This window comes from Pelophylax lessonae (genome assembly GCF_965119305.1).
Source record: "Pelophylax lessonae genome assembly, chromosome: 4".
NCBI classification, from domain to species: domain Eukaryota; kingdom Metazoa; phylum Chordata; class Amphibia; order Anura; family Ranidae; genus Pelophylax; species Pelophylax lessonae.
In genome coordinates this window covers 620,988,851-621,133,029 of record NC_138771.1, presented here as the reverse complement: position 1 = coordinate 621,133,029, position 144,179 = coordinate 620,988,851, and the positions used below count along the sequence as shown (strand labels likewise).

The 144,179-nt window shown below is 43.4% G+C and overlaps 1 protein-coding gene across 1 annotated transcript; it reads right to left on the bottom strand.

Annotated features, from left to right (window-relative positions):
• Positions 1-34,739: 34,739 nt before the first annotated feature.
• On the bottom strand, positions 34,740-116,950 carry LOC309554688 (mucin-17-like; the record flags this gene model as incomplete). Its single annotated transcript, XM_082256394.1, has 9 exons — positions 34,740-34,899; positions 40,738-40,900; positions 42,912-42,977; positions 56,985-57,124; positions 67,295-67,347; positions 72,102-72,219; positions 77,671-77,776; positions 87,997-88,059; positions 116,893-116,950. The coding sequence occupies 9 exons, from the start codon at positions 116,948-116,950 to the stop codon at positions 34,740-34,742; spliced, it is 927 nt and encodes a 308-aa protein (XP_082112520.1).
• Between the last annotated feature and the right edge of the window lie 27,229 nt (positions 116,951-144,179).

Here is a 144,179-nt window from a genome sequence, read left to right as displayed (position 1 = left end):
GGTTGTGAACATTGTGGTGGTAGTGGGTGTAGTGGTTATGAACATTGTGGTGGTAGTAGGAGGTGGTGTGGTTGTGAACATTGTGGTGGTCATGGGTGTAGTGGCTGTGAACCTTGGAGTGGTAGTGGGTGTAGTGGTTGTGAACATTAGGGTGGTAGCAGGAGGTTCTATGGTTGTGAACTTTGTGGTGATAGGGGGTGCAGTGGTGGTGAAATTGGTACTAGTACTCAGAGGTGTTGTAAGCGTTGTCGTTATGGAAACTTCTGTAGTTGAAAGTGTGGGTATAAAAGATCTAGTAGTGAATTCAATGGTTGTTAGGTTTCTCCTCTGGGCTTTGCATTTAGCAGTTGAGCCTGGTAAAGAAGAATTGACTTGCATTGTTCTGGATGCCAGGCCTGCTCCCCATGCAGATGCTGGAAGAGAAAATAGATATAATTAATTATACAATATGCAGCACATACTGGCATGAACCAATCAAGATTAGAAATGGGGATGTCATGTAAAATATGGTCCTTTAGCGTTTACCGCCATAGTTAAATGACGTCCTCGGTTGGAAGTGGAATATCGGAGTTATGGCTGCAGCAATATGCCATAACCCTTGTATTGTTTTTTTCAGCCAGCAATTCTCTAACCGCTAAAAGTGATCTGATTAGGCGCTGGATCACTTTCAGAAGCGGAGGGAGTGTTTTTCAGGCTTACCTGGATGATCGGTAGCCCTGGGACCTGATCCGGCTAAACTCTATGGACTAGGAAGACTCTGGTTTCCGGTCTGATATAAACAATGCCTTTTTTGGGCATGACAGGGAACCTGTCATGCTGTATTGTTATCGCAAGGGAGGTTTACATTTCGTGTGTTAGCAATAAAAGTGATAAAAAAAATAATATATAAAAATAAATACATATCTAAATGGTGTTCGCACCACACATGTGAGGTATTGCCATGAACGTTATAGAGAAAGCAAAAATTCCAGCACAAAACCTTCTCTGTAATGCTAAACTGGTAAACTGATAAAATGTTTAAAGCATCACCGATTAAAATTTTTAAGTACCATAATTTGGCACCATTCCAGGAGCGTAACATCATCTTTCATATTCTACAAAGAAATGTGGTTAAATATTGTGTATTTTTCTTTAAATGTATTAAATTGTATTTTTTTTTAAATTGTATTTTTAAAATCGATGTGCAAATACCGTGCACAATAAAAAATTGCAATGACCCCCATTTTATGCTCTAGGGCAGGGGTGGCGAACAAGTTCGACAAAAGGAGCCAAAATTTTAAACTGTGAGTCAGAGAGCCACACCACGCAGTGACCTGCCAAAACAGACAAACACACATAAATGTCCCCCATCAGAGACCCCCACACACATAAATGTCCCCCATCAGAGACCCCTGCACAATAATGTCCTTATCAGAGACCCCCACACACATAAATGTCCCCCATCAGAGACCCCCACACACATAAATGTCCCCCATCAGAGACCCCCACACACATAAATGTCCCCCATCAGAGACCCCTGCACAATAATGTCCTTATCAGAGACCCCCACACACATAAATGTCCCCCATCAGAGACCCCCACACACATAAATGTCCCCCATCAGAGACCCCTGCACAATAATGTCCTTATCAGAGACCCCCACACACATAAATGTCCCCCATCAGAGACCCCCACACACATAAATGTCCCCCATCAGAGACCCTCACACACATAAATGTCCCCCATCAGAGACCCCTGCACAATAATGTTCTTATCAGAGACCCCCACACACATAAATGTCCCCCATCAGAGACCCCCACACACATAAATGTCCCCCATCAGAGACCCCCCCTCCTCACCTGCTGCTGTTGATATGCGCAGGGGAAGATGTCAGCGGGCGGCTGTCTCGGCTGAGCTGAGCTCTCGTCAGTCACTCAGACACGTGACAGGCAGCTGAGGCGGGAGGGAGACACACGGGTCCCCACGCTCTCTGGCCCGTGCAGTGTTGGGAGATGGGAGACGTGATGTCGCAGCCTGGGGGCGGGACTACGCGCTTGGAGATCTCTCCTCAGAGGTCCCGCAGCATCCAAACTTGGCAAAGACTACTAGAGCCACAGTATACCAAATAATAATGATAACCAAAGAGCCGCATTCAGTTTGGCCGGGAGCCGCATGCGGCTCGAGAGCCGCGTGTTCGCCACCCCTGCTCTAGTGTCTCTGCTAAAATATTTATACAGTATCTCACAAAAGTGAGTACACCCCTCACATTTTTGTAAAAATTGTATTATATCTTTTCATGTGACAACACTGAAGAAATGACACTTTGCTACAATGTAACGTAGTAAGTGTACAGCTTGTATAACAGTGTAAATTTGCTGTCCCCTCAAAATAACTTAAAACACAGTCATCAATGTCTAAACCGCTGGCAACAAAAGTGAGTACACCCCTAAATGAAAATGTCAAAATTGGGCCCAAAGAGTCAATATTTTGTGTGGCCACCATTATTTCCCAGCGCTAGCTTAACCCTCTTGGGCATGGAGTTCACCAGACCTTCACAGGTTGCCACTGGAGTCCTCTTCCACTCCTCCATGACGACATCACAGAGCTGGTGAATGTTAGAGATCTTGTGCTCCTCCACTTTCCGTTTTGAGGATGCCCCACAGATGCTCAATAGGGTTTATGTCTGGAGACATGCTTGGCCAGTCCATCACCTTTACCCCCAGCTTCTTTAGCAAGGCAGTGGTCATCTTGGAGGTGTGTTTGGGGTCGTTATCATGTTGAAATACTGTCCTGCTGCCCAGTCTACGAAGGGAGGGGATCATGTTCTGCTTCAGTCAGTCACAGTACATGTTGGCATTCATGGTTCCCTCAATGAACTGTAGCTCCCCAGTGTCAGCAGCACTAATGCAGCCCCAGACCATGACACTCCCACCACCATGCTTGACTGTAGGCAAGACACACTCGTCTTTGTATTTCTCACCTGGTTGCCACCACACACGCTTGACACCATCTGAACCAAAAAAGTTTATCTTGGTCTCATCAGACCACAGGACATGGTTCCAGTAATCCATGTCCTTAGTCTGCTTGTCTCAAGTAAACTGTTTGCCGGCTTTCTTGTGCATCATTTTTAGAAGAGGCTTCCTTCTGGGATGACAGCCATGCAGACCAGTTTGATGCAGTCTGCATCATATGGCCTGAGCACTGACAGGCTGACCCCCCACCCCTTCAACCTCTGCAGCAATGCTAGCAGCACTCATAAGTCTATTTCCCAAAAATAACCTCTGGATATGATGCTGAGCATGTGCACTTAACTGTGATGTGACTCTTTGGTCGACTATAGCGAGGCCTGTTCTGAGTAGAACCTGTCCTGTTAAACTGCTGTATGGTCTTGGCCACCATGCTGCAGTTCAGTTTCAGGGTCTTGGCAATTTTCTTATAACAACCAAAAAAGTCCTGGCGCTGAACCTCCGGACACCCTCCTGTAGGAGTACTGGAGCCATATCCTCAATAGTTAATGGATAAAAGTAATGCTGAAAATATAGTTTGTAATTGCCACACACAGTGCCGCCACATCCCTTGGTACAGGATGGATTGCGTAAGGTAAAGAAACTGGAAGAAGGGATGGCGCATAACAGTAATGTGGAACTAATACTTCTGAATAGAGCACAATCAGTACATGATAATAATTGAAAGGGTTTATTGATAAAGGAATAATAAAATCCACAAACCAGGCACCGACCAGATGATCCTTGATGTCACATAAGGATGCTGTGGGGGTCCTGCGCGGTCAGGGGGGATGACACTAAACCAAATCCTGGGAGGGATAGGGAGTGGAATCACGATGGATGCACAGTCAAGGAAGGAGTTCAGCCGTGACTATATGATCATTATTTTCTCTTTCTGCTCTGTCCACTCCCCGCCCTCCTCGTCAGCTTAAAATAGCTTCTGGTTGCCGATTGCTGTGACTTGACAAAGCGCATGCGCGCAAAACATGTACACTGGCCCGCCCTTCGCTCTGCCTATGGTTCACTGTGTCCTGTGATGAGCACCGCACGGGGATCCCAGAAGTGACGCGAGGTCCGGTGTCTGTGTACATCGGCCGATACACACGCCGGGCAGACCTCCTTCCTTGGCTGTGCATCCATCGTGATTCCACTCCCTATACCTCCCAGGATTTGGTTTAGTGTCATTCCCCCTGACCACGCAGGACCCCAACAGCATCCTTATGTGACATCAAGGAACATCTGGTCGGTGCCTGGTTTGTGGATTTTATCATTCCTTTTTCAATAAACCTTTTCAATTATTATCATGTACTGATTGTGCTCTATTCAAAAGTATCAGTTCCACATTACTGTTATGCGCCATCCCTCCTTCCAGTTTCTTTGTGATTTTTTTTTATAGCCTAGGCCATCTTTATGTAGAGCAACAATTCTTTTTTTCAGATCCTCAGAGAGTTCTTTGCCATGAGGTGCCATGTTGAACTTCCAGTGACCAGTATGAGAGAGTGAGAGCAATAACACCAGATTTAACACACCTGCTCCCCATTCACACCTGAGACCTTGTAACACTAAGTTACATGACACCGGGGAGGAAAAATGGCTAATTGGGCCCAATTTGGACATTTTCACTTAGGGGTGTACTCACATTTGTTGTCAGTGGTTTAGACATTAATGGCTGTGTGTTGAGTTATTTTGAGGGGACAGCAAATTTACCCTGTTATACAAGCTGTACACTCACTACTTTACATTGTAGCAAAGTGGCATTTCTACAGTGTTGTCACATGAAAAGATAGAATAAAATATTTACAAAAATGTGTACTCATTTTTGTGAGATACTTTATATATAATGTTTGGGAGTAGTTCAAAGTAATTTTCTAGCAAAAAAACCCACTGATTTTTACATGTAGGAGAGAAGTGTCAGAATTGGCATGGAAAGCAAGTAGTTAATAGGTACTTAACCACCTCAATACTGGTGACTTTCACCCCCTTCCTTCCCAGACCAATTTTCAGCTTTCAGTGCTCTCGCACTTTGAATGACAATTACTCAGTCATGCTACACTGTACCCAAATTACATTTTTATCATTTTGTTCACACAAATGGAGCTTTCATTTGGTGGTATTTTTTACACCACTAGGTTTTTTTATATTTTGTGTTATAAGCGAAAAAAGAGAACACAATTAAAAAACAAACAATATTTTCTACTTTCTGTTTCAAAGAAATCCAAAAAAATCTAATTTTGGCAAAAAATGTAGGCAGAATGTGTTCTGCTACATGTCTCTGGTAAAAAAAAAAAAAAAAAAATCCTGATAAGAGTATGACAATAGGTTTGTGTGAAAGTTGTAGAGTCTACAAGCTAGGCTACATATCATTGAAAATTGATCAATCCTGATGTACTGACTACCTATCTCCTTTCTTGAGGCCCTAAAATGTCAGGATAGTACAAATAACCCCCAAATGCCCCCTTTTTGTAAATATGACAGTCCAAGGTATATTTTGAGTTGAAATTTTTTGCCCACAATTGTTTTGGTAATGAAAATTTTCTTTCTTTTTTTCAAACAATTGTCATATTAACAAGTTATTTCTTACACATAGCATAGATAAACTTGCAATTACACCCCAAAATATATTCTGCTACTCCTCCTGAGTATGACGTCAGGTTGTCAATTTATAAGATATTTTCTAACACATGTTTCTAAATTTCTAAAAATGACACCCCAAAATACATTCTGCTACTCATTAATGAGTATGGCAGTATCCCATGTGTGAGACTTTTCCACATACAGAGGCCCAACATCCAAACAGCACCATCAGTACCTATCACATTTTTGAAGGCCCTGTGACAGATGTTGATCACTGGGATGTGGCAGATGTTGACTGGGACAGATGTGGCAGATCATGGATGGATGTGGCAGATGTTGACTGGGACAGATGTGGCAGATCATGGACAGATGTGACAGATTAAGGACAGATGTGGCAGATCATGGACAGATGTGGCAGATGATCATAGACAGATGTGGCAGATGATGTACACCAGATGATCATGGACAGATGTAGCAGATGATCATGGACAGATGTGGCAGATGATCGTAGACAGATGTGGCAGATTATGTACACCAGATGATCATGGACAGATGTAGTAGATGATCATGGACAGATGTGGCAGATGATATGCGCCAGATGATCACAGACAGATATGGTAGATGATCACGGACAGATGTGGCAGATGGTTACAGACAGGTGTGGCAGATTATCATTGGGAGATGATGTGTGTCAGATGATCATGGACAGATGTGGCAGATAATTACAGACAGGTGTGGCAGATGATCACTGGCAGATGTGGCAAATTATTTGTGCCAGATGTGTACCAGGCGATCATGGACAGATGTGGCAGATTATCACGGACAGATGTGGAAGGTTATCACAGATAGATTTGGCAGCTTATCACAGACAGATGTGGAAGATGATAACAGACATATGTGCCAGATGATCACAGACAAATGTGCCAGATGATCACAGACAGATGTTCACTGTAACAGATTATTTTAATGGGACAGATGTGTAACAGGTGTTTTAACTGTTTTGGGGACACTGTGTTGAGGACACTAGCTGGGTGATCAGTGAGTAAAAAGCAGTAAAACAGCTCAATACTCTCTGATCCCCGGCTGGCAGCACAGATCCATTCTCCTTCACCTCACTGTGTGAGGTGAAGCAGAGCCGATCGGCGTTACAACGGCTGTGTTGACATTACATGACAGCATTTGTTTGGACACAGCCTTCATGTGACCACTAGGGCCAGTCAAAGAGCCCTCCTGCCGAGCGGTGTTGCGCTGTGTCCGGGGGACACAGGCACACTGACATTGTGCAGCTGTGCGTGCACGCGGTTGCGGAATCTCCCTCCTTCTTAAGATGTTCACGAACGTCCACTCAGAAGGAGGAAGCTCCCACCCGCCTGTATATATGCAGTGGCTGGGTGGGAGGAGGTTAAAGTGGCTTTAAAGGCTGAAGGTTTTTCATCTTCATGCATTCTATGCATGAAGGTAAAAAACTTTCTGTGTGCAGCTCCCCCACAGCTCACCTAAGCTCCCTCTCAATCAAGAGACGTGCACGAGAGCCTAGGCTGTCCCGGGGCTCCCTCTCCTCATTGGTTGAGACAGCAGTGAGAGCCATTGACTCCCACTGCTATTATTCACAGCCAGCGAGCCAATGAGGAGACAGTGGGGGTGGAGCAGGGTGGGGTGGGGCCAGGCTGCAGGTCTATGTGTCCTATGGATGCTCAGAGCAAGGCTTGGGAGCGAGCAAGCACCAGTGCTCCCATAGTGGCTTGCTATTGGGGGCACTGGTCAAAGGGGACAAAGGGTTCCCCTGCCAACATCTCTGGCAGGGGAACCCCACAAGAGGAAGATTGGGGCTGCTCTGTGCAAAACCACAGCACAGAGCAGGTAAGTATGACTTTTTTTAAGTTAAACCTTTAATACAGCTTTAAAGAATATGTAAACCCAACTTTTTATATTCTTGATATGTGCCTTCTGTACCATGTACTTGTAGGAAAAGTCAAGAAGAGAGAGAGAGAGAGAGCCCAGCGCCGATCTGAGTGTAGCACAGCAGTACTTTAATGACACACAAATTACAATGCTACTCACAAGAGGTAGATAAAAGCAGGCATCTAAAATCAATGGGGGGAAGTCTCTGTAGTCACATCCACGGTGGAAGGTCCGGTCAGGCGGGAGCGCTGTGATGAGGGAGGGCAGCCGATGTCCTCATGTGGGAGGCGGGGGACGTGCCGATCCTCTTTGATGTTGATGCAGCGTGGGACCGCCGGTCGGATGGGTGCAATGTCACTCAGGAGACACCAGGGGATCAAACGGCGACGCGTTGCGGAGCTCAGCTCCTTCTTCAGGCCGTGCGGGGGCCATGTTGGTTGTGGTATTTATGCCAGTAGTCCGGGGTAGGCAGTATGGTGGCTCGGGAGGGACAAAAATGGGGAAAAGCAAACCAGCAATGGGATAATATGTTGAACGAAGGGGGGGGGGGGAGGAGGCTAGAGGGCGGAGGAGGGGAGGTGTGGATGTGTGGGAAAGGGGAAGGGGGGGGGAACAGGGAAATGGATGTTATTGAATTAAAGGCAATAAAGGCAATGTAGGTGTGGCCATACAGAATGAAGCTGTATGGAGAGGAGAATAATGTACATGAAGGGGCCAAATGTTCTTTTGGGTGCACTCGGGTGCGTGTATAGAGCGACCCGAGGGATGGGAGCGCACTTATCTAGGTGTCTGTGAATAAGGATGTTGTTATGATGTGAATGGGTATATAGGGTGTCAGGGAATGTTGGGAGTTTTTAACATGATAAGATAGATGGAATCCAAGTGATGTTAGTGAGGTATATGGACCTACGCTTGGAGGCATACATGGGGGGGGGGGGGGGGAAGGATGGAAAATGTGTGTGCGTGCTAGCATGCATAACTGTGCACGCATGTTGACAGGTTCTAGTTCATGGTCGGAAGTTACGGATGCCAGCCCACAGGCTTGCATGTATGTGTATGTAGAAACGCACACTCACAAACATGTACGTGGCGCATTGTGCATACAGATACCGAATTAAAAGTCCAACCACACACGCACAAGCACACACATGGGAATCGTTGTGCCAGTGCGCGGGCGGTTATCGAGCGGGGCATGTACAAAAGAGAGTCGTGCTGGAACTGGGATGTTGGTAAAGAAACTGTATGAAGGGGTTAACTTATATACGGTACTTACTTTGGAGTAGGCTTGGTGTAGGGAAGCATATGTAGGAGGGTTCACAAAGATCTCTGGAAGGCGGAGGGAAGAACCTGGGCAAAAAATGGTCATGTTAGTAGAAGGGTTAATGCTTGGGGAGATGGGCTACAGCAGCACATTGATTTCAATTTCTTCGTTCAGGCCTCCAGGCGAGAGCGTTTCAAGGGAGTAGATCCAGAAGGTTTCCCTCTGGCACAACCGCTTGAAACGCTCTGTCCTGGGCAAGGTGTTCGGAATTGATTCGATTACCCACACCTTGAGTCCAGAGGGAGATTTGTTGTGGGACTCTGCAAAGTGTCTGGGGACACTGTGTTTGTCCTTCCCTTTTTCGACCAGCCTGCGATGCTCGCCGAAACGTTTTCTGAGGGGCCTGATGGTGCGGCCTACATAGAATAGTCCACATGGGCAGGTTAGGCAATAGATTACATATTCTGTGGAGCAGTTGTAAAATTGTTTGATGGAATATGTTTTGCCTTTCACGGTGAACTCAGTCTGGCCGTGTTGGACATGGGCGCAAGTGAGGCACAGAGGTTTCCGGCACTGGTACATCCCTATGAGGGGGATGAGGCAGATGGTGGTGGTGGGGTGGGGAGTGTTGGGTTTGAGTTTACTCGGGGCAATGAGATTTTTGATATTTGAGGATTTTCTGTAGGAGACTTTGGGTACAGGTGGGATGGAGGATTTTAGATGGGGGTCCTCTGATAGGATGGACCAGTGTTTTCGTAAGATCTTTTCCATTTGTTTGTGTTTGGTATGGAATTGTGTGGTAAAACGGAGTGGTTGGGGCAATGAGTTCTTTGGTCGTGGTGAGGCCTGGGGAGCACTAGGGTCATATTTGGACAGATAATCTGAGTGAGCTTGTTGGACCAGGGATGCGGGATATCCTTTATCTACGAATTTTTGGGTTAAGAGGGCACTTTGTTCGCGGTAATCCTGTTGTTTTGTGCAATTGTGTTTCAAGCGGCAGAATTGACTCTTTGGGATGTTTGAGATCCACCTGGGATGGTGGCAACTATGGTAATGTAGGAATGAGTTTCCTGCGGTGGGTTTTGTGTAATTTTTGGCTACGATGTTGCCTTCTTCATGATATAGGGTGAGATCTATAAATGCCAATTGAGCCGAATCACATTCAGAGGTGAAGGATAGATTGAAGGGATTTTGATTGCAATGTTGTACAAACTGTGTGAAGGTGGGAAGTGAGCCGTCCCAGATGACGATAATATCGTCTATGTATCGGCCATAGAATATGATGTGAGGTGTGAAGGGGTTGTTATGCCAGATGTGTTGGGCTTCCCAGAGACCCATGGTGAGGTTGGCATAGCTGGGTGCAAAATTGGCGCCCATCGCTGTGCCAGTGACTTGGAGATAGAAGTCTCCGTTGAACTCAAAGTAGTTCCGGGTGAGGCAGAATTCAGTGGCATCTAGGATGAATTGAGCTTGCTGGGGGTGGATCGTAGGGTCTGCAGATAGGAAGTGTGAGACGGCCCTGAGTCCAACTTGATGGGGGATGGAGGTGTACAGGGAATTGACATCCAGGGAAGCCCACATGTAAGTGGGTTCCCAGGAATAGTGGCTGAGGAGGTCGAGTAGGTAGGCTCCGTCTCTGATGTATGAGGGAAGGCTTTGTGCTAATGGTTGTAGGAATAAATCAATGTATTGGGAAAAGGGGCTGGTGATGCTGTCCATGGCGGCTACGATGGGTCGGCCGGGGGGGTTGGTGCTGTTTTTGTGGATTTTGGGTATGTGATAGAAATATGGGGTGGAAAAGAAATCTCTGTTGAAGAATGAGAGTTCATGTTTGTTGATTATTCCCTCTTCCATAGCGTCTCTGGCGAGGGACTGCGCCTCTGCTTGGAACTTAGTGAGGGGGTCCTGTGGGAGGGGGCGGTAGCTTCCAATCTCAGTCAAGCAGAAAAACTTGCCCTGAAACACCTCACCCAGAGCCATAGCCTCATTATCAAAACCGCGGACAAAGGTGGAGGCATAGTTGTCCAAAACAGGGCCGACTACATCCAGGAGGCCATCCGGCTTCTCTCAGACACCTCCACATACCGCCCCCTCCCACAGGACCCCCTCACTAAGTTCCAAGCAGAGGCGCAGTCCCTCGCCAGAGACGCTATGGAAGAGGGAATAATCAACAAACATGAACTCTCATTCTTCAACAGAGATTTCTTTTCCACCCCATATTTCTATCACATACCCAAAATCCACAAAAACAGCACCAACCCCCCCGGCCGACCCATCGTAGCCGCCATGGACAGCATCACCAGCCCCTTTTCCCAATACATTGATTTATTCCTACAACCATTAGCACAAAGCCTTCCCTCATACATCAGAGACGGAGCCTACCTACTCGACCTCCTCAGCCACTATTCCTGGGAACCCACTTACATGTGGGCTTCCCTGGATGTCAATTCCCTGTACACCTCCATCCCCCATCAAGTTGGACTCAGGGCCGTCTCACACTTCCTATCTGCAGACCCTACGATCCACCCCCAGCAAGCTCAATTCATCCTAGATGCCACTGAATTCTGCCTCACCCGGAACTACTTTGAGTTCAACGGAGACTTCTATCTCCAAGTCACTGGCACAGCGATGGGCGCCAATTTTGCACCCAGCTATGCCAACCTCACCATGGGTCTCTGGGAAGCCCAACACATCTGGCATAACAACCCCTTCACACCTCACATCATATTCTATGGCCGATACATAGACGATATTATCGTCATCTGGGACGGCTCACTTCCCACCTTCACACAGTTTGTACAACATTGCAATCAAAATCCCTTCAATCTATCCTTCACCTCTGAATGTGATTCGGCTCAATTGGCATTTCTAGATCTCACCCTATATCATGAAGAAGGCAACATCGTAGCCAAAAATTACACAAAACCCACCGCAGGAAACTCATTCCTACATTACCATAGTTGCCACCATCCCAGGTGGATCTCAAACATCCCAAAGAGTCAATTCTGCCGCTTGAAACGCAATTGCACAAAACAACAGGATTACCGCGAACAAAGTGCCCTCTTAACCCAAAAATTCGTAGATAAAGGATATCCCGCATCCCTGGTCCAACAAGCTCACTCAGATTATCTGTCCAAATATGACCCTAGTGCTCCCCAGGCCTCACCACGACCAAAGAACTCATTGCCCCAACCACTCCGTTTTACCACACAATTCCATACCAAACACAAACAAATGGAAAAGATCTTACGAAAACACTGGTCCATCCTATCAGAGGACCCCCATCTAAAATCCTCCATCCCACCTGTACCCAAAGTCTCCTACAGAAAATCCTCAAATATCAAAAATCTCATTGCCCCGAGTAAACTCAAACCCAACACTCCCCACCCCACCACCACCATCTGCCTCATCCCCCTCATAGGGATGTACCAGTGCCGGAAACCTCTGTGCCTCACTTGCGCCCATGTCCAACACGGCCAGACTGAGTTCACCGTGAAAGGCAAAACATATCCCATCAAACAATTTTACAACTGCTCCACAGAATATGTAATCTATTGCCTAACCTGCCCATGTGGACTATTCTATGTAGGCCGCACCATCAGGCCCCTCAGAAAACGTTTCGGCGAGCATCGCAGGCTGGTCGAAAAAGGGAAGGACAAACACAGTGTCCCCAGACACTTTGCAGAGTCCCACAACAAATCTCCCTCTGGACTCAAGGTGTGGGTAATCGAATCAATTCCGAACACCTTGCCCAGGACAGAGCGTTTCAAGCGGTTGTGCCAGAGGGAAACCTTCTGGATCTACTCCCTTGAAACGCTCTCGCCTGGAGGCCTGAACGAAGAAATTGAAATCAATGTGCTGCTGTAGCCCATCTCCCCAAGCATTAACCCTTCTACTAACATGACCATTTTTTGCCCAGGTTCTTCCCTCCGCCTTCCAGAGATCTTTGTGAACCCTCCTACATATGCTTCCCTACACCAAGCCTACTCCAAAGTAAGTACCGTATATAAGTTAACCCCTTCATACAGTTTCTTTACCAACATCCCAGTTCCAGCACGACTCTCTTTTGTACATGCCCCGCTCGATAACCGCCCGCGCACTGGCACAACGATTCCCATGTGTGTGCTTGTGCGTGTGTGGTTGGACTTTTAATTCGGTATCTGTATGCACAATGCGCCACGTACATGTTTGTGAGTGTGCGTTTCTACATACACATACATGCAAGCCTGTGGGCTGGCATCCGTAACTTCCGACCATGAACTAGAACCTGTCAACATGCGTGCACAGTTATGCATGCTAGCACGCACACACATTTTCCATCCTTTCCCCCCCCCCCCCCATGTATGCCTCCAAGCGTAGGTCCATATACCTCACTAACATCACTTGGATTCCATCTATCTTATCATGTTAAAAACTCCCAACATTCCCTGACACCCTGTACATACCCATTCACATCATAACAACATCCTTATTCACAGACACCTAGATAAGTGCGCTCCCATCCCTCGGGTCGCTCTATACACGCACCCGAGTGCACCCAAAAGAACATTTGGCCCCTTCATGTACATTATTCTCCTCTCCATACAGCTTCATTCTGTATGGCCACACCTACATTGCCTTTATTGCCTTTAATTCAATAACATCCATTTCCCTGTTCCCCCCCCCCCTCCCCCTTTCCCACACATCCACACCTCCCCTCCTCCGCCCTCTAGCCTCCTCCCCCCCCCTTCGTTCAACATATTATCCCATTGCTGGTTTGCTTTTCCCCATTTTTGTCCCTCCCGAGCCACCATACTGCCTACCCCGGACTACTGGCATAAATACCACAACCAACATGGCCCCCGCACGGCCTGAAGAAGGAGCTGAGCTCCGCAACGCGTCGCCGTTTGATCCCCTGGTGTCTCCTGAGTGACGTTGCACCCATCCGACCGGCGGTCCCACGCTGCATCAACATCAAAGAGGATCGGCACGTCCCCCGCCTCCCACATGAGGACATCGGCTGCCCTCCCTCATCACAGCGCTCCCGCCTGACCGGACCTTCCACCGTGGATGTGACTACAGAGACTTCCCCCCATTGATTTTAGATGCCTGCTTTTATCTACCTCTTGTGAGTAGCATTGTAATTTGTGTGTCATTAAAGTACTGCTGTGCTACACTCAGATCGGCGCTGGGCTCTCTCTCTCTCTCTCTTCTTGGTATCTTACAGGGTTACTTCACCCTTTACAAGCCTGCAGCCATCCCAGTGTACAGCCATCGGATCGCCCCCCATTTTCTGCCCACAAGTGACACCGCGGCAGCTACCCACACTGTCTGATTGCGCCAACTTTTTTCCCCCATCTGCCTACTTGTAGGAAAAGTCGCCTGTTCTCTTTGTATTGCTTCCTTTGTATGAAATCCCTGGTGTCCCTGCCAGTCCCTCTGATTTCCTATTAAAAACTGACCACACTAGGCACGAGAGCACTGTGTGGTCACTTCTCTAGCTGTGCTGGGAACTCAGCCTACTCTCCCCCAGTGATCAGACTTGTCCTGACATGCCCCCCCCCCATTCACTGGGATGTTCGGCGTGCTGCCATTTCTCCTCCCCCAGCTCTTATGCAGCTGAGAACAGAGTATTTGTGATCTCTAATAAAAAAGGAAAAAAAATATTTATAATGTTTTTATATGTATATGCAGATATCTTGCCTTTCATTTCTATTTTAAACTGAATGGATTGTTTTACAAGGGGAGGGTTTACAATCGCTTTAATTTTTCTATGGTCAGAAAAAAATCAATATATTGAAAAATAATATAATAAATATATTTAAAAATATAGTATAAATATACTATACATATACTGCATATAAAAAGGTTTACAAATAAATAAACTTAGAAAAAGGTTATTCTCCTTTCTTCTGTTAATAATTAATAAAAACTTATAGAAAAAATAAATGACCAAAAAAACATTAGATCCCATAGATTACAAACCACTCTAATTTCCCTACAATGCTCTTTGCATTAACTTATTTATGCTCATACTGTAAGTGCTTCTTAGTTTTTCCTGCAAATATTGTTTTTGCTCTATCTGTGGTAGGAAAGCTGTATCTCCATTTACCAAAATTAGTGTAGTCTACTTAAGTATTTTTAGTTGAGATACCACAGAGTTGAAAGTACTTGTCTGAATCATTCCTGAATTAGCCAATGTTATATTACACATATGATTAAAATGATACATAAAAATGCAATGTGATAACTCAATGAACTGACCCTTATTTTGGCTAACTGGCCACTTACCTTCTAATAGAATGAGTAGATGGAGGATAGCAATATTGACCACCATTTTCACATCACTTGCTATGCTCACACAGGAATCTTCTGTAATGTTCAATTACCCAGAATGTGTTCTCCAAAGATAATCCACAAAATCAATAATAAATATGATTTACGCAGGTTATAAATAAGACATGTCTAATGCAATACATGCAAATGTGAGCTCAAAAGACCATTTATTTGTTTTCTTGCTCAGGTAACAATGGAAAAGATTAAAGTTCAATCTTCTGGATTTGTTTAGGAGGAAGTCAGTAAAAATTTTCCAGCTAACATCACAAGTTGATGTACAGGGATTTACCTAAAACTATTGCGGAACTCCAAACACCTAAATACACATATGAAATACTTATTGTTACATCCTGTTTTACCTATCAATTGATTTGTATTTCTATCCATTCAGTCCTGAGGTTTAAACAGCCTTGCTGGAAAGCACATACAGTAGGTTGGAATACACTGGTGTCCTTTCTCCGTTCCCAGCCTGCTGTCTAAACCAGCCTTTCTGAATCTTTTCAACACGGAGGAACCCTTGAAATACCGTTCTGGTCTCAGGGAATGGTTGCTATTAATGACTATATCTACAGCTCATGGTGTATTGTGACATTGATAAGCATGTTCCTTACATTTGTGGTAGTTCCTCAAGGAGCCACTAGTATTCTCTGGATGAACCTTAGTTGAGAAAGGTTGGACTAGACAGTGAAAGAACAGCAGAAGACTGATTAGGTAATCCTTCTGCTCACTCCACTCTCTCCTTCCCTCCTTATTTTTCATCTTATCATAGAGACTCTGAATCAGGTAATTAAAGAGCTGTAATGGTCAAGAGACATGAAATGGGGCATTTATAGTATAAAAAAGTACATGTGTGGTGGGCCCGGGAGATTTTCTGTGAGGGGATGTCTTGTGAATATCTGTGCACTACCCATATACTGCATTAAACCTTTGCTGTCTTCAACCCTGCTTGCTTGGCTTCTTGCAGAGCATTGAATTGCTTTTTTTTGATTATCATAGCCCTAGCACGGGGGTCTCCAAACGTTGGTGGAACGAGCCTAGACAGAGGAGGTCCAGTCCTCCTGAAATCGCATCATTGGTTGCTAGGATGCTGGCTGTCCTAGCCACCAACCACAGAGAAATGTGTGTATGTGCTGGGGGTAGGGTATTTGAGTTCCGGATCGGGGGGAAGTCACAGCTGGCACACAGATAGGGTTCCTGGGAGCCAGATAAATTCTTCTAGGTTGTGGTTTGGGGAACACTGCCCTAGAACATTGGTTCCAAACCTCAGTCTTAAAGTACTCCATAAACCATGTTTTAGGAATTTCCCTTAAATAAAAAATATCTGTTATCAATATCAAAGGACTGACATTGATTTAAAGCACCTGTGCAAGGTGCAAGAACACATGATCTCTTGGGAACCACTGCCCTAGAAGGACGAGTTGGCAGTAGAGATGGGCCGAACTACCCCCTGTTTGGTTTGTGCCAGAACTCTCGAACATCATGGAAGTTTGGAGCTGAATAACTAACCCCTTTGAAGTCTATGGGACCTGCACTGGAAAAATCTAAATTGCCCATTTGGAGGACCTAAATGCAAGTTATTAGGTATACAAAGGGTTTGGGGGTCTGGGTACTTCCCTGGGGGACATGTGTTAATGAAATAAAAGTTTGTAAAAAACATAATTCTAAAATGGGCAGTCATTTACTGATGCTTAAAGTGAAACAATGAAAATGAAAAATTCCTTTAAATATAGTGCCTGGTGGGTCCCCTTAGTCTGCTTGTAAAGTGGAGCATCTGTACTGTGTATAGAACCAGCTTCAGCACAAATTACATTTATGAAGGCAAAAAAAGGTCATTTTGCCCATAAGCTTTCTTTATTTAATAAACAGTGGCTTAGGCAACCAGTCTGTGTGATGAGGCTACAATGTAGTGCACTCAGAACAAGATTAGAGATTTTTTGGATACATTCTGGTGTCTGTTTTGCAGACTTTGGAAAGAACTACCAGGTGCAGAAAAATTGGGCTTCAACTTGAGTACTCACTACACAGACACTTTCCGCTGACACACTACAATATACTGCAGTAAAATTGTACTGATGTACTTCAACATACTGCAGTAAACGTGCACTAACGCACTTCAACATACTGCAGCAAATGTGCACTAACGCATTTCAATATACTGCCATAAAAGTGCACTAAGGCACTTCAATATACTTCAGTAAAAGTGCACTAATTCAATTTAATATACTGCAGTAAAACTGCACTAACGCACTTCAATATACTGCCGTAAAACTGCACTAAGGCACTTCAATATGCTGCCGTAAAGTGCACTAACACACTTCAATAAACTGCCGCAAGAGTGTACTAACGCACTACAATATACTGCAGTAAATGTGCACTAACGCACTTCAATATACTGTAGTAAACGTGCACTAACACACTTCCATATACTGCAGTAAATGTGTACAAACATTAACACACCTGCCCCCCATTCACACCTGAGACCTTGTATCACTAACGAGTCACATGACACTGGGGAGGGAAAATGACTAATTGGGCCAAATTTTGGCCTATTCAAACAAGGGTGTACTCACTTTTGTTGCCAGCGGTTTAGACATGAATGGCTGTGTGTTGAGTTATTTTGAGGGGACAGCAAATTTACACTGTTATACAAGCTGTACACTCACTACTTTACATTGTAGCAAAGTGTAATTTCTTCAGTGTTGTCACATGAAAAGTGATAATAAAATATTTACAAAAATGTGAGGGGTGTACTTACTTTTGTGAGATACTGTGTATAAAAAATGATTTTCTCTTTTTGAATTAAATTACTGAAATAAATACATTTTTTGATGATATTCTAATTTTATGAGAAGCACCTGTATATATATATATATATATATATATATATATATATATATATATATATATATATATATATATATATATATATATATATATATATATATATATATATATATATATATATATACTACACAGTATATATATATATATATATCCTTTAAGAATTAGCCTCTAGAAAACAAAACCCCTTTAATTATGATGAAGTTAAATATTAGTAGTACAATGTCCAATAACAGGAAGCTAATATAAGGTACATAGTTAGGAAAATAGATATGTAAGGCAATAAAAGTCATAGTTTCACTTCCATGTTTCCAAGTTAAAGTGTATCCAAGAACTAAAAATGTTATATATTGCAATGTACCAGTCCATAGATCAGGCAGTTGCATTAGTTTTCTTCTTTTTCTGGCTATTTTTTCCTTTGCTTTGACCTAATGATTCTTCTGAAAAGACACTTCCTGGCCTAGGATAACAGTGCTCTCTTGTCCTCCATAATGTAAGTGGTGGTTCTATGTAACTAAAATAAATAAATTGTACGATGGAATAAACTAGAGGCACAGGATCCTATTCTTGGCTTTGTTCAAATACAGGTTGGTAGTGTTTCTTGTCAAATCAATCTAGGCCGCTCTAATAAACACAAAGTGGGAGAATAGTCCGACAGGAGTGCTACACACTGAACTTGGGAAGTTCATGTGAAGAAATGCAACAAAGGTCGCCAGGCACAGAGCACCAACTGATCCTATAGCAGAGAGGGAGAGGACCCCACCAGACTCCCCACCCACCGATCAGGCACCGCAGCACCAGTCTATCTGCACACACATGTGGCGATCAACAAGAGAAAGATCCAGGAGTCAGCACCAGGGGATAAGGAGGGGCTGCCACTGCCAAAATCACCTCCCATATATGCTTCACAGTCATGGCTGCTGCTATTAGCAATGAGAAACCACTAGAAAATGGCCCCCATACTACAAAAACATGGCCGCCGAATCTACAGCACACGCGCTAAAAGAAAATGGCGGAACCACGTGGATCCTGGGGGCGCAGGAGGGGTCCTGAGACCCCCGAAAAGGACTCCAGCAGAAAGGAGGGGCCCTGGCAGGAGCCCCCACCAGGTACAGACCCCTCCCAAAGGCCGATCGTCCAGTCACCAGTGACACTAACCCCCAACCCCCTCGCCAGCTCAGCACCCCAGACTGATCGGAAAAGGTGGTATGGTAACCCCATGGGGAAGGAGAGGGGGCTAGCAGATGAGGGCAAAGTGTCAGACAGGGCCATCGAGAGAGGGGGGACTATGCATGGGAAGGAGGAGAACCCAGGGGTCCGACCGTCCTAGAGAGGGGATCACGTCCATCCCAAAACCCTCTAGGGGGAGAGGGGAGATAGGTACTTACCATACCAGGAACAGGGTGGTCATCGCTCCAGACAGAACGTCTTCTCCATTGAAATGGGGGAGCTGTCGGCCAGGAGGAGCGTTGGGACTCAGGCCGAGGCCAGGTCGTATGCGACCTCGCGACACATTTAACTCGCAGGCCAGCCCCCGTACAGTGGGGCTATGTCGCAGCTGACCTAGCGCGGAGCTGAGGCCTGCGCGCTCGCTGGCCAGACTGGGTGACCACTGGATTTTAAAAAATATCCAGCCCGTTACCCAGTCCAGCAGTTGATTGTAGATTCTCACAGGAAAAAACAAAAAAATCCATTAAAAAGGAAACAATTGCCAGGACCGAAGATCCTAGCAAGAAACTAGGTCCTTACTCCTGACTAGGCAGAGTGCCTTTAGCTGAGAGTGGAAGTATACCCCCTAGGACTGCCCATAGGCGTAGTCAAGCTTTTTTTTCTGCCTAGTGTCCTACTCTTGTAGGGGGCAGTATAACCCAATGGTTAAGATGATAAGGAGCTGTGTCTGTCAATGAATGATAGAGAAAATACCAATTAGCGTATATTGATTAGTTTGCTCAAAAGTTATTGCGTCTACAAATTATGGGGTATATTTATGTAAGATTTATTTTTTTAATGTTTTTTTACTAGTAATGACGGCGATCAGCGATTTTTTGATCAGACTGCGACATTGTGGCGGACAAATCTGACATTAAGTGACACACTTTTTAGTGACCAGTGACACTAATACAGTGATCAGTGCTAAAAAAATGCACTGTCACTGTACTAATTACATTGACAGGAAAGGGTTTAACATCAGGGGCGATCAAGGGGTTAATGTTTTCCCTGGGAGTGCTTGCTAACTGTGTGGGGGAGGTGCTTTGACTGGGGGATGACGGAGATCCATGTTCCTGCATAGCAGAAGCACAGGATTTCCATCTTCCCCTCTCATAGAACGGCGGTCTGCCTTGTTTACATAGTGCCGGCAAACATCCGGTCCACCAGACCCACTGATTGGCAGGAGCGGGTCGCCGGCGACCGCCACAGACTCAGTACACAAAATTACATACAGGTATGTAATTGTGTGCAGGAGGGCCACCCTGCCGCAGTATATCTGTGTTGGGAGGTCCATAAGTGGCTAATACACTGTGTACAATATAAAGATTATACAATGTTGCACAATTGATTATAAAAGCAGTGCAGACTGGTTGTCAGGCTCTGGTTTACCTGCTGGTGGCACTGTGCTTTCCAGATCAGAAGGTTGTAGTTCTGCTGCCAACCAGCAGGTGTCTCCCAGCAGCCAGCAGTTTCTAGTAATCAGTCTCTACTTGATGCTGGTTGCTGGGAGGGTATTTAGTCTCTCCTCTGCTAGTACACCTTGCTTCAGTGTTTTGCTTTGCAGTGCTGAGTCAGATGCTGTTTGCCATTCATCTTGCTCCTGATCTTGCTCATGCCCTGCATCCTTTACCTTGTATTTTATCTACTCCCCTTTGTTCCTGATCTCCTTCCAGGTTCTCCCCTTCCTTGAAATTCCAGTATCCCCTGTGACCTGTGTTCCTCATTTTACATATATTGTATTATAGTTCGGTGGTAAGTATTTTGTTCACTTGCATCTTCACATTTGCTGTATTTTTTGTTCACTTGTGTTTGGATGTCTTTTGTTTATTATTAATAAATTTCCCTCAATCACTTGCTAACCGCCAGCAGTACATTTACTGCTGGCGGCTGGCTCCTCGAGCATTGCATTGTATGGGTACATAAGGGTACGTTGCGGTGCACATGTGCGCTGGCGCGCCCCCTGGGGTACACAGTGGCGCAATCTGCAACCCGCTTTGTCAACCGGACACAGCAGATTACAGTGCTCGGTATCACAGTGGCCCAGATACAGGACACCCAGTAATCATTAGTCATGATTCATGAATGAAATCTATTTATTACATTATTGTTTACTACTGCTAGTGATCACATGGTATCTGGTCCAATCACAGCACCTGTACCATGTGATAGATGTGGGCCAATCACAGCATCACAATAGCAAACAATGAGTCATGAATGAAAGACAAGCGATTGCTGTTACAGTGAAGCAATCACAGTGTAAAAGAAAAAAAGGAAAATTATCCCTGATCACCCCCTCAGAAAAGTATATTGTCACTATAATGATACTGAACTAGTCTGATGAGAGTTTAAAAAAAAAAAAAAGTGTAAAAAAAGAAAACAAATCTTAGAAAAAGAAAAAAAGTAAAAAAATTCAAAACAAAATTCTTTATTGTATTTAATTTTTAAATCTTCCAAAACATTGTGAAAAAAAATTACAACTTCAAAAAAACTCTGTCCCTCTTAACGCAACATTTATCAAAGATATGTAATGACATGGATAGAATATTTCACAGAGTAAGGCCCCTTTCACATGGGCGATCCGATCCGATCCGCCTGTCAGTTTTTCAGGCGGACATGATCGGATCCTCCATGCATCCCTACGGGGCAGCGGATGTCAGCAGAGACATCTCCGCTGACACCCGCTGCTATCCAATTCCGATCCAGTCCGTGAAATACGGATGGATGGAAACCCTATGTTCCATCCGTCTGGAGTATTGGATCGGATAGGATGGGATGAGAACGGATAGGCGGTCCGTTCTCATCCGATCTCCCCATAGAAGACAGCGGGGATCTAACAACCCAGTCTTTGTGCACAGAGCGGAGACAGAGCTTTCATCCGCCTGCTCAGGGGGGATCGGCGGATCGATCCCCCCGCTGAGCAGAACGGGCTCCGTCGGGCGCACCGCCCGTGTGAAAGAGCCCTAACTCTGTATGTTGCAGTGCACAGCTCATCTCTAAGCTGGGGTTCCACCTTAATATTGACTATCACATGACTGTGGCCCAGCCTGGTCCCAGGCCTTGATGAGCGCGTAGACAAGAGGAGAGGTACCCCACCCCCCATTTTTCTTTTTTTTACTTGCAAGAGTGGGGAGAGTGGGTGCCGCCCTGCCCGCCTCCAACCATTGCATTGTTATCTGCATTTTGCCAATAAGAGAAAAAGGTGCCGATAATGGTGCCAAAAATGCATATATACAGTATGAATGGGTATCATTGGAAAACACGGGGAACGACTTGTCATGCAACTTTGATGTCCATCAAAGCATGCAAAGTTGGCCGCCGATGTGACCGATGGGTTCAAATATCGGCTATTTATCCCGTGGTGGTGTGCCTGGGGTACTAAGTGTATATCATTGGATAAGGGAGGTGATTGTCGCACCCGTGTTTAAGCACACTGGGGGATTTCTGATTGCCAATGGATGGGTTTAAAACATATATTGTAATACCCTGTTTGAGCCCATACTCTGCTGTGGAGCGGTGAGGTGGAGCTACAGAGTCCGGTCCGGTTGTTTTACATGGGAACCAATCAATGCGAAGGGGGAGGTCCCCGGCTGCATTTATAAACCCTAGCTTAGCAACGTACCAGCATCCTCAGTTGAAGTCCCACGTGACAAAACGCGTCAGGACGCACGTACGTGGCTACCTTGGAGACCGAGGGAGGTATCAGCTGATTTTCCGGAACTCGCCTGGAGCCGCAGAGCGATACATCCTATTGCAAGGAGGCGCCTTGGCTCACGGACGGCAAGCAGCGGTACATACCCGGTCCCAGACCTAATTTTGAAAAGCTTTATAAATACGATCAAATGTAAGCAGATATATTGAGGGGGCTTGGAGTGTTGTATATTGTGGAAATAAAGTTAAAACAATATTACGCTATCCTCTGTTTCATGTTGTCTACTTACATTTATTTGGCTGAGATACGGTGCCTGACCCTGTGCTGGAGGAAGCTATTGAAAGTGTCCTGGTTAAGAAAATTCACTGGAGACGGCTGGTTATCCGGAGGCAAGGGCTCATGCAGCTGATGCATACAGGCTTAAATTAATGTGAGATGTGGTGAGTGTCCATTTCATAGGGGAGCACGGAAGGTGTGGTGAAGGCTATTGATCCATTGTTTAAGAACACTGATGCCTTGCATTTAAAGAAGACTGCACACTTTTACCTGTTTCTCCTGCACAAAGATTGGACACTTTGATTCTGAACACTATGAACTATTTATGATATGTGGACAGATGGTTTATAACATGCCTTATAAGAGTATGTTTATGCGCCGCTTAACCACTTAAGCCCCGGAGGATTTGGCTGCTAAAGGACCAGGGGTTTTTTTTTGCGATTTTTTACTACGTGACTTTAACGGACAATTGCGCGGTCGTGCGACGCTGTACCTAAACGAATTTGACGTCCTTTTTTTCCCACAAACAGAGCTTTCTTTTGGTGGTATTTGATCACCTGTGAGATTTTTTGATCACGCGCTATAAACAAAAAAAGAGCGTAAATTTTTCAAAAATAACAATATTTTTCACATTTTTTTATATGAAATTCCCCCAAAAAAATGTAAAAATCAAAATTTTTTAACATTTTTCGGCCAATTTGTTTTATGCTACCTATGTTTGGTAAAAAAAATCACAAAAAGCGTATTTTGATTGGTTTGCGCAAAAGTTATCGCGTTTACTAACAAAGGGAAAGATTTTTGTCATTTTTGGTGTTTTTTTTTAAACGCGTAATGGCGGCGATCTGCGATTTTTTTTCGGTACTGCGACATTACGGCGGACAGATCGGACCCTTGACTGACATTTTTGACACTTTTGGGGGTACCAGTGACATTACTGCAGTAATCAGTGCTATACATATGCACTGTTACTGCAAAAATGACACTGGCAGGGAAGGGGTTAACTTTATTGGACAGGGAGGGGTTAAGTGTGTCCTAGGGGCGTGATTCTAACTGTGCAGGGACATTCCTATTGGTGTAAAAGCAAAGATCAACCGTTCTACATAGTAGAACGGACAGATCTTCACTTTTACACAGGGAGAACTGATAGGCAGCTTGTTTACACAAGCCGCTCTGTCTTTCTCCCTTCACAGGAGCGATCGTAGTGTGACTGGCGGACATCGAGTCCGCCGGTCACACGCACTGACTTGTCTGTGAACGAGCCGCGGCGGGCGCGTGCCTCGGCGGGCGCGCGCCCGCCCGCAATAGGCTCGCAAGTCAGTGACAGGCGAGTGACGTATCGATACGTCACTCTGCCTGGCCGGGGCTGACCGCCGCAGTATATAGTCGTGCGGCGGTCGGCAACCGTTAATGTGCATAATGCTTGAATAGGACCCAGATATGGATTTGCATTATTTACATTATATATTCACAGTGTGAAGACATACATAGAATTCAAAGGGATGCGTTATTCTTAAGCTTTTCTTGTGCTAAAGGTGCCAATAATGGGCGTCATATAAATTTAAATTCATGATATTAATTAACCACTTCTGGACCGGAAGGATTTGCCCCCTTAATGACCAGGCCATTTTTGCTATTCGGCACTGCGTTACTTTAACAGACAATTGCGTGATCCTGCAATGCTGTACCCAAATAACATGTCCTTTTCTTCTCACAAATAGAGCTTTCTTTTGGTGGTATTTGATCATCTGTGCGATTTTTATTTTTTATTCTATAAACAAAAGAAGAGCGACAATTCTGAAAAAAAACAATATTTTTCACATGCTGCTAAATAACATTCCCCTCCAAAAAATAATAAAAATCAAATTTTTTCATCCTTTTAGGCTAATTTGTATTCTGCTACATATTTTTGGTAATAAAAAATCCCAATACGTGTATTTTGATTGGTCTGCGCAAAATGTATCACATCTACAAACTAGGGGAAAGATTTATGTCATTTTTATTTATTTCTTAATTCTAATTTAATTTTTTTCACTAGTAATGGCGGTGATCTGCGATTTTTAGTGGGACTGCTATATTGTGCCGGACAGATCTGACCCCTAACTGACATTTTTGACACTTTTGGGGGGGACCAGTGGCATTACTACAGTAATCCATGCTAAAAATATGCATTGTTACTGTAATAATGACACTGGCAGGGAAGGGGTTAACACAGAGGCAATCAAAGGGTTAATTGTGAGCCTAGGGAAGTGTTTTCTAACTGTATGGGGGAGGGACTTGTGAAATGATCACAGAGACCTGTGTTCCTATATAGAAGGATCACAGGCGCTCTGTGATCATTTCAGAGAGAAGAACGGTCAGCTGTGTTTACAACAGCTGACCGTCCTTCTCTTTCAGCGATTACCCCTTATTTGTATCACCTGTTTTTTAATTGATGATTGGATTTTTGTGTGTGTATATATTGAGATGTTATATCCATTTTTCTTTGTAATGATTAAGCACTGACTGTGTGAAACGCGTCTACCTTGTCATGATTGTCATATTTGGATGCCTAGTCAATAAATCTGGATTTTGACTCAACCTGGAGTGCTGCCAATTCCTTTTCCTTTATCAAGTTTTCACGGGCATGCACCGGTGTGAGTCATCAGGCAATCACACCACCTTGAGCAGTGAGTTCTTGTCTTTTCAATTATTAGACTACAGTATTACTTGAACTCATCTTTTATTTTGGTCATATACTGCCATCTACAGGCCAAAACATGGAATTGCACCATCAGGGACGTATGCTTTTGGTACAGCGCATCTTTTGGTGTGTTGGCACATTTCATAGAGCTAAGCAATAACACATGTAATATATAGAAGATTAAGAAGATGTGATCTGAGTATTGTGATTATATTGCACTGTACATGGTATGCCTATTACTGTTCTCTGTCTTCAAAACCAACCTGCGTTACTATCAGCAGCTATTCATGTTGCAGCATTTGTGAAGCATCAGTCTGATATTTGCACCAATGTCCAATGCTTGATTTTTGATCATCTAGGCCAGTGGTTCCCAACCTTTTTTTCAGTCAAATCAACCTTGAAAAATTTTGGACAATCTTGAGACCCCCTTTAAAAATTATGGATAGTCTTGAGGCATCCCATTCTAAAATGTAAAACGTATTCTAATAGTTTTATATAATGCAGCAACATCCACACAAGTAGGACACCAAATGTTAGAGGTGATTTATTCTTCCAAAGCAAATGCTCTTTTGCAAACTGGTACTGACTAATATTCTAATGTTTCTCTTCTCCCTCAGTTTTTCTCCATCACTCAGCTAATGTTACCCCCAATGCTGATGGAGAGGGGCAGGGGAGGGTCAAACAAGGTTGATATGCAGGCAACTGACATCCTCCTTATCAACTGATGATGCCATTGGTCTTTATAATGCTGGTGTTCTGCCGAAAAACTCCAACTTGCCGACATCTCCAACGATGTTATTTCCGGTGACTGTACACCAGGCTATACACTCTGGTAGATGTTATAATTAGTGGAGATTGTTCGTCCACTCGCTAGTTGTCGCCACCTAGGGGGCGGCCATGTTTTTGGTTACTAGCGGGCGGACTAACAATCTGCACTAATTATAGCATCTCCTGGAGTGTATAGGCTGCCGGTGTTCTGTAAAAACCCCAAGTGGTAGAAATACCAAATTATTCCTGGTGTATAGTCCCCAGAAGTAACGTCATTGGAGATCTTGGCAAGTTGGAGTTTTTGGCAGAACAGCAGCAGCTAGAAGGTTCTAATGGTGCACAATGAAAACTGTGCCTTTGTGTTACTAAAAAAGGCTTCATCCCCACTCTGGCTTGTATACAATTTTTGGGCAATTTTTAGGCATTTTGCCAAGGTACCCCTGAAGAAACCTCAAGGCACCCTGGTTGAAAAAGTCTGATCTAAGCAACAGCTGGAAAGCTGCTGCAGGTCTCTTCAAGTCCGCATGTTAATAAACGTAGAAACATAGAAAAGAGACTGCAGAAAAAGCCTGAGTAGTCCATCGAGTCTGCCCCTTTTTATTTGTTTTTTTGGAAAAGAATAAGTCCACTCTAATACTAAAATTCCTGAATCTATAGTCCTCCACGATCTAACACTAACCTGTCTAGCCCTGTAAAGAAGAAACCAGTATACATTCCTTTTTTGAAGACGATCCGACCCGATCCCACGCTGAGCTGTCAGCCGTGACTTTACTGTGGAGGCGGGTACAGAGGACACAGCCGACAACGGAAGCCCCATAGTAAGTCTATGGGTGACGTCACATCCCATTAATTTCACAGCAATTGTCGGCCGTGTCCTCTGCAGAGCGTCTGCTGCTGGAGACCGGATCGGATTAAAAAAGGGTATGTATACTGATTTCTTCTGTACAGGGTCGCGATAGGTTAGTGTTAGATTGTGGCGATCTAGAGATGCAGGGATTTTAGTTTTAGGGTGCACTTATCCTTTAACTTTTTTGTCTGAGTATAGATCTATGTTTGTCCCAAGCATGCTTGAAGCCATTTACTGTTGACTGTCTCACTTCCTCAGCTGGAAGTTTATTCCAAACATCAACCACACTATCAGTAATATAATACTTTCTCAAATTAGTTTAGACATTCTTCCACTCCTGCTATTTCCTAGTTAGACGGGCTGCTGGGAACTTCCTCTGGGGTTATGTCTAAGAAAACTAAAAAACCTGCTCAGTGTACTTTGGAGTTGGTGGGGCAAAGACCTATCTAAGGGGTTGATTTGCTAAAGGCAAATAGACTGTGCACTTTGCAAGTGCAGTTGCTCCAGAGCTTAGTAAATGAGTAAAAGCTCAGCTGACTTATATCATCCAATCATGTGCAAGCATAAATGCTGTTTTTGTTTCCTTGCACGTGATTGGGTATTCTTTGCAAAGTGAAGTTTTCCCTCATTTACTAAGCTCTGGAGAACTGCACTTGCCAACAAAGGCAAAGCTCAAAAACACTGTACAAAAATGCCCCAAAATGACAATGTCAATGAACTGCTAAAACCAATGGCAATTACTCCATACTCATACTCTTAGACCTTTCTGCGGCCTTGGACACAGTTGACCACCCACTCGTCCTCAATAAACTCCACTTCCTTGGTCTCCACGACTCTGCTCTTTCCTGGTTCTCCTCCTACCTATCTCAGCACACTTTTAGCGTCACATACAACAACCTCTCTTCTGCTCCTCTTCCTCTTTCTGTTGGGGTACCCGAAAGCTCTGTCCTAGGGCTCCTCCTCTTTTCTCTTTATACCCCTTCCCTGGGCCAGTTGATACCTCCTACAGCTATCATTACCACCTTTATGCTGACGACACCCAGATCTATTTCTCGACTCCTCAACTCACCACCTCAATCTCCTCATGCATCACAAACTTGCTGAGCAACATATCAGTATGGATGTCACACCACTTCCTCAAATTCAACTTTTCTAAGACTGAGCTTGTAATATTTTCTCCTCCCCAATTAACTCCCCTCGACTTTACCATTGAGATCAATGGCACAACCATTGGTCCTTTCAAACATGCTAGGGTGCTGGGTATAATCCAAGACTCTGACCTCTCCTTCAGCCCCCATATCCAATCACTGGCTAAATCTTGCCGCCTTAACCTCTAACTTCTCCAAAATTCGCCCCTTCCTAACTAACGGCACCACAAAACTTTTTCACTCCTTGGCTATTTTCCACCTTGACTACTGCAATTTCCTCCTCACTGGCCTACCTTTACACAGGCTGTCTCCCCTTCAGTCTATCATGAATGCTGCTGCCAGATTATTACACCTTACTAACCGATCCGTGACTGCTTCCCTTCTCTGCCAATCTCTTCACTGGCTTCCCCTACCTCATCGTATAAAATTCAAAATACTAACCACAACACACAAGGCCATACACCACATCACCAACCTAATCTGCAGATATCACCCAAATCGTCCTCTCCGTTCCTCCCAGGAACCTCTGTTACCTCCTCCCATGCTTGCCTTCAGTACTTCTCCAGAGCTTCTCCCATCCTCTGGAACCCCCTGCCCCAGTATGTCTGGCCAGCTCCTACCCTGTCCGGCTTTAGGTGATCCTTGAAAACACACTTATACAGGGAAACCTACCCCACCTCCACCTAAGATCTGTACTTGAGTCCCCTCCATCAGATCATCCCCCGCAGCCACTACCTTTTGTACCACCTCCCCCTTCCTTTAGATTGTACGCTCCATGAGCAGGGCCCTCCTATTCCTTTTGTATTGAACTGTACTCTAAATTGTGCTGTCCCCCTTTTTTTATTGTTAAGCGCTGCGTAAACCGGTGCCACTATATAAATCCTGTACATTAATAATAATAATAATAATAATAATAATAACTTATCTTCTGATCTTATGTGTCTGAAATGACTGCATTGCATGTATATTGAAATGAAGACAATGTGATTCTCTGATTGTCAATGTACTTTATTACAATTTTATACAGACAAAATAAACTTTGGGTTGAAAAAAAAATGAACAATATACATTGATTTTTCAAGAATATACTGAAATTACATATATATATTAAATATGACAGAACTACCCTTATGTAGATTTTACAGACTTGCTAGCCTTGAGAAATAGTCCTTATATAACAGTTCCACTGGACCCACGCTCTGAAAACGCGGGAATGGTGTGCAGAATGTAGAAGCGGATTGGGGTTTTTTAAAGGTCGTCATTGGCCAACTCCAGAACCTCTGTGATTCATTTGTGTTAGTAATTAAAATAAAAGTTTCCAATGGGAAATATGAAGATTTCTATTGCCAACCTCTTTCTAAAAATATTTGATTTTTGCTGTTATGCAACATTTTCTAAGGTTCAGAGGATACAGGAGGGGTGGGAGGCATTGGAACTGCAATTGATTCTGTTCCTAAGTATGAAGGCAAGTCCAGAGTACAATCACTTTGCCTAGGCAGCTCCCCACATGAGAGTGAACAATGGAAGGTGCAAAAAGAATAGGAAGAAATAGAAATATTTTATTTAATCACTGTTGTGTTCCACCTATGATGTATTTTTCTGTTGTTGCACTGAACTGCATTATGTTATTGATCTTCTACATCTATTGGTATTTCAGAACTTTGTTTATCTTCTGTGTCTGGTATCTCCTTTTGTTCTCCCTTACTGTTTTAGCGCTAGCTAGCACCAGTGGTGGCCCATCCATTGGGGGCGCAGGGGTGCCGCCCCCCCTATCCATGCGTCTGGCCCCTTCATCTACATGCAAGGCACCGGATGCATGGATTCCAATAGGGTTTTTTTGAAGCACCTGATTAGAGCCAGAGGCTCTAATAGGCTTCAAAAAAGGGTGGGCTCGGGGCGCAGAGCACTGCTCCCTAAGCCCACCCAGTTGTATGACAATAGCGAATGAATATTTGGTCATGAGACCCCTTTCCTGATTGGCTGAAAAGAGAAGAGATTTTACTGGCCATTGGCCAGGAAGAGGAAGGGGATGCACGGCCGGAGGAGGTAAGAATGCTGGCTGTCCGTCCGTCCGTCCATCTGGCCAACTGTCCATCCGTCCAGCTAAAAGGGGGGGGGGGATGTTGTATTTGCTGCCATCCCCAAATTGTCATGCACAAGCCGCCCCTGGCTAGCACAGTCCTAGCTAGACCCTCCCTGCTTCTTCGACGTTCCCACAGTGGTGATCCTAGAAAGTCATTGCCTTCCTAAATTTCAAAAACTGGAAAAACATCCTCTGTACTGTACTTGGGGAAGTAAAATTGCATTGGATTCAGCTTCTTTCTATTATTGGGGGGGGCCGGTTCACACCACATGCTGTCCAGTGCATTTTTTTCTGCATCAAAAACTCATGGATAGTAGGTTATATAGTTTCCAATTGCTTAGTTCACATCAGTGCAGTCAGTTCCAGTGCATTCCAGTTCCAAAAAAAAAAAAGTAGAACATGCTGCATTTTTCTCTGCACAGGACTGTGGTAAAACGCATCAAAAAAGCACCTACACGCACAAAAAAACGCCGGAACACACATGTCCTTATTTAGGTAAGAGAAAACGAGGGGGGGAAAAAAGCACTGGACTGCATCGAAGACACATCAAAAACACATAAAAAACACCCTGGAATGCATCAAAAAGGTGCATGCAGAAAAGCATCCAGAACGCATTTGGACTGCGTTTTTTATGGTGTGAACTGGTCCTAAAGAGTTATGTAACAAAAATTGAAATTAAAGTGCCACACCATTGCTAGGAGGTCCAGATACAACTTTATTCCAAAAAAAATTAAGGGGGACAATCCAAACAATAGACAATGTGTTTTGGGGGGCCAAGATCGTCCACTTTATGAGGGCTTGATAAACAACAAAGTAAACTATCCAGATTCTGACAAGGCCTGTGCTTGTAATATACACTGGAAAAATACCATTGCAGGCATAGCTCTCAACCTTCCCTGATTTCAAAGGACTGTCCCTGATTGGGAACAAAGTCCCTCTGTCCCTCTTTCCTTCTCATTTGTCCCCCATTTTGGTCTTATGTATATAAAATACACTATTTATCTTTACTTATTTATCTTTCAAAAAGTGTTTTATAATGCTAAACCTTTCATTTAATTTCTAAATTGCTGCATTTTAATTCATTGAAAGCCAGTTTAAAGTAATAGTAGTGATAAAAAAGTACTTGTGGGTATAATTAATTTTTTTTGTATAATTCTCCTTTAAGGGGGCGTGGCAGAGACTGTGTCTTGTGACTACCTACTTTTACTAAAAGGTGTCCTTCGTTCCCATCTCAAAAAGTTGGGAGGTATACTTTAGGTGCAGTTCACTTCTGGTTTGTTCACATTATTGTCATTCAAGCCCTGACCCCCCGAAACACATTTGATACTTTTTGGACTGTACCCCTGACTTTTATTGGAATGAAGTTGTTTTTGGACCTTTTAGTAAGGGCGGTGCTTCAATTTCATATTTTGTTGCATTATGCTATAAGCCTAAACGACTGTGGAGATTCTCTAGGGCAGTGAAGGTGAACCTTGGCACCCCAGATGTTTAGACACGCAGTGAGTATCATGGGAAATGTAGTTCCAAAACATCTGGGGAATCAAGGTTCACCATCACTGCTCTACGAAGTAGAAGTCTCCTTCCTGGGAACCAGACCATTTATATCAACATCATTACTTTAAGATACCAATACCAGTGAGATAACCCTGTGGGTCCAACCCTTTCTTTCCACTTTCCTTAACTTATTGAAGAGTTAAGTTGCCTGTGGATGGTCCCCAGGAAGACGTCATCTATGATGAAAACGCGTCGGGAAGGCATGCTGACGTCACCTACGTACTACCCGGAAGTCAGGCGGCATCTTCGGATCCTGCCGAGTAAAGCGCTTTGTATACTGTTTAAATGTAAGTTAATTACCTTTGTTTAATAAAACTGTGCCTACGTACTTCACTATTGTGGCCCCTATTCTCTTTGTGGCTTATGCCGGAGTGAGGTTGATCCGGACGGTTCATGCCTTAGCCCTGCATTTGATTGGCGCTCCTGCTAGGCTGCATCAGTTGGAGAAATCATCCCTTCTCTGTTGTCAGAAGCTTACCTTCCATGCATTGAGTTGGGCTCATTTTCACCTAAGTTGCGGTAAGCGCATAGTGTGACCTTCACTTGTCATCACGGTTTGAAGCACGGTGGTGAACGAATCTTTACCTTGGCTGTCTTCATTTACTATTGAGCCTGTTTACATCTGATTTGTGGTAAGCGTATAGCGTGGCCCTTATGCTCCCATAGAGTGAAGAGCTATCCATCACGGTGAAGGAATTCCTGTTTCTACACTTTGCACAATCTTTTGGACTGTATTCTTTATTTACATATCATTTATATGTACATCAATTGATTTTTTATTAATACTTATTTTTGATTGCTTTTTCAAGCACTACCTTTGTATTATTTGATTCACTATTTGACTTTTTCATTTAATCACACGCTCTCATTTTGCATGTCTCAAATTAGCGCGGCTTCTATTCTATAGAAGAATTCAATCGAGAATATTGGTGTGTTCCCACTTTAGCTGCTGCTCTGACTTTTAGTTTTATTTTCAGTTGTGTATATTTCATTAAGCACATATACAGTATATATTTGTACACAGTGTGTTTAGCGTGGTTATTTTTTGGTATTGCCTGTGGATGGTTCCATGTTAGCAATTAGTCATATAGTCCACTCAGATTGAGTTTAAGGAGTTATTGCACATATTGGCATTTCAAACAAAACAATTACAGAATACCAAAAATAACAAACACAACACAGCAAGCCAACACATTTCAGGGCCATAAAGGTCACCCTTCATTAGTGTGTAGATTGATGGTTTAGTTGGATACTAAATGATAGAGCTCTTTGTAAACTAGCTGCTGAAGCAGGGTTTCCAATTCAAGGAGCCAATTTATTCCAGAGTTGATTTAACCCCCCTCCCCTTCCATTAGCTACTAAGAGACCAACTAAACCAGCAATGTAAGCCCTGATGAAAGGGGAATCCTTTAGCTCCTAGACCCAACCTAGACAGGAGGTTTTGGAGGAGACTGCAGGCTAGGCTCTTGCCTACTTACTATGGGCCCTGGCCTTTTGGGGGAGCTATGAGCAGTCAGGAAGATGTCCTGTTATATAATGCAAGATGACATGTTATTACCACATTTAACAGTCAAGGAAGCCACGATAGTCTATGCCAGGGGTGTCCAAACTATGGTGCTCCAGCTGTTCAGGAACAACAATTCCCATCATGCCTAGTTATGTCTGTGATTGTCAGAGCTTTACAATGCGTCATGGGACGTGAAAATCCGCAACAGCTGGATGGCCATAGTTTGGACACCCCTGGTCTATGCCAACTTGAAAATCAGTGAGGTGGATGTGAAAAGATAACTGGGTAATGAGATTTGGACAGCCTTGGGTCTTCCTGACTGCTTAGGAACTGTTGCCGGACTGTCTGGGGTGGGGAATTCCTGGGACTGCTAGTCATACTAAAAAGACTTGTCTAGGTGCCTAGCTTTTAATTAGATTACTGTTTAAATAGATCAATATTAGCTGTTAATTGAATTGTTGTTTGAGGTTTGCATTGTTCATGTGGTGACTGCCCCAATTTTTAAAGTGTATAAAAACCTGTATTTCTGTTCAATAAAGTGATTTGTTTGGTTTTTACCTCAACATCTTGTCTGTGTATGATGTTGGGGTTAAGGGCTGGTATTACCTTGGTCTGCTGGAAAGGTTTTGAAGGCAGGAGGCACCGTTTGTTCGAGGCACCAATTCGTGTTGCCAGGCCTTCCGTCACGTTCTTGAAAATCGTTTGCTTTGGGTTTTTTTGGGTGCTTGCAATGAAATAAATATGCTTGGACTCATTTTCTTTTGAAATGGAGCTCTTTTTCATTTAACTTGTAATATTTTAAAATCACTGAAAAGTCAGAAGACGTTATCTGTCCACACGTTCTTTCTAAGTGACTTTCAGTATTGGAGGTCACCATGACAAACAGGCAGGTAGCATTTGCCGCATTAGAAGTAAGCAATGACAACATCTATAGAAAAGGTTTCCTTTATAGCAAAGACTCAGCTACCTTTGCAACATTTCCCTCAGTGACTCTTTTGTTGACAAGACTCTTAATCACTGATATATGAGCACTGTTCAAGAAAGTGCATTGTAAATTGTCCAGTAAACAGTTCACAACTCATTCCATGAATCCATCCACAATATGGAATAAGAGAACCACTATGATCATAAAAAGTCCTCCTTAGTAGTAATATTTCTTTCTGTAGAAGTAGGCCCCTAGAATCACGGAAGTGATCACCAAAACAGCAACGGCGGCCCCAACCCCTCCATACATGGCTACGATTAGCACGGCTCCACGACATCTAGGATAGGTGTAAAGGTACTTGTCTGTATTGGGACAGCTGTGAAAAGAAGGAAAATAGTGTCACTGGCACACAATACTACCAACATAGATACTGAAAGACCAGTAGAGAGAGATCTGAGTTCTCTATAGGCCATAGCACTCATAGACCACCTTGCAGGGTCATTAGGGAGCAGTAGGAGTGTATTTCTTGAACCCTTTGCCGTGTAACTTTACTATTTCCAAGTTTCCTTCATCTCCAATCACATTTATATTTCTAAAGAAGGTGATTGGTGGCTAGTTTGGCACTCGGCATGATTTTATGGGTCCTTCCTCTGGTGGAGAGCATTGGTGTTTGGTGTTATGCTCAACATTTAAAGCTGTAGGACTCTGTGCCCAGGCTGTGACATGATGCTACCCCAGGGGGGTAGGTCCATGACAGCCCAAATTAAAGAGGAACCTAACCCCACCCAATATTTCTCCCTCCTTACTTATTTTGCTGGATTCTCTTCAAAACACATACTTACCTTCCCAGCAAATTCAGCATTGTTCTGTTGTGATCTGCAGTTCAGGTGACATAACCGCCATCCTGGTCCTCTACAATTTTGGGAGCTGGCTGTCTTTTCTGGGTTCAGGCAGCAAGCCCCCGATGACGTGCAATGGCAGCTTTGTGTCTCTTGTCCTTCAACCTGCTTGGAGATGTGATATTCTAGAGGCTGCAGAACCAAGCATACATTATTCTCACCTAGGTAAGAATGACAGTGAAGGGCAAGGCCGAAGGAAAAGAAAAAAGGCAAGCAAGCACCGAAAAAGCATTTCCAATTTTGGAGGAGGAGGGAGGGAGAGTTGGAAGAGAGAAAACTCACTTTTGAAAGTGAAGGTCCACTTTAAGTGGGTTGAATGACGTTGCCCATCGTCAGGGTTGCCAACCATCTTTATTATGGACAGTTTTTAAGGAAAAATAAAACCTTTTTTTCACGTCTGTAAATGTCCGTGGACAGGAAAAAAATGACTGCCCACCCCATATATACTGAGGCAGGCTGGCTCGGATGCACAAATCGCCGTACCTGTACAGAGATCTGCGGGAGCGCTCCTGGGGGCGAGAGCGTGGCGCCTGCGCCATGCTATTGCCCCCACTAGGCAGCGGGGATGCCGATGCATGGGACCAGCGGCACTGATTGCCACTGGCCATCCGCGATCGCTGAGAGAGAAGGACAGTCAGCTGTTGTAAATGCAGCAGACCGTTGTTCTCTCTGAAATGATCACAGAGTGCCTGTGATCCTTCTATTTAGGAACACAGGTCTCTGTGATCATTTCACAAGTCCCGCTCCCATACGTTAGAAAAATCTCCCCCTAGGCTCACACTTAACCCTTTGATCACCCCTGGGTTAACCCCTTCCCTGCCAGTGTCAATATTACAGTAACAGTGTTCCGTGAAAAAACCATACCCGTGAGAAAACCATACCCTCGTCACTTCCGGAGGGTATGGATTTCTCACGGCAGTGTGTTTAACGTTATACTTCCCGCCGTTACATTAAAACAGCTCCTCTGCACTATGAGTGATCTCCGCTCCTCTCCCTGTCACTTCCCTGATCTGGGGTAATAAATATAAAAGCGGATCACGGAGCCGACATTTACATCTCATACACCCGCCGCCGCTTTCATATTTATTAGCACACATCAGGAAAGTTACAAGGATAGGAGCGGAGGTGTCTCATAGTGCAGCCGCGCTGTTTTATGTAACCGACGCAAGTTTAACATTACTTTCACTACCGTAATTGTTCCATACCTTCTGAGCATGCGCACTTGCCATCTTCTCTGCCCTTCCGTGATGTTTCCGGCTCTCTGAGCATGCGCACTCCTTCGCTGCTCAGCTGTTTCTCACAGGAAGTGACGAGGGTATGGTTTCTCCACGGGGTATGGTTTTCTAACGTTACAACGGTGCATATTTTTAGCACTGATTACTGTAGTAATGTCACTGGTCCCCTCAAAAGTAATGGCAGCGATCTGCAATTTTTAGTGGGACTGGGACATTGCAGCGGACAGATCGGACCCATAACTGAATTTATGACACAAAAATGTCAGTTATGGGTCTGATCTGTCCGCCGCAAAGTCGCAGTCCCACTAAAAATCGCAGATCGCCACCATTACTAGTAAAAATAAACAAGTAAATAAAAATGATACAAATCTAGTTTGTAGAAGCGATAACTTTTGCACAAACCAATCAAAATACACTTATTGGGATTTTGGGACTCCCGCAATCGTCAGAGAAACTGACAGAAGACCCGCCTGCTTATGTAAACAAAGCAGGCGAGTCTTCTGTCACACAGGCAGAGAGAGATCAGGAGTTTCAGCTAAGCTGAAACCCCAATCTCTCTGTACCTGTCACAGAGCCCTCTCCCCCCCCCAGCATTAACCCCTTTGATCACCCCCAGTGGTAACCCCTTCCCTGCTAGTGTCATTTATACAGTAACAGTGCATATTATTTAGCACTGATTACTGTATTAATGTCACTGGTCCCCAAAAGTGTAAAAAATGTCAGTTAGGGGTCTGATCTGTCTGCCACAATGTCGCAGTCCCCCTTATCAGAAACAGACCTGTCAGATCCCCGCTCACCTCTATGGGAGATCGGATGAAAACCGACCGCCTGTCTGTTTTCAGCCGATCCCATCTGATCCTCCAGATGGATGGGAAATAGGTTCACTATCTGTCTAAATTTCACGGACAGGATCGGATAGCGGCGGGTGTCAGCAGACATGTCACTGCTAGGGTTGCCACTTCATCCCTTTAAGTCAGGACACACATTAATTACACAGGTTCTGTGGCTGATTAATCACTTCAGCTCCGGAAGGTTTTACCCACTTAATGACCAGGCCATTTTTTGTGATTCGGCACTGCGTTACTTTAACAAAAAATTGCGCCGTGGTGCGACGCTGTACCCAAATACAATGTCCTTTTTTTTCCCCACAAATAGCGCTTTCTTTTGGTGGTAGATCACCTCTGCGGTTTTTAAATTTTGCGCTATAAACAAAAAAAGAGCGACAATTTAAAAAAAAAAAAAACATTATTTTTTACTTTCTGCTATAAAACATTCCAAATAAAAAAAATCAAAAAAAATTATTTTTTTTTTATCAGTTTAGGCCAATTTGTATTCTGCTACGTATTTTTGATAAAAAAAAATCCAAAAAGCATATTTTTATTCCTTTGTGTAAAAGTTATACAAACTACGGGATAGATTTTTGGACTTTTGAGTTATTTATTTTTTATTAGTAATGGCGGCGATCAGTGCTAAACCTTTCCTCCAAGTTCTAAATTGCTGCATTTGTAAATTTCAAAAGCCAATATAAAGGGATAGCAGGGGTAAAAAAAAAAAAAAAAAACACACTGGTGGGTTTAATCAATCCTTTTTTTTTTTTTTTAAATAATTCTCCTCTAAAGCTCCCAACTGTCCCGAATTTTGAGGGACTGTCCCTGATTTTGAGGGACTGTCCCTGATTTAGAACAAAGTCCCTCTTTCCTCCTCATTTGTCCCTCATTTTGGTCTGATCTATATAGTTGTATATAAAATGCACTGTTAATCATTCAAAAAGTTTTTCACAGTACTAAACCTTTCCTCCAATTTCTAAATTGCTGCATTTGTCAATTTCAAAAGCCAATATAAAGGGATAGCAGGGGTAAAAAAAAAAAAAAAAAAAAAGAAACACACTGGTGGGTTTAATCAATCTTTTTTTTTTTTTTTTTTATAATTCTTCTCTAAAGGGGGCGTGGCAGAGTGTGTGTCCTATGTCTACATGCTTTTGCTAATAGATGTTCTTCGTTCCCATCTCAAAAAGTTGGGAGGTATGCTATTGAGGCCAATGCTGTGAGCTGGTCTATGTATACGTGCTGTATAACAAGATTGGGCATTTTTTGAACCCTGTCCTGTTTTTTCATTTTTTTTTGGGGGGGGGGGGGGTTTACAACCTCTTTAAATTTTAAACTTTAAAACGTAGATAAAAGGTCAGCCGGGCACGGCTTTCCATGTGTGGCGGCAGTGCCCCAAGGTGAGACGGTACTGGTATATAATTTCATTTATTCCTTGACCCAGGTGAACCTGTGGAAGTCCACGAGACATGCACTGTTGGGGGGAAATGGTGATGGATGCACCAAAGGGGCTAAACTGCTAATTAGATTTATATTTGTGGCAGTCAGAATAGTAATTGCGCGGCCTTGGAAGTCAGCCGCTATGCCCCGGAGGATTTGGCTGCTCAAAGACCAGGGCCTATTTTGCGATTCGGCACTGTGTAATTTTAACGGACAATTGTGCGGTCGTGCGACGCTGTACCCAAATGAAATTAACAACCTTTTTTCCCCACAAACAGAGCTTTCTTTTGGTGGTATTTGATCGCCTGTGCGATTTTTACTTTTTGCGCTATAAACAAAAAAAAGCGACAATTTTGAAAAAATAACAATATTTTTCACATTTTTTTATATGAAATTCTCAAAAAAAAATGTAAAAATCAAAATTTTTTAACATTTTAGGGCAATGTGTTTTCTGCTACATATTTTTGGTTAAAAAAAAATCGCAATAAGCTGATTTTGATTGGTTTGCGCAAAGGTTATTGCGTTTACTAACTACGGGAAAGATTTATGTCATTTTTATTGTTTTTTTTTTTAACTAGTAATGGCGACGATCTGCGATTTTTTTTGCGGGACTGCGACATTGTGGCGGACAGATCGGACCCCTGACTGACATTTTTGACACTTTTGGGGGTACCAGTGACATTACTACAGTAATCAGTGCTATACATATGCACTGTTACTGTAAAAATGACACTGGCAGGGAAGGGGTTAACTTTATTAGTGATCAAGGGGTTAAGTGTGTCCCTAGGGGCGTGAGTCTAACTGTCAAGGGGCGTGGCTTGTGATGTAACCACAGAGACATAGGATCCTACATAGCAGGATCGTATAGTCTCTGCTGTTACACCAGGGTGAATGACAGACGGCTGTGTTTACATCAGCCGCCTGCCTTTCTCCCTCTCCAGCGGGAGATTGCGAGTGGCCGGCGGATATCAGAGCCGCCGTTCACTCGCGCAGGGATGTCAGGGAACGAGTGGGGGCGGGAGCACGCCTCGGGCGGCGCGCACTCGCCCCCTATTGACTCGTGGGCGAGTGACGTACCGGTACGTCACTTTGCCCAGGAGGGGCTGACCGCCGCAGTATATGTACTTGCAGCGGTCGGCAAGTGGTTAATGAGCGTCTATCGGCCATACTCAATGGTAAGGTGCAACTGTTTGAAAAAGTCTGGAACCCGTGGCTAAGATATCTGGAGGGGGACCCCCGAGCTGAATGGTGGTAGCTTTCCATGGACGGTCTTAGCTTACAATGGACCATGTGAGGTTCCGGACATTACTTGTGTCGTTCCACTTGCATGCTTGATACCGTGAGCTAGCTGCTCATAGTCCTGAGGTGCTTTCTTTTTCTCCCCTCTCTCTTCTTTTTTTACTTTTCCTCTCTCTTTGCTGTTTTTTCTCTGTACTGTCTATCTTTATGCTTTTGGGTGGGTGATCCTCATCGGTCCCCCTTGTGCCCTCCTGGGGATTCTATTGCCTAGATGGATCCCACCTATGACAGAGCTCCGCGATCAGTGGAGCAGGGTCCCAGGAAGGTCTATTTTGTACTGTTTGTGGACTTTAGCTATCATTGTACCCCACTCCACTTTTGTATGCCCCTTCACTGTTTCCTCCTTGAAGGGAATTGCTTTTACAGATGTTATGGTTCACATGCCTTTCTTTGTCAGATTCCTATTGCTTACATGTAAGCGTTGTTGCAATATGAAAAAACTTTAATAAATACATTGAAACAAAATGTAGATAAAAGCAATAATGGGGGCTTTGGGCCCTAAAGCAAGTTTACTCACAAGCATTCCACTCCATCTGTTTTGATTTGACAGGTTCCTACAGTGCAGTTGAAATATTTAGGGGAGGTAAAATCACACCTAGATACACAGGAAAGACCTTCCTCGTCGACCACAGCATCAAAGTGGTTAATAAAGAGCTCAATAATGTTTCTCACGCAGAGCTCTAGGAAGAGAAAGCAAAAAAAAAAAAAAGAAGCTACACACTTAGGCATGGGCAACAAAGAAGCAGTGTAGACTCATAAAATTCACTTAACCCTACCAGACTGCATACCCAGGTTCATGGTTACAGTTAAAGCAACTAAGCTTGGTCAAGGACCTACCCCCGGCCAGTGACTCGATAGTGAAGAAGCACTGGCATGCTAGTGATGTTCCTTCTTGAATCAGCAATTTTTTTGTCACATACTGAGAGCACTGTGTAAAGCAATAAAGCCTGATTCGCTTATAGTTCTGCCCCACCCTCTCTTAGTATGACCCCACCCCCCACTAAACAGAAGATTACAAAGAAAGGCTGAGGAAAAATTTGAGAATAAATTCCCTACATTTTTAGTGACGTTTTAGTGAATACATAATTTGATTAACCCTTTCGCTGCCGAAACCCTTTTTTTTTTTTCCCATTTTTGCACACATGTTGAACATGTTGCAAATTTCAGTCTTGTAGATCAGTGGTCCTCAACTCTGGTCCTCAGGGCCCACTAACAGGCCAGATTTTAAGTATTACCTTGGGGAGATGCAGACTAGAGTACTGCAATCACTGAGCAGCAAATGATATCACCTGGGATGTATTTCAGTTATCTTGCAAAACTGGCCTGTTAGTGGACCCTGTAGGCCAGGGTTGAGGACCACTGTTGTAGATTACTTAAAACTCCCAAAACATTGTATCTTTTCTAAAGGCATAGACCTTGTGTAATAAAATGGTGGCAGTTGCAGGTTATTTCGGTGAAGTTTATATTTCTAATAAAAAGTACACTCAAATTCATTTAGTGCACGCAAGCACAATATACCTATTTTTTTGTAAAATATAATAGATTATGTTGTCCTGAGTAAATAGTTACCAAATATGTCAAGCTTCAAAAATGTGTACACCCGTAAAATGGCAAATATGATGGCATCCCAAAATTGCTCATAAAAGCTTTTACAGCTCATCAGTTTATAATTACCAATGAATGGTAGCCCTACAATTATTGCTCTCACTGTGGTGTACGCTGGGATACCTATATTGTATGGGGCAATCTTAGTTTTTGTACACCTGCAATGTTTTTTTCTATTAAACTTTAATTTTGTAAACATATTTCCTTTTTTTAAACCTAACTATATTCCTATTACCAGGAGGCTAGTAAGGCACTATGTGATAGCATAGTGCAAGTGCCAGATTCTCTTTAAGAAGACATCAAATGTAACACGAGTTAAACGCTTGTTGATTGGCTGCCCTGCAGCTTTTTAAAACGCGCCATTAAATTGCTGAACACCGAACTCGATTCCGTACATACAGTAAAATGTTCGGGTCCGGGTACCAAAAACCCTAAAGTCCGGTACGAACCCGAACTTTACAGTTCGGGTTCGCTCAACCCTAATAATGGACTATTATGTGGCGATGAAATTACATGGGAAGACTGAGATGTTACCTAACTAACCTAACTAACTTTAGTAGTGCATTATGCATAGTGTGCATTGCAAGGGCCTGCTGACTGGATTAGAACCGAATGGATTGCTTAGTTGGTTACTAAAATTATGCAGTTGTGGTAAATCTAGGGGCCGGCTCTCACCATAAAAATGCAGTCCAGATGCGTTCTTTTCACATTTTTTATGCGTTCCAGTGCGTTTTTTGATGCGTTTCTGTGCATTTATCCCCCTCTCTTTTTCTTCACCTTCATAAGGACATGTGCATTCCAGTGTGTTTTTGATGCGTTTTACTGAGTTCCAATACAGTTCAGTGCATAAAAAATGCAGCATGTTCTACTTTTTTTTTTCTGGAACTGGAACGCACTGCAACTGACTGCACTGGTGTCAACCATGTGATTGGAAACCATATAACCTACTATCTATGCGCTGTTGATGCAGAAGAAAAAACGCACTGGACTGCATGTGGTGTGAACCGGCCCTAAAGGAGATTGTCCACAGACTGCATTCAGACATATGGGCAGCTTTGAACTACACCCTGCACCTTTAAAACATACCTTTTTCAGTGGGTGGAATAACTGGGGTAATTGACCTTAGTCCTTTTAAACAAACACGTGAGTCTCCTGTAATAAGAAAGAAATGGGATACATACTTAGAATTACATATAATTGTATAACAATGTAGATAAGCTATTTGTAAAAAATGTTATGGACGCCTAACTATCACATCTATAAGAGCTTATTACATAGTTACATAGTAGTTGTGGTTGAATAAAGACAATAGTCCATCCAGTTCAACCTGTGTAGGTGTGTGTGGACGTATTCATTTCCCATACCCCTGAAGGTCTGTCTTTATCTTTGAGATGTACATCCAAGAGTCTTTTAAAAGTAGCCATACTCCCCGCAGTTACCACCATTTGTGGAAGGGAGATCCACAATCTTACTGCCCTTACTGTAAAAAACCCCTTGCGTAGCCTGAGGTTAAATCGCTTCTCCTCTAATCGCATTGTGTGGCCACGTGGCCTCTTACATTCCTTGTGACTGAATAGTTTTTTTTCTATGGTAAGATCACCATTGAGGTATTTGTAAATCCCTATCATGTCCCCTCTCAGGCGTCTCTTCTCCAGGGAGAATAAATCAAGTGCTTGTAATCGCTCCTCATAATTAAGGTCCTCCAATCCCCTAATTAGTTTAGTTGCCCTTCTCTGGACGCTCTCCAGTTCCAACACATTCTTTCTGAGGATTGGCGACCAGAACTGGACAGAATACTCCAGATGTGACCGAATCAGGGCTTTATAAAGTGGCAGGATTATAGCTTTATCCCTGGAATATATCCCCTTCCTTATGCATGCTAGTATTTCTATATGTCGATGTGAAGTTATTGCCATGCTTATTTTTGTTGTGTCATCTGCAAAAACTGAGATTGAGCTAATGATCCCGTCCTCGATGCTATTTATGAATAAATTGAACAAAATTGGTCCCAGGACTGAGCCTTGGGACACCCCATTTATCACCCCAGACCAGTCAGAGTACGCATTATTTATCACCACCCTTTGGACACGCCCCTTTAACCAGTTTTCTATCCAAGAACAAACCTTGTGTTTGATGCCTGCAGACCTTAGTTTGTTAGATTAAGCGTTTGTGGGGAACTGTATCGATAGCCTTAGCAAAATCCAGATACACCACATCCACAGGTCTCCCCCTGTCTAGCTCACGGCTCCTCTCCTTGTAGAATGCTAACAGATTGCTTTGACAGTGGTTTGACAAGAACGTCCTTTTGTAAACCCGTACTGATTACTGCTGATGATACTGTTGACTTTAGCAAATTCTTGAATATAGTCCCTTATCATTCCCTTCCATTAGTTTACATACTATTGACGTCAGGCTGACCGACCTATAATTTACCGGGATAATCCTCTGCCTTTTCTTGAATATTGGTATCACGTTAGCTTTCCTCCAGTCAGCTGGTACAGTTCCTGTCAAAATACTATCTGCAAAGATCAGGAACAGTGGTCTAGATATAACCTTACCGAGTTCTTTGAGTACTCTCGGATGCACGCCATCCGGCCCTGGTGATTTATTTGTGTTAAGGTTATCAAGCATTTCCATGATTTCACCCTCCTTAGCCATATCGGCAAGTCCTGTGATGTGCTGCTAACCATACAATCATGTTCATTATACCCCTCCTTTTCCTGTGTAAAGACTGAGGAGTAGAAAGCATTTAGCACAGTTGCCTTCTTTGTGTCCTCTGTAACCATCCTCCCATCATCGTTAATTATGTGTGCCACGTGTTCTGACCTCGCTTTTTTGCTATTGATATATTTAAAGAATTTGTTAGGGTTCCTTTTACTTTCCTTTGCTATTCGTCTCTCAAAGTAAATTTTAGCCTTCTAGATTTCCTTTTTACTGTTCTTATTCGATTCCTTGTATTGGTGTAAAGCCGATACTGTCCCCTCCGATTTATATTTCTTAAAGTACATTTTTTTTTTTCCTAATAAGCTTTTTTACATTATGGTTAAGCCACCCTGGTTTGACCTTGGCTCTTCGAAATGTATTTCCTGTAGGAATGCACTGTGAGATGCTTTTGTTTAATATGTTCCTAAAGCATTCCCATTTTTTCTCCATGGTCAGTGTTCCTAGGGTTTAGTCCCAGTTTATTTTCTCTAATATTAAGCACAGTTTAGGAACGTTTGCCCTTCTGAAGTTTAGGGTTCTTATGTTCCCCTCTTGCCTTGCTATCTTGTGATTTACGCTAAATGTGATCATCCTGTGATTGCTAGAACCCAAGTTGTCCCAGACTCCTACTTCTGTGATTAGATCTGGGTCATTAGTAATTAATAGATCTAGCAATACATTCTTTCTAGTAGGAGGATCCACCAACTGAGACATGTAGTTGTCCTGTAATACATTCATGAAAAGATGGGCCTTTAGTGAGTGTGCAGTCCCTTCTTCCCAGTCTGTGTTGGGATAATTGAAGTCCCCCAATATGATGACTGTCCCCAGCTTTGCCACGTTACCCAACAGTGATAGAAATTCTAGCTCTACCTCCTCCCTTTGGTTGGGTGGCTTATAACATACCCCCACTATTACTTTCCCCTTTACTTATTCCCTATGGAGTTATATCCGCATGGCTTCCACCTCCGTACTCGTCCCTTCCATAATGTCACTCCTCTCTACCACCTTCACATTAATTTTGATGTAGAGACAAATCCCTCCACCCCTTTTTACTTCCCCGTCCTTCCGATACACAGAATATCCTTGAATATTAGCCAGCCAGTCTTGTGAGGGGTTGAACCAAGTTTCTTTTATTCCCACAAGGTCTATGTCCTCCTCATGTATTTGCAGTTCCAAATCATCCATTTTGTTAGCTAGGCTCCTTGCATTTGTGTATATCCCTCTTAGTGTTGTAGAAGTGGATATTGGTTTGTACTTAAGTTTATTCCTGTTCAGTCTGTGGTTTGTCCGCACAATCTCCTCAGCGGTTGTCGTTATAGTTGTATTGTCGCTGCTGACCCCCATAATACATTCCGTCCCTTGATCTCTACTAACTGACTCTACCTCTGAGCCCTCCCCCCCCCCCCCAACACCTAGTTTAAAAGCCTCTCCAAACTTGTGGCCATCTTTCTCCCCAATAGAGCTGTACCATCCCCATTAAGGTGCAGCCCGTCCTTACTAAAGAGTTGGTAGCTGACTGAGAAGTCAGCTCAGTTCTCCAGGAACCCAAACCCTTCCTTCCTACACCAGTTTCTCAGCCACTTGTTCAGTTCCCTAAGCTCCTTCTGCCTCTCTGGTGTGGCTCGAGGTACAGCCAGTATTTCAGAGAAAACCACATTGGAGGTCCTATTCCTCAATCTATTCCCTAAGTCCCTGAAATCATTTTTTAGGATCCTCCACCTTCCTCTCACTTTGTCACTGGTGCCTACATGCACCATGACCACTGGGTCCTCCCCAGCCCCACCCAATAATTGAATATTTCCACCCGATCCGCAATGTGCCGAACCCGAGTGCCCGGTAAACATCATACTGTTCGGCGACCACAATCATTTTGACAGATTGCCCTCTCTGTCCTCTTGATAAATGAGACCCCTACTACCACTACCTGTCTAACCTTTCCTGAGATTCTGCCCCCTCCTTCCTGGAGCCGCCGCTCCCCTGGCAGCTAGGGGAGGGCGCCTGCTCCAGCACTGCCACCCTGAGCTGATATTGGACTCCCCATTCCAAAGCCATGGTTATTAATCTGGCTTAGGCCCCATCTTTGCTGCTTTAACATTCTCCACTCTTACAGGAATGTTTCCACAGGATGATTTTGCTAGTGTGTCTGTGGGAATTTGTGCTCATTCAGTCTAAGGTGCATTTGTCAGGTCAGGTACTGATGGTAAATATGAACTCTGGGTTAAAATTGGCATTCCTTCTCATTCCAAAGATGCTTAAAGTGGTATTAAAATCTTTTTTTATTATTATTATTTTTACCACATGAGCCCCCAGGTGGGTTTTGACAGAATTTGCTCTTATTCACTGCATATTAGCACATTATGACAGACTTACCTCTCCTAATGTACCTTCTAACACTAAGCTGTCACCAATCATGCGGGCCCCAGACACTTCCATCTTTATCCAATCTGCCTTCTAGATTCTGTCTGTTCAACCTCTTGAATGGCTGGGCTGTGATGACGTCACTCCCACGCATATGCATGGGAGTCACATCACCACAGCACACAGCAGGTATCTGTAAAATGTATGCATGCTCAGTGTATTGTGGTCAATCATTACATTTTTGCATTCTGATAATGCTTACTATAGTCAACAATGACCTACTGGTACTAGATTCTTCTAGTTTTTCTGCACAACCATAAAATGTTCTGATGTTCTGTCATGTATGTCTTGACTTTATTGATGCATTATGAGGAGAAAAAATAATGTCTGAAGCTAGTCATGATACTAAAGCAAGTAGTAGTAGTATTGTGTAAAATGTAACAATCACTTCTCCTGGGATTCAGTGCTGGGTCTCCTCACCAGTATGCAACAACTGGTACTGCACCTTCTCCTCTATAAAAATATCCCTAGCAGATAATTGTTCTATTGGGAATTGAGAACTGCTTGCTATCAAACTGGCCCTTCATTACTGGCAAACTGCCCACCATCTAAGCCCCAAACAAGCCCTTTGGTCCTTGTTTTTCTCTCGGTTCATCTTCATGATCATGTCCCGGTCTGCCAACTCTGCAAACCGATAATCGCTCATGCTCCTTTGATTCTCAAGATTCCAAAGTTGCTGCTGAGCTAGAATTTATTATTCTGAATGTTTGCATCATGGCCCTAAACCTAAACCATGAGCTATTCCCATGACAAGACTCTGCTGTCCTTGGAGCGAAGAATTGAACTCCCAATTTGGGGCCCGTGACTCCAAGCCCCCTGGACATTGTGGTGTCCACAGAACCCTCACACTTCCTTTTAATAGAGGGAAAAACTTTAAAAGAATGTAGAAGACTATTTAAAAGCTTGTGTGATTGTGTGCCCAAACCAAGTCCCCAACCTATGCACGTGCATGTCCTCTACTGCTACACATTCCTAAAGAACTTGGCACCACCTTTCTACAGACTTTATGACTAAAATTCTTCCTTCCAATGGCTGTACCTAGGTATCAGGAGCTCAACATTGAGGGGGCTCTGTAATAGGGTAGGGGGAGGTTGGAATTGTTAAACTCATTTCTCCTGGGATGCAGCACACCACTGCTGGCACTTCTGGTTTGACCGGGAGTGTCAGCACCACAGACTATTAGGTGACAGCTCTTTTGAAGAGCAAGCACCTTAAATTGTAAAGCAACAGTTAGATATTTGAGCAACACATTGCTTTACTTCAGCTTCTGCAGTATCTACAGTATATCCCCATGCCTGCCTTCAGACTCTGGGTTCCGGAGTGACTCCAAATGCATTCTCACTTCATATGCCATCTAAAGACTCCAGTGTGTCCAGTGATTCGAGTGCTCCCAGAGACTCCAGTGCACCCAGACCACATGTCATCTAGTGACTCCGATGTCTCAATGACTCCAAGTATGCTCCCAGTTTCCGTGTGCCTTCTGAGTGCTGGACACCGCTGTGACACCTATATTTCCACATGGCCTCCAATTTGCATCTGGACAGTCCCTCTCTCAGAGGGAATTGACCATTGTCTAGGCAATAAAGAGTTTTCATAAAAAGTGGATCTCCAGGTATCTCTACAAATTTTCCTTGCAGTTGGCTCCCCCTTACCCTCGGCACTGCAAGGGTTACATTCTTGTTTTGTATAGGGGGATAGAAATAAGTACAGTAATTACCTTACTCCTTGTTCCCCTGGCAGCCAGTGCTCTGCTCTGGCCTCTGACACTCCTAGATTGTGGATGTGCCCTTGAATTCCTCATGGGTCAGGACCCAGAAGCAAGTGGAGATCACTGGAGCAGCGATGCCAGCTTGAAGGGCAATCGACCAGGTATGGTACATACATAGTAACGTTGGTCTATTTATAATGCTTTTTATGTCTATACACAAATGTTGTGACTTTCATTTATATTTTAAACTGAATTGATTGTTTCACAAGGTGAGTGTTTACAATCACTGTAACTCTAAATATATCAAGTCAATAAATACTTTATTGTCATGGTAATAAATACTTGAATGCTTTTATACTTTTGTGGGTATAGGATTGTGTATATGGAAGTGTATGGTTGTGTTTTTTTCTTTTTTTTTTATTGGTTGAGCTAGATGGACTTGTGTCTTTTTTCAACCTGACTATGTAACAATAGGACTGTGATACAAAACATGTTTGGTCAAAATTTTAGTGTCTATGACACCACATTTTTTCTTTCCAAAAATATCACATCTTCATTCCGGGTTTGCAGGCTACGGCCGTTTGAATGGACGGGACCTGCGATGGCGTCACTCCTACCCGTGCATCCTGGAGCCAGGGTCACTGCGCATGTGCGGGGGACATCCTTGGCTATTGCCGATGTGAATATCTCCTAAACAGTGCACGTTTAGGAGATAGTCATTGTACCTACAGGTACGCTTGGTTGTAAGCTTACCTGTAGATACAGGTTTCAATACAGAGTTTACTACCGCTTTAACACACCTGGGGTTTTTCGCCTTCCTCTGGATCAATTTCGGGAATAGGATTGTGTATATGGGATTGTATGGATGTGTTTTCTTAACTGTTTTTTATTGGTTGAGTCGGATGGACTTGTGTCTTTTTTCAACCTGACTATGTAACTATATAACATCCTCAATCGAAGGGTGACATCGCTCACTCACTGTACTGTATCTATGGAGGAGCAGTATTGTCACCTGAAGACAGTAACTATGTTAGGACTACAGAACATTTCCCCCTCTCCATAACATAGAAGGGAATTGTTCTGTACTTCACAGAAGTAAACTGGGATAACACTAAGTTCACTGGATTTTTGGAAGATCATAAGGTATTTTTTGAGCAGATATAACAAAGGACTAATGATATATTTAGCAGACCAAAAGGAAGCAAGTAATAGAAGTTCCTTTTTAGGGTTTACATGAGGGATGCACCAATACCATTTATTTTACAACGAGTACGAGTACTGATACTTTTTTAGTACTCGCCGATACCAATTATCGATATCTACAGCAACTGTTTTGTGTAAACTTCAGCTGCCAGCAATGGAACAAAGCATTGAAAAGTTATTTGCAATTGAAATACATTTATTTATTTTTTTGAATTGTGCACTTTTTTTCAATGTGAAACGTGTGATTATATGTTAAAGGTGTAAAAATATTAGCAAACAAAGCAAACAAAAAAAAAATGTTTTAATTATTAACAGTTTATAGAATAAAAGTGAAAAAAAAAAAAATCAGCAGGAAAATAATAATTAAATGGACAAGGAGAATAAGGAATAAAATGAGACCGATTAGAGTAAGTTAAGGGTTAATAAGAAACAGAGGAACATTTACTTAAAAAAATAAATAAAAAAATAATATATAAATATATATATATATATATATATATATATATATATATATATATATATATATTTTTTTTTTTTTTTTTTACTTGACAGGTTGCTTCAAACGGACTTCATCTGCAGAGGGAGGTTCATCCCTTTGATATGTAGATGTATATACAAAAAGAAGCAATATTTATTTTTAGTTACAGGGTTACATAGTTAGTGAGGTTGAAAAAAGACACCAGTCCATCCAGTTCAACTTATGACGAGTGTATAAGTGTTTATGGCAATAGTACATTGTATACCCCTGTATGATGTGATCGTTAAGGTGCCCATCTAATAGTTTAAAAAAACTATCAATGCTCCTCACTGATACCACTGCTTGTGGAAGAGAATTCCACATCCTTACCGCTCTGATGGTATAGAACCCTTTACACAGTTTAAAGTTAAACTGCTTCTCTTCAAATTTTAGCAAATGGAATGAGTCCTTTTATATTCCCTTTCACTGAATAGTTTGTTTCCTATGCTAGGTTCACCAGCACGGTATTTGTACATTGATATCATATCCCCTCTCAAGAGTCTCTTCTTCAGAGAGAATAATTTCAATGCTTGTAGTCTTTCCTCATAGCTGAGATCCTTCATTCCCTTTATTAGCTTTGTTGTCCTTCTCTGGACTCCCTTCAGTTCCAGCACATCCTTCCTGAGGACCGGTGCCCAGAACTGGATGGCATATTCCAGATGCAGCGGGACCAGAGTCTTGTAAAGTGGGAGAATCATTGTTTTATCTCTGGAGTAAATCCCCTTTTTAATACATGACAGTATTCTGTTGGCTTTGCTTGCAGTAGCTTGACATTGCATGCCATTGCTGAGCTTGTTGTCTACTAGGACCCCCAGGTCCTTTTCCATCTTAGATTCCCCCAAAGGATCTCCCCCTAGTGACTTGACTAGCTTGAGTTCGTATTTCTGGCACCCAAATGCATTACCTTACATTTTTCAACATTAAACCTCATTTGCCATGTAGATGCCCACCCCAATGATTTGTTCAGGTCTTCTTGTAAGGTTTCCACATCCTGCGTAGATGTTATTGCTCTGTTTAATTTAGTATCATCCACAAATACGGAGATTGGGCTGTTTATCCCATCCTCTGGGTCATTTATGAATAAATTAAATAGGATTGGTCCCAGGACAGATCCTCGGGGGACTCCACTTTTCTCACCAGACCATTCAGAGTACTACCGATTTATCACCACCCTTTGGACTCGCCCCTGCAGCCAGTTTTTAATCCAGCTACAATATGGTCCATACCTACGTACCTTAGTTTGTACAGTAAACATTTGTGGGGAACTATATCAAATGCCTTTGCAAAATCCAGATACACCACATCCACAGGCCTTCCTTTATCTAAATGGGAGCTCACTTCTTCATAGAAGGTTAATAGATTGGTCTGACAAGAGGGTTTTTTCATGAATTCATGCTTTCTATTAATGATACCGTTTTCATTACTAAAATCTTGTATGTGGTCCCTTATCACCCCCTCCAATATCTTACAGACTATTGATGTTAGGCTAACCGGCCTGTAGTTCCCAGGGATATATCTCAGCCCTTTTTTAAATATTGGTACCATTTGGGCTTTTTTTCCAATCAGCTGGTACCATTCCCATCAGTAAACTATCTCTAAATATTAGGAACAATGCTCTGGCAATCACCTGGCTGAGTTCTTTAAGGACCCTCGGGTGTAAGCCACCTGGTCCCAGTGACTTTTTTATGTTAAGTTTTTCAAGTCTAGTTCTTAGTCTGTCTTCTGTTAACCATGAGGGTGCTTCCTGTGACATGTTATTAACTTTAACATTACAAGCTGGGTTAATGCATTCCCCCAATTCTTTTGTGAAGACTGAGGAGAAAAATTTATAGCATCTTCGCCTTCTCTCTGTCCTATGTAGCCAGATTCCCTTCATTGTCCCTTATGGGGCCAATGTGTTCTGGCCTCACTTTCTTACTATTTATATACTTAAATAATTTCTAGTTTTTTTTTATTTTTTTACTCTCTTACACTATGTGCCTTTCGTGTTATCTTTCAGCAGCCCTAATTTCGCTCTTACATTTCTTATTACATTCTTTGTAATGTTGGAATGCTGTCAATGATCCCTCAGCATCCCTTGCATTTTATGAAGGCCTTTTCTTTAGTTTTTATGTGCATTTTTACATTGGAGTTTAGCCACCCAGGGTTTATGTTAGCTCTTTTAAACTTATTCCCTGTTGGAATGCACTGGCCAATACCTTTATTTAGCATGTTCTCAAAGCACTCCCATTTTTCCTCCGTGTTCTTTGTTCCTAGGATTTTATCCCATTTTATATCGTCTAGCATGGTGCGCAGTTTAGGGATTTTGGCTCTTTTAAAATTCAATGTCCTTGTATTACCCTCATGTTTCCTATTTCTATGATTTATACTGAAACTAATTGACCTATGGTCACTGTTTCCTAAGTTGCCCCATATTTATACATCCGCAATCAGGTCTGTATTATTCGTAATCAGTAGGTCTAGTAACGCATTGTTTCTCGTTGGTGCGTTCACCATCTGACCCCTGAAATTGTCCTGCAAAACATTTAGGAAATGGCAAGCCTTAGATGAATGCGCAGTTCCTTTTGCTCAGTCTATATCCGGATAATTGAACTCCCCCATTATAATGACATTTCCCATCCTTGCTGCCATTCCAAGCTGTGATAGGAGGTCCGCCTCCCCTTCCTCCTTCTCTTTGGGGGGCCTATATCATACTCCCAATTAATATTATCCCCATAGTAACTTCCCTTTGAAGTTCTACCCATAGGAATTCCACCTCCTCCCTAGCTCCATTAGTTATATCGTCCCTCATTCACTTGCAGAATGTTCTTGATATACAGGCAGACCCCTACTCCTTTTTTACCCTCTCTATCTCTGTGATAAAAAGAATACCCCTGAAGGGTTGCCAGCCAATCATGAGAGCTTTCAAACCAAGTCTCGGAAATTCATACAAAATCAAAATCCTCCTCATACATTAACCACTTAAGCCCCGGAAGATTTTACCCCCATTCCGACCAGGGGGTATTTTGCGATTCGGCACTGCGTGAATTTAACGCACAATTGCGCGGTCGTGCGACGCTGTACCTAAACGAATTTGACGTCCTTTTTTTCCCACAAACAGAGCTTTCTTTTGGTGGTATTTGATCACCTGTGCGATTTTTTGATCACGCGCTATAAACAAAAAAAGAGCGTCAATTTTGCAAAAATAGCAATATTTTTCACATTTTTTTATATGAAATTCCCCCAAAAAAAAATGTAAAAATCAAAATTTTTAAAAATTTTCGGCCAATTTGTTTTATGCTACCTATGTTTGGTAAAAAAAATCGCAAAAAGCGTATTTTGATTGGTTTGCGCAAAAGTTATCGCGTTTACTAACAAAGGGAAAGATTTTTGTCATTTTTGTTGTTTTTTTTTTTAACGCGTAATGGCGGCGATCTGCGATTTTTTTTGCGGTACTGCGACATTGCGGCGGACAGATCGGACCCTTGACTGACATTTTTGACACTTTTGGGGTTACCAGTGACATTTCTACAGTAATCAGTGCTATACATATGCACTGTTACTGTAAAAATACACTGGTAGTGAAGGGGTTAACTTTATTTGGAAGGGAGGGGCTGTGTGTGTCCCTAGGGGCGTGGTTTCTACTGTGATTGGCTGTGGCTCTAGCTGTAAGGACACTGATCAACGGATCTACATACCAGATCCGTTTTATCAGTGTCTTTGCAGCGAGGAGAATGACAGGCAGTTTGTTTACACAAGCTGCCTGACATTCTCCCTCTCCCCCGCCGATCGCCGAGTGGCCGGCGGACATCGGGTCCGCTGGTCACACGCGCGGGGGGGTCCGTGACCACGCGGGAGCGGGAGCGCGCCTCCGGGGGCGCGCGCTCGCTCCCTAGACCCTCACAAGCAAGCAACGTAGCCCTACGTTAGTTTGCCTGTGAGGGGCTGACCGCCGACGTAGATAGTCGTGCGGCGGTCGGCAAGTGGTTAACAGCTCCAGTTCTCCCATCTTGTTGGCCCAGAATTCTGGCATTGGTATACAAACTTAGTAATTTTGTCCGATTGCATACTGTATCCTTGTTAGATGTTATGAGGCTGCACTTTCGATTTGTCAGCCTACCTACCTTTGGTTTTGGATTTTTGGTCACCTTACCACTAATGCCCCCAATAGTGCCTGCTAAACCTTGCTCCCCGCTGGCTAATTCTACATCTGGACCCCCCCCCCCCCATCACCTAGTTTTAAAGCCCCTCTAACTTTTTTTCTTTCTGTTTCAGCAGCTGAGCAATGTTGTTGATAAACCTTGCCCGGCTGCTTTTTTTTTTTGAGAGCTCCAATTGCCGGGACTTATGCTGGCCATAAACTATACCAAAAATTGGCCGAAATTTGGTCCTCTAAACAGTGTGTTTGTTTTTCAGCCAGTTAATGGGCACACATCGATAATTGGTTGTGACGTTTTTGAGCCAAATAAATGAAGGACAAGTCTGGAAATTTTCTGCCAAATGAACAATAAATTGAAAGGTTAATGTGTTAATTGTCCAAATTGTTTGCACTAGGTATATGTGAAAAAACAAAAAAAATGTATTCATTTATGTCCATTAAATGATTTATCGGTCATTGCATGATGGCACTATTGTTTGCTCTCACGGCTGAGTGTTCTTTTTTTCGAAAATTCGTTTGAATGATTTTTCATGTAGAGTATAGCCAGCTTTGGGTTACACTTCAGCTGTCAACAAGGGAACCCCACTGACAGCTGAATGAGTCATCGGTTGTTAAAGCAGAGTTCCCCCCCCCCTTCAAAAATTAAAAGTCAGCAGCTACACATACTGTAGCTGCTGACTTTTAATATTAGGACACTTGCCTATCCTGGAGTCCAGCGATGTCAGCACCTGCAGCCGATGCTTCCATCGGCTGTCGGGTGTGGCCGCCGCCATTGCCAGTAAAGGAACCCGACAGTGAAGCCTTGCAGGTTCATGGCCGGGTCCCTACTGCGCATGCACGAAGCGCGCTATGCTCGATAATTGGCCACGAAGCAGAGGAAGGAGTAGGGGGCTGAACCTGTGAGGAACCTTGCCACGGTGAGGTCCGACGGAAATGGGGACAGGGTACCTGTCAAAAACAGGTACCTGCTCCCCCCTCCCCCCTGAAAGGTGCCAATTGTGGCTCTAGAGGGGGGGAGGAGACAGATAAGCGGAAGTTCCATTTTTGAGTGGAACTCCACTTTAAGGACATGGCAGCCCTACTTCTTAACCACTTTACGACCGCCCACCACAGATATACTGTGGCAGGCAGCCACTCCTGGGCAAAGGGATGTAGGTAAATAGAGCCTGGTCATTAAGGGGGCAAATCCTTCCGGTCTTAACCACTTCAGCCCCGGAAGGTTTTACCCCCTTAATGACCAGGTCATTTTTTGCGATTTGGCACTGCGTTACTTTAACATAAAATTGCGCGGTTGTGCTACGCTGTACCCAAATACAATTGACGTCCTTTTTTTTCCCCACAAATAGAGCTTTTCTTTTGGTGGTATTTGATCACCTCTGCAGTTTTTAGATTTTGCGCTAAAAACAAAATCAGTTTAGGCCAATTCGTATTCTGCTACATTTAAAAAAAATCCCAAAAAGCGTATTTTAATTGGTTTGCGCAAAAGTTATAGCGTTTACAAACTACGGGATAGATTTTTGGACTTTTTATTTGTTTATTTTTTATTAGTAATGGTGGCGATCTGCGATTTTTAGCGGGACTGCGACATTGGGGCGGACAGATTGGACCCCTAACTGACATTTTTGACACTTTTTGGGGTCCAGTGACCTTAATACAGTGATCAGTGCTAAATAATATGCACTGTTACTGTATAAATGACACTGGCAGGGAAGGGGTTAATATGGGGGGTGATCAAAGGGGTTAAAAGTAAGCCTAAAATGCTTACTAACTGTGTGGGGGGTTCTGTGACAGGCACAGAGATTGGGGTTGTAGCTTAGCTGAAACTGTTGATCTCTCCCTGCCTGTTTACATAAGCAGGTGGGTCTTCTCTCGGGTTCCCGGACGATCGAGGGAGGGCAGCGGGAAACGCCGCCGCTCCTCCCTCGGCCCGCCTCCCGCTGTGTCTAAACACAGCGGGAGCGCGGCTCCGACGGCGCGTGTGCGCTGCCGAAACCATATGCACTCCAGTCACATAGTACTACGTGACTGGATGCAGCCGAGCCGCCCTGCGGCAGTAAAAAGGCGGCAGGTTGTCGGCAAGTGGTTAAAGTGGTTAACAACCGAGACATTTTTATTTACATTTTACCTGTCAATGGGGGAATCCCACTGACAACTAAAGGAACCGAGCCTGAAAGTATCGGTTTCAGGTATTGGAGCATTTGCATGAGTACCGATACTTGTGCAAATGCTTAGTATTGACACTGATACCGATACCAGTATCGGTATCGGTATCGGTGCATGCCGAGTTTACATTCACTTCAATTGACACCAACATAAGCAATATCATTTAGCATATATAGAAGAACAATTAATGTAACCAGTGTCTTTTCAGACTCTGAGCAAAATAAGGGGCTTTTAGATAAAATGAACATATTCATGAACTTACATAATTATATCTGACACAATAGACTTCTTTAAGGTGATCATACTTACCATCTAGGCAGTCTTCTATATTGAGTTTTTTCTCTACCTCCTTGTAGATTCTTGCATATTGATCAGTGACAGGATCCGTTTTATTGAATAAAATTCTTATAATCACATCCTGAGTGACGGCAATACCGTTGGCATCATTTCTATTAAACACAAACCAAACTGTATAAATTGAAATTCAATGTCACCAAATGGACTATGACAAGATTCCAGTAGGAACTTCCTTATGTTCTTGCTTGCTCTGAGGGACTTATTTATATAATCGGGAATGGGAGCTTTGCTGGTTATTACTCAAGGTTAAAAAATGAATCACATTTAGAAAGCAAATTCACCGCCAACATTTTCCCGTACATTCATTTGACTAAATCACAGTTGGACGCATTCATCTAACTTCACAATTTATTGAATTATTTAGAATTTTAGGGGATGTTACATCACCCCTAGTTTAAACTTTCAAATGGCAAGTCATTGATTCCTCTAATAATCCTCCATTATACCTTTTTGGATTATTTGAAGACCTGCTTACTATTCACTTCACATTTGCTGCACAGCCCGCAATCATTAACCACTTCTGGACCAGAAGGATTTGCCCCCTCAATGACCAGGCTATTTTTTGCGATGATTCGGCACTGCGTTACTTTAATGGACAATTGTGTGGTCATGTGTCATTGTACCCAAATAAAATTGATATCCTTTTTTTCCCCCACAAATAGAGTTTTCTTTTGGTAGTATTTGATTGCCTCTGCGATTTTTATTTTTTTGTGCTATAAACAAAAAAAAAGAGAGACAACTCTGGAAAAAAAAAATATATATATATTTTTCACTTTCTGCTACATGACATTCCCAAAAAAAAAAAAAAAAGTAAAATCTAATTTTAGGCCAATTTGTATTGTGCTACATATTTTTGGTAAAAAAAATCCCAATAAGCGTATTTTGATTTTACACAAAAGCTATCGCGTCTACAAACTAAAGGAAAGATTTATGTCATTTTTATTTATTTATTTTTTTTACTAGTAATGGCGGCGATCTGTGATTTTTAGCAGGACTGCGACATTACGGCGGACGATCGGACCCCTAACTGACATGGGGGGACCAGTGACATTACTACAGTAATCAGTGCTAAAAATATGCACTCTTACTGTACTAATGACACTGGCAGGGAAGGGGTTAACCCAGGGGTGATCAAAGGGTTAAGTGTGAGCCTAGGGGAGTGTTTTCTAACTGTATGGGGTAGGGACTTGTGAAAAGAACACAGAGACCTGTGATCCTAAATAGAAGGATCACAGGCACTCTGTGATCATTTGAGAGAGAACAATGGTCAGCTGTGTTTACAACAGCTGACCGTACTTCTCTCTCAGCGGGGAACGATCGCGGGTGCCCAGCCGCAATCACGGCCACCAGTCCCATGGTTTGGCATCCCCACTGCCTAGTGGGGGTGGGCGCGCGCCTCCGGCGGCGCGTGCTCGCCCTCCAGGAGCGCTCCCACGAACCGCACTATATCTGCGGCAGGCGGTCGGCAGGTGGTTAAACACCACTGCTCTGCAAATGAAGCCCAACATCCTAAAGGCCCTTTAACACAGGCTTTCCCATATAGCAATCTTGTGACTTGTATCAGTGAGTGCTGATAGCTTGTAGAAGGAGTTTTCATTTCTCCCACAAATGTCCTATGAGGCTTCAAGATCCTTGATTCTCTGTGTGGACATGTCTGGACAGTGCTGATTGGGCCTGTGCTAATCACATGCACCCTGAAGAAAAAAAAAACCTCTCTAGCAATACTCACCAAACTGAGCAGCCTGTCTCTATAGACCAGGGCTTCTCAACCAGGGTTCCATGGAACCCTAGGGGTCCTCCAGAGGTTGTTAGGGGTTCCTTGAGGATTCCTCCAGAGGTTGCTAGGGGTTCCTTGAGGATTCCTCCAGAGGTTGCTAGGGGTGCCTCCAGAGGTTGCTAGGGGTTCCTTGAGGATTCCTCCAGAGGTTGCTAGGGGTTCCTCCAGAGGTTGCTACGGGTTCCTCCAGAGGTTGCTAGGGGTTCTTCAAGAGGTTGCTAGGGGTTCTTTGAGCAATGAGCAGTTTATACCACTCCGTTAAGGTCTCACTGACACCATCAATCTTTTTAGCTATCTGCAGTGGCGGCTGGTGCTCAAAATTTTTTTGGGGGGGGCGCAAACAGGGACAGGGGGGGGCAGGGGGGGGACAGCTCCTCCATCCACGACTTCTCAGCTCAAGTAGTGACGGTCCCCCTCCATCATCTAGAAGGTAGCATATAGTGACCCCCCCCATCATCTATTGACAGGCAGCATGTAGTGGCTCCCCAACATCTAGACAGGTACCATGTAGTGACCCCCCATCCATTGACAAGTAGCATTTGGTGACCCCCCCCCACCATCTATACACAAGCAGCTTGTAGGGACACCCCCCCATCTATTGACAAGCAGTATAAAGTGAATCCTATCATCTGTAGCCCCCCCAATATAAAAATGTACCATATAGTGGCCCCCATCATCTATACACAAGCAGCATGCAGTGGCCCCTCTCTAGGACATGCAGTGTCCCCAATGACACCCATGTAGCAGCAACAGCCAGTACAGACATGCAGTGCCCCCCATCTGACACTCACCGATCCGGGAGCGAAGGTCAGTGAACATCGGGCGTCCGGGTCACATAGACCGCAGAGCTGCCACCTCCTGCACGCACACACAGCACGGAGGGATGGGGGAGGAGAACGGACGCCCAGCTCTTCTCTCCGGGTCACCCACTCCGCTCATCCAGCGCTCTGCATCCTGGCACGCCCCCCCCCCGCACAATCACTTCACTCCTCATCACTGACACTTACCGGACTGCTGCTGGACTCACTCAGATCGATGCAGATCACACGCGTCCTCTGTCCTCTCCTGTCCGACACTCCTCGGGCGGGAACGGAAACCGGAAGCGGTGATCGTGACGCCGGGGCGGTGCACCGCCCCCACGCGTCACGTCACCAGGTCCATGTCCTACTGTGATTGGTCCAGGCTGGAGTCTAAACCAATCACTGCCCGGACATCAGAAAAGTGGGGAGTGTCGGGGCGCATTGCTCTGCGCCCCGATGACCCCGAGAAGAGCGTCAATCGGCGCCTCTGCCGGCCGTACCCCCATACCCCATACCCAGTACTAAGTCCGGCGCCCCTAGTGGGCGAAAAATAGACACATTTTATTTTTTTTTAATCTTCTTCTTTCTTATTTTTTTTGGGGGGGGGCGGCGCCCCTGCGCCCCCTATCGGCCGGCCGCCACTGGCTATCTGTAAGGGGGTAATTCTTCCCAATGACCACAAGTGTAAGTAGCATTCTTCTCACTGACCATCCCACTAATTTATCTTGAGTTGTAGATATAGCAATTTTCAGCAGTGGTTCCCTGAGACGAGGACGTTTTTGCAAGGGTTCCCCTGTTTTCAAAAAGTTGAGAAAGGCTGCTATAGACTCTGTAAATATTAGGCTATTTTTTGGAGTCTGTGGAAGAACGAGATGATCAAAGAAGACAAGAACAGCCTTTTTACACAATGCAGATGATTAACCCCTTAGGATCCACACTAAAGGGTATAACAAGCATGCTTTACTGCAAATACAGACTGATTTTACTGCTGTGGGTTTAGTAACACTTAATTATTCACATGGGGTGGCAGCTTTATTGTTAACATAGTGTTCCATATTTAAATTTGCCCCATCTACAGACCACGTTACCCGCCACAGACCACGTTACCTGCCACCACACATTTGTGGGGAAGAGAACCCAGGATAATTGGACTCCTGTCTGGCGGTTATATTACAATAGCCGGACGGGAAGCAATTAAAAACCTTTACAGGTTACCAGTTTAAAGTTAATTGTAAATTATTCCCCTGGAATGATTGATCTCACACTGACATTCCCGTGTATTTTTTTTTACACTTTTTTATAGGTGACAGATACTTTTTATGGAGCCATCAGGAGTCTATTAGACCCCATTGTCTCCCATGCCCTCCAATGCAGCTAGTGAAGCAGAGATGGTCCTTGATTAGCTGCTGTACCAGCCAGGGATTGACAGCTTTGACAAAAGGAAGGTTTATTAGTTATATAGAAGAACGAGCAATGGCAGTTTCTTGTTCTTCCTATAACTTGCTATCCCGGTGTTTAACATTGAGGAACGGGAGAGCCCGGTTGACTGGAGAGCTGCGCAGATTATTTTTAATGAGCAGCCAATTGCCAAAAAGGACACCCAGCTCTTGGCTGCAGTCATAAGCTCCCTATAACCACTTGAACCAAGGTTGTTTTTGTAAGTTCAACAGTCAGCAAGTGGATAACCACTTCAGCTCCGAAAGGTTTTAAGGTTTTACGCCCCTTCATGACCAAGCCATTTTTTGCTATTTGGCACTGTTCTAAGATGAAGTAAACTCCCCAGAAAAAATGAAAAAAAAAAAAAGACAAAGACATAATGAGCTAGTATGCATCGCATACTAGCTCATTATGAAATACTTACCTTAAAATGAAGCCCCTGCAGTGCCACCCGCTCAGCAACAGGACGGCCGACATGTCCGGCTGTCCTGCTTCCTGGTTCGCGTCCACTTGCCAACCACCCCACGCAGATTTACTGCTGCAGGGTGGCTCGGCTGCGCATAATCACATACATCTACGTGATTATGTGCCCGCGGTCTCGGCGGAGCTCGCTCGCCGCCTAGACCGCGCTCCCGATGTCATTAGACACAGCGGGAGTAAGGCTGTGGGAGGAGTGGTGGCGATCGCCGCCAGCCTCCCACAATCTTTACAGAAACTGACAGAAGACCCGCCTGCTTATGTAAACAAAGCAGGCGAGTCTTCTGTGACACAGGCAGAGAGAGATCAGGAGTTTCAGTTAAGCTGAAACACCGATCTCTGTGTGCCTGTCACAGAACCCTCCTCCCCTACAGTGAGCAAGCACAAACAGGCATACATTTAACCCTTTGATAACCCCCAGTGTTAACCCCTCCCCTGCCAGTGTCATTTATAAAGTAACAGTGCATAATATTTAGCACTGATTACTGTAGTAATGTCACTGGTCCCCAAAAAGTGTCAAAAATGTCAGTTAGGGGTCCAATCTGTCTGCCCCAAAGTCGCAGTCCCGCTAAAAATCGCTGATCGCCGCCATTACTAATAAAAACAAACGAAAAAAAAAGCCCAGAAATCTATACCATAGTTTGTAAATGCAATATATTTTGCGCAAATCAATTAAAATACACTTTTTTGTGATTTTTTTTTTTTTTTTACCAAAAATATGTAGCAGAATACAAATTGGCCTAAACTGATAAAAGAAATTAGATTTTTACATTTTTTCTTTTTCATGGGAATGTTTTATAGCAGAAAGTAAAAAATATTGTGATTTTTTCAAAATTTTCGCTCTTTTCTTGTTTATAGCATTTAAAAACCGCAGAAGTGGTCAAATACCACCAAAATAAAGCTCTATTTGTGGGGAAAAAAGGACATCAATTTATTTGGGTAAATAAATGAATGCAGTGTCAAATCGCAAAAAATTGCCTGGTCATTAAGGGGATAAAACCTTTGGAAGCTGAAGTGGTTAAAGGGTAATTGCGCGATTATGCAACACTGTACACAAATAAATATATCTATAATTTTTTTCATACAAATAGAGCTTTTTTTGGTGCTATTTGATCACCACTGGGGTTTTTTTTTTATTATTATATAAACAAACAAAAAAAGCCTGAAAAGTTTGAAAACAAAAACTACATAACTCTTGAATGATCCTCTATGATGGGAATAGCCATGAGTCAGCTGTTCCTCATTTTCTAAACCATTGTGTGATGTTTTGGGTGAATATCTGGGTTATTGTTCATGGGTTTGTTGTTTAGATATGGTAATTATATTCCTGTGTGCAGTTTGCATTGTTAGTTTAATATAATCAGGAGGGGACTGTCCTCCTGTGGGATATATATTCTGTGCGAGTGTATTCAACAAAGAGTTCCAGTTCTCATACAAGCTATTTATCGGCTAGTCTTATATGTTATGCAGCTTTAATATCTGATATCTATGTTCAAGACTGGAGGGAGTGGTATACTATCAGAAGCACTCAAGCGGACTGTGGGTCGGTTAAGTCACATACAGTGCATACTGGAATTTTTATTTTTTCATACTAGTATTAGCAGTGAGTGAGCAATCTGACACTAACTGACACTTTGTGGGAACTCACTAACTGCCACTGACACTTCCAGTGATGCTAATACAGTGATTAGTGCTATTAATATACACTGTCACTGTACTAATTACACTGGCAGGGAAGGGGTTAACATCTATGGGGAATCAAGAGGTTATTGTGTGCCTAACAATGTGTAATGTGTGTATTATATGCTGTTTTTTACCAGCTTTGCAGGGAAAAGAAACAAAGTTATCTTTCCCTCTGTATATAGCTCTGGGTTGTTTGCCAACATAGGGCTCTGGGCTGTGATTGGATACATCCGATCAGCAGATCCCAGCCTTGAATCATTGGTCGAGACCTGCTGAAAGACTGTGTACAATCACAGCAGGTGTCGGCAGAGAAGCACGCCCTAAACCCAAAAACAGGCAGCGATGTACGGTACTTGGCTGTGCCTGTTGGAGCCGCCCCGTCGCACTATACGTATGTACTGTGGTGGGTCAGCAAGCAGGAGTGCAGGACATCATGGCCCCACCCCCTAGGGGGCATCATCACAACATCCCCCTGTACTTACAGTGAAATGAAAAAAGCCTTACTCCAAGTTTCATCTCACTTTAAAGCGGTGTTCCACCCAAAAGTGGAACTTCCGCTCATGTGCTTCCTCCTCCCCTCCACTGCCACATTTAGCACCTTTCAGGGGGAGGGGGAAAGTTAGATACCCTTCCCCACTTCCGGTAAACAGCGCCCCAGGTGCTGTCCACCGGAAGTTTCGTCCTCCTTCTCCTTCCCCTGCCGCTGAGCCTATGAAAATGTGCAGCACAATTCACGCATGCTCAGTAGGGAACCGGCTGTGAAGCTGAATGGCTTCATTGCTGGTTTCCCTTCGAAAGAATGGTGGTGGCAGCAACCGGCAGCCGTTCTGAAAATCGGCTGAGGTGCTGACATTGTGGGCTCCCTAGGCAGGCAAGTGTCCATATATTAAAAGTCAGCAGCTACAGTATTTGTAGCTGCTGACTTTTATTTTTTTTTTTTCTCCAGGCGGAACTCCTCTTTAAACAGTTTATCTGGGCCAAGCTGGCCTAAACAGACCATTTCCTTCACTAAGAAATGTGGCTGCTATCAGTGCTGTATAAACTGTATGGTGTATCAGCTACTGTACATACAGCATACAGCGCTGTGCTCTGGCAGCAGAACAGAGACTTTTGCATATATGATTCTCCAGTATTTTTAACCACTTGAAGATCAGGCCTATTTCTGACATTTGTTGCTGACAAGTTAAAATCAATAACAGTAATTTTTAATAGATAATTACTTAGAACCCAAAAAAAAAAAAAAATTTTATATATATATATATATATATATATATATATATATATATATATATATATATTAGCAGAGACCCTAGAGAATAAAATGGTGGTCATTGCAATATTTTATGTCACACTGTATTTGCGCAGCTGTCTTTCATACATAACCGTTTTGGAAAAAATACACGTCAATGAATTAAAAAAAAGAAAAAGAAAAACTAAACAGTAAATTTAGCCCAATTTTTTTGTATACTGCGAAAGATGATGTTACGCCGAGTAAACATTTTAAAAAAACAATTTTAAAATTGCCCAAACTCGTGGAATGGCGGCAAACTACTTAAAAATCTCCATATGCTTTAAAAATGTTTTAACAGTTACCTGTTTAGAGTTACAGAGGTGGTCTTGTGATAGAAATATTGCTCTTGCTCTAAGGATCGTGCCGAAACCTCACATGTGTGGTTTGAGCACTGTTTACATTTACAGGTACGACTTAAGTATGCAATTACTTTGGTGCTTTAAATTATTGTTTTTTTCTTATTTATTTTTTTATTTTTACACTGTCATTTAAAAAAAAAAATCTGATCACTTTTATTGCTGTTACAAGGAATGTAAACATCCTTTGTGACAGTAATAGGCAGTGACAGGTACTCTTTATGGAGGGATCTGGGGTCCAAAAGACCCCAAACCCCTCCTCTGCACTTAAAAGTATTCAAAATGTCAAGATCGTGTTTTTTGAATACTTTGTATTTTTTAAAACTGGCGCCGTTGGCGGCCGAGTAAACTGGAAGTGGCGCCGTGGCATCGCTTCCGAATTACTACATTGAAGACCCGATCAAAACTGATTCGGGCTTTGTTTGGGTCTCTGGCCAGCCATGGATGTGCCAGCTGGTCGCTCGGGTCTCCAGGTGGGAAGGCGGCAAGAGGGTCGTCCCCTACCACTGCTTGTAATAACAGCAGAGTGGCTGCTTAGCCGCGTCGGTTGTATTACAAGAAAGCCAACCGTTGGCTCTAAAAACTGGTACCAGAGTGATGCCTGCAGTTGTATATCATCCCGCTACAACCACTTGAAGCAGAATGATGTACAGGTACGTGATTTTGCGGCAAGTGGAATATTTCAAGTAGAATTATAGGCCAAACTTTTTTTCTTCATTTTGAATGGAGTAATGGATGGTTATAACCCCTGTAAGTTTTTTCTTTTTTTGCCATCTGTGTTCTATTGAGTAGGTTTTCCTTCCTCTCCTGTCTCAAAGCCAAAACAGAAAGTGATAAGAAATCTCTCCAAACTGAGGAAATCCATGGTTGTCACCACAATTAGTGTCCCTATTTAAAAGTTTCCTCTCTTATAGGCCTGGTTCATATACCTCCCAACTTTCTGAGATGAGAACGAGGGACACCTATTAGCAAAAGAAGTATGTAGGCATAGCACACACCCCCTGTTACGCCCCCCCCCCAAGAGAGAATTGTACAAAAAAATGATTGGTTTTCCTTTATATTGGCTTTTGGAATGTACAAATGCAGCAATTTAGAAATTGGATGAAAGGTTTAGCACTGGGAAACACTTTTTGATAGAGAAGTAGTGCATTTTATATACAACTATAAAGATCAGACCAAAATGAGGGACAAATGAGGAGGAATGAGGGACAGAGGGACATTTCCTCAAAATCAGGGACAGTTGGGAGCTATGGGTTCACATTGGCATGCAGTACGCGGGAAAGGCGTGTTTCTGTGCGTATTTCTTGCACTGAGCGGGAAAGTGTTCCCCTTGCTAGATGCACGTGGGTAACGTTACATGTTAATTGCACCAGAAAGACATCTAGCAAGTGCAGCATGTTTGCAGGCATCAAACCCACATGATAACGCAGTTTGGTGCCGGGCGATTTGCAAAAGTACTGCGCTACTTTCTGCATGTTCCTGTTCGCTTGGCAGCCTATTGAAATGAATGGGCTGTCAAAACCGGAACGCGCATGAACGTGCAAAAATGTAAGTGTTTTAGTCCGAACCGTCCCCTAGGGCACATATGTCAAACACAAGGCCTGTAGGCTGAATCCTGGCCTTGTCATGTGGTTTTCAGACCCAGTTTTGCAGCTGGAATGTGACGGAACTCCATTCTGCCACCTCCAACTTTCACCCTCGGCTTCCGCTCCCTGCAAGGTGTGGCAATTGGCAAAGCCACCTACAAATGGAGGTACTAGAGCCAGGCAAGGTAGGAGAGAGATGCAAGGAAGCTTCGGAAGGGAGTTAGGGTTATACACTGTGCATACTGCATAGCGCACCCCTAAAACCTACAATCTGTACACAGCACACCCCGGAATTTTGTATGTAACGCACTCCTGAACCCTGCACTCTATGCATAGCGCACTCCTGAACCCTTGCATTCTATACACAGTGCACTCCTGGGCTCTGTACCCTGTACACAGCTTAATCCTGAGTTCTACATTCTGTAGGTAACGTACTCTTGAACCATGAATCCAGCACTTTTTACGTATTGCACTCCAGATACCACTGGTCATTTAAGGGCAACTATACTGCTAATGTTGCCCGCGATGAAATGGAGTTTGATACCCCTGCCCTAGGGGATGCCCATATAGTTAAAATAGGAGAATACCCATTTAAAAGCAAAGTTGCTTGCATGCTTCATTCTTAAATATATTATTACAATGTCTTTTTTTTCTGTGTTTATGTGCAAATCAAATACTTGCCATTTCATATTCAAAAACAGTCAACTTAAGCTTGCAAGAAAAATTTTGTTAATATACTGTACCAACTCTGGGTACATCATGACATCATTATGCTACACCATTAGTAGGATCACTGTCACCCAGGCTATCTAGGCTAAAGGTTGAATTGTGCTTGTGTTTTAAAAATGGACTTACTGAACATTTGTGATCTTTATTCCTTGGAAGTAATCAGGAAGAATTTTTTTCTCCTGTACAGAGAGAGAGAGACAGAAATTTCAGCATACAAGAACTTTCTTATACCGGATGTCATGCTGGAATAGCACTTTAATGGTTTGGGATGGATTTTGTTTTTTTTATTTATTGTAATTTTGGCTATAGCTCCTGTATGTGCTCTGTACTTCCGCCTGCCAGCACTAATATATTTCTGTAGCCTTAAAAGAAATCTCACTAATGACATAGTGATTAGTATAACAGCGCGCATCTGCAAGGCGCAGGTATCTGACACACCTGGAAGTGCCGGATGATGAAGATTCTAAAAGTGGGTGTGGCTCTGACACACAGAGAGTGTATTGTTTTTAATGTGTCACACAAGGATTTGCATTTTAAGTAGGGATGAGTTGGGTTCAGACCTAAACTCTATCCAAACACAGTCTGCCTAAACCTGTGGGAAGCTGTCACATGGTTGCATTCCTGACATTCAATGAGCTGTATATGGGATATTCCTCATCCCGAACCCATGGGAAGTTGTCACATGGTTGCACTCCTGCCATTCAAAGAGCTGTAGATGGGAGATTCCTCATCCAGAACCCATGGGAAGCTGTCACATGGTTGCATTCCTGCCATTCAATGAGCTGTAGATGGGAGATTCCTCATCCCGAACCCATGGGAAGCTGTCACATGGTTGCATTCCTGCCATTCAATGAGCTGTAGGTGGGAGATTCCTCATCCTGAACCACAGGAAGTTTTCATGATGGTATTCCTGCTGCCAGTTGAGCTGCAGGTGGGAGATTCCTCATCCCAAAACTATGGGAAGCTGTCATATGACGGCATTCTCTACAACCAATGACCTGTGTTTGAGAGATTCCTTGTCCTGTGTCCACGGAAGCTGTCAAACATTGCATCCTGACACTCAATGATTTGTGGTCAGGGGATTCCTTCTTCTGAATCCATGTTTGCATCCCTGCCACCCAATGAACTGTGGTTGGGATATTCCTTGTCCCAAATTCATGGGCAGCTGTCACATGATTACATCCTCACTGCCCAATGAGCTATGGGTGGGAGATTTCTCATTCCGCAGCTGCACTTAACAAAGGGATGGATGTGCACATGACATCATTAACCTAATATATTCACATGAACATATTTGGACAATGTCATTGTTCTAAGATAACCATATGGCCATACTCGGTCAACAATGTCACAAGCATCCCCTCCCCTTTGTGTATGTGGGGAATCTCCACTTCGCAGCTCATTTGTCCAGCAAAACAGCTAAGTTCCAGGTTTCGGACTGAACTATTTAATAGCACTGAAAAGTAGGGTCTTCGTATGTAACATATAAATATGACCCCCATGCACATGAAATTGTGAACTCTACATAGTTTAACATAATACCCATTGCACAGCCCAACAAAAAAAAATATTTTTTCTTGGTGCCTTGCCTTTTTGACCTGTTCTTGGGGTTATTTGGGGTGCTGATTCAGAAAATTGCATTGGCTAGGCTGCATTGGCTCTAGTTTCTTAGATATGGTAGAATTTATATAATTTTTTTTGCTATTTTTTAAAAAAGATCTTGCTGATCAACTTGTTCTTCTGTTACCTAGTTTGTGTTTTTGCATACGAGTTAGCAGATATAATGAGAGTGTTTATGTACTTCCAACTGTAACTTTACATTGGAAACATTGGATTCTGAAGTTTAAGTTATTAACTGTATTATATTTATGATCATATAGAAGGTGTGTGTATATTGCCATAAATAAAAAAGAGAGGGGGAAGCTAATGAGAGACAATAGGCATCGAGAAATTGAGAGGATAATCAATCATCTGTCATTCCACCATATGGGTCAGCATACTAAAAAGTAACATAGCAAAAAGAAACGGGGATGGCTCCCCTGAGAAAAGTAGGTATAAAGAAACCCCCAGACAGTATGTGAAAATACAAAAAGGTAAGCTTTATTGGACTTGTAAAAATTTGACATGAAAATTAGGTTTTCTAATTTTTAAGTGATATTTTTCAAAGTCCAATAAAGCTTACCTTTTTGTATTTTTACATACCGTTTGGGGTCGCTTTATGCCTACTTTTCTCTGGAGGACCTTCCCGATTTATTTTTGCTGTGTGTATATTGCCACTCATATTGTTTCAATTTTGCAGATTGAGCACCATAGAGGTTATAGCTACTTTTGTTCTGTGGTTTCTTTCATGTTACAAGGAGATTAAATACAACACTACATTCAAATATCCTGATTTTTAATGGAGGACAAGAGTGATATGTAGCACCGTCTAGTGTGCAACTAGTGTAGGTAGATTTTTTTAGTATGACTCATGGTAGCTGTGTGAGCCTGTAATTAGGTTGGGTTACTGCAGGTCAGGCTGGATGGCACTACAGGGCGGGTCTCTGGTACCTCCCCCTAGAAGCATCTGAAAGTTAGTGGGCGGAGGCCAGGAGGTCCTGATCTACATACTTAACGGAATCTGGCCAATTCCCAGACAGAGGGCCAGCAGGGTGGCTGGGCCAGACCTTAAATATGGTGGAGCCTGGCCAGCAGGGGATTTGGGTGGAAGATGGAGTGCTGTGGTGGCTGTCGCATGGCCTAGACTGGGGGGGGGGGCTCTGTCTCCAGGCTGGGAGCTGAGGAAAGGAAGGAGAGAAAGCCTAATAAAGGAATCTACATGATCATTTGTAGGTCTGAACAGGAGTCTTGGCCAGTGCAGCAGGGAGCAAAAGACAGTGTGAGTACCTCAGCACACCCAGGAGCATACAAGGGGAGAGACTGCCAGACATAGCATACTTTCCAGAGACAGCGTTGTCCTAAATCTGGTAGTATGTGCAAGGGTCAGAACTGGGTGAAGTTCTACAGAGGAGGCAAGATACTTCTGCATACAGTTTGCAGCTTTAAAGGGGACTGAGAGCTCCTGGTCCATAAAGTATCTTGTCACTGATCCATAGAAACTGTGTTTATTGCGGGAGGAGTACAGTCCAGGATCTTCACTTTTGTGTACATAGAGAAGGAAGTTTGTCTTTTTTCTTCAAGTCAAGTTGGGTATCTCATAATCATTATATGCTATCCAAATTGTTTTCCCCAATAAAACAACAAAAACAAGCCCATGTTTGTTGCCTAGCTGTGCAGGAATAGGAGGGATTTAAGATATCCAGCAGCTCCTGTGGAGGTAGCACTACAGGTATATGTTCTAAAATAAGTCGCGCTATTAATGAACAATGGAGATGTAAAGTCCATAAAAGTCCAACAATGAGTATAAGCTCAGTTTCCGGACCAGACTCCTTAAGGATGTATGCTTACCAAATATGGTAAAGTGAAATGCAGGTTCTCTGTAGTGAATCTTGTCACCTTGATGGAAGATCGAGAACCAATGTGCTTGTGATAACTCAGTGGTCGTTGAATCATGAAATTAAATAAAAACGCAATAGCGTAAAAAGCAACACAAATGATTTTATAGTGACTGAAACACCATAGTGATCATTGAGTGATCAGCATAAGAAGGTGAATAAACCTCCACCAGTGTGAATATTGATTAAAATATAGAAATAATTCATGCAAAAGGACACGTGATATATACCCCTTACCAAATGAAGATAGGGGGCTACCGCTTAAAACAATAAGTGTATCCTTCACCAGCTGGAATCGCCTCTTACCATGCGAATATAAGTTAATGCCAAAGTGAATGGAAATAATCGTGTGAATATTGCGTGCTGAACCTCCACCAGCTGAAATCGCCTCTTACCATGTGAAATAAATGAACAAGCCAATGTGTCCCAAAACAATCCAGTGTACCACTTAAGAGCCAATACCAGCTTGAACCAGTAGGGGTCGCCTCTTACCACATAAAGTTGTTAAAAAAGCCTGTAGATATATCAGACGTCCTGGATACAGACACTTGACCTGTAGTGTATTCTAGCCCGGATAACTCCAGAGATAATCAGGGTATTCACCACCATAAAGAGAGAAAGACTCCCATAGCGTAAAACCACTTTTTAATTTATTAAAAATAATGCGAATAAAACTTAAAATAGACCAAGAAATGGAGAGCCTGGATAGTAGCCGCCGGCCGGACGACTCCGCTCGTCCGCACTCCCTGGTCGCAATCAGATGACGTCAGTACGCCGTGTCCTTACGACGTTTCGTCACAGATGACGTTTTCAAAGGGTTTTACGCTATTGCGTTTTTATTTAATTTCATGATTCTAGGACCACTGAGTTATCACGATCACATTGGTTCTCGATCTTCCATCAAGGTGACAAGATTCACTACAGAGAACCTGCATCTCACTTTACCATATTTGGTAAGCATACATCCTTAAGGAGTCTTGTCCGGAAACTGAGCTTATACTCATTGTTGGACTTTTATGGACTTTACATCTCCACTGTTCACTAATACCGCAACTTATTTTAGAACTGTTTATCGGGGTGTGGTCACTCTTGAAGTTGCAGCTACACGCATTTGATTCCATTAGCGCGATTACTATCTCTTTATTTTCCATTACTACAGGTATATGGCATTATGCTGTATCTCTAAAACTAGAAGGGAAAATTGGTGCCATTTTTGGAATCAACGGGTCAAATATACCCAGGAACAGGTCTAACATTCGAGGCTCAAAAATGTGTGTTGGCCTGTGAGTATTTACAGAAAGCTTGTCTCTTTTCCACCTATACTAAATACCTGAAAAGACTATACATTCCCTTTAAATTAAGAGAAATGTTCAAGTTACAGTTTAGTTTGCATTACCTATTCAGGTGTGATAGATTGGATTCTATAGTATGATATTTACCAAGGCTGTGAGTGAATCGTTTAATGACTTGTGTAATAGAGATGAGACATCGTTCAGGTCATTTGAATATGTAATACCAGTAACTAACAGCTCCGCTCTAATTGTAGCATCAAGTGATCTACCTAGAAGAGGAGAAAGGTATAGAAAAGATAAGCATGTCATCCACTTTATTCATCCCATAGGCAATACAGTCAACCTGTGCAGTGGGGAGGGGAACCCTAGTTATTTTCCCTAGAGTTCAGCTTTAAAGAAGACTTTTAGGTGTGGATATTTTTACAGAGCTATATTGGTTCAGCTTGGACCTTACCTGTGGGATCCCTCTAGAAGCTGGAAATCATGGTAGTAGCCTACTACTCCAGTGATCTCCATTATTTCCAGGTCCCATGCCAAGTGGCTAGCCTGCTGCATTCTGAACACAGGAGGTCAACCGCTGTGCATGGGCACTATTCAGAGAATGTTTTGCATTTTCTCAATGTATGCAAAGCTCTCGATTGACGGGGTGATGATATTATGCTATCAGCCTCATCCAATCAGAGAATACTGTGCATTCATCGAGAAAATGCAAAGCATTCTTTGAATGACGCTCATGCCGAGCAGCCAACCATTTCTGTTCAGAATGCCGCAGGCCAGCCACTTAGCATGGGACTTGGGAATAATGGAGATCACTGGAGTAGCAGTGCCTACTACAGTGATTTCCAGCTTCTAGATGGATCCCACAGGTAAGGTCCAAGCTGCTCCAATGTAACTATGTAAAAAATATTTATACCTAGAATTCTTTTTTAAAGTTGAGCTCTAGGGGGAAAAACAAAAACAAAAGATTTACCCTTGATGTGGGTCCCCCTCCTCACTTCAGGGGTGAGTTTTCTAGCTTCTAGAGGTATCCCACATGTATGGTATATACATAGCTCTATTGGTCCAAGCTGGTCCAATGTAACTATGTAAAAAATATCATGCCTGGAATTCTTCTTTAGAACCAGTTCACACCTGCATGTTCCGGAAACAAACAAAGAAATGCGCCAAACGTGCAAGGCTCACCATTCAAAAAAGTTGCAGGAGCTACTTTGGTGCATTTGTCACGCATAGGGCAGCCTATTCAAGTAAATGGGCTGCCCTATGCTGTTGCAGGACAATGCACAATAACACTGTGTCAAAACGTGCATAAAGTATGACATGCAGATGTGAATGGGGCCTTAAAGCCTAAAGCCCCGTACACACGAGTCAAAATTCGGCCGGGAATTTTCGTCCGACGACCGATCTGCCGATTTTTGGCTTGTTAGTATGATGCTTCCGACAACCGACTCCGACTTTTCAGCCGAAAAAATCCTGGTGTGCAGGCTATATAATTTTTGTCGACCATCAAAACACGTCCGATTTTCGTCTCATTAGTACAGATTTCGATGGGGAAAAATCTTATGAGCAAGACTAGGCATGCTCAGAGATGAAAGAACACATACAAAGCAATCCAACACATGACATCACTTCTGAAGTAGAATTCTGTCGTGCGGGAAAATTTGTGTGCAGTCTAGAGCACATTCCAACCAACAGACACCACTCTGGACAAAAGACGGACGACCGGTCGGCGGAAATTTGTTGCGTGTGTACGGGACTTAAGGGTCCTTTCACACAGAACGGAGTCTGTTCTGCTCAGCGGGGGATCGATCCGTGTATCCCCGCTGAGCAGGCAGATGACAGCTCCGTCTCTGCTCTGTGTGCGGAGATAGAGCTGTCAAATCCCCGCTGTCCTCTATGGGGAGATCGGATGAGAACGGACCGCCTGTCCGTTCTTATCCAATCCCATTCAATCCGATCCGCCAGATGGATGGAAAATAGGGTTTCCATTAGGGATGATCGAACTTTTGAAAAGTTCGGTTCGGCCAGAACACACAAACTTCTCGAAAGTTCGGGTCCGGATTCCAGAACCCCATTGAAATCAATGGGACCCGAACTTCGGTAATCATAAAACACCATTTTGCAGCCCTAAAACCCAATAAATGCCCCTAAAAAGTGCCTAGGGTTCTGGGTTATGCCCCAGGGACTATTAATCACACAAAAAAAAAGTTCTTAAAAATTGTCGTTTTTGATATAGAGCCAATTATTGAAAAAATTATTGAAAAAAGAAAAAAGAGATTTCTTTGGATTTAGTGTCTGGGGGGTCTAAAAAGTGTACCTGTGAAGTTTCAGCTCTGTAGCATGTCCAGAACCAGAAAAAAAAGATAATTTTTCTTAGAATTTTTAGTAGAGCAGGGATGTGGCTCCGCTCCTTTCACACCTGGCCGATTTTGTTTTAGTCGTTTATTGGGCTTTTTTTTGGACGTCTTTGGAGGCAGGCATGACATCTGAACTTCTGTGTAGGGGTATATATACACACACACACATATATATATATATATATATATATATATATATACACACATACACACATATAGGTGTGAAAGGAGTGGAACCCCATCCATGCGCTAATGAAATTATTTGCAGGGAGCAGGGTTCCGCTCCTTTCCCACCTATATGTGTGTATATGTGTGTATATATATATATATATATATATATGTGTGTGTGTGTATATATATATATATACCCCTATACAGAAGTTCAGATGTCATGCCTGCCTCCAAAGACGCCCAAAAAATGCCCAATAAACGCCTGCAACAAAAATGCCCAGGGCATCTTTGGAGGCAAGCATGACATCTGAACTTCTGTATAGGGGTATATATACACACACACATATATATAAATATATATATATATATATATATATATATATATATATACACATACACACATATAGGTGTGAAAGGAGCGGAACCCCATCCCTGCAAATAATTTCATTAGCGCATGGATGGGGTTCCACTCCTTTCACACCTATATGTGTGTATGTGTATATATACATATATGTGTGTGTATATATACCCCTACACAGAAGTTCAGATGTCATGCCTGCCTCCAAAGACGCCCAAAAAATGCCCAATAAATGCCTGCAACAAAAACGCCCAGGTGTGTTTTTTCAGTCGTTTATTGGGCATTTTTTGGGTGTCTTTGGAGGCAGGCATGACATCTGAACTTCTGTATAGGGGTATATATATATACACACACACATATATATAAATATATATATATATATATATACACATACACACATATAGGTGTGAAAGGAGCGGAACCCCATCCCTGCAAATAATTTCATTAGCGCATGGATGGGGTTCCACTCCTTTCACACCTATATGTGTGTATGTGTATATATACATATATGTGTGTGTATATATACCCCTACACAGAAGTTCAGATGTCATGCCTGCCTCCAAAGACGCCCAAAAAATGCCCAATAAATGCCTGCAACAAAAACGCCCAGGTGTGTTTTTTCAGGCGTTTATTGGGCATTTTTTGGGTGTCTTTGGAGGCAGGCATGACATCTGAACTTCTGTATAGGGGTATATATACACACACACACACACACACACACACATACATACATATATATATATATATATATATATATATATATATATATACACATACACACATATAGGTGTGAAAGGAGCAGAACCCCATCCCTGCAAATAATTTCATTAGCACATGGATGGGGTTCCGCTCCTTTCACACCTATATGTGTGTATGTGTATATATGCATATATGTGTGTGTGTATATATACCCCTACACAGAAGTTCAGATGTCATGCCTGCCTCCAAAGACGTCCACAAAAAAGCCCAATAAACGCCTGAAACAAAAACGCCCAGGTGTGAAAGGAGCGGAGCCACATCCCTGCTCTACTAAAAATTCTAAGAAAAATTATCTTTTTTCTCTGGCGGTCACCCTGACATGGATGAGTTCGGTCACCCTGGCATAGCAGTCAGAGTCAGTTCACCCTAAACTACACTACGGTCACCCTGACACTTAAACACTTTCCCTACAGAAACTAGATTTTTGAATCTAACTATAGTGGTATATAGTACCCTAACTACACTAGATATCCCTTTCCTCACACTAATAATTGCTAAATGACACTTTTGCAGCAGGAGTAACAGAACTGCTTCCACTCTCTTCCACAGCTCCTGTATTACAGTGCTAGAGATTTGGCGGGGCTATGTTATATACTGGGGGCGTATTCACTACTGATTGGCCTCTGGACCCCCTAGTCGCTCCAATCACATTCCTAGCATCCTCCTGCCCCCTCAATTGGCTTTTACTCACGTTTCTGGTCCAATCATGGGCTTTTAAAGCCCAGTTCTTGTCCCATTGCATTTTGGGCGGTTCTGGTGCCGAATTCTGAACTTTTACCGCAAAAAGTACGGAATTCGGCCGAATTTCGAACAGTCAATGTTCAGGTCGAACCGATGGTCGACCCAAACCGTTCGATCATCCCTAGTTTCCATCCGTCCGGATTTCACAGACAGGATTGGAATCGGATAGCAGCGGGTGTCAGAGGACATATCTCCGCTGACATCCGCTGCCCCATAGAGATGCATGGAGCTTCCGATCCGGTCCGCCTGGAAAACTGACAGGCGGATTGGATTGGATCGGCCGTGTAAAAGGGGCCTCAGTTTAGTCAAAAATCAGCACAAAGGACAGTACTTACATTCAAAGGCAAGTGTCCCTTGTGCTGGTGGCTGGTCTTTAAGTTGAAATCCAAACCCCCCTAGCCCCACCCCCAAAAGCATACACAGCCATGATCCCATTGCTAGAAGGAAAATGTTCCATCCTTCAACTTTCATTTTTCTTACTCATTACAAATTGTCTATTTGTTCCCATTAATCCTTAGAAAATTGAACGAATGCTTCAAAGACAAACACTTTGGATGAAACTCTATCTATTTTTTTTTGCATACCACCCAACTTTCTGAGGTGGCATAGAGGGACACCTTTAGCACAAAGCATGTAGATAAGGGAAACACCATCAACCACACCCCCAGATACAAAAAACATGAGTGAATGCACAAAAAATAATTGGTAAACCCCTCACATAATTACCTAATATAACAATATCCATTAATTTAGAGGTTATATAAGAGGTTTAGGTCATTCTAATACTTTTGATAGTTACATAAGGATAATATATATACAGTATATATACATACACACTAATGTTTGTGTATTAATATATATATATATATATATATATATATATATATATATATATATATATATATATATATATATATATATATATATATATATATATATATACAGTTGTGCTCATAAGTTTACATACCATGGCAGAATTTGTGATTTCTTGGCCATTTTTTTAGAGAATATGAATGATAACACAAAAACTTTTCTTTCACTCATGGTTAGTGTTTGGCTGAAGGCATTTATTATCAATCATTTGTGTTTACTCTTTTTAAATCATATTGAGAACATAAACTACCCAAATGACCCTGATCAAACATTTACATACCCCAGTTCCCAGTTCTTAATACCGTGTATTGCCCCCTTTAACATCAATGACAGCTTGAAGTCTTTTTCCGGTGTTTGTGGATGAAGCTCTTTATCTTCACAGATGGTAAAGCTGCCCAGGTTTTCTTTAAACCATCCTATTGAATGTGACACTTCACTAAATAAATCCAAATTGAACTACTCACCTAAAGGGACTCGATCTCGGACAAGTTCACATCTGACTCCATAGGCATTTTCCGGACAGATACATTTAATTCCATCTGACAATCCTCCATTCTCACATTTTACTGAGAGGTAAATAAAAAAAGAATATGAGACATAATCACATGGGAAGCTGTAATGGTTTAGGGTTAATTTTATTATCCTTGCTATTGAGAAGATTTTAAGCTGACGTTACATATATGCAATTGATTTCACTTGTTTTATGGAGTTGCTATTTAAAGCGGAGTTCCACCCTGGAATTTTTTTTTTTTTTTTAAAAATACCCCCAGGACAGTCAGGGCTAGTGCATTCCACAATGGCTAGCCTCTGATCTGTCCCGGGTTGCACTTACCTGTTAGGACAAATACTTACCTTGAAAACGTCTTGTCCAGCGCTGCCATCTCAGATGTGGGCAGCTTGAAGCCAGCGAGATCCTCTTCAGCGTCCTCTTCCGCCTTCTTCGGTCCCACGATGCCCTGCACCGGCCCCGACGTCACTTCCGGGTCGCGCGCGTCATCCCTCCACAGCTTCTGGGCATGCCCAGAAGCTGTTTAGAAGGGGATGACGCGCGCGCCCCGGAACTGACGTCGGGGCCGGTGCAGGCGCAATGATTCCTGGGAACGATGACGTTCAGCTCCCAGGAATCATTGCAGAGCCAGGAAGTGACGACGGGCCACGGCCGAGGAAGGAGGAAGAAGGAAGTAAGGTAAGTATATTTTCTTCGCTACGAGGTAAGTAAAAAAAAAAAATGCGATTATCCATTTCTTTTTCAGGTGACCCGGAGCGAGAAGATGGAGGTAAGTATAAAATTAGGGTGGAACTCCACTTTAAAGCAAAAGTATAGTGGAATAGAAATATATTTTATTTACTAATTTATGTATTATGTTTTGTTTTAAATAATAAAAAAAATATCTAAATAATAAAAAAAAACACATTTTCTTTTTTTTTGTTTTGTTACTCTAGTAAATACGAACATATAGTTAAAGCACATATAAACGGTGATATGATAATAAAAATCACACAAATATGAAACTGATTGTATTAGTGACCTAAAGTGTCCATGAACAATCCCTAAAGTTGGATACACACACACTATACAACTTTTGTTGGTAGACTTCCTTTAGATTTACCTTCAACTATGTAGTACAAGGGCCTGCCTGATTGCATACAAATTGAAAGTGTTTAGGTCTGACCTCATATTATATGGTTTTGGTAAGTCTGAAGGAAAAAATCTAAAGAAAATGTTATAGTGTGTATCCAGCTTTAGTCTTTCTGCAAAGTGGCACATCTGTAGCCTGTATAGCACATGCTGCAGAAAATGACATTTCTAAAGAAAAACTAGTCAAATCACATTTAAATTAACTCACAGTTACAATTGCCGACACTCTGCTTTTTTAATAAAAGAAAAAACAAAAAAAAAAAAAAACAGCATTTCCATTGAAGTCTATAGAGGCCAAAAATGTGTGACTCTGCCCCAAGAAGTTTGTGTACTCCAGTGACAAGTTTCAAGAGGCGCAATGCTCCGGTCTAAATGGGAACCAGCAGGGCTTTTTTTTTGTCAGTGGATATATAGGGGAATGCAGTTCCAACACCCCCAGTACTGAATGTGCAGGATGTAATGGCAAGGGGTGCTAGGGTGTGCTGGAGAGTCTATTGATGCTGACTGCTGGGGGATCTATTGTTGCTTGGGGGAGATATATTGTTGTTGGGGGATCTATTGTTGCTGAGGGAGGTATATTGTTGTCGGGGGATATATTGTTGCTGGGGGGTCAATTGTTGCTGTGAGTAATCTACTGCTGAGGGAGGGGGTCTATTGTTTCTGGCTGCTTGTGCGCATATTGATGCTGGCTGCTGAGGCTAACTATTTTCGCTGGTAGAGGTCTATTGTTGCTGGGGTTATTTTGTTACGGGAAGAAGTCTATTTTTGCTGCAGGTGATCTATTGTTGCTGGAGGTATTTTATTACAGAGTGAAGTCTATTTTTGCTTGAGGTGCTCTATGGCTGCAGGGGGATCTATGGGTGGTCTATTGATGTTGGGTCTATTGTTGCTTGGGGGTGAATTGTTGTTGGCTACAGGGGATCTATTTTTGCTTTTTTTGTTATCATTAATGAATTCCATATGAATTCCATACAAATTGCTGTACTTTGCCCTACAAAATGGTACTTGGTTCTGTATTCCCTATAAGGGGCAGAACTGGGAGGTGGGTAGAGGGTGGAGACAAGAGGTGACTCAGAAGAAGGGACTACATGCACCTATTCTCTGAGAAAAAAAAAGCCCTTGGTACCAGGGATGAGCTCAGGTGGGTTTGGACCCTTGCCTGATCCCACCTGAGCTATCCCACCAGAAAGTGGTCATTGATAGAGATGTCGCGAACATAAAATTTTATGTTTGCGAACAGCGAACGCGAACTTCCGCAAATGTTCGCGAACGGGCAAACCGGGCGAACCGCCATAGACTTCAATAAGCAGGCGGATTTTAAAACCCACAGGCACTCTTTCTGGCCACAATAGTGATGGAACAGTTGTTTCAAGGGGATTAACCCCTGGACTGTGGCATGCCAGGGGGGGATCCATTGCAAAACTCCCATGGAAAATTACGTAGTTGACTCAGAGTCGGGTTTTAATCCATAAAGGGCATAAATCACCTAACATTCCTAAATTGTTTGGAATAACGTGCTTTAAATCATCCAGTGTGTGAATATGATCAGGTATGATATTGTATCGATCAGGTAGTATAAGGGTTACGCCCGCTTCACAGTGACAGACCAAAATCTGACAGACCAAACTCCCCGTTTAACGCACCGCAAACAACCGCAAACATTCCATTTGCAGTGGGCACAGTACGGTCTGTGGGCCTGACACTCACTGGCAGGCAACTGCAATTATATTACAGAGAAAAAATTAAATTACTTTTTTATCTGCAAGGTGCTGTGCCACCCTATATGAGTGGTGGGCAGTGGGCACAGTACAGTCTGTGGGCCTGACACTCACTGGCAGGCAACTGCAATTATATTACAGAGGAAAAATGTAATATATAAATATCACTACGTGTACAAAATTAATAGACAATGTTGTAATCCACTGCGCTTTAGGAAATACAGGTAACACAAACCTGACAGAATAACACAAATAACACAAATTGCTGCTACTTAAATGAGTAAATATAATAAAAAATAAAATTCATCCAGAAAAAACAGGAACTGGCTTTTTCATTCGAATTCCAGTAGCGCAGGGATGGTGATAACCTCTTACCAAATAAATAGGATGATAACATATACCAAAATATATGAATCAGATGTGATAAATATAAGCATAAAATCATAAATACATAAAAGCATGAAATCACATCAATAGGAGTCCATAAAGTCCATAGGTATAAAGTGCATAGAGCAATGAAAGTGCAAACATGAAGGATCACAGGTGCGACTTATGGGGACCACCCTTGCTTGCCACCACCGCACAGTGCTGGGAGAAGTATCTTAAATTCAGACTCACCAGACGCCTATGCCTAACCGCTCTTATGGACTGGGCAACAACAGCATATAGTAAAATCAGGTTTCCTCCAGATCTCTGATTTGTGCTGCAAAGACTCCTCTGGAAGATTTCCTGGTAAATTTATAGTGAGTCTGAATTTCAGATACTTCTCCCGGCACTGTGTGGTGGTGGCAAGCAAGGGTGGTCCCACATAAGTCGCACCTGTGAGCCTTCATGTTTGCACTTTCATTGCTCTATGCACTTTATACCTATGGACTTTATGGACTCTTATTGATGAGATTTCATGCTTTTATGTATTTATGATGTTATGCTTATATTTATCACATCATGTTATGCTTATATTTATCACATCTGATTCATATATTTTGGTATATGTTATCATCCTATTTATTTGGTAAGAGGTTATCACCATCCCTGCGCTACTGAAATTCGAATGAAAAAGCCAGTTCCTGTTTTTTCTGGATGAACTTTATTTTTATTATAGGAAAATTAAATTAATTTTTTATCTGCAAGGTGCTGTGCCACCCTATATGAGTGGTGGTCAGTGGGCACAGTACAGTCTGTGGACCTGACACTCACTGGCAGGCAACTGCAATTATATTACAGAGGAAAAATTAAATGAATTTTTTATCTGCAAGGTGCTGTGCCACCCTAAATGAGTGGTGGGCACTGGCAGTGGGCACAGTTCAGTCAGTGGGCCTGACACACACTGGCAGGCAACTGCAATTATATTAAGGGTAAAAATTAAATTACTTTTTTATCTGCAAGATACTGTGCCACCCGATATGAGTGGTTTGCACACAGTACAGTCTGTATATATATATATATATATATATATATATATATATATAAAAAAATAAATAAAAGCAGACAGATATACCAGCCCTAAAAAAGGGCTTTTTGGGGTGCTGTCAGGACGCTGTCCTTACAGCAGGAGTGGACACAGAACACTGGCCTAGCTAATGATTTCCCTATTAATTCAGCAGCAGCAGCACTCTTCCTGCTCTAACTAACACTGCAGCTTCAGAATGAATCTAAGATGGATGCTGTCCTTGCTTTTTTATAGGAGGTGGGAGGGTGTGGGAGGGAGGGTATGCTGATTGGCTGGAATGTGTCTGCTGACTGTGAGGTACAGGGTCAAAGTTTGCTCAATGATGATGTATAGGGGGCGGACCGAACATCGCATATGTTCGCCCGCCGAGGAGAACGCGAACAAGCGATGTTCGCCGGGAACTGTTCGACGACGAATAGTTCGGGACATCTCTAGTCATTGATTGTACTTGGACAATCATAAGCAGCTGAGACATTTCCTGCCCACAGCCCTTGTATACGTCCGGCTGTGGGGCGGTGAAAGCCTCAGCCTCAATGATTGGTCAGGTACATTGACACCTTCATGGTGGGATAGCTCAGGTGGGATCACACCAGGATCTGAACCCACCTGAGATCATCCCTAACGGGCACCATTTAAAATAATGGCAATCTTGATGTTGAGCACTGAAGCGCTTCGGAAAACGCATTTCAAATTGTTCATGTGTGATTGGGGTCTAAAATATACAAAGCCTACACGTATGGTGGGAATCCCTTATAATGACCACAGCCAGTGGGCAAAGTCGGGATCTCAAAGGAAAGATTTCTCAGTCCCTGAAAGATAGAAGAAATTGTTGGGTGGTTGAACTCTCCAGCATCCAACGAAACCTGAAATATCCATATACATATATATATATACCGTGCCTTGAGAAAGTATTCATACCTCTTGACATTTTCCACATTTGTCATGTTACAACCAAAAACGTAAATGTATTTTATTGGGATTTTATGTGACAGACCAATACAAAGTGGCACATAATTGTGAAGTGAAAGGAAAATGATAAATGGATTTCAAATTTATTTACAAAAACTTGTGAAAAGTGTGGTGTGCATTTGTATTCAGCCCCCATAAGTCAATACTTTGTAGACCCCCCCTTTTGCTGCAATTACAGCTGCAAGTCTTTTTGGGGATGTCTCTCTACCAGCTTTGCACATCTAGAGAGTGAAATTTTTGCCCATTCTTCTTTGCAAAATAACTCAAGCTCTGTCAGATTGGATGGAGAGCATCTGTGAACAGCAATTTTCAAGTCTTGCCACAAATTGTTAATTGGCTTTAGGTCTGGACTTTGGGCAATTCTAACACATGAATATGCTTTGATCAAAGCCATTTCATTGTAGCTCTGGCTGTATGTTTAGGGTCGTTGTCCTGCTGGAAGGTGAACCTCCACCCCAGTCTCAAGTCTTTTGCAGACCCTAACATGTTTTCTTCTAAGATTGCCCTGTATTTGGCTCCATCCATCGTCCTATCAACTCTGACCAGCTTCTCTGTCCCTGCTGAAGAAAAGCATCCTCACAACATGACACTGCCACCAAAATGTTTCTCTATGGGGATGGTGTGTTCAGGGTGATGTGCAACATTCGTTTAGCGCCACACATAGCACTTTGCTTTTAGACCAAAAAGTTCAGTTTTGGTCTCATCTGACCAGAGCACCTTCTTTCACATGTTTGCTGTGTCCCCCACATATGGCTTCTCACAAACTGCAAATAGGACTTCTTATGGCTTTCTTTCAACAATGGCTTTCTTCTTGCCACTCTTCCATAAAGACCAGATTTGTGGAGCGCACGACTAATAGTTGTCCTGTGGACAGATTCTCCCACCTGAGCTGTGGATCTCTCCTCTCCTCCAGGGTTACCATGGGCCTCTTGGCTGCTTCTCTGATGAATGCTCTCCTTGCCCAGGCCTGCCAGTTTAGGTGGACGGCCATGTCTTGGTAGATTGGCAGTTGTGTCATACACTTTCCATTTTCCGATGATGGATTGAACAGTGCTCTGTGAAATGCTCAAATTCTTGGGATATTTTTTTAGAACTTAACCTTGCTTTAAACTTCTCCACGACTTTATCCCTGACCTGTCTGGTGTGTTCCTTGGCCTTCACAATGTTGTTTATTCATGAAGGTTCTCTAAAAAACCTCTGAGGGCTTCACAGAACAGCTGAATTTATACTGAGAATAAATTACACACAGGTCAACTCTACCTACTAATTAGGTGACTTCTGAAGGCCATTGGTTTCAATAGATTTTACTTAGGGGGTATTAGAGTAAAGGGGGCTGAATACAAATGCAAGCCACACTTTTCACATATTTATTTGTAAAAAAATTTGAAAACCATTTATCATTTTCCTTCCACTTCACAATTATGTGTCACTATGTGTTGGTCTATCACATAAAATCCCAACAAAATACATTTACGTTTTTGGTTGTAACATGAAAATTTCAAGGGGTATGAATACTTTTTCAAGGCACTGTATATACTGTATACATATATGGATATTTCAGGTTTCATTGGATGCTGAAGGGTTCAACCACCCAACAATTTCTTCTATCTTTCAGAGACTGAGATATCTTTCCTTTGTGATCTGGACTTTGCACACTGGCTGTGGTCATTACGAGGGCTTACCGCCATCCGTGTGGGCTCTGTATTTATTTTCGACCCCAATTTACGTTTTTGGTTGTAACATGACAAAATGTGGAAAATTTCAAGGGGCATGAATACTTTTTGAAGGCACTGTGTATTACTTATAGGTACAGTGACCCTTTTATGATGGAATTGGATAATTATAATGTGTTTGGCAAGGAAAACACAGAGGAATGTGCTATTTACAGCCTGTAGCCAATCAACCTATTAGTATATGATGTACAAATTCCAAAGTGTACTCTCTCTGTCACGTAAAAGGCAGCAGAACAGACATGAAGGTCACAGTGTATGCTGGATATGTGTTGATGATCTGTGAAGTGTAACTAACACAGCATGGGCGTGTCGTTATATGACAAAGGTCTTTTAACTCGCAGGTAGAATGAGGGTGAATTATTATTAATTATTATCTATACAGTAAACATATACCGCATGTGTTCAAAAATTATTTCTGGCTTCTCCTGACTAGGGGATTAAAGATGATTTGTCTCCATTCCGCTCTGACCATCACTCTCCTCCTCCCTTATAAATAACCACATGACCACAGATTGGAGTTAAATGGCCAATAGCAGCCTTTTATTAACAAACTGTATACATAACAGGTAAATAACACGTTAAACCCAGTTTTTTACTAGAGCCTCAAAGTCCCGGTAGGCATCAAAGAAGGAGGTATCTGCGTCTAACTTAATTAGGCCTCCAGCCGCCACAGAACCGGATCGGAGACAACCAGTCGCAGATACCAACATACCAACTACTGGGAGCCGTACCTCAGACGGGTCCCTACCAAGTATAAGTTTGCACCATCTGGGAGCCGTACCTCAGACGGCTCCCTACCAAGTATAAGTTTGCACCATACTAACCTACCAGGACCTTGTACCCCGATTGCTGCCATGACAAAGAAACACCCCAAAAGAAGAAAGCCTCTGTTAAAACAAGGGCAGCGGACCACAAAACCAAAAGTCAGAAAAACAAGAAAATGGGAGGGAGGGTGGGAAATATTCTCCAATGCAGCTTTCCTCCGACTGAAGACTTCCTGAGGCCCCTAGCTTGACCTCTCCCTGTAGCTCCACCCCTTCCTGGCCAAAACACCAATTAAAAGTCCCAACACTTATATTTACTATAGTACTGGGCTAAAAACTCCTCCTTGTCCCAAACCCCTTTAACCCCTGTCATGCCGGCCCTCCGTCCATGTCTCTTCTCTCCTTTACTCCGGGCCTCTCTTTCCCCTCATCAACATGTTATGGAGATCTCTAAATAAAACCTTTCCGTTTTCATTACATATGATAGACCTAGTGATGTCATCACTGTTTTTCTATGATTCTCCATGCAATGCAGGAAGACCATGGTTGGTGGGAGAGGCAAGCAGGGTGCTGTACATAGCTTCCTCAAAATGTCCCAGCACCCTCCTCTTCAGTACTCCTTTCAAGAGCCCCAACTCTGAGCTCTGCGCTATCCCCCTCTAAACACACCTCCTTTGCCTCTTGAGGTACCCTCCAATGGTATTTTATGCTTTTTGGCCTTTATGCTCACCTCGTAATGATGTCTCCTGGCCAGTCACATGGTGTGCTTGGTTCTCCTACTGCCGGCAATGGGTGGTACTAGATCAGCGATGGCGAACCTTGGCATCCCAGATGTTTTGGAACTACATTTCCCATGATGCTCAACTACACTGCAGAGTGCATAGGCATCTTGGGAAATTTAGTTCCAAAACATCCGGGGTGCCAAGGTTCACCATCACCGTCCTAGATGATGCAGAGACCGGTGCTAGTGTGATGACATCAATGCTGCTTTCTGCATCATTACACTGCAAGCTTAGAGGGTGGAGCTATGACACCATGCACTCAGTCTTTCCTTAGTCTACTGAGTAAATTATGCTGGGGGTCATTGCAACCGGAAGACCAAGGACATCTTGTGGCTGATAAAAGGTACTGCATGGAACAGCTTTAAAATAGAGGTTAATAATGCAGACTGAGCAGCTTTTTACTTGACCCCCAAGTTTCCTGGCAGTCTTTGTTTACATGTAAAAATCAGTATTTTTTGCTAGGAACCCACAACATTATATATTTGTCTTTAAAGCAGAGGCCCTGGAGAATAAATTGGTGCATGTTGCAACTTTTTTACGTCACATGGTATTTGCAAAGATTTTCAAATGCAATATTTTGGGAAAAAATACACTGTTTTGAACTTAAATGTAAAAAAAAAAAAAAATACATAACCCAATTTTTTTGTTAAAATATAAAAGATAATGTTATGCTGAGTTAATAGATACCAAACAGCTTAGATACAAAGTACAAATTGTAGATCTATAATTATAAAAAAACGTAATAATGGCGCTTATATTAAAGTGTATAGATCAGTGTAAAAACGAGTGAATAGATTGGTATAATATACAGAAATACTCATTCAATAGGTTACACACTGTAAAAAATGTAAAAATTTATACAAAATTGGTGTATAAAAATCAAATATATCAAGAAAAAAACGTTCCTGTTCATACGCAGTGCATGAGATATCTGAATAATCTCATAAATGTTACACACAGTTCATAAACAAATGTGACTTTTCGTGACAAAAGTTCAAACGGATTAGATAACTTTGTGCAGGTGCTCAGTGCCAGGCTTTCCAACCGGATACTGGTGTCACTTTCGATTTCCACCATGGCTAGTAATAAAATAACTCACTCACCAGACCAAGCCCCAAAATCGCTCATCCATGTCTTTATGGACCTTGCTTTGTGCACTGTTGTACAGTCATGTCGGAAAAGGAAGGGGCCATCTCTAAACTGTTCCCACAAAGTTGGGAGCATGAAATTGTCCAAAATGTTTTGGTATGCTGATGCCTTAAGAGTTCCCTTCACTGGAACTAAGGGGCCAATCCCAACCCCTGAAAAACAACCCCACACCATAATCCTCCCTCCACCAAATGATGTGGACCAGTGCACAAAGCAAGGTCCATAAAGACATGAATGAATGAGTTTTGGGTGGGGTGACTGTCCTGACCTCAACCCGATAGAACACCTTTGTGTGAAGATTGCGAGTCAGGCCTTCTTATCCAACATCATTGCCTGACCTCACAAATGCGCTTCTAGAAGAATGGTCAAACATTCCATAGACACTCCTAAACCTTATGGACAGCCTTCCCAGAAGAGTTGAAGCTGTTATAGCTGCAAAGGGTGTGCCAAATCCATATTGGACCCTACAGACTAAGACTGGGATGCCATTAAAGTCCATGTGCGTGTAAAGGCAGGCGTCCCAATACTTTTGACAATATAGTTTATATTTCAGATTGATAAGGAAGATAATGAAAGACTTACTTGGAGTAGTAGTAGTAGTACCGGTTACTGCCTTTAATGAATTTCCTTCTGTGACTTGAAATCCTAAAAAAAAATAAAATAACATACAATGATATGAAAGATTGAACACGTATCATTTTTAGATGAAACAAAAGCATATTTAGGAAAAAACGAATTGAAAGTATTGCAGCTTACTCATCACTGGATGTGGTGGTGCTTCAGTTGTCTTTTTTTTTTTACACATTTTTATTCTTTATATAAGGGGTTGCTGGTGCCTCAGACCAGATAGAGTGGGACTTTATGGGCAAGTAAGAGGTATATAAGGTAAGGTAATGAGCATTGACACTCAAAATAAAGTAGGAAATATTAAAATACAATAGTATTTAATCTGAAAATACCAATAGTATATACAACAAGCATTTGGGTGACAGTAGTGCTTGGGATAGAGGCCCAAGTGTGAGGAAGAGAAAGATGATTCCGTGGAATCAGTGACAATAGTGTTATTGGGTGACTAAACCAGTGGATTTTTTCGTTGTCCCTTGAATGTTGATTGGGACATGGTCCTAGAAAAAATCCTAAATAGCTGACGCGTTTCGGCTCTCATGTAAGCCTTTCTCAAAGCGTTCAATCACTCAGTCAGTAGTCTATAAAGGTAATATAAAGTATAATATATAAGGATTTTTAGAACAATTCTTAAGATAAATCTTAGTATTGAACATAAAGCTTGAAAATTACATACATGGGTGCAGCCATTACTTCCGCGCAGAGGCCCCTGTATCCGTTTACAGTCACAGCGGGAATCGTATAGTGCAGGGCCTAGGATTGTAATTGTATCTTAATATATATTTTAGATGAATCATGTAATCATATGTATATGTTTTTTTATATATATATATATTCCTCCACTTACAGTTTGAATGCACTGGTGGGAGGTTATTCTCTCCAGAGTCCAGGGGGTAAATTCCCCTCTTTTTTGCCGGGCTCAGATCTAGAGTAATAAATAATATTGTATGTGATATAATTCCAGACAGGAACAAAGCTGTCCGGTAAATATCCCAAAAAACAGAGTTTCATAAGTGCTTGTGACTTAAAAGGTGCTTAAACGGCTTCCTGAGGTGGTATAATGCAGAAGTTTAAAAGTGACTTTTTAGTGCCAAGTTTATTGAAAAGGAATCGTAGTGAGGGCTTTTCAGTCCGTTAAACTTACATGGAGTAGTCCTTTTGGCTGGCGCAGTGTTGTAGGTACGTCCTCTCCCCTCCGCTGGAGGGAAGTGAGGATTACCTAGCGTTCCCCGGCCTTATGAAGCCCTTCGCGCATGCGCATTGCGCATTGCACGTAGACGGGCTCCGTAGCGGCGTGACGTAGGCACCATTGTCTGCGCCTGCGCTAACTGGATGCGCGCGCAGGCTGCAACCCCGTTGCTGGGGACGCCGTTTGGCCGCCGACACAGAAAAAGGAGCCATCTTCTCCCCGAGGGGATAGGTTGGTCCTGGTAATCCCCTACAGCGGTAGGGGTTACCGTGCCGGGTGTGACTGTGCGGTATACCTGGACTAATCTGCGGAATTTTGGCACACACCCTTGTCTTTGCAGTACATGTTATAAATTGTACACAATGGTATACATTGGTCATCACATTGGATTCAAAAATAATGTGTTATAAAAAGATCTTATGAAATGAAATAAATTTTATATTTAACAGCAGTGTTAGATACAAGTCCACCATGGGTAGCCGTGGGTTAAGGAGGGACAGCCCTGATCGTCGGACTACAGATCGCCCCCGGGTCATGTCCATATGCAATCGGGTTCCTAGACACTAATCTAAAAGCAGTATTAGTCTGGTGTGCTGTTTCCAACACTATATACTCAGGAAAAGGGGAGGAAAACCGGGAGGGGAAGGGGGATTTGTTAATTGTGTGTATCTAAAGTCATATAGAGATATTTCACAATTGTGAAATATCTCTATATGACTTTAGATACACACAATTAACAAATCCCCCTTCCCCTCCCGGTTTTCCTCCCCTTTTCCTGAGTATATAGTGTTGGAAACAGCACACCAGACTAATACTGCTTTTAGATTAGTGTCTAGGAACCCGATTGCATATGGACATGACCCGGGGGCGATCTGTAGTCCGACGATCAGGGCTGTCCCTCCTTAACCCACGGCTACCCATGGTGGACTTGTATCTAACACTGCTGTTAAATATAAAATTTATTTCATTTCATAAGATCTTTTTATAACACATTATTTTTGAATCCAATGTGATGACCAATGTATACCATTGTGTACAATTTATAACATGTACTGCAAAGACAAGGGTGTGTGCCAAAATTCCGCAGATTAGTCCAGGTATACCGCACAGTCACACCCGGCACGGTAACCCCTACCGCTGTAGGGGATTACCAGGACCAACCTATCCCCTCGGGGAGAAGATGGCTCCTTTTTCTGTGTCGGCGACCAAACGGCGTCCCCAGCAACGGGGTTGCAGCCTGCGCGCGCATCCAGTTAGCGCAGGCGCAGACAATGGTGCCTACGTCACGCCGCTACGGAGCCCGTCTACGTGCAATGCGCAATGCGCATGCGCGAAGGGCTTCATAAGGCCGGGGAACGCTAGGTAATCCTCACTTCCCTCCAGCGGAGGGGAGAGGACGTACCTACAACACTGCGCCAGCCAAAAGGACTACTCCATGTAAGTTTAACGGACTGAAAAGCCCTCACTACGATTCCTTTTCAATAAACTTGGCACTAAAAAGTCACTTTTAAACTTCTGCATTATACCACCTCAGGAAGCCGTTTAAGCACCTTTTAAGTCACAAGCACTTATGAAACTCTGTTTTTTGGGATATTTACCGGACAGCTTTGTTCCTGTCTGGAATTATATCACATACAATATTATTTATTACTCTAGATCTGAGCCCGGCAAAAAAGAGGGGAATTTACCCCCTGGACTCTGGAGAGAATAACCTCCCACCAGTGCATTCAAACTGTAAGTGGAGGAATATATATATATAAAAAAACATATACATATGATTACATGATTCATCTAAAATATATATTAAGATACAATTACAATCCTAGGCCCTGCACTATACGATTCCCGCTGTGACTGTAAACGGATACAGGGGCCTCTGCGCGGAAGTAATGGCTGCACCCATGTATGTAATTTTCAAGCTTTATGTTCAATACTAAGATTTATCTTAAGAATTGTTCTAAAAATCCTTATATATTATACTTTATATTACCTTTATAGACTACTGACTGAGTGATTGAACGCTTTGAGAAAGGCTTACATGAGAGCCGAAACGCGTCAGCTATTTAGGATTTTTTCTAGGACCATGTCCCAATCAACATTCAAGGGACAACGAAAAAATCCACTGGTTTAGTCACCCAATAACACTATTGTCACTGATTCCACGGAATCATCTTTCTCTTCCTCACACTTGGGCCTCTATCCCAAGCACTACTGTCACCCAAATGCTTGTTGTATATACTATTGGTATTTTCAGATTAAATACTATTGTATTTTAATATTTCCTACTTTATTTTGAGTGTCAATGCTCATTACCTTACCTTATATACCTCTTACTTGCCCATAAAGTCCCACTCTATCTGGTCTGAGGCACCAGCAACCCCTTATACATTATACATATAGGGACGGTGGCAGAACCTACTTGAGTACATGTGTTCAAAAGAAAACTCCCCCCCACATTTTTATTCTTTATTTTAACCTTTTGATCCTGCCCTTAACACACTTCCAGCTCTAGGGTGACAACTGTAACCTGACAGGTGTTATAATCCCCCTCCACTCTATCCAAAACTAAAAAAAAAAAAAAAAAAAAAAAGAAAAAAAAAAGTTTTGCTTTTAGTTAAGCTGGGCATATATTATACAATTTTCTTATTCAATTTCCTTTAGATTTACCTTCACTATGTAGTGCAAGGGCCTGCCTGACTGCATACACATTGAAAGTGTTTAGGTTTGACCTCATATTATTTGGTTTTGATAAATCTAAAGGAAAGTTGTACACAAAAATGCTATAATATATCGCCAGTCTTATACTTTGAGTGCATCCAGTTTTACCACTTCTGGACCGGAACGATTTGCCCCTTAATGACCCGGCCAATTTTTGCGATTCGGCACTGCGTTACTTTAACGGACAATTGTGTGGTCGTGCGACACTGTACCCAAATAAAATTGACGTCCTTTTTTCCCCACAAACAGAGCTTTCTTTTGGTGGTATTTGATCACCTGTGCGTTTTCTCTTTTGCGCTATAAACAAAAAAAGAGCGACAATTCTGAAAAACAAAAAAACAAAAAAAAAAAAACAATATTTTGCACATTCTGCTACAATATATAACATTCCAAACAGAAAAAAAAAAAAAAAAATTTAAATTTTTTATCATTTTAGGGCAATTTGTGTTCTGCTACATATTTTTGGTAAAAAAAAAAAAAATCGCAATAAGCGTATTTTGATTGGTTTGCGCAAAAGTTATCGCGTCTACAAACTAGAGGAAAGATTTATGGATTTTCATTTATTTTTTGGCGGCGATCTGCGATCGGAGCCCTAACTGACATTTTTGACACTTTTGGAGGGACCAGTGACATTACTACAGTAATCAGTGCTAAATAAATATGCACTGTTACTGTATTAATGACACTGGCAGGGAAGGGGTTAACCTAGGGGTGATCAAAGGGTTAAATGTGAGCCTAAGGGAGTATTTTCTAACTGTGGGGGGAGGGACTTGTGAAATGACTATAGAGACCTGTGATCCTATATAGAAGGATCACAGGCACTCTGTGATCATTTCAGAGAGAACAACAGTCTGCTGTGTTTACAATTTCCTTCTCTCTCAGCGGGGAGCAATCGCAGCCACCGGCCCAGTGGCTCGGCATCCCCGCTGCCTAATGGGGACAGAAGCATGCCGCTGGCGGCGCGCTCGCCCCCAGCACCGCTCCTGCAAACCGCGTACCCATACGTCCCATATGTCGATTCGCGCAGCCGAGCTAGCCTGCCGCAGTATATATTAAAGTGAGCTACACTAAATTAAGTCCACTTCTGCAGAGCTACAATTTAGAATTTTCTGGAAATGATATGCACTTGTGTTTATCATTTTAGGTTTTTTTCTTTTGTGGAGTAAAGAAAGGTTCCCCTTCTTTTTTTACTTTAACCACTCAGCGAACACCCACCCGCGCCGTACTGTGGATAAGTGGCCACTGCAGGCAAAGCTACGTTCCCGTACGTCACTGCCTACTGCCAGATTTAGGGCACACCCCCTGCCCCAGCCCCTGCTGTAATTGTACACAGCGGGAGCCCTGGTAGCAAGTCCCAGCCAATATAAAAATATGATGTGTCAGCGCTAAATTGGGCGATCTGTGGCAGTGTACAATACATGTATGTAGCACTACCCCAGTAGGGGCTACTGGTGAATGTAGTCATCTCCCACCATGCACAGCCAAGCACATGAATTTCCAGTCTTTCAGAGACAAAAAGCAGTCCTTGCAGCTTTTTATTTTTTTTAGGAGAATTTAACTTGGATGGGGAAGGGTGCATATGGGATGCCTATCTGATCAATGAAACTCTGTGGGGCTTGAATTATTTGCATTCCAGTATATACATTCTCTCCTCTTCTACCTCCAGAGCACACTTGCTTGCAGACTATCACTCCCATGACAAGCTAGCACAGGTTTTAGACTCAGCACAATCTCAGCTGGGTCTGGACTAATGCCCTTTGCAGGCAGGGACTGCGGGCCCCTATGGTGTAGCAAAGTGGAAGTCTTTAGTGCTAGTTGTCCTATTTGTGGCTTCTGCTCCCAGTACCACTTCTTCAGGCACTGCCAGCCTACCCGGCTGCAGCTGCCCCTCCACTGCCCGTGCCACCACAGTCCTCCTGACTGGCTCTGCACCCATCCCAGACTTCTCCATTCCAGGCCTCTCAGGCATGCCTTCCAGTCCTCCTGACTGTGTCCCTCACCAGCCCTCTTGGCTGTTCCTTGTTACTCCTGGAGACTTGCCTGGCAGTGTTCTGCTGCTGTCCGCTCATTTCTCCCGTGCCTCCTGTCCTAGACACCTTGTGTCTTGAAGAGGGTCCTGTCTGAACCTGAGCCCAGGCCCAAAGTAACCCCCCACCCTAGGCTGGGGAGCTCCCTCAAAAGCCTAACACTCCATCTCCAGCTTCCACCTGAACATACTCCTCCCCAGCTGGTCTGACCCAGAGTATTTGATGGGGCCCTCAGAATACTCCATGCAGCTCCACCTTACCTCCCCTCCCATTCTTCTGGAAGTTTCCAGCAAGTTTGAGAAGTAGGGGGACAGGTCTCAGTGATGCTGCCTGTGAGTCATCCAGCTCTCCCTGGATCTCTTTCCAACCCAGGAAAAACACAGACAGGCTCTGCACAAATTTACCTACACTAAACAAAAAAAGATATATTAACAGTTCTATCACACTAAAGGGTGCTACATGTATATATACAGACACTAAATAATATGTGTAAATAAAATCAGCTCTCAAAATATGAAAATAATCACATACAGTATGTATCAAAATAATCAAGTGAAAAATAACTATAGATGATGGGATCAAAAACAGTAGTGACGTAGTGTTTACACCATATGCGTAGTGTAAAAAGAAATTGTCCTTTGAAACATAAGTTCATAAGAAAATAAAAATGATCAGCAATGTAGAAACCTCCACCTGGGTGTTCTTGCCTCCGCCTAACATGGTGAGTACAAACTTACCAGAATCAATTTCTGTCTAGCGTATAGAACAGCAAAACCCGTTCATTACTCCCTGTTCCTCCTCTCAATGGGTATAAGTAGCATTCACTGGGTATGAATATTCTTCCAACTTTATACATGGAAATCTGAGGGAAAACTCATTTACATCCACCCGGACAGTGAATCACCAATACCAGAGAGAAAAAGGGCTTATAGTGTAGCATTTTTCTTTCCAACAAGAAATTAAAAATTATAAAATAAAAAAAAACACTCAGTAGTCCGCAAAATAAAAGTGCTATGACATATACTTCTGGGTCAGTAGGGAACGCATGGATCCTTTGTCTCTGCAAAGCAGGAACATGGATCTATGCCTTCCCCTAGTAAAAGCACCTCCCACACAGTACACAAGCACTGGCTAGGAACATAGTTAACCCTTTGATTGCCCCTGATGTTAACCCATTCCCAGCCAGTGTCACTAATACAGTGACAGTGCATATATTTTTTTAGCACTGATCACTGTATAAAGGGCCATACACACTATAAGATTTTCTGAAGTCTTTTTCCTTCAGATTTACCTTTTCTATGTAGTGCAAGGGCCTGCCAGATTGCATACAATTTGAAAGTGTTTAGGTCTGACCTCATATTATATGGTTTTGGTAAATCTAAAGGAAAAAGTCTTCAGAAAATCTTATAGTTTGTATGGCCCATTAGTGTCACTAGTTCCCAAAAAGTGTCAGTCAGTGTTCGATGTCTGCTGCAATATCACAGTCCCGCTATAGGTCACTGATTGCCGCCATTACTAGTAATAAAATATATATATATATATATTTTTAACCTCTTCCTGTCTACGCTATAGCGGAAAGATGGCTACAGCGTGGACCTTAATTGCCAGGAGGGTGTCCATGTACATCCTCCCGTGCATGAGCTGTGGAGCATGCGCGGCTCGCTCTGTGATTAGCTCCATGAGACTCGGCTGATCACAGATCTGAGTAAGGGGCCGGTCCCAGCCGCTTACCACGTGATCAGCTGTCAGCCATTGGTCCCGAAGAGAAGAGGAGCATCTATGCCCCAGTGCCACCTACCAGTGCCCACCAGTGCCCACCAATGCCACCTACCAGTCAGTGGCCATCTGCAAGTGCCCACCAGTGCCCCATCATTAGTGCTGCCTATCAGTGTCACCTACCAGTGCCTATCATTGCCCATCAGTGCCACCAATCAGTGCCCATCAGTGCAGCCTATCAGTGCCCATTAGTGCAGCCTATCAGTGCCCATTAGTGCAGCATCAGTGGCAACTCATCAGCGCACATTATTGATGGAGAAAAATTACCTGTTTGCAAAATTGTATAACAAACTATAAAAACTGTTTTTCTTTTTTCTTTTTTTCTTTTTTTTTCTTTTCTGTCTTTTTTTGTTTGTTCAGCAAAAAATAACCCCCCAAGTAGTGATTAACTACCCCCAAAAGAAATCTCTTTTTGTTTGAAAAAAAATGATAAAAATTTAATTTGGGTACAGTGTTGCATGACCGCGCAATTGTCATTCAAAGTGTGACAGCGCTGAAAGCTGAGAATTGGCCTGGGCAGGAAGAAGGCTTAAGTGCCCGGTGGGCAAGTGGTTAATAGTCTAGAGAGACACTATAACTTTTTGCGCAGACCAATCAATATACACTTAAGCCCCGTACACACGTACCGATGGTCGGCATACAAATGTTCCTCTTTTCTCCCTGGGATGTCGGTGTCTGTTGAAAAGTGCAAAGACAGCACAAGGACAGCACAAGAATTTTGTCTGCAGACTTCAGCTGACTGCAGAAGTGATGTCATGTAATGGTTAACTTTCCCTGTGTTTTTAATTTTCTGAGCATGCCCAGTCTTGCAAATCTGCGGTCTGTCGGCCGAATTCTGTACTGACAGGCGAACAATCGTCCGTTCTGGTGTCCGCAGACAAAAATTTTCATGTTTGCACGAAAGACTTTTGTCCGCGGATTGTGTGCAGACATCTGTCGGAGGCACCATACTAACACGCGTACAATCGGCAGATCTTTCGTCCGCCGACGTTTGTATGCCGACGATCGGTACGTGTGTACGGGCCTTTAATGGGATTTTTTTTTTTAACCAAAAATATGTAGCAGAATATATATGGGCCTAAATTGATGAAGAACATTTATTTTTTACATATTTTTATTAGATGTGTTTTATAGCAGAAAGTAAAAAATATATTTTTTTTTTTTTCAAAATTGTCGGCTTTTTTTGTTTATAGCGCAAAAAATAAAAAGCTCAGAGGTGATCACATACCACGAAAAGAAAGCTCTATTTGTGGGGGAAAAAAAACATACATTTTTCTTTTTTTGGGTACAGTGTCCCATGACCGCGCAATTGGCAGTTAAAATTACATTTAAATGGCCTGGTCATGAAGGGTTAAAAAAAGAAGATACACTGTAATTAGCTAATTTGGTGAGTTGCAGCAAATGAAAGCGTATCAATTGAATAATCAATATAACAAGCTGTTAACAGAAATGCCTATTCCGCCATTGAGTGCTGAAACTGCTGCCTATGGCAGGACTGCTAATCAGATCGGGACCTCAGTTGACATCAGGACCCAGCATCCACATGCCTAGTTGGAAAGGACTGTAGGATTTACTAGGTGCAGTGTGTCCTCCTGGGTAAAATCCAGAAAAGCTGCTGAATACACAGTCTACAGTCCAACCTAACCCTGTCGTGGTTTTTATTTACTTTTTCAATTTTTGGTGTGAATGAGCAACAAGGAATACCATGTACCCCATCTTCATTCATTTGAGGGGGGGGGGGGGTGGATATCAAGGGACTCCCTTATTCTAAAGGGAGGGGTTCCAGATTTCACTAATTCCCTTTCTGTAGATCTTTACATCCCTTTTTGGGGACAGGATTTGGGGATGAGGCCCTTGTCCCCATTAACCTCTTCTGGACCGGAAAGGTTTTCCCCCCTTAACCACTTACCACATACTAACGTATATTTACGTCGGTAAACTTTGCGGTAGTATACCGGGATGATGCCTCTAGCTAGAGACACCATCCCGATACCGTGGTTAAGTGTCAACGGTCGGCTTTCCGTTGGTAATGACTGATGCGGCTCGGGAGCCGCTCGATCGTTACCCGGGGGGGCGGGAGGGGACGTTCCCCCCTCCCGCCGCCTTCTGTGACTTTGCTCGGGGCTCTCATCCCACTGGGAGCCCCGAGCACCCAGTCGGCACGTCCGCCAGCTGGAAACGGCTTCGATCGGGTCTCCGATGACGTAACACGGAGGCGGCGTCCATGACGTAACTTCCTGGTTACTGTGCTGCAAAAGGCGGACAATTTAAAAAACAGCTGTACGCAAAAACGCAGTTTTTGGCATTTTGCATACAGGGAAGTGTAGTGGAGGGGTCCGGAGTCTTTTAGACCCTCGATCCCTCCATAAAGAGTACATGTCACTACATATTGGTGTCACAAGGGATGTTTACATTGCTTGTGACAGCAATAAAAGTGATCAGATTTTTTTTTTTTTAAAAAAAACCTGTAATAAAGTTAAAAATAAAATAAATAAATAGGAAAAAAAAATAAAACATTTTAGCCGCCCCCGTCACCGTTAGCTCGCGCACGAAAAAAAAAACGTATACGGAAGTCGAGCCGCGAATGAAATCGCTGTTCAAACCACACATGTGAGGTATCGCCGCGATCGCCAGAGCGTGGGCAATCATTTAAAAAAAAGAGCTACACTCTACCTCTAAACTGGTAACTGTTAAATAAATTTAAAACGTTGCCTATTGAGATCTCTATTGACCGTAGTTTGTCTCCATTCCACGGGGGGGGGGGGGGGGGGGGGCGCAATTTTAAACCGTAACATGTTGGGTATCTATTTACTCGGCGTGACATCATCTTTCACAATATACAAAAAAAAATGGGCTAACTTTACTGTTAGTATTTTTTAAATGCAGTGAAATTTGATTTTTCTAAATTTTTTTCAAAAAAATGGCGTTTTAAAGACCGCTGCGCAAATACCGTGTGGCAAAAAATATTGCAATGACCGAAATTTTATTCTCCAGAGTCTTTTATAAAAAAATATATATAATGTTTGGGGGTTCCAAGTAGTTTTCTAGGAAAAAATACTGATTTTAACTTGTGAACAAAAAGTGTCGGAAATAGGGCTGGGGCTTAAGTGGTTAATGACCAGGCCATTTTTTGCGATTCGGCACTCCGTTACTTTAACTGACAATTGCGCGGTCGTGCGACGCTGTACCCAAAAAAAAAAATATTGTCTTCTGGTTGGAATCCTTGACACATTGTTTATATGCCAAGTTTACACAAAATTTGCCAGTGTCAAAATTACGAGTAATAAAAAATATATATGTTTTTAACCTCTTCCTGTCTACGTTATAGCGGAAAGACTGCTACAGCGTGGACCTTAATTGCCGGGAGAGCGTCCATGTACGTTCTCCCGTGCATGAGCTGCTGTTTTTTGTTTTTATTTTATGCAATGTTGTAAACTGTAAACGTTTTGCTGATTAAAACATTTTTATTGTTAAAAAAAAAAAAAAAAAAATTGTCTTTTTTTTTTTCACAAACAGAGCTTTCTTTTGGTGGTATTTGATCACCTCTGCAATTTTTACTTTTTGCGCTATAAACAAAAAAAGAGCGACAATTCTGGAAAAAAAAAAACAATATTTTTTACTTTCAGCTATATAACATTCCGAATAGAGAAAAATTTTAAAAATCAAAATTTTTCATCATTTTAGGCCAATTTGTATTCTGCTACATATTTTTGGTAAACAAAATACCAATAAGTGTATATTGATTGGTTTGCGTAAAAGTTATCGAGTCTACAGAGTATGGGACAGATTTACAGTAGGTAATTTTTATTTTATTTATTTTTTACTAGTAATGGTGATGATGAGCGATTTTAACAAAATATTTTCTGCGCAATCTGTTCTATAAACACAATATACACTAGATTGTTAAAAGTATTGGGACGCCTGCCTTTACACACACACATGAAATTTAATGGCAGTCCAGTCTTAGTCCGTAGGGTTCAATGTTGAGTTGGCCCACCCTTTGCAGCTATAACAGCTTCAACTCTTCTGGGAAGGCTGTCCACAAGGTTTAGGAGTGTGTCTATGGGAATGTTTGACCATTCTTCCAGAGCACATTTGTGAGGTCAGGCACTGATGTTGGACGAGAAGGCCTGGCTCGCAGTCTCTGCTCTAATTCATCCCAAAGGTGTTCTATTGGGTTGAGGTCAGGACTCTGTGCAGGCCAGTCAAGTTCCCCCACCCCAAACTCGCTCATCCATGTCTTTATGGACCTTGCTTTGTGCACTGGTGCGCAGTCATGTTGGAACAGGAAGGTCCATCCCCAAATTGTTCCCACAATGTTGGGAGCATGAAAATGTCCAAAATGTCTTGGTTCCCTTCATGGAAACTAAGGGGCCAAGCCTAACCCCTAAAAAACAACTCCATACCATAATCCCCCCTCCACATGATTTGGACCAATGCACAAAGCAAGGTCCATTAAGACTGACAGGACTTTGAGGAGAGGAGAACCGAAAACCGGCAAATCCACATACAGGACATGTGCACTGACAATCAGGGCACTGATCATCAGTGTCCTGATAATAAGTGCAGCCCAAACAGTGCCCATTACTGCTGTCAAACTGTGTCCACTTCTGCTGCCAATCAGTGCCGCCTATCAGTGATACCTATTAGTGCCCTCTATCAGTGCCGCCTATCATTGTCGCCTATCAGCGCCGCCTATCATTGTCGCCTATCAGCGCCGCCTATCATTGTCACCTATCAGTGCCCATTAGAGCCGCCCATCGGTGTAGTCCATCATTGCCGCCTATTAATGCCCATCAGTGCTGCATATCAGTGCTGCCTATCATTGTCACCTATCAGTGCCCATCAGTGCTGCCCATTAGTGCCACCTATCATTGTTGCCTATCAGCGCCGCCTATCATTGTCGCCTATTGGAGCCCGTTAGTGCCGCCCATCGATGCCGTCCATCATTGGCGCCTATTAATGCCCATCAGTGCTGCATATCAGTGCTGTCTATTAATGCCCATCAGTGCAGCCTGTCAGTGCTCATTAGCAAAGGAGAAGAATTATTTATTTACAAAATTTTATAAAAAAAATCTAAGAAAAACTTTTTCTTTTCAAATGTTCTGGCTTTTTTCGTTTAGCAAACAAAAAAAAAAAAAGAGCCCAGTGATAAATAAATACCACCAAAAGAAAACTCTATCTGTCTCAAAAAATGATAAAAATGTTGTTTGGGTACAGTGTTACATGACCGTGCAATTGTCATTCAAAGTGCGACAGCAATGAAAGCTGAAAATTGGCCTGGGCATAAAAAGAGGGTGAAAGTGCCCAGTAGGCAAGTGGTTAACCCTTAACGCATATTATAGATATATACTGTATCCTCTATGAGGATATTGTATTTTTTTGTGAGCATAGAAGATATACTGTACAGTATATATACTGTATATATATATGATATATTAAGGTCTACAAGAGAGACATGGTGGAGATTTCAGTGGTTAATAAATGTTGCGCAGCACTTTTTGATGAAGTGATATTGACAGCCAGGCAGGGAGTAGTGATAGCAGTCCACCTATTTAGACAAAAATTGCCAAAAAAGCCAGAAGGGGAGGAGTTGGGACTTTGAGTGATGCCAGAAATCATGTGATCAATAGGAACAATGTTAACCAATTTACCACCGGAGGATTTTGCTGTCTTCCGTCCAGGCCACTTTTTGCGATTCGGCGCTGTGCGACTTCAACTGACAATTGCGCGGTCGTGCGACGCCGTACCCAAACGAAATTTACGTCCTTTTTTTCCCACAAACAGAGCTTTCTTTTGGTGGTATTTGATCACCTGTGCGATTTTTACTTTTTGCGCTATAAACAAAAAAAGAGCGTTTATTTTGAAAAAATAACAATATTTTTAACATTTTTTTATATGATATTCCCCTCAAAAAAGATGTAAAAACCAATTTTTTAAAAATTTTTTGGCCAATTTGTTTTCTGCTACCTATGTTTGGTAAAAAAAAATCGCAATAAGCGTATTTTGATTGGTTTGCGCAAAAGTTATTGCGTTTACTAACAAAGGGAAAGATTTCTGTCATTTTTGGTGTTTTTTTTTTAACGCGTAATGGCGGCGATCTGCGATTTTTTTTGTGGGACTGCGACATTGTGGCGGACAGATCGGACCCTTGACTGACATTTTTGACACTTTTGGGGGTACCAGTGACATTACTGCAGTAATCAGTGCTATATATATGCACTGTTACTGTAAAAATGACACTGGCAGGGAAGGGGTTAATTTTATTGGAGAGGGAGGGGTTAATGTATGCCTGGTGCTTACTGACGTGTGTGGGGGGAGGTGACTGAGTGAGTCATGGACAGATCGGATGTCCAGCTATGCTGAACAGTCCGATCTGTCACTCCCTGTCACTATGGAGATCCGCCCGCTGTGTTTACACACAGCGGGCGGATCTCCACACTAGATCCCCGGCGATCGGGGCAGAGCAGCGGCGATCGCCGCTGCTCCTCCCCTGGCCCGACTCCCGCTGTGAATGAAAACAGCGGGAGCGAGCCTCCGGCGGCGCGCAAGCGCCGCCCAGAAGGGGGAGTGTCTGACGACGTTAATACTACGTCGTCAGACGATAACGAGCCACTCTGCCGCAGTAGTATTACTGTGAGCAGACGTAAAGTGGTTAAATAAAAAGTTATACATTTATTAACCACTTTACGTCCAGCCGCCGCAGATGTACTGCGGCAACCTGGCTCTCCTAGGCAAACCCCCGTACATGTACGGCATTCGCCTGGGAGGAGCTAGGGGCCGATCGCACGCTGCCGGCGGTGCGCTCCTGCCCCCGCTCGCCAGCGTGGAAGCTGGCGCGAGTGTCAGGTGGCTCCGATGGCCGCCTGACACCAGCAATCTCTCCCCGCTGATGGAGAAGGACAGACAGCTGATGTCAACACAGACCTCCCTACTTCTCCCTGCAATGATCACAGAGACCATGCAATCCTGCTATATAGGATCACATGTCTCTATGGTAATCTCACAAGCCACACCTCCCACAGTTAGAATCACTTCCCTAGGCTTACATTTAACCCCTTGATCACCCATAGTATTAACCCCTTCCCTGCCAGTGTCATTTTTACAGTAACAGTGCATATTTTTAGCACTGATTACTGTAGTAATGTCACTGGTCCCCCCAAAAGTGCCAAAAATGTCAGTCAGGGGTCCGAACTGTCCGCCGCAATGTCGCACTTCCGCAAAAAAATCGCAGATCGCCACCATTACTAGTAAAAAAACAAAAATGACATAAATCTTTCCCGTAGTTAGTAAACGCAATAACATTTTCGCAATTTCGTTTGGGTACAGTGTCGCACGACCGCGCAATTGTCCGTTAAAGTCACGCAGTGCCGAATCGCAAAATAGGGCCTGTTCATTAAGCAGCAAAATCTTCCGGTCTTAAAGTGGTTAACATGAATTAAAACATCCTCACAAAGTGGGACTCAAATGACAAACGGTTAAAACAACCACACATGTAGCACATCACAGCATGGCCTTGTCAGTGTCATTATTACAGTAACAGTGCATATTTTTAGCACGAATTACTGTAGTAATGTCACTGGTCCCCCCAAAAGTGTCAAAAATGTCAGTCAGGGGTCGATCTGTCCGCCACAATGTCGCAGTCCTGCTAAAAAAAATGGCAGATCGCCGCCATTACTAGTAAAAAATAAAAAAATAAATAAAAATTACATAAATCTTTCCCCTAGTTTGTAGACGCTATCACATTTGCGCAAACCAATCAAAATACGCTTATTGGGATTTTTTTTTACCAAAAATATGTAGCAGAAAACAAATTGGCCTAAAATTATGAAAAAATTTGATTTTTTTTTTTTTTTTTGGGAATGTTATATATCAGAATGTGAAAAATATTGTTTTTTTTTTTTTTTCAGAATTGTCGCTCTTATTTTTATAGTGCAAAAAATAAAAATCGCACAGGTGATCAAATACCACCAAAAGAAAGCTCTATTTGTGGGGGAAAAAAGGACATAAATTTGATTTGGGTAAAGCGTCGCACGACCGTGCAATTGTCTGTAAAGTAACGCAGTGCCGAATGGCAAAAAAATGGCCTGGTCAAATCCTTCTGGTCCTGAAGTGGTTACATAAATAGATGAAAAAAGTCTCATGCAGATAGTGTGATCAGTTGTAGATTCCCAACAACCATTCAGAGGTGATTCTTCCTGTATATATTTGTGATCCTATATAAATACACCGTGCTCCACTGCACACGAAAGAGAATTGCCTCTTACCAGATGGATTGACCTTTGCAGGTCTAACACAGCCTTTTTGCAGCTTTTTCAATGCAAGCAAAGAGCGCCTCATCTGTGGGATGACACTTTCTTAGCAAATCCAGGCTCTCAGTATGGAAGAATAAATCACATCTCATTAATATCAAGCTGTGCTAGTAATCCACATTCCAGCTCATTGTGTCACACAAGAAAAAGGAGGAAACGGGGGGCGCGGGGCGTGGAGTACAGCGCGGAAGATGGCCGCATAGTCCTGCAGCTCCGCTCGGCCACCCGGGACTCCAGCCTGCATCAGCCAGCACAGTGGGCACACGCACCTTGATCGGACCCCTGAAGCCTCCGGGAACGATAAGGGGTAAGAGGGGCTCCCTGCAGACCAACAAAATGGATGGTTTTCTTCCTTCTAACTCCGCCAGGCTCTGGAAAAATGGCACCGCAGCAGCATCCCCCTGGGAGTGTGAGTAGGCGTGAAGGCCGCGATCCTCAGATCAGGCAAATTGCCACAACTCCGTACATAAAAGAAAAGAGAAAGGAGGCGCAAACACCTAGTGCATTGCCCGTGGTCACTGTTTATAAAATGTTTTAATAAAATGCCAAATGCATACTCACAGACATGTAGATAATAAAATTGTGTTACAAGAATCCACATGTTCCAGTACATGAACTGGAACATGTCCTTGAAGACAGGACCGCTAACACGTTTCGGGAGTCAAGCTCCCTTCCTCAGAGCTCAAATTGCCAACCCAGATAGCGGCAACTCGTCCAGCTCTTCTACCCCCCCCCCCCCACCATCTTCCAGGAGCCCTGCCAAACAAAAACCCTGCTGGGTTATCCCCTCCTCCAGACCCATCTCAGCTCTGCCTGATGGACCAGACAGCGGCCCCTTCCCCCCCTCCAGGGCTCAAGTTATGCCGCCTACGGACCCCTTTGCAGCCTTCCCTGCAGGGGACCACCCGGTCTCGGCAACCCTGCTGAAAGACATGTTGCACTCGCTATGGTCCTCAATACATACCGACGTGGTACAAGGCCTGGCACAAACAAAGAGGGATGTCCAACATTTATAAGAGAGAGTGGACGGAGTAGAAACCTCTATGGAAAAATGCACCCTCTCCTTCAACACTCTGATTACTGCGCATAATGGTCACTCTGATGACATCGCCTGGATTAAAGATAAACTGGCCGACTTTGAGGACAGATCAAGGAGGAACAACTTGAAACTTAGGGGGGTTCCTGAATCGGTCCAACCTCAACATCTGGGCAAAATGGCCAAAGATCTTTTTTCTGCCTTAGTGCCTTCTCTCTCGGAATACGATCCGGAGATCGACAGGATCCACAGGATCCCGAAACCAAGCGTCATAGCCCAATACCTACCTCGAGATGTTCTCCTCCGAGTTCATTTCTTCCAAACCAAGGACATGGTGCTGTTGTCTTCCAGACAACTTCAAGCCATGCCTGGGAAACACCCCCCAAATGCAAATACTTCCTGATCTCTCCAGGCACACACTCCAGAAACGCAGGAACCTCGCCACCATCACAAAAGCCCTCCGGAACCATCGTATCCCGCAGTGGAAACACCCTGCTTTTCTAACCATCATGCATAATGGCTCTATGGTTACCATATTAAACCTGGAGGAGGGAATGTCCCTACTCCACTTCTGGGGGATCATCCCAGACCAGCCGACTTCATCATCGGCCTCTGCAGCTCCGCAACACCTTTCTGGAGATTGGCAGGTCGTGTCACAGAAGAGGTCCAACTACAAGAAGTCCCCTACTGGAGGTGAGCACCAACATCTGCCCTTTCCATCTTAGTCCCCGGCCTGGGAAGTGTTTTGACCCCTATGGCCCCTCGCTCTCAGTTGCAGGTCTTACCTGCCCTTGAACTCTTTTTTATACATCTTGTCCAGCGCTTGGTGCAAGTTATGGACTGTTCTCCCTCCCCTACAGTTGCTCCAGTACACGATCACAGTGCTTAGTGCCTCCTGTCCTCATGCTGCCTGTTGACTGCTGCCCTCATCAAGTTTTCATGTTACATGCTGCCTACGTCCAGTCTACACGTCTTTGCCTACTACAGCCCCCATGACCATTCAATTTTTGTCGCTGAATGTCAATGGCTTGAACCATCCAGCCAAGAGGTTCTCTCTGTGGACTGAGCTTTGCTCACCCGGCAGCCTAAACTCTCCCATAAACAGGAGGAAACGACTCATTGTACAGACATCCATAAAATCTATTTATTGGTATAGACATGTACTTACAAGAAAGAAGGATATTATAGGCCAATCATTTACACACAGTATCTGGTGTCTTTACTGATGATAATCACTGCTACCACTACTGTCCGAAGTGAGTTTCGTTCTAATGAACTTACTCACTGGGGCAACATGATGTGAGTGCTGCCTGTCTGCTGGTTGTCGCTTTATACAACTTCCTGGATTCCCCGCATGCTTTACAGCTTCTCCCTTATTTCTAAGGACTACATATCCCATGGTACCGTGCTGCCTGCAAGCAGTGATTCCTGTACTGACTCCGCCTCCTGAAACTCCCCCTCTCAGCATCTCTGTAGTTCTCAATGGGTATAAGCTTCTGGTTTGATTCAAAGACAAATGTTTGCTTGTTTGTGTCAAATGGTGGACTGTCTGTCTGACTGCAGCTAAACTTCATAATCTACTTTTTCATTTTGGATAGAGCAAGGCAGGAATATAACCTCGGTCAGATTGTTTTTTTTTTTCCATCTGTGCCCCAATTCTGAGTTTTCCCTTCACTTCCTGTCCCATAGGTATAAAGGAAGTGAGAGAAAATCCCTGCAAATTAGGGGAATTTCTTGGGACCTCCAGGTTACCAGAACTAGTGTCCCCATTGGAAGATTTCCCCTCTTAGGAAGACTGCCGTTCTGCCTGTCTGCTGGATCATCGGCGGGTGTCGGCGGACATCGAGTCCTCCGTACTCATCGATCGCCCCCGCTGTGAATGATCACAGCAGAAGAAGGCATTAAAAGAGCATGAAAAATGCTATATGCGCTGAAAATTAGCGCAATGCATTCAAAATATGACAAAAACGCATTAAGGTTTTTTTTTTATTTAAATATATTTATTGAAAATTTTTCAAAACATACAAAAAATAGACACAAGTCAACAAACAACGATATTTCATAGAAAAGATCATAAAGCGTAACTGGTATACAAACAGAATATCACCTTTATAATAATATTGTAGGCCTGAAAGATTGCCAGAACTGTGGCTTCAGGTATAGGCGGAGGGACCCCTCGACCTCCCAAGCACCCCATCTGGGAACAACCTGTGCCAGGGAGGGCGACGGCCCCACACATCTCCTCCATTTTACTTATTGGAGGATACAGACCGGTGAAAAGTTGAAACTTAAGTATGTGTGTACATCAATAGCAATATGAATGAGTGTACAAAGAACAGCAAATATATAACAAATGGAACTGAGTATTTAAATTCAATATTTAAGACATATTTAAATGAGTGCACCAAGGTTGCCACGCCACCCTTATTTTTTTTAAACGAACCATCCTTTGAGGTCATCAATTGTTCAAAGACATATATTACATGAATTTGTTAAGCTACTTCCTTTAACTTAGGGGTCTCATTTGTTCTCCACTTTCTCATTATATTTGCCCTAGTTGCAAAAACAATCTGCATACAAATAGGTCTAATAGAGGGGTGAATGTTTTCGGGGCCAATACTCAAGATGGCCAAAGCGGGGCTTGGTTTTATATGTAAACCTGTTATTTTCACAATTAGTTTGAATATTGCAGACCAAAAACTCCGCAACTGTGGGCACGACCAAGTCATGTTTAACAGTGTGCCTATTTGCCCACAGCCTCCCCAGCATGTATCTTCATGCGTCTCAGCAGTGGCGGCTGGTGCTCCATGGGCCAGGGGGGGGCAGCAGGCTGACCGCACCATACCCCCCCGGACCACACCAGGCCGCACACCATACCCCTCCCCCCAGACCACAGGGAGATAGGGGAGACAGGGGAGACAGGAGAGGACAGGACAGACAGGACCCCCCCCGCTCACTCACCCTGCCTGGATGTAGCAGCGGCGGTGGCAGCTTCGGCTTCTTCCCCGTCTTCTGCATCTCCTCACTCCTCCTCCATGCCCAATGGCATGGCTTCTCCTCAAAACCCACTTCCTTATTAGCCAGGAGGAGTATCTGTGTGACAATAGCGAATTTTCATTCCCTATTGTCACACAACTGGGTGGGCTCGGGGCGCACTGCTCTGCGCCCCGAGACCACCCTTTTTGTTTAGCCTGTGAGAGCCTCTGGCTCTAATCACATAGCTAAAAAAAAAAAAGCCCCATTGAGTTATGTTTGATTGCTCTCATCCATTGCACATCCGAAATGCATTATGCATTTTTATAAGCCACATATAGCATTTTTATGCACTATAGTGTGAATGGGCCAGAAGAAAAAAAACACATCAGAACACATCAAAAACGCATAAAAACGTGCATGCAAAAGTGCATCTAGAATGTAGAAATTGTGATAGGAACTGGCTCTAAGCCAATTCCTTCTATGTAGTCATATAAAACTGTGGACCCCAGTTATGGAAGCAAAGAGCGCCTCATCTATGGGATGACACTTTCTTAGCAAATCCAGGCTCTCAGTATGGATGGATAAAACACATCTCATTAATATCAAGCTGTGCTAGTAATCCACATTCCAGCTCGTTGTGTCACACATGAAAAAGGAGGAAACAACTCATTGCGCAGACAACTATAAAATCAATTTATTGGTATAGACATGTACTTACAAGAAAGAAGGATATTATAGGCAAATCAGTTACACACAGCACCTGGTGTCCTTACAGACGATAATCACTGCTACCAAAACCGCCCGAAGTACGTTTCATTCTAATGAACGTCCTCACTGGGGCAACATAATGTGAGTGCTGCCTGTCTGCTGGTTGTCGCTTTCTACAACTTCCTGGATTCCCTGCATGCTTTGCAGCTTCGCCTTAATTTCTAAGAACTACATATCCCATGGTACCGTGAGGCAGGAATCTCCATGATATGTAAATAAAACAGCCAGGGATAGTTTAAAAAAAAATGCTGTGTTGTTGTAATTCATGCTAGGTCCTTCGGGTCTGATATGAATATAATGGGGGACCCCACAAAAAATAGGCATGGGGATCCCCCCTAATTTCTATACCTTACCCTTCTGTTCTGATATGGATTTTAAGGGGGAACCCCCTGCAAAAGCAAAAAAAGAAAAAGTGTGTGGTATCCCCAAAAATTCCACACTGGACCATTATCCGCACATGCAACCTGGCAGGATTCTTCAAAAACATTTATAACTAGAAAACGTACAATTTCCGGGGAAATTGTGTGAAGTGCTCTTGCCATGTGTTTGTGTGGGGGGTGTGTGTGTGTGGGGGATGTGTGGGGTGTGTGTGTGTGGGGGGGTGGTGTGTGGGGGGTTTGTGTGTATGGGGTGTGGTGTGTGTGTGTGGGGTGTGGTGTGTGTGTGTGTTTTTTTTTGGAGGGGGGGAGGGGGTTTGTGTGTATGGGGTGTGGTGTGTGTGTGGGGTTTGGTGTGTGTGTGGTGTGTGTGGTGTGGTGTGTGTCTGTGTAGTGTGTGTATGGGGTGTGGTGAGTGTGGGGTTTGTGTGTATGGGGTGTGGTGTGTGTGTGTATGGGGGTGTGGTGTGGTGTGTGTGTGTGTGGGGGGGGTGGTGTGTGTGTGTGTGTGTGGGGGGGGGGGTGTGTGTGTGGTGATGGTGTGTGTGTGGGGGGGGGTGTGTGTGGTGTGGTGATGGTGTATGTGTGTGTGTGGGGGGGGTGTGGTGTGGTGTGTGTGTGTGTGTGGGAGTGGCAGCAGTTAAGAAATTGTGAGAACTATCAGGACTATGGCTTAGCCGTGGACATTTTTAGTGGCAGCAGGGATAGCTGAACGTTTTGATAATAGATTTATGTAGGTGAAAATTAGGGGTTTGGTGACAGTTTAGAAATCATGTCCTGATTTTTCAGCTCACACTCTAGCTTTTGTCACTCTGCTGGCTGCTCACACACCTGGGTTCCTATGGCAAGTCACTCTATAGCAAGGGCAGAGAAGAGCGGTTAAAAACAAACTGCTCCAACTTGCTCACTTCACTGGCACTTGCCATCTTCAAACGGTTGTAGTTTAAAAATTATAAATCCTACAGGCTTTATATTGTGAGAATCACAAGACCCAGACCTACATTTTGATGCATAGAATGTCTCTGAAATATTAAAAATGAAGGCACAGTCGCAGTTTAGAAATTGCCCTTCAAATTTGAGGTGGCTAGAGTAGAGTTTCAATGAATGTCAATGGGCGGCGTGAGTTGCAAACAAATGGTCATATTGTGAAAACTATCAGGACTATGGCTTAACTGTGGACATTTTTAGTGGCAGCAGGGATAGCTGAACGTTTTGATATAAGATTTGTGTAGGTGAAAATGAGGGAGTTGTGGCAGTTTAGAAATCATGTCCTGATTTTTCAGCTCCCACTCTAGTTTTGAACATTCCGCCATTCATTCCTATGGGACCAATTTCGCCACAAAAACACCAATATTTCATGAACCATTCAGCGAAATGTTCCACAAAGTAATAGCACACCAATCGGGAACAATCCGCTCGTTTTACGTATATTACTTGTCTATGTAGTGTAAAAACTGTGGGAGGAGTTAGGGTGGTAAATTTGTCTACAATAAGTATATATATGTGAGATAACAGTAAGTGGTCTTGCCATGCAAGAACACTTAATTAATTTTGTTTATTAAGAGTAGGCTAGGAATAATTTAAATACAACATGAATCTATGATATACAGTGCTGTGAAGAAGTATTTGCCCCCTTCCTGATTTTTCATTATTTTGCATATTTGCCACACCTAAATGATTGACATTGTCAGACAAATTTAATTACTACATAATAATAAGTAAATAGAAGATGCATTTTTTAAATGATGATTTCATTTATTAAGAGAAAAAATCTGTCCAAACCTGTCTGGACATATGTGAAAAAGTAATTGCCCCCCTTGCTAAATCATGAATGAATTGTTATTGACCACATTTTTTGGAAAGGAGAGTTAAAGCAGAGTTTCCGGGCCACTTGTTTTTTTTTTTTTAAATAACCCCCATGACAGTCGCCGCTTGGACATTAAAAATCGGCATGTGCTGTATATTATAGAGTTTCTGCCTTTGTGCGCATCTTAGGACTTACTTTGAACTCCTGATGAAGCAAGCATCCATCCTAATTGTGGGCATCTGAAGCCTGCTGGGACTCTTTTCCGGAATTAGGTGCAGCTGACTACCCAGCATGAACCTCCCAATTTTGCGCGTATGCAGTGCCCCATCTCAGTTTTCTCATGCAGAGCAATAAAAGCTTTGCAATGTTGCTCCTTTTGCTGCCGCTGCCAGCCACTACCGATACTTATGCTGCAGCCGAGTACCAATGCAAACAAAAAACTAAATTCCCTAATCAAAAATGGCGCCCATTTCTGCCTAGCTTTGCGCCATTTCCAGTTGTAAAATAATGCAATGCTAGCAGCAGGGGATGCCCGTTGACTTCTGGGATTGATGACACTCATATCCCAGGAGCCAATGGGCAATGAGTCATTCAAATGCGATCACAAATGTGATCACAAATGCGATCACAAATGCGATCACAAACGGGGGGGGGGGGAAGGCAAACTTTAAAAAGTGGGAGGAACTCTGCTTTAAATTTCACTTTCCACACCCTGACCTGATTACTGCCAAACCTGTTGAATCAAGAAATCACTTAACCACTTCCATACATGACAGTTACACCCCCTTCCTGCCCAGGCCAATTTTCAGCTTTTAGTGCTGTTGGATTTTGAATGACAATTTCGCGGTCATGCAACACTGTACCCAAACCAAATTGATGTCATTTTCTCCCCACAAATAGAGCTTTCTTTTGGTGGTATTTGATCACTGCAAGGTTTTTCTTTTTTGGTAAGCAAATAAAAAAAGACCAAAAAGTTTGAAAAAAAAATGTTTTGTTTATGTTATAAAATTTTGTAAATAGATACTTTTTTTCCTGCACTGATGAGCACTGATTAAGCCGCACTGACAGGCACTGATGGGGTGGCACTGATGAGGTGGCACTGATAGGAAGCACTGATGGGCACTGATAGGTAGCACTTATATGCAGCACTGATATGTGGCACTGATAGGTAGCACTGATATGCAGCATTGGTGGGCACTGATAGGCCGCACTGATGGGCACTGATAGGCCGCACTGATAGGTGGCACTGATAGGTGGCACTGATGGGCGGCACTGATGGGCGGCACTGATTGGCACTGGTGGGCGGCACTGATAGTTGGCAATGATGGGCACTGGTGGGCAGCACTGATAGATGGCAATGGTGGGCAGCACTGATAGGGAGGGCACCACTGGCAGGCTCCCTGAGCCCTGATTGCCATCCCTGGTGGCCATGGTGGGCATCCATGGTGGCTCCAGTGGCACCCCCCCAGGGTCTGCACTGGTAATCAATGTTCTGATTACCAGCACAGACCCCCCCCCATGATCAGTGAGTAATTAGCAAAGAAATGCTTCAAACTCACTGATCCCCTGGCAGCATCACAGATCGTCTCTTCTTCTCCTCACTGACGGGATCTGTGTGAGGAGAAGAAGAGATCAAATCCGTTACAACAGCTGTATTTACATTACATGATGGCTGTGATTGGACACAGCGTCATGTGATCAGGAGGGCCAATCACAGGGCCCTCCTGCCAAAACGTGTTGCTATGTGTCCGAGGGACACAGGCACATCGAGATCACGCTGCTGCGCGTGCCCACGGCGGGGCGATCTTGCTCCTTCTGCAGGACGTTCGGGAACATCCGATCAGAAGGACGAGACTCCCACCCGGCCGTATATGTACAGTGGCCGGTGGGAGGTGGTTAAATAGGAGCTGTCTGACAAAGTAAAGCACGCTAAAAGATCTCAAAAAACAACATATCATGCCGCAAGCTAAAGAAATTCAAGAACAGATGAGAAAAAAAGTAATTGACGTATTGGTCTGGAAAGGGTTATAAAGCCATTTCTAAGGGTTTGGGACTCCAGAGAACCATGGTGAGAGCCATTATCCACAAATGGAGAAAACTTGGAACAGTAGTGAACCCTCCCAGGAGTGGCCGGCCTACCAAAATGACTCCAAGACCACAGCAACTACTCACCTAGGAGGTCATAACCCAGAACAACATCTAAAGAACTGTAGGCCTCACTTGCCTCAGGTAAGGTCAGTGTTCATGATTGAACAATAAGAAACATTGGGCAAAAATGGCATCCATGGGAGAGTTCCAAGGCGAAAACCACTGCTAACCAAAAAAGAACACAAAGGCTCATCTCACATTTGCCAAAAAACATCTTGATTATTATCCCCAAGACTTTTAGCAAATATTCTGTCGACTAATAAGACAAAAGTTTAACTTTTTGAAAAGTGTGCACCCCATCACATCTGACATATAACTAGCACAGCACACCATACCACCAATCAAAACATGGTGGTAGTGTGTTGGTCTGGGACTGCTTTGCAGCTTCAGTACCTGGATGACTTTCAATAATTGATGGAACCATGAATTCTGTGTTCTACAAGAAAATCCTGAAGGAGCATGTCCGGCCATGAATTCCTGACTTCGATCTCAGGTGCTCTTGGGTTATGCAGCAGGACAATGATCACACCAAATGAAACACACCAGCAAGTCCACATCTGAATGGCTAAAATGGCCTAGTCAAAATCCGATTGAGATGCTGTGGCATGACCTTAAACAGGCCTTTCATGCTGTAAAATCATTCAGTGTGGCTGAATAAAAACAATTCTATAAAGAAAAGTGGGGCAAAATTCCTCCACAGCAATGTGAAAGACTCATTGTCAGTTATTGCAAACACTTGATTGTAGGTGTTGCCGCACAACCAGGTATTAGGTTAGGGGGACAATTACTTTTTCACATAGGGCCAGAGAGGTCTGGACATCTTTTTTCCCTTAATCAATGAAATCATCATTTAAAAATTGCATTTTATATTCACTCGGGCTATCTTTGTGTGATATTAAAATTTGTTTTATGAAATTATGATCTGAATATTTTAAGTGTGACAAAAATGCAAAAAAGTCAGGAAGAGGGCAAATACTTTTTCACAGCACTGTGAAATACAGTATATATACACTGCTCAAAAAAATTAAAGGAACACTTTGAAAACAAATCACATGTCAATGGGGAAAAACATCATGCTGGATATCTATACTGATATGGACTGGGTAATGTGTTAGGAATGAAAGGATGCCACATTGTTTGATGGAAAAGGAAATGATCAACCTACAGAGGGCTGAATTCAAAGACACCCTGAAAATCAAAGTGAAAAAATGATGCAGCAGGCTAGTCCATTTTGCTGAAATTTCATTGCAGCGGCTAAAAATGGTACTCAGTAGTTTGTATGGCCCCCACATGCTTGTATGCATGCCTGACAACGTCGGGGCATGCTCCTAATGAGACAACGGATGGTGTCCTTGGTTATTTCCTCCCAGATCTGGACCAGGGCATCACTGAGCTCCAGTCCTGAACAGACTGAGGTGCAACCTGGTGGCGTCAGATGGACCAAAACATAATGTCCCAGAGGTGTTCTATTGGATTTAGGTCAGGCGAGAGTGGGGGCCATTCAATTATATTAATTCCTTCATCTTCCAGGAACTGGCTGCATACTCTCGCCACATGAGGATGAGCATTATCATGCACCAGGGGGAACCCAGGATCCACTATACCAGCATAGGGTCTGACAATGGGTTCAAGGTCATCCCAATACCTAATGGAAGTCAGGGTGCCATTGTCTAGCCTGTCTGTGCATTCCTCCATGGATATGCCTCCCCAGACCATCACTGACCCACCACCAAACAGGTCACGCTGAAGATGTTACAGGCAGCATAATGTTCTCCATGGCTTCTCCAGAACTGTTCATGTCTGTCACATCTGTTTGAGGTTAACCTGCTTTCATCCTTGAAAAGCACAGGGCTCCAGTTGCGGACCTGCCAATTCTGGTGTTCAATTGCAAATGCCAATCAAGCTCCACAGTGCTGAGCAGTGAGCACAGAGCCCACTAGAGGTCGTGGGGCCCTCAGGCCACCCTCATGAAGTCTGTTTCTGTTTAGTCAGAGGCATTCACACCAGTGGCCTGCTGGAGGTCATTTTGTAGGGCTCTGGCAGTGCTCATCCTGTTCCTCCTTGCACAAAGGAGCAGATACCGGTCCTGCTGATGGGTTAAGACCTTTTACAGCCCTGTCCAGCTCTCCTACAAGAACTGCCTGTCTTCTGGAATCTCCTTCATGAGACTGTGCTGAAAGACACAGCAAACCTTCTGGCAGTGGGACTTATTCATGTGCCATCCTTGAGGAGTTGGACTGCCTGTGCAACCTCTATAGGGTCCAGGTATCGCCTCATGCTACCAGTAGTGACACTGACTCTAGCCAAATGCAAAACTAGTGATAAACAGTCAGAAAAGATGAGTAGGGAAAACATTTCAGTGGCCTCTACCTGTAAAACCATTCCTGTTTTGGGGGTCTTCTCATTGTTCCCCATCTAGTGCACCTGTTGTTAATTTCATTACCACTAAAGCAGCCGAAACTGATTAACAACCCCCTCTGCTACTTAACTGACCAGATCAATATCCCAGGAGTTTAATTGACTTGATGCTATACTCTGATTAAAAGTGTTCTTTTAATTATTCTTAACAGTGTGTGTATACTGTATGTATATATATATATATATATATATATATATATATATATATATATATATATATATATATATATACAGGGCTTTTCTTCTCAGAGAATAGGTACAGGAACTCTCCCTTCTAAGTTACTTAGTGTCTCCACCCATACCCACCTCCGAGCACCGACCCTTGGTTCCACCCCCCTACTCAGCTTCTAGTACAGTCCCTTTTAGAAAATATAGAACCAGGTATAATTTTGTAGTGGAATGTATGGAATTTGGTTATGACAACAAGAAAAGCAATAAAATAGAACCCCCCCCTTCCAGCAGCAATAGACCCCCAGCAGCAGCTAACAATCTCCCAGCAGCCAGCATCAATAGACTCTCTAGCAGCCAGAACCTGCAGACCCCTCACTAAACAGTCGATTCCTTCCAGCAACAATTAAGCCCCAGTATCAAAAGATCCTCCACCAGCAACAATAGATTGCCATGCAAAAATATATCCCCTCCAGCAACAATAGATCCCCCAGCAGCCAGCATCAGTAGACCCTCCAGCACCCCTTTCCATGGCATACATTCAGTGCTGGAGGTGCCTGAACTGCGTTCCCCCGCGTTAACGCTGAAAAAAAGCCCTGTATATATATATATATATATATATATATATATATATATATATATAGAGAGAGAGAGAGAGAAATATATATATATACACACCTTTAAATTTGAACTGATCAATCTAGGCAAAAGCCAAAACTGTCTTTTCAGTTTTCAGTACATGTAAATCAGTATCTGATTCCAGTAGTAAAGGTACCCAAGTCCCCATGATCTGCCCAATTGTCATGGACATCGCAGCTGCATCTAACTATCTCTGCTGGTTTTGTTAAGTTAATTTACCTCATCAAGAATGAAGCAAGATAAGTGAGACTTCTTGGTGAGTAAAAGTCAAAAACGCTGCAAAGCAAGTTTCTCCGCTGGAGTCCATCAAACCAGGAACCTTGAGTGGCTCTACACACAGCCCCTTTAAGCGAAACCCTGATTGTGGGCCAACTGACTCTTAAAATACTGGTTACTGTTTCCACTTGGCAACAGTACAAAGAGATTCCCAGCTGTACAGCCATAAGACAATTTCACTAATACATACATATAAATAACACCCTAGGGAACACTTACCTTGTACTATGACCACAAATACCACCAGCATGAAGGTCCGATCCACTCTCACCCCCATCGTCAACTGTTTTTGCTCTTCCGAAGTTTCAAAGTCAGGCTGCAGCAAGGAGATCTCGAATGGATAACAAGTTACAAGGTAATGATGATAATAATTCTTATCTACAAGAGGCTCTACTGCAAAACAGGCAATTACGTGTCCCGTTTATGATATCTCACTCCCATTTTTATGCCTGTTACTTGTTTGTTTTGCGTTGCTTTCAAGATAAAAGGAAAAAAAATCATGTAGGTTAATAAGACAGTGCCATGGTCCTACAATGATTGGTGGTCATGGTGAAGGCTGAGTGGTTTTAAAGAACATGGTTTATAGTGACACATCTTCTCACATCTTCAATCATTGACTTTCTTTTTGACTCTTCACATTCATTCACCCATAGACAGGTGATGTGATTTCAGGTATAAACTAGAAGCAGGGAAACTATAGAATGGCCATCATATGCGACTGACTGCAGGTCCATTCTGATCAATGTCTAAATTCTGAAGTATCTCCACTGAGGGCCACCAAGCCAACATTTTTTGTTGCCACTGGCCAGTGTTGCCAACCGCTTGTTAATTTTTGGGCAGCCCGTAAATTAAGCCCATCTTTAGGCTGCCCATAAAGGCCTGTTACGGGCAGCAGGGCCTGTAAAAAAAGATGGCTGCGGACTGACGTGCAACAGTGCATGCACCGTTCCGAAGCCTGCCGGGCTTGGAAACGTTTGTACAAGCTCGCCCATTTTCTGCCGAGCGAACGCATGTGCAGTGATGTACTGGCGCTAGTTTACGCTATTTTTGAATGGAAGACAGACTGTCAGTGACACTCGGTCTCTGTAGTGCCACGGCTACAGAGGAGAGGAGGACACACATGTTAGAAGGGGGCAGAGGAGGAAGACAGTGCTGTGGGTGCTGAAGGCAGGGGGGACAGAAGGACTGTGCTGTGGGGGCTGAAGGTGGCACAGAAGGACAGTGCTCTGGGGGCTGAAGAGGGCACAGAAGGACAGTACTGTGGGGGCTGAAGGGAGCACAGAAGGACAGTGCTGTGGGGGGTATATGAAGGTGGGCAGAGGAGGACTCTACTGTGGAGGATGAAGTGGGGCAGATTAGGACACTACTGTTGGGGAGGGTGGGGGTGTCTGCAGCCCCTGACCACCTCCTGTACCCTGTCCGAATCCTCTGACCATCTCTTGTTTTATGTCCACATCCTCTGGCCATCTCCTGTACCATGTCCACATCCTCTGACCATCTCTTGTTTTATGTCCACATCCTCTGACCATCTCCTGTACCATGTCTGCATCCTCTGACCATCTCTTGTTTTTTGTCCGCATCCTCTGACCACCTCCTGTACCCTGTCCGCAGCCTCTGACCACCTCCTGTACCATGTCTGCATCCTCTGACCCCCTCCTGTAGCATGTCTGCATCCTCTGACCACCTCCTGTACCATGTCTGCAGCTTCTGACCACCTCCTGTACCATGTCCACAGCCTCTGACCACCTCCTGTAGCATGTCTGCATCCTCTTACCATCTCATGTAGCATGTCTGCATCCTCTGACCATCTACTGTACCATGTCCGCATTCTCTGACCATCTCTTGTTTTATGCCTGCATCCTCTGACTATCTGCTGTACCATGTCCGCATCCTCTGACTATCTCTTGTTTTATGCCTGCATCATCTGACTATATCCTGTACCATGTACACAGCAAAAAAAGCATCAGGCTTGGTCTTTCCACAATATATTGCTGTCCAGGATTGCAGGGAGCAAGAAATTACTTTTGCGGTCCATTGGGGAAGGCACCTATCCGGCTTCCTGTTTCCTATTTGAGCAGGGGAACGCGACTTAGCATCACACGAAGTGATGCTTGCGGTCCATTGTGGCAAGTGTTCCACCAGATTTCCTGCATCCTGGTTAAATGGGGGCTGGCGCCTGGAATGCATAACGTGACTCCATTTGGAGCCTTTGGCCAGCGTGGGTTCCAGGGACTGCACACCAGGCCATCCCCTATGTGGAGCAATACTATAAGTGCAATGGTAATGAATAACCATTCATTTAAATGATGCTTGTTTCCATACAATGTTTTGGTAAAATTTAGATACAGTACATGTATGTTTATATTGCACTAATGCATTACAAAGAGCCTCATTGAATAGAACAGAAGTTCATAAAAATGCATGTGAAACATGTGGAAACCCGTTATGTGTATTGCAAGTCACATTGACCTATGTAAGAATGCCACTGGTGTACATTAAAGTGTGCATCAACCCATGGTAAAATCACACAGTAATGTCCCCCTGTAAGCCTTATTCACACATCTGTGTGAACAGGGCCCAAATAAAAGCCCATTCTAGCAGAGTGGACTCTTGTGTACGGTACAGCTTCTAGCACCAGGAGACGTCTGATGGGGAATGGGGGTAAACTACCTGTAAAACAGCAAATGATCCATTCTTTGCTCTATGTCTCTTGAGTATGTGTCTTCTCCTGCTTATAATCTTTGCAATCTTTATAACCTGTGTTATCTATTTTACAAGTAACTACACTATACTGTACCTACAACCTCTTTTGTGCTGCATTCCTTCTCTGATAAAGTAGTAGTTAGTCATTAATAAAAACCTTCACAGACATACAGTTGGGTCCATATATATTTGGACAAAGGCTCAAAACATATTCAAGCTATAATCATATAATAGATATGAGCTGAAAGTGCACACTCTGAGGTTTAATTTGAGGGTATGTACAAACTTGGAGAGAGGGTTTAGTAATTACAGCTCTTAAGATTAGCCATCCCCCCTTTTTCAAGGGACCAAAAGTAACTGAACAATTGAATCAAAAGCTGTTTCATGGCCAGTTGTGGGCTACTCCTCCTTTTTTTTCCTCATCAATTAAGCAGGTAAAAGGTCTGGAGTCGATTCTTTGTGGTATTTGCATTTGGAATATTTTGCTGTGAACTAAATCATGCGTTTTAAGGAGCTGTCCATGCAAGTGAAACAGGCCAATGTAAAGCTTTATAAACAAAAAAAATCCATCAGAGAGATAGCAGCAACATTAAGAGTGGCCAAATCAAAAGTTTGGTACATTCTGAGAAAAGAAGAACACACTGGTGAGCTCAGAAACATAAAAAGGTCTGGGCGCCCATGGAGGACAACAGTGATGGATGATCGCAGGATCCTCTCTTTGGTAAAGAAAAACCCATTCACAACATCCAGACAAGTGAAGGACACTCTCCAGGAGGTGGGCGTATTATTGTCAAAAAGTGGAGTTGGATATCTGCGCTTAGACAAACTAAAGGCATAAAGTGATTGAGGCAGCCAGCTAGGTAAGTGGATTACAAACTTGTAGGTATAAAAAGATATAAAAGCAGCGCCAAAAATTTATATAAAATTGAAAAAACATCCAAAGTAATACAGTCCACAAATGTCCAATGCAATAAATGGAGAGGAAAAGACCAGAGCAAGATCCCGGATACCAGTGGTGAGATCAGGAGAAATATACACCCAGTCGTGATGATCACACAAACTGCTTACCAGATGATGGATAAAACAGGCATGTATAGCTCTCAAAAAGATCAACCCAGGAAAACCAAGAGGATAAGCCACTGGAACTAATCACATCAGAACCTTTCCAACATCTCCCATATACCTCAAAAGATGAAGATGGACAATAGTGTAGACTGCACAGGTAAACGTTTATTAAAATAAAAGTAATGTACTCACAATCTTGCGAAAGTGACAAGGCATATCATAAAATCAGAAAACTGCGGTATGCATAGCGTGCTGATCGTTCCATCAGGGTCGCCTTACGCGTGTCGTCAAGGAAGTGACATTATCAGAGGCGGAGCTTACAGGGACGTCAGCACGCAGAAATAGGACCTGGCCGGAAATGACAAAAGCGGAAATATCCGCTGGTGCGTTCCATTCGGCCGGCTCAACAAACCGGAAGCTCCAAGGATGAGACCGAAGTAATAAACACCCCTGGACTCTGGAATAGAAGCCGGACATCAATGGAACGCATATTATATATTGGCCGCTTAACAAAAATACATATTGAACTATAAAACAGGTTAAGTTAGTGCAAGGCATAACATAAAATAATACATATGTATATAAATTTAACCATGATCTATCAGGTAAAAAATACCAAACCGGATGTCCCGGAAGTCAGCAAGGACGGAAATATAACAAAAAACTGACCCAGGGGACACCGAAAGGAATCACCAATAATAGCAAAACATACCATAAAAAATATATAAATATCAAAATACAAAAGACAAAGGTCAATAGTATATTCCAATGCAATAAAGTTTACATAAAATAGTAGTTCACTTGTGATACTAGAAAATAAAGAAATCCATCAATATACACCAATTATTGATAAAATCAATGGTCAACTATTATTGATGTGACAATTCACATCCCACTCAATATTCATTCTCCATGGAGAGTACGTCTTCATATTAAAAATCCACCGGGTTTCCAAACGTGAAATCTCCCGGCGGACATGACTTCCTCTCCAGTGGAGAGTGAATTTGTCAATGCCTGCAGGCACAAAAATGGTTTGTGTATGTTTTGCTATTGTTGGTGTCCCCTGGGTCAGTTTTTTGTTATATTTCCATCCTTGCTGACTTCCGGGACATCTAGTTTGGTATTTTGTATTATTTTCAAAGTCTATAATCAAGAGAGAACTTCACAAGAGCAAATACAGAGGGTTCACCACAAGGTGCAAACCATTCAAAGGCCTGAAGAACAGAAAAGCCAGATTAGACTTTGCCAAAAAAAACTGATAAAAAAGCCAGACCAGGTCTGGAAAAGCATTCTTTGGACAGATGAAACTAAGATTAATCAGTACCAGAATGATGGGAAGAAAAAAGTGTGGAGAAGGCATGGAACAGCTCATGATTCAAAGCACATAATGTCATCTGTAAAACATGGTGGAGGAAGTGTTATGGCAAAGACATGCATGGCTTCCAGTGGCACTGGGTCATTGGTGTTTGGTAAGACATAAAGCAGCTGGATGAATTCTGTAATTTTTAGAGATATACTGTCAGCACAGATTCAGCCAAATACAGCAACGTTGATTGGATGGCACTTTACAGTACAGATGGACAATGATCCAAAACACACTGCAAAAGCAACCCAGGAGCTTTTGAAGGAAAAGAAGTGGAATATTCAATCACCTGATCTCAACACAATTGAGTATGCATTTCACTTGCTGAAGGCAAACCTAAAGGCAGACAGAGAGGAAAGCATCAGAAAGGAGGAAATCCAGTCCTTGGTAATGTCCATGGGTTCCAGAATTCAGGCAGTCATTGCCAGTAAAGGATTCTCAACAAAATATTAAAAATGAATATTTTTAATATTCATAAGTATAAAATTTCAAAAGTATAAAAATTGTGCCCGCGTTCAAATATATATGGACCTAACTGTATACCCTTATTTAACCACTTGCCGTCTGCTCACTGCGGCAAAGTGGTTCGTTATCGTCCAGCGACGTAGACCTACGTCGCCAGACACTCCCCTTTCTCGGCGGCGCGCGCGCACCGCCGGAGGCTCGCTCCCGCTGTATTCAGTCACAGCGTGAGTCAGGCCAGGGGAGGAGCAGTGGCAATCACCGCTGCTCTTCCCCGATCGTCGGGGAATCGAGTGTGGAGATCCGCCTGCTTGTGTAAACACAAGCTGGCGGATCTCCTAAGTGACAGACAGTGACAGATTGCAGGGTTCAGCATAGCTGAACATGCGATCTGTCCCTGTGTCACTGACAGTCACCTCCCCCCACACACGTTAGTAAGCAGCAGGCATACATTAACCCCTCCCTCTCCAATAAAATTAACCCCTTCCCTGCCAGTGTCATTTTTACAGTAACAGTGCATATATATAGCACTGATTACTGCAGTAATGTCACTGGTACCCCCAAATGTGTCAAAAATTTCAGTCAATGGTCCGATCTGTCCGCCGCAATGTCGCAGTCCCGCAAAAAAATCGCAGATCGTCGCCATTACTCGTAAAAAAAAAAAACACCAAAAATGACAGAAATCTTTCCATTAGTTAGTAAACACAATAACTTTTGCACAAACCAATCAAAATACGCTTATTGTGATTTTTTTTACCAAACATAGGTAGCAGAAACCTAAAATGATTTTTACATTTTTTGGGGGGGAATTTCATATAAAAAAATGAAAAATATTGTTATTTTTTCAAAATTTACGCTCTTTTTTTGTTTATAGCGCAAAAAGTAAAAATCGTACAGGTGATCAAATACCACCAAAAGAAAGCTCTGTTTGTGGGAAAAAAAGGACGTAAATTTTGTTTGGGTACGGAGTTGCACGATTGCGCAATTGTCAGTTAAATTTGCACAGTGCCGAATCGCAAAAAGTGGCCCAGACGTAAGACAGCAAAATCCTCCGGTGGTAAAGTGGTTAAGGCTCAATTAAAAAAATAAAATAACATACCAGGATAAGTATCTAATGAAATTTGAAAATGGCAGTCACATGGCTGAGAATAGAGTGCCTTACTCTGGTGTTAAAGTGTTGTGAATTGAGCTTGTAGTGTCCACTGTGTCCTGCTCTGACCTTGAACCATTAATACTCTATTCCCACCACTCTCACTGCCCTTTCATCTATTTAAATTCCCTACCCAACACTCCAGCATTCAATGGGGGGTGTATATACTGTATAAGCAGTGCAGGGACAATCCCCAAAAAACGCCTGAAAACGATATGCTCAGGTGTGAATGGAGCCTTAGGATCCTGTACTAGGCAGAATTTTTGTGTCAATGTGTCGTCACTGGACTGTAATGTGTTACCTAGCATAATAGAATATCTAGCACAAGCATGAGATTTTTTTTAAGCAAATTGAAAAATTTGGGAAATGAGGATGGCACCAGCTTTATTTTCCTTACTCAGTTTGGGATTGTTGACTTTGTAAAAGTGCAATGATAGCTCAACAACCTTCATGATATTGCAGGACCATGTTGCATTTTATGGGGGGATCTAAGCCTATTATCACCATCACCTTTACAAAAGTACTGTGGGGAAAGAAGTGTTGATGTTTTGATAGGGTAGGAATCTGAACACAGAAAATTGCAATTTGGAAGAGGTCTGTTTGGAATTCATGGCAACTTAAACTTGGAACTATAGACAGTTCTTGGTGGGGCTGGAAGTATATGTCACATGTGAGCCAACAAGTCCAAAACCAGAACATTACAGAAAAAAAACATAGCAGCTAAATCAATAGCCCAAAAAATAAAAATAAAATAGAAGTGAGAGGTAATCCCTACAAATTAAGGGAATTCCTTGGGGATCCCCAGGTCACTAGAACTAGTGTCCTCATTGGAAGATTCCCCTCCATTACTTTTCTGTGGACAACCCAAAATTTGGGATTTTCTTTTACTTTCAAGTTTAATGATATTGGTAAACAGGACAAATAGAGAGGGTGAATCTCCTTAAAGCGGAACTCCACCCAAAGGGGAAGTTCCACTTTAAGAACTCATCCCCCTCTCCTCTTACATAATTGGCACTTTTTAGGTGCGGGGGGGGGGGGGGGGAGCAGGTACCTGATTTTGACAGGTACCTGCTCCCACTTCCGTTCCTCTGAAGTTTTCCACGGAAGTTCTCCTCCCTCCCCATGCAGTCTTATAGGACACTGACAGGTCCCAGAAGACTGCATTCACCAGTCAGGACACACAGCATGACTCACGCATGCGCAGTAGGCACCCAGCTGTGAAGCCGCAAGATGTCCCAGCCAGGTGCCCATTGTGAAGATGTCGGCGCCACCGAGAGAGGACGGAGGATGAAGACAGCTGGGGGTGAGCTCCTCACCAGACCGTGGGACAGGTGAGTGGCTGTTTTATACAAATCAGCTGCTACACTTTTTGTAGCTTCTGACTTTTAGTTTTTTTTCAACAGGTGCCCGGAGATTCTCTTTAATAGGGGCACAGACAGCAATAAAAACTGACAGGGGTTCTAATCCCTCTCCACTCTGTCCAAAACGAAAAAAAAGTTTGCCCTTAGTTACACTTTAAGTATTGGCTGGTAATTATAAGGGGATTTTTTTTTTCAGGTACTTTTATAGCGCTGTCAATTTACACAGTGCTTTTACATATACATTGTACATTCACATCAGTCCATGCCCACAAGGAGCTTACAATCTAAGGTCCCTAACTCACATACATACACAGTAGGGCCAATTTATTTTTATTTTTTATACAGGATCCAATTAACCTACCAGCATGTCTTTAGAGTGTGGGAGGAAACCGGAGTTTGGGAGGAAACCCACGCAGGCACAGGGAGAACATGCAAACTCCAGGCAGGTAGTGTCGTGGTTAGGATTTGAACCAGCGACCCTCTTGCTGCTAGGTGAAAGTGCTAACCACTACACCACTATGCCGGATTCTTGACACATCTTATTTATATTCTTCCTAGCTTTCTGCGTGTTGGTGCACTTTGATTATTGTTTGAACCAATGTCAACACACCTTATTGGTTGGGCCTGCAAGCCGCCATTTTCTTTTGTTCTTAACCACTTAACGTCTGCTCACGTTGCTGCTACTGCAGCAATGTGGCTCGTTATCGTCTAGCGATGTAGAACTACGTCGCTAGACTCCTCCCCCTGTAGGCGGCGCTTGCGCGCCACCGGAGGCGCGCTCCTGCTGTTTTCAGTCAACATCCAATGTTTTCAGTGAACATGCGATCTGTCCCTGTGTCACTCAGTCACCTCCCCCCACACACGTCAGTAAGCACCAGGCATACATTAACCCCTCCCTCTCCAATAAAATTAACCCCTTCCCTGCCAGTGTCATTTTTACAGTAACAGTGCATATTTATAGCACTGATTACTGCAGTAATGTCACTGGTACCAACAAAAGTATCAAAAATGTCAGTCAAGGGTCCGATCTGTCAGCCGCAATGTCGCAGTCCCGCAAAAAAAAATCGCAGATCGCCGCCATTACTCGGTAAAAAAAAAAACACCAAAAATAACAGAAATCTTTCCCTTAGTTAGTAAACGCAATAACTTTTGCGCAAACCAATCAAAATACACTTGTGATTTTTTTTACCAAACATATGTAGCAGAAAACAAATTGGCCAAAAGTTTTAAAAAATTTTGATTTTTACATTTTTTTGGGGGGGAATTTCATATAAAATTTTTAAAAAAAAATTGTTATTTTTTCAAAATAAACGCTCTTTTTTTGTTTATAGCGCAATAAGTAAAAGTCACACAGGTGATCAAATACCACCAAAAGAAAGCTCTGTTTGTGGGGAAAAAAGGACGTCAATTTTGTTTGGGTACAGAGTCGCATGACGTTAAAGTCGCACAGCGCCGAATCGCAAAAAGTGGCCCAGACATAAGACAGCAAAATCCTCTAGTGGTAAAGTGGTTAAAGGAGTTGTAAAGTCAGAATGTTTGCATTCTATGCAATAAGATAAAAAACCTTCTGTGTGCAGCAGCCCCCCTCAGCCCCCCTAATACTTACCTGAGGTCCCCCTCTGTCCAGCAATGTCCACGCATGTCTCAGCCGTCCGAGATTCTCCCTCCAGATTGGCTAAGACACAGCGGCATCATTGGCTCCCACTGCTGTCAATCAATGTCAGCCAGCCAATCAGAGGAGAGACGGGGTGGAGCTGGGTTGGGGCTCCATGTCTGAATGGACACAGGGAGCTGTGACTCGGCTCGGGTGCCCCCATGGCAAGCTGTTAGCTGTGGGGGAACTCAACAGGAGGGAGGGGCCAGGAAAGCAGAAGTGGGATCCTAGAAGAGGAGGATCTAGGATCCTCTGTGCAAATCCACTGCAACAGAGGAGGTATGTATACTATGTTTGTTATTTTTATCGGTAAAAAAACGAGACTTAAGTTATTTGTGAGTGAGATTGCTTACATTTGTAGGATAAGTAATTATTTATGGATATATGTATTATGTATGTATATCTAAAATGTATACCTTTAGATAGCTTACTCTTCTATGAATGCAAGAAAGAGGTCCCGAAGAAGCACTTTGCGAAACGTTGACCTTTTGTTTGCTATCTTGGAAATCAAACAAGATTGATACTTTATGAGCAATGAAGATGTAACCTTTAGATATAGATTTGTATCCTTGCTGTTTTTATTGCTGTGTTCTTTTATCAAAGATGTAAAAAAAAGTAATTTTTACATTTACGTCATCCTTGATTCCAGTAAAGTCTTGATTTCTCATGTTCCTTTATCCTTGCTACTTTTAAGTATGGACTTTAACAAACATGCCTATACTTACCTGCTCTGTGCAATAGAATTGCACAGAGCGGCCGTGAACCTCCTCTTCTCTGGTCCTCTGCTGGCGCTCCTGGCCCCTCCTCTTCTCCCAGTGCCCCCATGGAAGGCCGCTTCCCATGGGGACACTAATGTGTGCTCGCTCCTGACTCCATTGACACAAACAGCAGGACCTAGCCCTGTCCCCGCTCCCTCGTCCCTGGAAGTGAGGGGAGAGAAGTGTTGCAGATGTGTACAGCGCTCGATCTCATGAAGGGCTCAAGTAAGTAAAAGGGGGGGGGTGAGGGGGTACACTAATGCCTAAACATTTTTTTACCTTAGTGCAAGAAATGCATTAGGTATAAGAAATGTTTAGGCTTTAGGACCATTTTAATACTCAAGTGCAAGAAAAAGTTGTGAATATTGTGTTGTTGATAATATGTGAAACGCCAATAAAATGAAAGGATCACAAAAAAATACTTCTATGTCACCATGTCAAAGATGAAAAAGTAGGGGCGTGGCTTGCGCGCATACTGAATGGCCGCTTGAGCCGTGAGCTCTCAGGACCCAGCCGGGAAAATCGACGACACCGAGGACGTACAGCACGATCCATCTCCACTTACCGCTCCATCGACAAGCCCTCACACCCGAGGAGATGTCATCCAGGAAAAGGAAGGACGAGCGGGGACCCACTAAGCTGACAGCCTTCTTCACCAGGCCGCCCGCGATCTCGGACCGCGGCCAAGATGGCGCCGCCTCGAGACAAGGCCGCAATGCTCCGGAGGCTTTCACTGACTTACCTGATGCGGATCCCTCTCCATTGCCGGATGGCCCTCCGCTGCATTCTCCTCAGAGCCCGACTACAACATCTCCGGTACCGGGAAGCCCCACCAAGACACGGATGAGGATGGATGACTTTGACCGGCCGGGCCCCACAGTGAGTAGCAACATACACTCCGTCTCTTCCCTACAAACGTCCATAGCCGCATTCCCCACCACAGGGCAACCAGTAATTGATACGACCCTGAAGAACATGCTTATGACATTTCAATCCTCACTTATGTCCAATTTATCCACGATCATGGACAGATTCGCTTCTGAGATGAAGCATATGGGGCACAGGGTTCATTACATGGAGCAGAGAATGGAGGAATGCACCGATACAGTTAATGAATTGGTGGATGCTTATACAGAACAAAAGGAGGATACGGTGTGGATAAAAAATAAAATAGCGGATTTGGAGGATCGATCCCGCCGCAACAATGTTAAAATCAGGGGCATCCCTGAAGATGTACCCCCCGCAGACCTGCACCAATATGCTTCCACACTGTTCTCTTCTTTGGTGCCAGCACTATCCCCTATTGAACTTACAATAGATAGGATTCATAGACTACCCAAGCCTAAATTTCTGGAGGCTTCAGTACCGAGGGATGTATTGCTGAGGGTGCACTTTTTTCCTGCAAAGGAAAAGATCTTGCAGGCATCCAGATCATTGGGCACTCTTCCAGCCCCATATGCACATATCCAACTGTTCGCTGACCTTTCTCAGCACACTCTGCAGCAGCGCAGACAGCTCAAGACCCTTACCAAAGCCCTAGCAAATCACAAGTTAACCTACAAATGGCGCCATCCTGCAACTCTGCTGGTCACCCATAACGGTATCCCTCATTCTATATCCACAATGGAAGGAGGCATGAAACTCCTGCAAGCATGGGGCATTATTCCGGATCCCCCGAGGGGACCTCCAGACGCACAGAGGCATACCCCGCCACCTTCCCAGGGCTCCCACCGCAGCCGTTCTAGGCATCGCCCTCCCTTGTAATGTGGTGCTGTACCTCAATTTCCAGCTACACAGGGCCCGGCTGGCCTACAACAACTCGCTACCCCAGTTTTAACGCTTTGTTATCCACCGTTGGTGGTTTTACCCCCCACGTTATCAGCAATCCTGACACAGGAATATCATTGCTGATTGAACACTTTCTTCAGTTGATTTTATTCAGTTTGGATATCGCACTTATTCATAGTTCAAATTTCAATATACCGTTTTGTTTGCCGATCATAATAATCTGCCTTGTTCCCTGCATTGCTGTCTCAAGTAGCTCCATTGGTGAAGCCACCAGCAACTGACCCTATCCACTCCGTGATCTCCAGGAAGCGACCTCCTATCCAGGTTACACCTCCTGCTCTCCTACTACTTTCCGGGACTTCGGCCACCGTATACAGAACGCACCTGCACAGCAACGCAATCTCACAGGTACTTTACTCCACTGAGGGATCACCGTCCCTGTACACAGTCTAACCAGGACCCCCTGCCAATTCTTGCCAATATACAAGTTCCCCTTTGGTGATGTCGTTCACAGTTCTCTCCCTCAATGCCAGGGGTCTAAACCACCCCGCTAAGCGCTCATCCCTTTGGTCCACAGCTACTGCTCTACATGGTGATGTAATATGTGTACAGGAAACCCACTTCGCCCTTGAGGCCACACCGAACTGCACTCACAAGAAATACCCACATATGTTCCTTGCTTCAGGGAATAAGAAGAGGAAGGGGGTACTTGTAGCAATTAGTGACACTCTGGACTTCTCACTCCACGACGTTATATCTGACCCTAAGGGCAGATATATTGTCCTGCAATGCCTGATAATGGGTCGGAAATTCACCATTGTGAACTTATATGCTCCTAATCATCACCAATTGTCCTTTATACAGTCTGTGGTGTCTAAAGCGAAAAACCTAGCCTTTGGAAATCTCTTAATGTGTGGCGATTTTAATCTCACGCCGGACAGTGCTCTTGACTCGACGGCTACAACTAAAAAGCATAACTCCTCATTATCCAAATGTATCTGGTCTCAGGAACTATATGATGTTTGGAGGTGCTGTCACGCGTCGGAGAGGGATTATTCGTTTCTCTCCCCGCGTCACGGTACCTACTCCCGTATTGATTTGTGTATCTCTGATAGAACTGTCTTGGAATATGTGTCTGATGTACAGCTCCACACCGCCACTTGGTCTGACCACTCCCCGTTGACGATCAAAATCTCCCTTGGCCCGCATACTCAGACTCCCTATGTATGGAGACTTCCTAATCACCTTCTGAACAATCCAGCCTATGTAGCAGAAATTCAATCTCATATTCAGGATTATATTACGAACAATGTGGGAGGCGGCTCGGGCCCAGAGGCGGTGTGGAACGCCCATAAAGCAGTCCTGAGAGGCGTACTGATTCAAATTGGTTTGAGGGAAAGGAAGAGGAGGTTGCAAAAGCTGACCGACATTACTAAGCAGTTGAATACTCTAGATTCCCAAAATCAACTTCAACCATCTAAGTCCCTTACTGAAAAAATATTCCTACTCCGTCAGGAGCTGAGAACCTTGCTTCTCGAAAAGTATAGCTCCACTCTCAAACGGTGGAAAGTGAACTCATACTCCACAGGACAAAAGGCGTCCAAGGCCATGGCCCTTCGTATCAAAGGTCAGAGGACCAAATCTAGAATACAGCAGTTAGTACACCCGGTGTCTAAAGCTAAACTACTTAAACCAGACCTGATAGCGGATGCTTTTCGTGAGTATTATGCAACCTTGTATAATATAAAAGCGGACCCACATAGTCATCAACCGTGCCCGTCCGAGATAGAAGCATTCCTCAGCCACATTGACTTGCCATCTATTCCACCACCCCTGTTAGCTACTCTGAATCAACCGTTCTCTGACTCAGAGGTACTGCAAGCTATTGCCACCCTCCCTAACCTTAAATCACCCGGCCCAGATGGCTTTACAGCCGAATATTATAAACAGTTTTCTAGTTTGCTGGCGCCCATCATGGTCAAAATGTTTAACTCAGCTGCCACATCCTCTTCCTTCCCACATGAGACTCTCAGTGCTATGATTGTTACTTTGCCTAAACCAGGGAAAGAACCTAACCAGCCCCAGAACTTCAGACCGATATCGCTTCTGAATCTGGATGCCAAGTTGTATGCCAAAATGATTGCATTACGTTTGCTAGACGTACTTCCAACGATCATACACAAGGACCAATCGGGGTTCACAAAAGGCCGACAGGCGTCTGATGCGACGAGAAGAGTCATTGATGCCATACATTGCGCTCACACTACTGGAACGCCTTCTCTGCTCCTATCGTTGGATGCAGAGAAGGCGTTCGATAGAGTTCACTGGGGGTTTCTCTCAGCGGTACTGCACAAATTTGGTATCCGCGGCTTCCTCTACGAAGCCATTATGGCTTTGTACTCGAATCCATCGGCGAGAGTGCGTACCCCTGATGCTATTTACTCATCCTTTGAGATATCGAATGGCACTCGCCAAGGGTGCCCTCTTTCCCCCCTCATATTCAACATGGTTATGGAGCCCCTTGCAGAACATATTAGATCGAACCCTAGAATATCAGGTATAGAAGTAGCGGGCAAGTCACATAAAATAAGTCTTTTCGCGGACGACGTCATCCTGATGGTAACTAACCCTACCGGGTCCCTTCCCGAAATTCAAAAAATATTAAATTGGTTTGGAGCAGTATCCCTATATAGGGTTAACGAAACGAAGTCCCAAATTCTAAATGTTGGTCTCGATGCCACAACATGCGCCGTATTACAAACCCAGTTTCCCTACTCGTGGACGGACACGCATCTTTCGTACCTAGGTATTAGGCTTACGGCGAATACGAAAACGCTTTTTTTACACAATTATGTTCCGGCCCGAACTAAGCTCCAAAATGACCTCAAACGCCCCCAACTCTCGGGTTTTTCGTGGCTGGGGAGACTGGCAGCGTTCAAGATGATGCACCTTCCTCAGCTCCTGTATATTTTTCGCACTGTCGCAATTCCGGTCCCTAAAAAGTTTTTCCGCTCTCTACAATCTATCATATCGCAATATATATGGCAAGGTAAGAAACCTAGATGCGCCCATGCGAAACTCATCAAATCACGCACCCAAGGGGGGGCGGGCTATGTGGACATATATGACTACTACCTAGCCTCTATCCTCACACAATTACGCGCATGGTTTACCCCCGACTGTCCCCATATATGGAGGGAACTAGAGGCGTCCTTTTGTACACTGTCGGATCTTCCATCATGGTTGATGGCAACGTCCCTAGGGGCAAAAATCCCATCTCACTTTCCCCCGGCCATGGTAGCTTCGGTCAACGCTTGGAAAGTACTGCTGACACAAACACACAATGGCCCCATGACACAGGAACTTCAGATACCCCTGTCTGCCCTGCATTACATAATGCCCGATACCAATTTCCACTCCTGGACCAAAAGAGGCATTACCACTTTGAATGCCTTGTATCACAATTCTAAACTGACCCCATTCCCAACATTACAACTTAAGTTCCAATTACCGGCGACCGACTTTTTCCTACACTTTAGATGTCGCCATTTCCTGACCTCTGTACCCACCTGGCCGCTGACTGTCCCTGCTACGGCGTGGAATTATCTTATCTCAAAGTTACCTTCCAAGACCAAAGGCATTACTACGTTCTACAATCTAATCCAACAGAAAGAAGTCTTCTCCAAGTCGCTCCCCCATATACAATGGGAGAGAGACTTGGGTGTAGATTATTCAGTAACACAGTGGACGCATGCGATTCGCTCTGTCTACTCGACGACGTGCAATTCCAACCTATGGGGATTGCACTTGAAACTATCATTACGCTGGTACCTTACTCCTGAAAGACTTAGCAAATTTGACAAGCAAAATGATGGTGGGTGCTGGAGAGGATGTGGCGGAGTGGGTTCTCTCTTCCACGTCTTCTGGCAGTGCCCAAAACTCCAGACCTTCTGGCAGGAGGTGTTCTCTTTCCTGTCTGACTTGACTAACTCATCGATAGCACTCGACCCTGGACTTGCACTATTATCACTTGGCCTAGATCCGATTCCCCATCCTATGAGACACTCAGTTAACCATGGTCTGCTAGCAGCTAGGCTGCTTATAGCCAGAGCCTGGAGACAGGAATCTCCTCCTACGACCCAAGAGGTGATTGAACTAGTGGCTACGCATCATTCCTATGAACGAGCCTTGTCTCTGAAACACCGATCCACCACCCGTATGTCTAAGCTTTGGCTACCTTGGACTACATGGCTTAATCAGAGGTGATGTGTGATTTCATCCCCTAGAGCGGACGGGGGGGGGTGCCTCGCTGAGGCCTGGCGCGCTGGAGATGGCCACAGTGTGGTTCCCATTTGGGGTGGCTGTCTCTGAGGTGCCGGGCGTTAGGTGGGGTGCACCTCCTTTGCGCGTGACCTCTACCTTGACCACACCTTGTTATATTACAGTCATTTAGTGGTGGAACAGAATTATTCCCCAACTGACAAGGCTCTTACGATAAGAATGTAACTAGGATTTACTGCAATTCACCTGATAGGATTGAACGGCTTACCTGCTGAAAATATCTTGATGACAGTACTTATGTGTATTACTCAATGTTATAATGTGAATGTTATGACGGCACATGTATATGTCCATGACAGTTATTGGGAATTGTACTTCCCAAATGTTTGTACCTTTGTTTGTTTTTCTTTTGTTTGATGAAAACTCAATAAAAAGATTGATTAAAAAAAAAAAAAAAGATGAAAAAGTATTTTTATTTTTTTTTACCAAGTAACCCCCCCCCCCCCCACAGCAATGACATTATTTACTAAATGGGCAGGGAGAAGGGGTGTGTCATTCGCCACCATACAATCAACAGGAGCAGTCGGCGGGTGGTGTTTTTTTTTTTCATATCAGTGTCCATCGTTCATTGTGATTGACGTGGACCTACATTATTGGACGACATAACTGAAGATAGATGTACATTGGGTTTTTATTTTTTAATAAAGGACTTTTCAAAAACTGTGTTGTGTTTTTGTTTACATTTGACATTTTTTTAGTGAATTAGTAGGGGCACTGCGTACCCAGATGTAGCCGATACTCATTCACGTGGTGGCGGTGGTGGTGATGGGGGGGGGGGGGGGGGTTGTTGTGGGATTTGGAACCCCACTTATTGTTAAAGTTTCTTCCAGATTCCAATAGGTTTTCACTTGCAGACCTCCAGGCCCCACTGTCATAGTCCCCACCATGTTGAGGGCATGTGGCATGTATGGTTCGGCATGCTTGGATAAGGGTCTGGTATTGATTTTGGCAGGGACATAACTTTTTTTTTTATTTGGGAGTGAGGTCCCTCTTAAAACCCATACCAGACTTGAAGGTCCTAGTAGGGATTATGGGGGACCCCCATACCATTTTTTTTTTAATTTTCTGACAGGCTCATTGGCTTACATTCTGTTGTCAGCCAGGAATCCTCCAGCTGAAAGCAGAGGTAAGTACATCCCTACTTCTGACAGCTGGGTAGAGCCACTTGTTGTTAGGATGCCAGTGGGTGCCGACCACCAACAACTAATACAGATCAAGGGCAAAAAAACACATCAAAATCTGCATGTACATGTGTTTTTGGTGTGTCTCCTTTGAAGTCTATGGGGCACAAAAAGGTGCTGAATCACACTAAAGTAGCAAATAACCCTTTTCCAAAATTGGACTATGCTGAGCTGCATTGATGTGACCAGACACCATTAAAAATTATGTAATTTCCATTATCATGCCATTCTGTGTGACTGAAATCACATCTGAAATTGCACTAGTGAGATATAAGCTGGACGCTTCAAGTACTGAAGTTGCTGATCAGTGCACCATAGTTTTGGAGGGAGAAGAGGTAGGTGGTGCTAATTGTGATTTTGGGAAATAGTTACTATCTTGGGATGAGGGGTCATATAGCTCTGGAGTCTCTTAAGTCCAAGAAGGCTGAAGTCAAGTCAAGGTCCTAAAAGTCATGTTCTTATTTCATGGGTTTTCAAGTGGAGATTAATAATGAGCTCCATTAGGTTTTTAACCACCTCAATATCGGGCACTTTCACCCCCTTCCTGCCCAGGCCAATTTTAAGGCTTGCAGTTTTTTTGTGCTTTGAATGATAATTACTCAGCCATGCAACACTGTATCCAAATAAAATTATTATCATTTTTTTCATACAAATAGAGCTTTATTTTGGTGGTATTTGATCATCACTGTTTTTTTTTTTATTTTTGCGCTACAAATGTAAAAAGACTGGAAATTTTGAAAAAAATATGTTTTTCTTCGTTTCTGTTATAAAATTTTGCAAATAGGTAATTTTCCTTTATAAATTTTGACCAAAATGTATACTGCTACATTTATTTGGTAAAAAAAAAAAAACCCAAATCAGTTCATATTAATTTGTCTATGTGAAAGTTATAGAGTCTAGAAACTATGGTACCCATCATAGAAAATTGATCACACCTGATGTACTGACAGCCAACCTCATTTCTTGAGGTCCTACCAAGACAATACAAATATTCCCCAAATTATCCCTTTTTGAAAAGTAGGCAGTCCAAGGTATTTATTAAGAGGCAAGGAGAGTTTTTTTGAAGTTGTACAGTATTTTTTTCCCACAGTTCTTCGGAAAATTAAGAAATTCATTTTTTCTAATCACAAAAATGTCATATAAACAAGTAGAAATGGGTTTGGGTGTGTTCGAGTTTGCATGTGCCTGATCCCACCAGAAAGCTGACAAGGCACACAGCTAATCACAGACAGTGAGACATTTCTTGATCTGCAGTGCGGACTCCAACACACCTGAGCCCATCTCTATTAACAAGTTATTTTTCACACAAGGAATAGGCATTACATTAAGACCAGGCTTTCTACTGATACTTTTTGTTTACAAGTAAAAATCTGTATTTTAGTGCTAGAAAACTACTTAGAACCTCGAAACATTCATATATTGTTGTAGCAGAGGCCCTAGAGCAGGGATATGCAAACTGTGGCCCTCCAGATGTTGCAGAACTACAAGTCCCATGAAGCATAGCAAGACTCTGACAGCCACAAGCATGACACCCGGAGGCAAAGGCATGATGGGACTTGTAGTTTAGCAAAATCTGGAGGGCCACAGTTTGCATATCCCTGCCCTAGAGAATAAAATAGTGGGTTTTGAAAACTTTACATTTTTTATTTGTGGGACATTGGTACACTAACAGACGTTTTTGTGCACTTGTACACTGTGACAGAGGTTGATCATCTACCGCCGGACACTGACAGATGTTGATCTCACAATGGAACAATATTGCACTATTGCAGATGTTTTTTTGCACTGATACAAATGTTGATGGGGCACTGGGACACTGTGACTGATGTTTTGTGCACTGGTACAGATGTTCATGGGGACATTGTGACAGATGTTCATGGGACAGGGACCGTTTTGCTTGGTGTACTATGGGCGGGGATGCCTGCAGTCTATGTTATCTATGACAGCTCTCTGTGTAAAATGATCCCTTCCACACAGAGCTGTCAGCAAAAGCAGCAGCATCCCCTCCGCACTGAGCTCTCAATGAACTCAGCGGGAAGAACTGTCACAGAGACACGTGTCTTCTGTTTACACTGTGAAGGCTGTGATCGGACACAGCCATCATGTGATCGAAAGGGGCCAATGACAGCGCCCATATCCCGATCTGTGTTTGGCTGTGTCAGAAGTACCGGTACCGGTATGCAGACTCAGAATGACCAAGCTCTCACTCCCTCGATTTATGTACAGTGGGTGGGTGGGAAGTGGTTAATGTAGCACCCTCCTAGTTAGGTGCTAGGATTAGGTAAATTTAGTTCTGGCTCACTGTACTTAGTGGAGCTGCAGTTTGTTAGATAGGCAAATTTATACGTACTTCTGGCTCACTGTGTCAAGTGTGGCTGTGTTTGATTATTCTCGTCTGTTCAGTGTTTCACTTGCTGCAGGTTTGATTGCTCTCTCTGTTTTTTTGGAGAACTGTGGAACCGTTCCAGAACTCTCTGAAACATAGATGTAGAGCAAGGCAAATGGGCAGCATAAATATTTTTGGAGCCCTGGCCAATCCCAGGGAGGCTGGCCCAGATGGGTGCTGGGAGTCTATATAAATACTCTGAGACACAGAGCTTCCAGCTCTTTTCCTTGGAGGGAGCTCACAGCCTAAAGGGGTGGGTGACCTAAAGGGCCTGCTTTGCTGAAAGCTGCAGAAAGCTGACTAAGGAATTGTCGCCTGAGGATCTAGTCTGGTATCACAGGGAGAAGTTGTTGCATGGATGTTGGAAGAATGCAACCAACTTTCCAAGGACATTTTGTAAGTACAGACTGGTGAGAGAGATCCTGGAGACTGTTGGCTGTGTGTGGAGTCAGCTGTGTGTGGAAAGAAAGTGGGCATCGGCTGTTGGGGAGGATACTCAAAGATCCCCCTACCCCCCACCAAAGCACCTAGTACTTGTGTTGATGGGGATAAGGGCTTCTCCTTGGTCTGGTCGATGTGGACACTGCGAAGGAGAGGGACTTTATAGAATCTGGAAGCTCCCTTTAAAACAGCCCCCCCCCCCCCCCACATGACTTAGCAAGGGGTGCACAGTACTTCTGGTTAGTCATTATAAAAATTGTAGATAAAAACACAGACACATTTGGAAAAGTCCTTTATCAAAAAATCCCCAAATAGTGTGACACCATGTAGATCTAACTTCAATCACTTTGTCCAATGATGTAGATTCATCAAGAAACTAACAACCGAACAACCAGTGCCGAAATCTGCTCCTGCCAATACTCTCCCTGCAAATCACATTTCCCTGGTTGGTAGCTAATTGTAAACAAAGTGGTCGGGTTGCTGGCTGACATCATCAATTAAATGTGGTCATGGCCGCATTCCCCTGCTAAACAGCTTCTGGGCATGCCCAGAAGCTGTGGAGGAATGCGGCGCCGCACCGGAAGTGACGAGAGGGGCCGGTGCAGGCGCATTCTGGGACAAGAAGACGCAGAAGAAGACACAGAAGAGGACCGCGCCGGCTTCAGCTGCCCACAAGAGAGATGGAAATGCTGTGGAAGAAATTTTATAAGTAAGTATTTCTTCTAAAAGGTAAGTGCGAACCGGGACAGATCAGAGGCTAGCCATTGTGGAATGCGCTAGCCCTGACTGTCCCGGGGGTATGTTTATTGAAAAATGACTTCTGTGCCCGGAACTCCGCTTTAAGGATTTAATGTACAGTGTGTATGTGTGTTTGCGTGTGTGTGTGTACCCTTCTCATGTTGAGGGCAGTGCAGAATTTGAGTTTTTTTAAGCCCTTTGAAAGTTTGCTATTCATGAGCGAGAAAGTAGACAGATTTAGTGTATAGATTCAACTGCAATTAAAAAAATTGATTCCATTTCACAGATTAAAAGAAAATTTTAAAGATTTGCTGCACTGCTCTTACTCTTTTTAAACAGACTTGCACTACAGCTGTGTGGACTGACTGCTAATTTGAGCCATAGAGCAAGCTGATAAGCTGAGCCAGCTGCCGGTCAGGCATCTGGATGGACCCCGCCATTAAAGTCTAGATCCCTTCAGAGCCTGGATCTGCTCAGTGACGTCTGGGTCACAGTAGTGCAGAACTAAGGGCACTCCTGTGACCCACAGGAAATGCAGGGCCAATTTTTGGCCCTATTTCTCCATCAAAATGGCATTCAGGTTGGCAAACGCATCTCTACCAGAAAGAAGGCCAAACAGAATGAAAGAAAAGCAGAGATGAAAAGGGTAGGGATGATCGAACGGTTCGGGTCGACCATCGGTTCGACCCGAACATTGACTGTTCGAAATTCGGCCGAATTCCGAACTTTTTGCTGAAAAAGTTCGGAATTCGGCAACCAGAACCGACCAAAATGCAATGGGACAGGAACTGGGCTTTAAAAACCTGTGATTGGACCAGAACCATCAGTAAAAGCCAATTGAGGGGGCAGGAGGATGCTAGGAATGTGATTGGAGTGACTAGGGGGTCCAGAGGCCAATCAGTAGTGAATACGCCCCCCAGTATATAAGATAGCCCCGCCAAATCGCTAGCATTGTAATACAGGGATGTGGAAGAGAGTGGAAGCAGTTCTGTTACTTCTGCTTCAAAAGTGTCATTTAGCAATTATTAGTGTGAGGAAAGGGATACTAGTGTAGTTAGGGTACGATTTTCCACTATAGCTAGATTCAAAAATCTAGTTTCTGTAGGTAAAGTGTTAAGTGTCAGGGTGACCGTAGTGTAGTGTAGGGTGAACTGACTGCTATGCCAGAGTGACCAAACCCTTCCATGTCAGGGTGACCGCAATAGAAAAAAGATCGTTTGTATTAGAATTGCAATAGAGCAGGGTAGTGGCTTCGCTACTTTTACACCTGGCCTTTTTTAATTGCAGGTGTTTATTGGGCTTTTTTGTTGACGTCTTTGGAGGCAGGCATGACATCTGAACTTCTGTGTAGGGGTATATATACACACACATATATATGTATATATACACCCACACACATATGGTGTTTTTTGATTACCGAAGTTCGGGTCCCATTAATTTCAATGGGGTTCTGAAATCCGGGCCGAACTTTCGGGAAGTTCGGGTGTACTGGTCAAACCAAACTTTTCAAAAGTTCGATCATCCCTAGAAAAGGGAGGCATCCCCAGGTAGGGCAGATATAAACCCCTAAATGTTGCTTTCAAATACTGAATGCTAATTTGACTGACAATATTTGAAGGCAGAGCATAGACAAATACAAAGATTTTTTGCTGACAGAATTGTCCCCTACACTACTACTCAAAGTATTTAAAGCCAGTAGAGTATTGCGCTTACAAATTACTCTTAAATGGTGCACTTGTAGGGCTTTATATCTGCTCATTTTTCCGGCCCCTCACTTTTCACTTACCTTTTTCTTTCTTTTTATTTGGCCTACTTTATAGTGGATGGAGATGCGGTTGCTAATCTGGATGCCATTTTTAAAGATGTAATGATTTTTGCTGTAACATCATTTGTGCTGTTCAAAACACTTACCTCTATACTCCTTCCAGAAAGCACGCCAAGAAGTTCCCCCATCAACCAAGCTGATAAGAGTTTACACAATGCATATTGTAAAACTATATAGCTATAGGCTAACTTAGGTTGATGTTATTCATTGCTTTTAAAAAGTTATTTTGGTATTCATTCTTTATGTTTTTTTTTTTAAGTTAGAGTCACTACAACAAGTAGACATTACAGGCCATTAGTGTAGCTCCCTTGTTCTAAACAGTGGCTGCTATGTTAATTTAGTTTTAGGCTGGCCTGTAATTAGCTCATACTGATAGCATAGCATTTTACCTGTTTTTTTTCCCTTAAGCTTGCGATTTAACACTGTTGCCAGTAGATATAACTGGTTATAGTATGAGATTTCATCAACAAAGCTCAATTATGAATATTTATATGTTACAGCTCTCGCCGTGCCATACAGATGGCCAGGTGTGGCCACCGTTAAGTACCTTGTAGGGGATTTAAACCTGGGTACTTTGATGTTCTGTCCTGTTAGCCTGCCTCTGAGCCGCACTTTAGCACATATGGATCCAGTCTTGGTTTCCTGGCATTGCCTGCAGCACTAGGGGGCTGGACTTTCCCTGAGTATGCTCCTGTCTCTCATTGTCCACCTGAAGCTATTTGCTTGTTTAAGCAAGGTATAAAACACTGCCTCTCCCTGAGAGCAGTGTCAGTTCATTGTTCCTGGTTGACAGATTTTGTTCCTGTGTTCTTGTCTCCAGAGCTTGTTTTCCAGACTGACTCAGGCTTCTGACCTTACCTCCGCTCTGTGTTTATCCTGACTCATGGCATCCATTGACTACAGTTATTGCTGGACTATCCTTCTGTTTGTATTCCTGCCGGTACTGCTAATAGGAGCACCTTTCCTGCCAAGCCCCCATGCACAGATTCACAGCCCAGGTGGCTTAATTACCTGGTCACCTTGGACTGTGGATAGTTGCAAGGTTGAGAGTACATCTCTGTGCTACAGGCTCCAACCAAGGTAAGCCCTGACATTATATTTTATTCAGCCAATCAAGTAGGATGCTGGTGCATGCTGGAGGATGATATAAATATATGGGACAGGCCATGCACTCTCTATCTTCTCCTGGGTTGAAGCCTAGGGAGGTGCTGCTGGATTCTGTTAGGCACAATAGCCTGCTTTGGGCCATAAAGTGTGCTGAAGTGGTCCTGAAGCTGTCCTGCCTGGTCTGGAGGAAGCTGTGCTAAGGAGCAGACTCAGGGGAGGGCCCTTGATGAAGAGAGCCAGGAAGAAGACTGGTCTCTCAGAAGGGCCTGGTGACTCACTATGAGAATGCACTGAAATTTGGGAACATATTTACAGTGTTGCTGGGTCAGCTTAAAGATTCTGACACTGTGAAGCTGGACAATGATCTGTATCTGCAGCGTCTATAAGTGATCAGCTATGGTATCTGGGACCCCTAACTCTCACCTCCTTAACTGTTCTGCAGTGAAAGAAAAAAGTGACTGGTGCCCAATATCCTTTCTCAGCCCCCCCCCCCTTTTTAACCATGGTCTCAGCCCTGGGGTGAAATGCTAGTATGCCCCCAGCCTCTGGAGGTACTATCCTGACTTTGGGTGTCAGAGGGGTGCTACATTAGAAAATGCTTAAAAAGTTATTTTATATTTCAAAATTAATATAAATCATTTAATATGGATAAGTAGACTACCTAAAAGTCCCAAAAAGATCTTTTTGTGGTGGTAAAGAACCCCAAGGCATGTTCCCAGGAGGTTGACTGAGATGTCATGTTTCTCTAGGTGAGAACGGTAGAAGTATTGGTTGGGGTCCCCCAAACCCCAAAAGTTAAAAAAAAAAACATGTCTGATTGGTAAGGAGGTGGGGGTAGAGTGCAATTATGGAAAGTGAGTGTGGAGTGTGAATGTCCACTTTAAACAGTCCCCCCAGACTCCATCAGTTTAGCAGGGGCCTTGGGGCAGAGAGGGGACTCTTCAAATACTTTTGGGCAAAGGCAGAGTAATTCCACAGCTCGCAGCAATTAAAGAAAAGTTACTCAGGCCCCATCAGGGCAACAGGGAGGCCTTGGCAGTAAGGGGCCTATTTTACTGTCGGAAACAGGCAGAGTAATTATCTGTGCCTCAGCTCCCCACAAATAAATTAAAATGTCAGCCTGTCCCGGCAGATTGATATAGAAGAAGAGGGCAGGACTTTAATTTAATTATTGGGAGGATAATTCTGCCTGTTCCTCAAAATGATTAAATAGTGCCCTCTCTGCTCCAGTTTCCTTGCTGAATTGGTGGGTACAAAGAAACTTATCTTTGGCTGCTGGGAGCCTTGGAATTACTCCACCTGCAACCAAAGGTACTGAAAGAGTCCCTCTTGGCCTCCTGATAAACTGATAGGATCCCGGAGGGCTGGCTTTACCCTCTAAATGGTGGCCCTGGTGGGAGGCCTACAGCTGTGGCAGTGGATATTTACAGTGTTGGGCGAGTAGAATAAGAAGGTGATAATTGTGGCCAGGTGAGCTCATAGAGGCAGGAGATGGTAATATGGTAATAATGGCAGGAGGCGATATTTATTTCAGAACCGTAGCAGTGAAATAATATTTTTAGAGCAAGCTCTCCAAAACAATGTTTAATCTGTAGCATCTGCAGCAGGGGCGTGGTAGTTAGTGCTGATCCAGGATTGGTTAATTTTCACAAAGGTCAACTGTGTCCGGGTACAGACAGACTTTTTTGTTTTGTTTTTAAACAAAGCCTCTCACAGTGCTAAATGTACACTGAGAAAGCATGTTGACTGCAAAACAGCACAGTGGCTTGACTTTTAGTTAGAACCTCCCCTTAGTGTGGGGGTTCAGGTAAAGTCATTGGTTCGCTTGCTATTTACAGTGTCATACATTATTTTGTAACTATTTCCATGTACTTGCTAAAGTGTTTATTACTGCTTACCCATCCTTTGGTTATTGTTTTACTGCATGTTGCACCCGTAAGTATTTCCCCTTCAGTGTTGGTATGTCATTGCCAGGAAGGTTGTGGACATCTGAAGTCAAGGGACCAGAACATCAGCGGCTCCTTTAGGGGTAAGAGCTACATATAGGATCCTATCTGGCAGATACAGTGGTATGATGTAAAGAGAGGAAGTGCACATCATTTCAATACTCAGCCAACAGGTTATGGGCCCAGGCACTGGAGAGAATACTACAAGTCAGTGAGTACTGTATACAAGCTGCTGAATGAAGGCAAATGGTTCAGATCTGAAGTTTGCAATCGCAAAGCTGAACAATGCCAATTACCAGCTGTGGAAGGTCAAGGAGTTGTAAAGTCTCATGGTTTTTCACCTTAATGCAATCTTCGGTGTTGCAGCTGTCCCCCTGAACCCCCTTTTCTTACCTAATCATTCCAGCAATGAGCACGAGCCCAGTGGCTCCAACTGCTGTCTTGGGTCCTCATTGGATAGATTGGCTCCCGCTGCTGTCAATCAAATCCAGTGACACGGGAGAAGGGGGTGGGACCCAGTCCTGCTGTCTGTGTCAATGAACACAGCAATGGGACTCGTGAGCGCCCCCGCACAGGTGCCTCAATAGAAAGTGGCTCTCCCTGGGGGTACCCAATGAAGAGGAGGAGCGAGGAGTGCCGCCGGGGCACCCCAGAAAAGGGGGATTGGAGCTGCTCTGTGCAAAACCCTTGAACAGAGCAGGTATGTATAATATGTTTGTTATTTAAAAACAAAAAAACAAAACAAAAAACGAACCTTTTCAATCAATTTCAAGCTAGAAATGCTTCTTAGCAAGGATGACTTGTGGCAGATGCTGAATACAGACAGACCCACAAATGGAGAGACGGAGGCATGGGACAGAAGAAATAGACAGGCAAAAGTAACCCTAAGCTTGCTAGTGGAAGATGATCAGTTTATCCACATAAGAACAGAGAAAACGGACAAAGGTATGTGGACTTCATTATAAAAACTGCATGAGCTTCCAAGCCTAAAAAGCAAGCTGTTTCTGCTAAGAAAGCTGTGTAAGATGAAACTAGAAGAAGGCCAGCAAATGTGTGACCACGTCAAAGCTATGTTAGAAATCATAGAGCAACTGTGCACCATCGGACATCAAAGATAATCATATTGTTGCCTTGCTCCTCTGCAGCCTTCCAGAGACATATTCTGTTCTTATTAACACTTTAGAAACTAGACCCGAGCAAGAGCTAATGCTAGAATATGTCAAAGGCAAATTAATTG